This window comes from Talpa occidentalis, unplaced genomic scaffold (genome assembly GCF_014898055.3).
Source record: "Talpa occidentalis isolate TD23 unplaced genomic scaffold, MPIMG_talOcc4v2.1 talOcc4.5, whole genome shotgun sequence".
Classification (NCBI taxonomy): Eukaryota; Metazoa; Chordata; class Mammalia; order Eulipotyphla; family Talpidae; genus Talpa; species Talpa occidentalis.
Genome location: NW_023604861.1, coordinates 47957591 through 48101769, shown reverse-complemented (window position 1 = coordinate 48101769; position 144179 = coordinate 47957591). Strand labels below are relative to the sequence as shown.

The window sequence follows — 144179 nt, the reverse complement described above, 5'->3', positions numbered from 1 at the left end:
AAGCGAGCTCTGGGATGAGCCCTGGGCTGTTGCTGGAATAGCAGAGGGCATTATGAGTGAGTTGAGCTCTCCTCTCTGTTTGTTTGCATTCCATCTAATGAGACAGCTGGCAAACCTCTCCAACATCTCAGCTGCGTGGTGAGCATGCTGGCTACGGGCTCTGATGTGCTCAGAGCTGATTGCATGGAACTCACGGGACTGTGACCTGCCTCCATCCAGGAATTCATTAACCCAGAGGCACCCAGGATAGGAGATGATTTCATAATCTACTCTGACCCCTCCTAGAAGAATTTCCTTCTCCCTTTGAGAGGAAGGTAGAGAGGAGCAGTAAAGAGATGGCATGACCAGGCAATGGGTATTTTAAGCAGAGGCCTGTTGTAAAATAAGGAACATAAATCTTTGAATCACTGTTGAGTTTCCCAGTCCAGGCTCATAAACCCAGCAGAGGGAAGCAAGATAGGACCGCCAGCAGGGGGCGCTAGACAGCTCTCTGCTCCAGAAACAAAGGGCGTAAACAGGATTGTGTACCTAGCCCAGGAAGGACTTCAGCCTGGTTCTGACTCAGGTGCTGTTGTTTGTTGAAAGGTGTTGAGTAGAGGAGTGGTTAAGACTGGAGAACTCCTGAATCATGCTGGGCACTTAGCTGGTCACATGGGGCTATAATCATGCATTTAGTGAGATTGTGCCTCTGTTCTGAGCCATTTCCTGATATGAAACAAATATTTGAAGTGCTGAGTTAAATGCAGAATGGCTTGTAGATTCTTCACATTTCTCTGCTGCAACTAGAAGCCTTAGAGAGCCTTGTTTGTGGCAGTAGGCGCAAGAACCTTGTTTGCACTGACAGCCCGTGACTTCATGCATTAAGAATGTCCTTCCTGGCTTGCTTACTCTATCTCCACTTGCTCTTCTGTTTTGTTTGTCATCAGTGCCCCTCCCCCACCCAATTGAAGAGTCAGGGGCTTTATAGACCAAGAACAGTCTATTTACCAGCACCTTCAGCCATCAGATGCTAGCCTGGCATTCTTCCATGCAGACATGGGAGTGAGCAAATGCAAGGTTATTAGAAGGTTAAGGGGCTAGTCTTGTCTCTGCCACAGGCATGCTATGTGATCTGGGTGACTTACTTCACCTCTTGAAGTATTAGTTTCCTGACCTATAAAACTTATGCTCAAGGCCTCATCCAGTTGAACTTTTAAGCTCAAATGTGTCTGGAAGAGGCCCAAGGCATTGTGGGGACAGTACAAAGTGTAATCTGGGGTATGAGTACTTTTGGGGGTGGCTGTGCCATGTCAACTAGCCAAACCAGCATTTGGGTCTGGGGTGAAAGGTATCAATTCAAAGAATCACCTTGACAGTTCATGACTTTTTGTGGTGGGAAGGGGTGGGGGAGGTGGGGGGTGAGTGTAAGTCACACATTCCCAGGTCTATTGGAAAAACAACAGCAACTAGCAAAGACCACCCTCATCTAGAAACAAAGGGGGAAAGGGAAAGAGTATAAATCTCTCAGAGTAATTGCTCTTACTATTGCACTATTGGACTTCCATTATTTTCTAACACCCTTATCTCCAAAACACACACATTCTCTCTCTCTCTCTCCTCACTGATCACATTTCCTCTGCTATTTGGCATTATCCACCATGTCTCAAGTTTAATCAGTCTTTTTTTCCCCCTTTATCTTGGCAGGAGAACACTGGGCTCAACCCTTACATTAAAGTTACAGAAGTCCTGCAGTTCAGAGAGAGAACTGAGTCAGCAGGACAGGACTGACTAAGCAGCTCCAGGTTGGCCACAGTGGGGCTGATTCTCTGCTCCTTATTTTGGCCTAATTCCCACTGAAATTCAGTGCTCACTAAGAACTACAAGCTTTAGACATATAATTATGAACAAAGATATTTAAAAGGCTAGAGGGGAAGAAATAGGAATCTGCATCTCTGTATCAGCAATTACCCTATGCTGATTACCATAATAGCCCAATTGTCCATGCAGCTCTGCTCAAGCTGGCACAGGCAGAAGACCCTCCCTCCCTCCGGGGCAGACCCACCCAGTTCTGATGGGCCCAAGGCCCCTTCTCATAATGGGCTGAGGAGGGGAGTCTTGAGAGGTGGAGGGATGAAAGGGTTGTAGGTGCTCACCATTCCCTAGGACTCATCACCATCAATGTTTTTAACAAAAGCATATTATGCAGTAAGTTATTTTGAATAGACGTTACTATTTGAGAATGAAAATGGACATGAGAAGGCACTAAAAAGCTGCTGAGTCACCATGGGGAATGACCTGTGGTGTGTTTAGAGAACAAGAACCTGAGTCTCTGGGTGTTAACTGTAGAATGAGTACAGCTCTTGGCTCTAGACATAAGGACATTTGACAGAAATGGCAAACTCTGTAATGATTACAGGGGTCCTCAGCCATGGATCTACATGAGAAACACTTGAGAAATGAAAACTGGTGCTAATTGGGCCTTACCTTTTGGAGCAGAGGCTCTGAAAAATAAGAGCCCAGACATCAGTCATCTTCACAGGGTCCCCAGGTGATTTTAATAGACCGGGAGTGCTAAGAACCCCCAAGAGTAAGCACTATTTTCTTCACTAAGTGGAACTTGGGAGAGGCCCAAGTGCTGAAAAGTGACTATTTTATTTATTTTTTAAAAGATTTATTTATTTATGCATACAAGAGCTGGGGTACAGGCCAGACGTGCAGGGGGTGAGAGGATTCATTAGAGACAGAGCGGGGCACAGAACAGGCAGATCTACTGAAACACACTGCTGAGGGGAACAGGGGGCGAGATAGGAGAGGTCTGCTGTGCCATGCGAGCTGCTCCCTGGCCGGCCAGGGATCAAACTCGTGCTACAGTGGCTGTGTACAGCTTCACAGGCTGCATCTTAACCCCTTGTGCCACCAGGGAGGCCCTGAAAGGCGACCATTTTAGCATAACATAAATGAGGCACTGTTGATAATAGTAACTCTCACTGTGTACAGGCCAATGCACTAAGCACTTTCCTTGCATAAGCTCACTTCATCTGATACCATCCCGATGAGGGATGCATTATGTGCTTTATCTTAAAACTTCATATAAACTTTGTGTTCCCATAATAAATCCATCCCTTCTTGTCATGATGTAACATCTTTAGGCTGTGGCTTTTGTGGACTCTGACTCATCACATGGACCTTCCTTCATAAGAGACCATCATGGTTAATCTGTCTAAGGCTGGATTATGGATTTAGATATGAGGCACTTGACTTCACTATGGTAAATGAAAACAGCTTGTAGATCTTCGTTGCTTTTTTTTTCTGCATTGAGTAGTAAAGGATAAGACACGTTGTAGTAGTCACTCGGTGGGAAACTGTTCTTCAATTAATGATGGATTTTCTTCACAACAAGGTCCACAGAGATAGATTAATATTAAAGTCTGTCAACATCTCTATCATGTGAAACTAACACAAGGGCAAACCAAGGAGAAAAGAGGAATTAGGGAGAAGAAAGGGAGACTTGGTCTTTTGACCAATATAAGTTGACAGCAGGTAACTATCCTTGACTGACTATCTTTAGATGTAGTCTCTAGAACTGCATTTTCACACACATAACACCTCTTACTCCACAGGCTTATGCCCTTCCAGATAGTCTTTTCTTCCCAAGGCCCTGGATTCCTCTCAAATCTTCAGCTTCTGATCTCTAACACATTCTCTCCAGTTCACCTTTTCCATTATTTTTCTCTCTTGGTTCTTGCATAGCCCCCTTGCCATTATCCTATCTTGAAGGAATGAAGACATTTCACCTTCTCACCCTCTGTCACTTCCTGATTTTCTCCAGAGATGCTGACACTTTAATGGTGTATAAATGTCAGCCTTTCCCCTGTGTCTGTTCCTTTTGTACTGAATGAGTTCCTTTCTCCTTACCAGGTCTTGGCTGCTGGCTCACCTCTTTGTAACAAGATTGTGTTTGGCAAATGAGGAGGCCCCTCAACACTAGAATTCTCCTGCCTGGGATCATTACCAGGCTCCTCCTGCCCCAGAACCTGCTCTGCAGCACCTGCCCTAAACCCAATACGACTCTCCCAGTCACCAAGTAGCATGGGGCCATGATGGCTGCCATTAGTTTAGGATTTCAGATGGTTTCGTTAATGGTGATAGAATAGTAATGACTCATTCTAAATACCCTTCTTCATGTTGCAATTGCCAGCACATCCATTTTCTTTCCTGGTCAAGTTAAGTTGTAGTAAATAAAATATATTAGTCACTCTTTAAATATTGTTTGATTTTGATATGGCTCTATCAGAGAACTATAGTCACAGAACACTCAAACATGAGCCAAGAAAAAAAATTGTGTGGCAACTGCCCAACTCAAATATCCTACATGCACTTCCTGTTTGCCGCCTAAGACTTGATGGACCTGTATGTGCTACAGCCCAAGGCACATTAGAGTGACCAGAAGTGGAGTGACCCCCACTTGACCATTTTGATATGGAGGGGCAAGAGTTGCTCCTCTCAGACCTTGGGGACAAACTTAGGACCATTGCTTGCCGGGGTCATAGCCTGCCCTGAGGAGCTGGAAAGTATCTGGAAGGAAGGCAAAAGAGAAAGTACACCTGCATTGTAAGCATGAATGAGCAATCTCTTAACACAATGTTTATAGTGGAGCAAGCTTTGCTGGAGAGAATTGTCAAATGCTGGAATTCCCTGAAGATAGTCAACTGTCCTGAAAAGGGTCCTTTCAAGGTCAAATCAGATATCACCATTGAGATAGGGGATGGATTGATAGATGATAGCTGGATGGCTAGATAGATAGAGGTATTTATGGATGTCATTATGTTAAAATGAATTACTGTTAACTCTGACCATGAGAAGAAATCCTATTCACCTGTAGACAATGGAGAATCATTCAGATGATGGGACTCCAAAATGAACCCCCAGACCATGATTGGAGCTGTTACCTTCATTCATGGCTTGGTATGGGAGAATAGTTGTGAGGAGGGTCTGGAAGCAGGAGGGGAAATGCTGATCTCCTGAGAGTATCCCAGGTTACAAGAGGAGAAGGAAAAACAAACTCTCCATTTCAACTCAGTCTTGGGTGGGTTGGAGCCTGACCACCTCTTGGGCTAAGAGCTTCAATTACTTGGAAAAGGGCAGTAGCCCCTCCAGCAGCAGATCACAGCACAGGAGGCAAGCACAAGCAGCGACAGTCTACAGAGTGCCCATGATGCCTTGCACTGGGACAGCCTCATTGTCAAGAGAGACAACTGAACAGGTCCCCACCAGTAGGGCTTTCTCTAGACTCCATTTCTTACAAGCTTGCAGAGTTTCTGCTTATAACAGTTGAAAATAATTACCAAAGATATGGTGAAGAGGAGGCTGCATTGTTCATATTGTAACAGCCATTGTCAGTTTTTCTAGAAAGCAACTTCAAAACTTTCAACCCAACAATGAAAAATTGTGACTGGTCGTTTCTTTCCAGAAATAAGCATGATTTCATGAGGAGTGCATCCAAACTAAAAAAGCTTTGTCTCTTAATTCTGTGCCTTTGCTGGATAGACCAGTTAAATGAATCACATAGAGAACACCATTTAAAACAGGCCCTGCTGATAAACATTTTTCATGCACAGGGTCCTGGAATGACATTGTACAAAGATTGTCTTAGGAAGCCAGGCCTTCACTGATGCTCATCTGAATGACTCGCCATTCTCTACATGTGAATGGGATTTCTTGTTGTCTGGGTTACAGTTAACAGTGATTCATTTCAACATAATGACATCTATATATTTATACATATACATCAATGGTGACAACAATTTGACCCCTTTATGTTTGAAAAAAAAAACACTGAGTCTGTCTTTGGTGGTCTTATTAGAGATTGTGGCCTTCCTATGCAAGTTTGAGCATCCACATAATCATTTGATTCATAGTTATTGTAATGTACTATGTGGCAGATGCTATGCTGGCATTAGTGAAACTACAATGAATAACTCTGTGTCTGTCTTTTGGGAGCTTATAATCTGGAGGGAAAAATAAGATCAATTAGTCTCCTGTACAGGTAAGGACATCAATTGGAAAGCAATGCTGAGGCCAACCCTGAAAGGATACACTGTTGAAATAAGCAGGTCTGGCTTAATTATAGCAAATGGAGTGCATTAGTGTCCTAGTGCATTAGTTTAACTACAGAAGGTAAAGTTCACCCACATTTTCTTGGCCCGTGGAACTATGCATAGGAAATGTGCTTCCTCTGTTATCTATGACTTGGAGCTAGGCCAGGAAGGGTAGTAGTGGACACTTCCTTGGGGGTAGGTAGATCAGATGCTTGACAAGCACTAAGTTAGCACAGGATAAAAGGCTTCTAGCAAGTTTCCCCACTCACAAACTCTCCCCAATGGAACCCATTTTCCATTTTTCTCCATCCAGTTGAACAGGCCTGTGCTAGAGTGCCTTATTCATAGTTGCAGGTCTCCAGTTGTTACTGGCAATGACTGGTGTGATGCAGATCCACAGGAAATGTTTGTTGAATGAACTGAATAAATTGAATGACTGTTGTTCATATCATTCCTACTCAGTAAGCTGCCATAGTTGCCTACTACTTGCTGAATAAAATCAGTGTTCTAAACATGCTTTCCATCCATCCCCACCAGCTCTTTTCTTTACTTCCCATTACCAAATCTGCTCTTTTTTTCAAGCTTGTTTCATATGAATTTGGTAGGGTTGCCATAACAAAGTACCACAGACCCAGTGACTTAATGGAAATTTATTTCCTTACAGTTCTGAATGGTTGGAAGGGCCTCCCTGGTGGCGCAGGTGATTGAGGGCAGTGCTGTGAGGCTGTCCACAGCCTCTGCAGTGACAGTTCGATCCATGCCGGCTGCGGAGATGCCCACATGGTGAGGCAGACCTCTCCTGTCTTGCCTGCTGCTCCCCTCAGCAGTGTGTTTCAGTCCATCTGTGTGTTCTGTTCCCTGCTTTGTCTCTGGTGAATCCTCTCACCCTCCCGCACATCTGACCTGTATCCCAGTTCTTACATAAATAAATAAATCTTTAAAAATAGATAAATAAATGGTTGGAAATTGGACATCAAGGTATCAGCAAGGGTGGTTTCTTCTGAAGCCTCAGCCCTTTGCTTGCAGATGACTGTCTTCTGCCTATGTTGTCCCATGTACATCCCTTTGTGTCTGTCTGTATTCCAACTTCATATATATATATATATATATATATATATATATATATATATATATATAAGAACACCAATCAGACTAGGTTAGAGCCTACCCTAGCAGGTGCATTTTAGCTCATTTACCTCTTTGATGTTCTTGTCTCCAAATATCGCCACATCCTCAGGTACTAGAGGTTAGGACTTCAATACATGAATTTGGGGGTAAATAGAACTTAGCCCTTATCAAGGGCCTAGCTCATTATCTTCTTCATAAAATCTTTGTTCCTCTCCTTTCCGCATCTCTCTCCTTCCCTCTTCTCTCTGCCAACTTTTCTCACCTTGCACAAAACACTGTACACAGAACTCCTCAAAGTCATTCTGTCCTCCAAACAGCCATAGCAATACATCTCTTCCAGGTGGCACTTACACTCTTAGCCTACATTTTATTACCTTGCATTACATTTTACCTTGTATTGCACTACTCTAGTTTATTATATATATAAATATATATATATGTGTGTGTGTGTGTATGTATATATACATATGTGTGTGTATATGTGTGTGTGTGTCTATATGAATGGTTTCCTTATGTAGACTATAAGCTTCTCCTGGGAAAACTTAACTAACCTCTATGTCTCTTGCATCTTTTAATAAGTTACTTTAAATATAGTTGATCCTCAACAAATATTTAATGAATGAAGAAAGTGGAAGATAACTATGAATTAACCACTTGAGTATAAGATGAGTTCAATATATTATAGATGAATTTACTTATTTATTGTTTGGAAAACAGCTCTTAGGAACCAGAATCATAGTCAAGTTTGTAATTAATAAAAGCTTTCTGAGTAGATCAATGATGAATCCCAGAAAAATGGACTGGTCCCATAGCAACATAACTCAGCATGACTTAGAGACAGGAGATGTGAATGCCACTGTTAGAGCACAAGCTCCAGAGCTAGACTGCTTGGCTTTGAACTCTGTGACCCTGAAAAAGCTATGTAACTTCTCTGTGTCACAGTTGCCTCATTTATTAGTGGAGGAAAATATATAATAATCTACATAATATTTTAATATTTCTGCTGTTTAAGCCACCAGTGCGTGATACTTTTTTTATGACAACCCTAGCAAATAATAATACAATGCTAATATTATAACTTATATATATATAATATGTGTTATATATAAATATCTACATCATAGGCTCTTGTGGCACTTAGAATAGTGCCTGACACATAGAAAGCACTTGGGAAATGTTTTTAAAATGCTACCCCTTTCGCCACTCACATTTACCCCTTAAATGGGGATCATTACATTTCTGTGCATAAATATAAAAAGTTCTTTAAAAACATGACATGTCTACCCAAGGGCCAGCAATTAGCACTGGGTATAATTCTCCTCTATGTGTTTCCAGACATTGTATATGTTTGAGGGAGTAAGGGGGGGCAGGTAGAATTTGTTCATGTAGTGGTTGGGTCTTTGTGAAATGTGACAGCCAAGTCCTTAATTATTCTTAGAAATGTCAGAACTCACTAGAAGCAATTGGGCTTGACAGTTCAAGGGCTAATTAACTCCAAACCCTGCTTCTTGGATTGCTTCATTTGCAATTCTTGGTCACTTATTTTCTTAAGTCTTTAAAAATTCCTTTTGCAGTTTCATAGAAAGTGAGAATGTTATATTCAACAGATCGGTTGGAGGGGCCCTCAGATACCAAGGACTTATAGAGGCACAGGTGAGCTGTAAGTACATAGAGAGGGGCATCCCTGCCTGGAGGCTGACCTTGAAATATAGAGGGGGGTTGGCTGTGTTCAGGACACCCACAAAAAGCCGTGCCTACCCAGTACTAAGTTCTTCCATCTCAGAAGAGAAGGTCTTCCTCCTCCCCTATCTCAAGCAAGAGGATTTTCTCAGGGGCCATGTTCTTAATACAAAAGCCTCATTAAAAACAAAACAAAAACATACTAAGTGAAACAAACCATAAGCATAAAGACAAATAGTATACAATTCCACTCTGAAATAACTAGAATAGTCAAATTTAGAGAAACAGAGAGTAGATTAGAGGTTACCGGGGACTGGGAGGAGAGAAGAATGGGAATTTATTGTTAATAGGTCAGTGCTTCTATTTGGGTGATGGGATAGAAAGGGGTTTGAAAATAGATGACAGTAATGGTCACACAACACTGAATGTGCTCAATGCCCCTGAATTGGACATTTAAAAGTGGTTAACATGGCAAATTTATGTTTTATATCATTCAGCACAATAAACAAAGGTTGAAGGGCAACAGAATAAGTCATGGTCCTCAGCCGTTAAGATCACAAGTGGGACTGTCCATGCCTGGACTCCTACTGATGAACCAGGAGCACAAATGACAAGAAGCTCTGGGGACACAAGCCTGCTCCCGCTGCCTGAGATGACTTCTCCCTCCTGTCTCTCTGGCAAACTCATGCCATCTTCAGAAACCACACATCTGTGGCTGCCTTCTCCTGTCCCCTGCCCCCTACCCTTCCAGAAAGAGCTGATCACTGCCTCCTGTGTCATTTTGTACAACTTGCTGTTGCAGCACTAACCATGTTCTATTATGATTCATCTAATTTTAAAAAACATTGTTATAATTCATGTAGTAAATTTCATCCTTTTGAGTGTGCTTTTCTGCAAGTTGTAATACATACAGTAGGATAACCAACACTTACAGTTTCATTACCCCCCAACATACACACACACATATGTACACACACCCCTCCACCCACCTCTGGCCAACAATCTTCTGTTTTTGGTCTCTCTAGTTTGGTCTTTTCCAGAATGTTGTATAAGTAAAAGCATACAGTGTGGATCACAGTCTATCGTGATTATTATTTTTATGTCTATATTTGTCCCTTGTTCTAGACTTGAGCTCCTAATATCATGGACCTTTTCTTATTCATCTTTCTTTAAACCAAGCACAGTGTGTGCTCCATGGTAGTGCCCTGTGCTTGTGGGTGAAGAGAATGAATGAAAGCACAATGCTATAACCCATTTCTAGTAGAAATAATCCCAGTGCAATGTCCTTGGCTTGGTGATGTGGAAGATTCCAGCCCTTCCTTCCAGATGACGGGCAGGCAGCAGAATGTGGTGTGGCAGGTGGCACCTGGCTGCCTGATCAGTGCTGGTCACCCCTGAGTCAGCCCCTGGAGGCACACCCATTAGTGGTGGCTCTAGACTGGCCAATTCAGTTCCATTGCAGGATACTTCCTATTGCAGGACACCTGTCAATCAGCCTGGGAGCAGCTAAGAGGGTTTCAAAGAACATTCAATAATAATGAATAAGCAATGATGAATATTAGCCTGATATAGGCAGAGAAAAGCAGGATTCTAAAGGGAGTGGGGTCCTCTAAACCAGTTAGCCTTTCCCTTTCCCTAACCCTTCCTAATTATCACCCTCCTTATACGCACACACACACACACACGCACACACACACGCACAACCACATACTTTCAGAGCAATCTTTGCTTTCACTAATACCAACTTCAATTCAAGGTAATAAGGCATGACAAATAGCCATTTGAGTTGCTATTCTTTGCTTTGATCTTCTGTTTCAGCCTTCCTAATGTCCCAGGGAAGTTCTCAACCTTACACTCCACTCTGGTAAATGTGACCTCCATAGGAGCAAATGTCCTTCATTCTTATTACTTCTCTTTCCTTCTCTGCTTTATTTAAATCTTTTATTAGCTCTTCAATGGCAACTCCTTGAAGGTCAGGGGCATAAGGTGGCCCTCGGGTCATTTTGCAGAACACCATCCATTATTAAAGAGAAATAGTAACAGAGTAAAGACCACGTGGTAAACACAATAAATATCTGTTAAATAAACTTATTTAATAATTCATGATCAACAAGCATAGACTATCAAAACCACCTGCATCTTCCTCAGCTCCAGTTTGGAGTGGTCACCCCCTTCTAGATTTTATTCTGCGGCAGACATACGAAGAAATAATTCACTCCTTGTAGTATTAGTAATTTTAGTTAAATAATTAATGGACAAAAGGGTAGAAACTTATTGTTACTATTCTTAGGATGTTACATGACACTTGGAGACTATGGAGTGGATGCTATTTTTTATCATTGTGACAATTGAACATAGACTTTTAAAATGACTTTATTAATTTGTTTTGCTGTATAAGTGAAAACCCTTTTAAAATCTTATATGGATCAGAAAAGTGAGAATATTTTTCAGGTTTTTCACATTCTTTGCAAATTTGAACCCTTGTATCACCAACCTACCATGTAGATTTGCACTTTCGCCTTTCTCCCTCAAGGCTATTTAGTCTATAGAAATAAGGAGGCAAAGTGCCCTGGAGTGCTGTTCAGAGAGGCCGTACCCACACGTGCATTGCGGTGGTGGAATAGAATCCAATCCACTTCTAGTGGTGAGGCCACTGATTCAGGTTACTTTCTCCAACCACACCACTTGTAGGGGCATTTCATAGCAACACATTATGCCCGGTAGCTGTCACTTAGTAATTCCACAAGCATATGCGGGCACCGGGGAATAAGTTCCACAGTCACAGTACTTAAAGGCTCCTGGGGGGAGAAATGCACCATCCAGAAATAACAAAGTAGAAGGAAACAGGAAAAGACTTGGGGCTGAGGGCTTTGCTGTCCCTCCAGAGGCCAGGAACCAGCCCAACATTTTGTCAGCAGGTGTGTGACGCAGGGGACTTTGGAGGGTGCTCGAGAGCAGGCAGCATGCCCCCAGCCTTCTGAGGCAGCCCGAGTTTGGGAAAGGGTATGGGCTTCCAAGCCAACTGAGGCAGAATCCCAGTCCCACTCTGGACTAGCAGTGAGATTTTTTTTCCCATCAAATTCTTCACATCTCTGAGAATGTTCTGGAATATGAGGGTAAAATATTACCCTGTATCCCAGCATGGGATACAGTACCCCAAGAGATATTATATATAAAACTCTCTCAGACACATGGAAGGTATAATTGCTTTCCCTCTCTCTGCCCACCTCCAAATAATGGTGAGGCTTGCCAAAACATGCTTAATGTTATGGGGTGGGGGTAACACAGAGCACCAGCAGAGGAAGCACACATTAATAATGACAGTAAATCAGGAAAAGCCTGGAATGCAGAACATTACAGGGATTTCTACTGCAATTTAGTGACAATGAACATGTAGCCTAAGGTTGATGGTTGTATTTACACCCAAGGGAAGACAGAGGAGACCAAAACAAACCAAAACAAACTAACAAAACCCACGGGCATGAAAAATAAACTTGACCTGTACCTAACCCAACATCTAACACTGGTCCCTGAAGTTAGAACCAGTGTGACACCCTGTGCACAAAGACATGACTTCTCCCCTTGCTCTTCTTTTTTTTATTTTTGAGATTTATTTATTTATGCATATAAGAACTGGGGTATAAGCCAGAAATGTGGGGGGGATGAGCAGATTCACCAGAGACAGAGTGGGTAACAGAACAGGCAGATTGATGAAATACACTGCTGAGGGGAGCACCAGGCGAGATAGGAGAGGTCTGCTGTGCCATGTGGGTTTGCTTCCCTGGCTCCCAGGGATCGAACCGGTGCCACAGTGGCTGGTGATATCTTGAGAGCGCTGTCTTTAAACCCTGTGCCACCAGGGAGGCCCTCCCCTTGCTCTTCTTTGAGACCCTCAGCACTGATATGCTCCCAGTTTGGTGTTCCAGATGGCCACTGAGAGCAAATGTGTGGCAAGTAGAAAGAAGCCATAAGGACACTTGAATGGAAGGAAGTCTTTGGAAGTGGCCATTCATCAGGCGTGGGAATCTAATAAAAAGCCATCTGCCTCTGTCTTCCATCAGGACACGGTGCTGAGGCAGGGACTTGCCCTCACAGGCACGTCTTCTCCACACTGCATGAGAGAACCAGCCAGATGGTGACAAGGCTGGAGGTGGCACGTGGGAGCCTGACGTCCACTCTGAGCCACATGGCAGCCGGGGCTTCGTGTCCACAGTCACTGTGGCTCCCTCTCTCCTCTTGGGACCTCCTTTCTCCACACTGGTCCAGTGTACATTTTCACTCTGCTTTCTCCTGCTGATTCTTTGCTTTGTGCTTTTGGTTGCTTAACTTTGAACACCAGGCCAACCATTTAAATGTCTGCATGTTCCAGGCTTTGCTCTGTGGGGGCCTCTGTCATACAGTGTGCAAATTAGGAGACTCAGGCTCATACTGGGACTCAGAAAACTGCCAATGAGGAGGTGGGGAGAGGCGACTGGATCACCTTCATCAGGACACCTGGGAGTCATGATGTCACCTGGATTTACCCCAAACTCAGACTTGATCAGGTTAAGCCAAATAAACATCTAATTGACAGTCACTCCGCATCATTCAATCATACACATCCTGCTAGCAGGGAAGCACTGAGACAAGGTTGTTAGTTTTCAGTCATTTCACAGTTTTGACTGCCTTGGAGGTAGTACCAATAAGATATTGATTTCCCTGGGGAAATTTCCTTCTGATCGTGCATAGTGAGCAAAGCTTCTGGCATATGCAGATTCTGACAATATATATATATATTTTTTTCCTGAAGGCATTCCTGTTATTTTACTCTAACAGTCCACTGTTTATTACATTATTAGCTTGAGGAAATTTGCCTCCACTTTCTACACTATATCCTCAGTCTTCTTGGCATATGACAGAATGAGATATTCCCCCACCTCTGATCACACCTCTGGAATCAAGAGGTAGCAGCGCCCAGGGCTCTCCCTACTCTCAGCCCAGATGTGAGAATGTGAGCGATTATTTTCAAGGGTTAGGAAAACACTCAGGTGATCCAGTCTCCTCTGGCACTGCCTACAGAAGGCTCCTTTTTTTAGGGGGCCTTTTGAAAGGATAATGGCTATTATTCTCCAGTTGAAGGTAATTACTAAGCATCTCCCATCACCCCCCCCCAAGCCATACTTAATGTCAGACAGATGACACAGAACAAGTTAGAACAGTGAGAGTCAGAAATCTACTCGTCATTCTCCACACCAAGAATAAATCAATGAATTCTCATGCAATAGTCCTCTGTCCCTCTGCACAAAATAACAAATCCAGATGTAAAGCAGATTCGGTCACTATGAGTCCTTCAGTGATGCATCTAGAGCAAAGTCAAACTGTAGGGTTAATCTAAGTCTGTTTGACTTGGGCAACCACAGGACTTGCCCCTCACAGTTGTCCCACAATTTGATTTGGATTGTGCCACTACTCAGGGAAACTAGAATATGTAGAAACTGTGTTTGGGGGCAGTAACTACTCCAATGGGGGTGGTGATCTAAGGTCAATTTGAAGGAGCAACTAATTCTAGTTAAAGAGATCCAAATGAAGGCAAGTGGGTTAGTCTGATAAAGTATTCTCTGTATTTTGAAGTTTGTAAGTTTTGGTTTTCTTCATTTTCATAGTGCTGCTACCATTGTTTTGATGTCAACTAACAGAACAGGAAAGGCAGCAAGGAGCAGTGGGGGATGCCCTGGGTGAGAAGTAGGCAGGGTTAGTGCTTGTCTGGATCTACTTCTCCCAAGTTGGGTTGCCCTCCCCTTCCACACTGGGATCTGTTAGCTTTGATTCTAAGTGATCAGCATGTATTTAAAAATCAGCTTCGCAAGTGAGCTTTCTCCAATTCACTAGCTAGCCCTTTTGTTGTCAGAGTTTAGTAAGTTGGGAGTGAATTGTGTCCTGAGAAAAGATATACTCCAGTCCTAGCCCCAGGTACCTGTAAATGTAACCTTAGTCTGAACTAGGAACTTTGCAGTGTCAGCAGGTGAAGAAGAGATCATACTGAATTAGGGTGAATCCTTAATCTGATGACAAGAGGGAAATGTGGACATAGACCCAGGTAAAGAGAGAGAAGGGCACACAGAAATGGAGACAGGAAAGATGTTTCTACCAGCTGAGGAACAGCAAAGATGCCAGAAGCTATGAGAGAGGCTTGGAGTGGATGCCCCCTCGGAGCCTTCAAAAGGAACCAAAGCTGCCATCTCTGTTGGAAGGGAACCCCAGTAACGTTACAGAAGGAACAGCATCTTGATTTTGAGCTTCTGGCCTTCAGAACTGTGTTTAAGTACCCTGACCTGCGTTATGTTGTTAACCAGAGTGAGCCAGTACTCTAGGTTGTCTACACTTGGGTCAGCATAACTGGAACCAGCTTTATTAGATCCTGTACATGTCAAGGAAACATTTTTGACCTCAATAGTGGTAACTTAATTTTGCTAGGACTCATGTCCTTGAACTTCTTTACTGGTGTTTGGGATGCTTATTCATTCCGTGCTCTCCACAAGATTAAGGACCTACATGTGTATATAGCCATTGCATTCATCATTCCATCCACTAAGTTGTATTTAACTTAAATAAATATGTATGGGTTTTTTTTTACATTGGGAAATACCTCATGTTTTTCCACAAAATGGTGACCCACATTTACATGTTTAACATCATATTTAACAATGATGGTGCAGTGCAATTGACCTTCTAAGATACTGGCCAAGCCCCAGCCAGTGCCCTGTGCTACCCAACTTGTCTGCTTGCTGGCTCTCCGTGAAAATGGACATTGCTCTCTGACAGTGCTAAGACACCACACTACTTACAGGCAATTTGAGGAAGAGTGTTCATCTCCTGTGTGGGAGTGTTAAGCCTAGATTCAGAGCCGCTGGAAATTACACATCTCTACCCAAACCAGAGGACCTACCTCCTCTTCATTTACACTACCCCCAAAAGAAACAGACATCCCATGACTCTTAGGTCATTTGCATAAATGAAGACTTGCTAAACTTGATAATTTGGTTCTCAGAGTTGATTTTATTTTAGACTTAATAATCAGGTTTAAGGATTCAATTTTAACTGATCAGTCTGATTTTCACATTCACGATGTCATTTTTTATCCGCTCATTGGTAAGCCTTGGAGTTGTGTGCTAAATAGAATTCAGTGATGCCTTCCACACTCTCTGTCTTATTGTTATGTCCATTGTTTTATTTTTTAGGTTTTCTTTTATTTTTGTTTTCTGCCTATCACTGATTTTAAATAAGAATAGTCAAAGGGAGATTTGAAAGTAATTCTACAAAAGTTCAGTTGATATATATAATATATAAAGACATGTATATGACATAAGATATATGAAATTATAGAGTATATTTATATACATTTATTTAAATCAACATACATAAATAAATAATGCATATACAAAATTTTCTTTAAATGAAAAAAGTAGAATATGATATCAATTCAGTAATCAAATATTTTTTAAAAAATCACCTTTTTAAGGTGGAATAATTAAAATTTACTTTATAAAATCATTGTTTAAACTAGAAACAGAAGGGCCTCCCCGTGGCGCAGCGGTTGAGCGCTGGGTTGCGAAGCTGCCCGCAGCCTCTGCAGCGCTGGTTCGAACCCCGGCTGCTCCCTGGCCACCGGAGGAGGGTCCCGCATGGAGCGCAGACCTCTCCTGCCACCCGCTGCTCCCCTCAGCAGTGTACTTCGGTCCTTCTGCCTGCTCTGCTCCCCACTCTGGCTCTGGTGAATTCTTTCACCCTCCGGCGCTTCTGACTGTACCCAGTGCTTGTATAAATAAATAAATCTTTAAAAAAAAAAAAACAAAAAAACTAGAAACAGAAACTTCTGGAAACTTCACAGTTGAGAACTTAATGTGCCTAGAATTAATAAGAGACTAAACTGCCCAAGGCCTGTCTGTGAGCAGACTGAAAACAATAACCTTTAAAACGAAAGATCCTTCTTTTTCTGTAGAAATTGTGTTTTTCAGAATACAATGTTTGTTATATATATTAAGATGCATGTTTGTTATATATATTAAAAACAAATAATCCTGAGTGTGGAAACTGAACTAAAGTATAGAAACTGAAAAGAAATATACAAAATGTCAATGCCATCAGGGTTATTTTTAGGGAGCTAGAAATAGAAATGATTTCCCCTTTTTCCCTATTCTCTGTATTCTCTTCAGAAATATGGCATTCTTCTGTAATGGTAAAATAATATAATTAATTGTTAGAATGCTCTCAGAGCCAACCTGGTGCCATGAGACAGGTCTGTAGACAGTTGGGAAGCAACCACGGTCCACAGAACCTGCTGTTACACTGTTGTCATGGATGAGGAGTGGCCCACTTTGGGTGAAGAAATGCTCACACTGAGGCCAAAAGACAGGCCAAGCCCCAGGAGAGGCTCAAGGTGAAGGCCCAGCTGGCCAACGGCTCAAGACCAGCCTTCTCAAGTCTGAAGCATCATAGTGTCCAAGCTGGCACCATTTTTGTAGCATCAAGCTCATTTTGTCTTTAGTCCCAGCCTGGTTGATGTGTTCAAATGAAATGCTGAGAATTTTTAGAGCAGAGAAAGCAATGAAGAGTCTGGCTTCCCAATCTGTCAATCTGGATAGACACACTTTGAATCCAGAGAACTCTTGGCACCTTCATAGTTGAGAACTTTATGTGCCCTGGAATTAGCAAGCAACTTATCATAGGATATTTGGCCTGGAAAGATGAAAATAACTGGCTTCCAATAGAAAAAAAAATCACTTGTCTTTACTATAGCAGGTGCGTTTTGTAAAGGATTTGTGCATAGGACAAAAACACTAACCCTGAGGATTAAGAGTCTGCTGAGGAGTCCTTCCATCCATCCATTCATTATGCATTCATTCAATCATACAACCAATCGTTAATACTAGTTGTGCACACTGATCTTTATAGCATTACTTCACAAAGTGTGAGACCCAAGCTAGCATCTACAGCCTCCCAGAGAACTTGTTAAAAATGCAAATTCTTGGGCTCAATGCCAGAACTACCAAGTTATAGTCTCTGGGGGTGGAGTCCAGCTAGCTGCCAAAACAAGTCCCTGTACATCATTTCCTTGGCCACTAAAATTTGAGAATCACTGGTCTTGTATATGAGTATCTGGTAGTAGAATAGGGAGGCATTAATGACAAGTATTTCAAATGAAAGAGACAAGAATAGAGTGCAGAAGGAAGTCATTGTTCTAGGTAAAGACAATCCCTTACTCTGGACAGGGCTTTCCAGAAGCAATTTTCTTGTGCTGAATGCTCCATTCTGTGGCAGCTGCAATGTTTATTTCTGTGAGATTCAGTAATATTCCTCTTTTAGGATGTCAGGCAATATGTGATCTTCTCAATCCAATATGGTATTGATTTGAAATATTTTTTTTCAATTGGTTTCTAAAATGAAGTCAAAAGACCCAAATTAAAAATATCTCTGCTCTTTCTTGCTGATGTTCTCTGATCAGAATGTCTTTGTTTGTACTCTCCTGAACTGGCTTTTGTCCAGTCTTCCTAGCCCAGCGTCATTTTGTCACAAGGTATTCTGGGAAGGCTAAATGGCTACCAAAGATGTTGTCCCAGCTGACAAGCAGCTAGAGCCACAAACTCACTTAGAACAAACACTTCCTACTTATAATGCCATCCACCTATTTTCTCTTTTCATCTCCCCTTCTTTCTTTCTCACTGCACCATCCCTAGCCAAAAAAGTAGTAATTCTGCAAACTACCTCTGCTCTCAAATTTAACAGGCCTGGACACAGTTGTGTGGGAAGTAAAGCTGCCTGTAGTGAGAGGCACCTCCAGGAACTCCTGGATCAACAGGACTGGTTCTACTGCAGAAGCTGCTGTAGCTCTTGTGTTTTCTGTTTCTCTTGAGAGGAATGTCCAAAGAGGCGTGGCTGAGAGGTTGACACAGCTATGCAGTGACAGCTGGCTGCTGACTTCATTGCCTCCTAAGGGCTTTATTTGGATCCTATTCAAATTGCCACGTTTTGGATAGAAGATGTAAAAACAATCCAATTGAGGTTCCTTTAGTTGTCTGGATGGCTGTCCTCCTTGAAGGAGGATTGAGATTATGTTTCCAAGGACAAAAGTATATCTTTATTTAAATTCCATCACAAAAGAACCTAGTGCCTACAACTTGCCACAGCCATTGAATATAATAAAACTATTGCCATTTATTGAGCACTTGCAATGTGTGAAGCATTTTGCTAATATTTCCTCTTATCATCTTACAGCAACTCTCTGAGGCTTATTATCCTATTTTGTACCCGTGAAAACTGAGGTAAGGAGAGGTGAAATAAAGTGTTCAGGCTTATACAGAAAGTAAGCTGCAGAACTGGGATTTGAATGTAGGTTTGTTTGTCTCCTTATGTTATGGTGCCTCTCTGATATCCCTATGGTGAAGGCATAAAACTATGGCCATTTTTTAGCTAAGAACACAGATTCTATTTTCTATAAATATGCCCTGGCCAGGGCTCAAAACAGTCTAAACTGAAGACTGTATCATTAATATTTCTTATTAGTCTGATTAATTGTAGGAGAAATTGTTAATAAATGAGAGATTCCAGAGTTGGCAAATAAATTTTATCTCAGTAACTAATTCTTATTATGTGTTAGTGAGTGCCTGGAATGCTGTGTTGAGAAAGAGTCTGAGGGTATATGTTAGCCAAGGAACAAGGCATATTCTGATTAGGAGGGGATCCAACCTGGTTTCACAGAGGCATCTACAATGAATATGCCACAGCATGATTCCTGCCTCTGATGTTTCCTTCCTGGTGCCAGGAGTCTTACAATATAGTCCTAGACCTTGAATTTAGATCACATGATAAGTCTGTATCACCACAGGAAATTAAGTGTGATGAAGACAAACTGATTAAAATGTGGTGCCACCTTGCCAGCTCTGAATGACATGGGGATGATGGAAGCCATAGGTGAGGTTAGAATTAAAGAGACCACGCTTTAATTCTAAAATATGAACTCATATAAAATTGAAATAAGATTCTCAGTTTTACAAAAGGATTGTTGGGATGCTTTAAATAGCAGCATTCTACCATCATGCTACAAGGGGACATTTACCATCTCGTCGGTGATAGAAGATGGAGATAGGGTCAGAAGCTGAGCTATTGGGAGACATTCCTTATTGCAGACCTTCCTCTTTGCAAAACTGTCAGAAGTGAGCATTAAAAACTGAGGCTAGCATATTCCACAAGGGGAACTGTGATTCAAAGCATCAACATTTAATGTACAAGACTTTGCAAGAACACATCTGTCAAAGAAAAGCTTAGCTATGGCTATTATCAAAGGAAAGGAAAATGTCAGTGGTTGAAGAAAGATCTTCACATCAAATCCTTGCAGCGGTAGATTTTAGCTGATTTTCACGTGCTCAGACAGGATGCTACTGCATCCTCTGTGTAATCCGGTATCTCCAAAGCTTTGACATGTGTGGAACAAAGATGTCTCTGGGAACAAATCATCACCCAGGAGCCTCTGCGTCAAGAGTGTGCCAGTGGAAGCCTTTCTCAAGACCGCTGGGACCTCCTTGGCCACTTAGGGCCATTTCCTGGGGCTGGTTCTTAGGGACAAGACTGGATTTGATTGATACAAATGTGCTTTAATTAATATGAGTTTTGTGTGACTTTGCTCAGGAAACTGCAAAACTTCTTGACTTTGTTTCTGTTTATTGAATATTTTCAACTGTTAAAATTAGGCAAGAGTCACAGTTCATTGATTAAAGGAATAATTTCATGTAGAGAACATCTTGTACACTTATAATAATCTGAGATACTGCTTATATTTAATGAGCTTTCCAAGTACATCTGCAGTGTACTTTACTACCAGCAGAAGCGGTGACCAAATGGCGCACAATCAGAGTTTGAGAGCATGCAGTTAATCTGACATTTCACTTATCATCGATGCTGACTTTACAGATGCAGTTCTTCTCTGAATAACTGTGGGATTTCATAACATCCTGGATGTACCCAGTGGGTCCCTGAAGGAATCATTTGAGCCAGCCTCATGCAGGGCCAGTAAACTCACAGAGGACTGGGACGCAATGGACTGGGGTGGGTAAGGAAAGTTAAGAGCATCTCTAGATACCAATGCTTATCTCTTATACTCATCAGAAAGAATGAATTTACAGACAGCTATATAAACCTAGAGAAATTAATTCATCCTCCATACTCTACTGCATAAAGTACAAAGAAGTGTTAAGCTTACAAAAATCCCATTTTTTTGGTCTATGGAAGTTCTTATTTACCTTCTTCCCTAACGTTCTCTCCTTTTCTCTTCTGGTCTCCACATCTCTATTTTTTTTCCTTTATTGAGATAACATAGATTTTTTTTTAAGATTTATTTATTTATGCATACAAGAACTTGGGTACAGGCCAGAGGTGTGGGGTGTGAGAGGAATCACCAGAGACAGAGTGGGAAACAGAACAGGCAGATTGACTGAAATACACTGCTGAGGGGAGCAGCGAGTGTGTCAGGAGAGGTCTGCTGTACCATGTGGGTAGCTCCCTGGCTGGGGATCAAACTCGTGTCGCAGTGGCTGTGGATAGCTTCATAGGTTGTGTCTTAACCCCTTGCACCACCAGGGAGGCCCTGAGATAACATAGGCTTACAAGAATTTATATGATTTAGTGGACAAGTTTCACACCTTTTCAGTTGCATGTTACCACACCATAACCACCATCAAATCACCCACAGTCCTTTACCCTAGACCATTGGGCCCCCTCCTCTCTTTGTTTCTTTCCCACTCCCTCTAACAGCCTTAATTCTGCAGTCACATATCTATGGCTTGGTTTGGTTTAATTTTGTCAATTCCTTTTTGTTGCTGTTTTCTCTACATTTCATATATGAGTGAAATCATTCGTATTTGTCTTTCTCCTTCTGACTTACTTCACTTAGTATAATCCTCTCTGTTCCATCCATGTTGTTACAAATGGCACAGTTCATCATTTTTTCAAATGCAATCTACTGGTATGTTGATGGGCATTTAGGTTGTTTCTATTACTTGGCTAATGTAATAGTACTACAATGAACATAGGAATGCATATATCCCTTCAAATTTGTAATTTTGTATCTTCAGGTCCACATCTCTAGCCAAAGGTAATAAAAATCTCTTCCTTTAGGGTCTTTAGTTTGGCACATAGTGAGAAAGACATTTTACATGACAATGAAGTACACGTATGGACATACACATAACTAAAACAGCAGACTCAAGAAGCAATCATCATCCTTGTTCTGACATTTTCTGCATGATTTTGTATTTTGAAAAGTATTAGAAGCCATTCAGTTTGAAACATCAGAGAAAGTTCTATGATGATGGAAATGTCCTATATTATCCTGTCCAGTGGTTACTGGTCACGTGTGGCTACTGAGCACTTAAAGTGTGCTGGTGTAGCTGAGGAACTGAATTTTAAATTTCATTTTAAATTAAGTTAAATTGAAAGTGAAATAACTACATTTAAATTTAAACAGTCACAAGATAGCCTATGTCCAGTGGCTATGATACGGGAGAGTTAGCTTTGAAAAATTGGCAGTATTTACTTATTTAAAGCTGAACACATCTCTACCTGAGGACCTAGCAATTCCAGTGCTGGGATTATACTCAAGAACATATTGTTGGTGAATATGTCCAGCAAAGGACATATAAACTAACAATACAAAACTGAATATCATCCAAATGTTCATCAACAGTAGAATTAATCTTTTCAAAGCATAGTGTGCTCACATAATAAAATACCACAACTGGGGCCTTCCCTGGTGGCGCAGCAGTTGAGCACTGGGCTGCGAATCTGCCCGCAGCCTCTGCAGCGCAGGTTCAATTCCCGGCCACCGGGGAGGGTCCCACATGGCGCGCCAACCTCTCCTGCAGTGCCTGCTGCTCCCCTCAGCAGTGTATTTCGTCAGTCTTCCTGTTCTGTTCCCCCCTCTAGCTCTGGTGAATTCTCTCACCCTCCTGCGCTTCTGACTGTACCCAACACTTGTATAAATGAATAAATAAATCTTTTTAAAAAATAAAATAAAATAAAATACCACAACTGTAAGAAAAGTGAGCTTCTACCATATATACATAATGTCTGAGTGAAAGAAGGCAGACAAAATAGTGTAACAGTATGATCCTATTTATAAAATAATTAAGACTAGGCCAGACTAACCCTCAGAGATAGGAGTCAAAACAGTGGTTTTTCTCTGGGGGGGGGGTGGTGAGTGTTTTTCTCTGAGGGGGTCACTGGGGGTGTGTGACTGAGACACACAAGGGAAACCTGGTTTAATAAGTATATTCAAAATTGAAAATATAACTGTGTTATACATTTCAGATTTCTGCATGATTTTGTTTTTTGAAAAGTATTAGAAGCCATGAATGTACTTTATTGAATGTATTTTACTTCAATTAAGACATTTTAAAGAATGCTAAGAATGCTGGTTCTCAGTTTTAAGTTGATTATAAGAGCCTTGAGTAGGTTGGCACCTGTATTTTGAAGAGCCGTGCAGAAACAGATGCACTCAGTATGTCTCCCAAAAGCATGATCTCCTTATGGTAGGAAGGTCAGGGTATACTAAATGGTGTTTTCTTATTCTGGAATGGAGCTCTTTAAATTTTCTGACTAGTTCTCACTGCTCCCACATTCTGATGTTTTTTTGCTTTTGGGTAGAAGAACTTATATAAATGTACATGCAACTGAGTCAATTCACCCATAATCCACGGGCCTTTTTCTCTTTATTTCATGTGGTTCTCTGTTCTGTTTCCTTCATCTCTATCTTCTTTGCATGGTCACGGTAAGACAAGGTGAGAATCAAGGAAGAAAATGCAGCAATAAGAAAGATACTTTGTAAGGGCCTCCCTGGTGCCGCAAGGGGTTAAGCACAGCTCTATGAAGCAATCTGCAGCCTCTGCAGCACCAGTTCTATGCCCAGCGGGTCAGGGAGCAACCCACATGCCTTTCATCCCTGGCACCTCTGGCCTGTACCCCAGCTCTTGTATGCATAAATAAAATAAATCTTAAAAAAAAAGAAAGATACTTTGTAGTCACAAGCTGGCACTTTATTTCACCTTCTTTGTCCTCTTCCTGCTGCCTGATGACCATGTACATGCACACAGTGAGTGAATTCATCCATGCTCTGCAGGCACAGACCAGAGGGACCGACCCTGTATGGTCCTGGTCCATCCTTTCCCGGCTATAGAAAGTTCATGGGAGCCTGATAAAGGGAGGAGATGCAGCCACCTCATTAAGAGCTCAAGCATATTTGTTCGCTTTGTTTTTGTTGAGTTGTGTAAGCTCTTTGTAGATTATTGATATCAACCCTTTATCCAAGGTATGATGTGTAAATATTTCCCCCCATTCAGTGGGGTGTTCTTCATTATGGTTGCTGTCACTTTGGCTGTACAGAAACTTTTTAGTTTGATGTAGTCCCTCATGCCATTTGCAACAACATGGATGGAGCTGGAAGGGGTTATGCTAAGTCAAATAGGTCACAAGGAAAAAGATAAATATCAGATGGTTTCATGTGGAATATGTGGAATATGGAGAAACCGAACAAAAAATAAGAAGAAAGACAAAACTTGCAAGCTAAGCATAGATCTGAGGCATCCAGCAGGGGAGGGGGTAGGAGAGGGGTCAAAACAGGAGAGGGAAGAGTACAAGGGACTGTGGTGATGGATCATGGGTGCTATGGTGGTGGGAGAACCATAGGAAATACACCTGGAGGGAAAAATCAAATACTGTCCAAAAATTAATAACAATATAAGAAAATAAATAAAAATACTATTAAATAAAAGTGTTCAAACATAAAGAGGGCTTATAATCGCTAACAGAGTGTGACCATTGAGTGTCCATCTTGTTCATGGCCTTCAGCCCTCCCTTAAATCTCTCATACAGTTCAGCTTCACAGAAGGACACAAGCGTTACATGCACAAAGCTTACCCTAGGTTACTCTCAATCTTTTGATACTTGTGATACCTGGGAGATCAGCCCAACAGAATCTGTAATATTAAAGGGTTGTGCTTAGAATCACTTCATTCCTCCTGATTGTCATAAGGCTACAAGAAATGGCATTTTGAATAGTATTCTAGTCCCTTAAATTGAAAAGAAGTTATATTTTAATAAATTTTTGAAAATGGGAGTCAGAAAATACATATATGTTTGATCCCTATCTGAGGAAGCTTTGTAAAATAATAACACTCAAATTATTAAAGTATTAACTGAACTTCAGTGCTTTCATCTCAATTTTCTTGAGAGTTATCTGGCAACCAGATGACTAGAATTTCCAGTTTTGTTCAAGTATGTGTCAGGTAGATTATTAACCAGGTAACAATTTAAGTCTGCTCAGCAATATGGCTGTCCAGGTGTGTGTGGTCAAGTCTGGCCATCCCTGAAATGTGTTGAGAAACCAAAAATGGCCCCTTTGTAAAATCTAACTGATGCCAACAGGCTCTGAGTTATCACATCCTGTTCACTGGTGATCAGAGACAGACAACCAACAAAGTTTGGAGTGAATGCAAATGTTCCTTTCTCCTTATCAATAATAAGTAATTTTTCTACTAGACTAAGGGATAAACATTTCATCACGACACTAGAAAGGAAACTTTAAGTGATTTTTCTATTTATGTATATAATAAATGTTTTATGTATTTTAATACATTCACTTAATACAACTTAATTTATAAATATTTAACTATATAAATGTTATTATATTTGTAATATATACATTATTAGAATATAATTTTATACAAGAACCAGGGTACAGGCCAGATGTGCGGGAGGGTGAGAGGATTCACCAGAGACAGAGCGGGGAACAGAACAGGCAGACTGAGGAAATACACTGCTGAGGGGAGCAGCAGGCGAGACAGGAGAGGTCTGCCGCTCCACCTGGGATTCTCACCGTCCGGCGGGGATCAAACCTGCGCTGCAAAGGCTGTGGACAGCTTCACAGGGCGGTGCTCAACCGCCTGCACCACCAGGGAGGCCCTTGAATATAAATTTATTAAAAAACCACTGAGAATCATGTGACCTGAGAGTCATGGTAACTTCTAGTAGTTTCATGAAGACAAAACCAATGCTCTCTATATATGTTAATGGCATTAATCTATGCAAGGCAAAGAAAATAAATTACTTTTAGCAAAATAAAAAGATTTTTATTTTCTCTCTTAAAATTCAATCAATAATAATTTAACATATCAAATATTAGCAGAATTTCATGGCATTTGCCATTTATTTAACAAGGCTAATATAGTTAAAAAGTTGTCACCTGTTACTACAAAAATTCTTGGTTTTCATCCTCCTTGCTTTGGTACACTTAGGTTTTCAATTGTGTTGTCAGTGATGCCAGTTCACAGTGATATTCTGGCACATGTGGAAAGTGAGAATGGGAGAAGAATAAGGATAATGAACTTAAACAAATTTGGCATCAATGATAACTGTAGATCTTAGAAAAAGTGTTTTCTTTGCCAAGAAAAGGGAAGCTATTAAACTGTGAATAGATCTCATATAAAGTGTTGAAATTGACCTGAAGTGAGGCAGTGCAATTACTATCAGTTGGGCAGCCTGGGCACTAAGGAGAACAATGTGCTTCAGAGTCAATGTATGCGTGAGTCAGGTCAGAGGCCATGGACCAGGCCGTATTAGACCCTTTAAGCAGACAATGAACAATGATGCTTTTGAGGCTTCACATAAAGCACATTCAGCAGAGGGTCCAGGGCTGGTTTTGAATAGTTACTTCATACCCAGAGGACCTAGCAAAATCAGGAGCATGCTGACCCAAACATCCTTTTCTTTCATTCATGATCTCCAACTTTAAAACACGAGGAAAAGGTGGATTTGCGATTAATACTACATCCCTTTCTGTTGGTGTTCTCAAAGGTTCAGCGAAGCCTTTGCCTTTCGAGGTAGAAAAGAGCTTCTCAAAGTTTTAAAACTTCATGTGAATGGAAAGATGGACTGAGACAAGGAAGTACTTATTATCTTGGTGAATGATGATGACTATGTCTACACCAGACCAAACATATGGTGGAAAAGAAGAAATTAAGTCTTCCAGATGTTTTATCTGCATAACATGAAAAACTTCTTTGATTGAATTTTTCACTTTTCATTTGTGTGTTTGATGTTGTATAGACAAAGTCACAGGGAGGAAAATAGAACAAGAAAATGAAAGGTGGGCAGACATGCATCATTAAAAATGCTTTTGATGGTAATAATTTTCCCCTTTAATGTTTTAGAGTTTTCTTTCAAGCAGGACTATGGGTTTCATATTTATATAGGACTTATATTAACATATTTTAATTTAGCTATTAGGGACCATTAAATCCAATATTTAAAAATCAAAGAGAGAAGGGCCACGGGCTGGATTTTTTAATGTACTCATTATAAAAAGCTTATGCCTGAATTGTGTGGTTTTGTTTTTCTTAGAAAATAAGTAGTTAACCCAAAGTGGGAGCTAATGCAGGAATTAAAATTAAGGAGGAAAAAAATCATGAAGTTAGAGGAAATGCATGTAGCCAAGGCAGCAAAAGCAGAAAGAGACACATAACTTTGGTGACCTTGAAAGTGTCATCAGCTTGAGACTTTGCTGTTGAGAAATTTCCTTGTGTATTTATTTCACTAGGCACTGAGGAGCCATTTAATATTTATTTTTATTTTTTGATTATTAGTTGCCAACAATGGAAGCCACTCTGCCTAGTCTTAGATGAAAGAGAATTCATGAAACAATATTAGGTACCTTGTGGAATCTTCAGGTGAGTTAAACAGCCAGACTCTGTAGCTACAATAGATAACAGGTGCTGTTGTGAAAACACCACCAACACTCCTGATACTCCAGAAACTTCCCACACTGCAGGTGACAGATGAATGAATCCCTGTACACAGCCACCTCCTCTTGTTATTCACTTGTGGTTCCACTTCTCTGCAGGAATCTGAACTATCTTTAATTCATAGAACTGAAATCAATCATAAACCTGAGGCTTAGCTGCAAGGGAGCCTGGGATTTGAGTTTTCTATGCTAAGAAGGCATTGACCCAAAATAGAGGAGACTGTTCTGTGATATGAGGCAGCCACTACTGACAAGTGTACACTACAGGGAAGAGATGACTGTTGCTGTGCTTTATGAAAATTAATTCAGCATGATTTGTGTAGAAGGATTGGAGAAAGAGAAAAGCTAGATGTGAAGAAGCAAGTCAGGAGTCTGTTGTAATTGCCAAAGGAAGCAGTAATAAGATCTGCCACCACAGTGTTAGTGGGGGGAACATGAGGAAGGGGAAAGACTCTGAGATCACTAAAAGATAGCATGGATAACATTGAGCAAGTTTAGCCAATGCAATCAGCAGAGATAGGGATCAAGAGGAGGTGCCATTCTGAGTCCAGTTTGGGAGATGTTCAATTTGGGGACAGCAGGACAGGCCTAGGTGGACATATCCATCAGGTCATTTGAAAGGTCTATCTGAAGCTCCAAAGTATCCAGTTATAGGCAGCAGAGTCACTACAGAGAGACCATAGTTAAAAGAACAAGATGAATTAGTGTTCTCATTCCCTTTAAAAATTGGGGGTTTTTTTGTGGGCCATGTTCCTGGTTGTCTACTGTAGTGCTTTAAGGAGAACTTTCCCCAGTCTTTTTTGTCCCCCAGCAAAAAAACACCAGTTGAAGTTTTATTCTTACTCAAAAACGCATTCTTTTCTGTTTTGAAGGACTAATCACAGATCTTCAAATGATTCCCCTGTTCTCTACATAACTATTTCCTGGATTTTGAAAACTCAATGGTTTGTGTCCAGGTGATGGGGTGTATCATAAATAAGGAACATGAAGCCTTGTTTATATTGCAGTCATTTTTCACCTGGTCTGAGTAAAAGCTAACAGCAGAGTTGGCAGATCAAAAGGGCCCACACCACAAAAGAGAACATTTCTTAATCTCAAAGCTGAGCAGGTCTCTGAAAGAAGCAGAGTGGGGTTATCTCCCAGGATGTAAGTGCCACCAGAGCTCGCAGTAGCATGGGGCCTCATGGTCCCACATTTCCATTCTCCAGTGTCCTAACAATGAGACCTTCTGGTGGCCTCAGAGAGAAAGACCCTCTGGAAAGTGAATGAGAGGCTTGTTGCCCACAAAGAGTAAACTAAGAAGTCAGGACCAGCATTTTCTTTTCAATCAAGGGGCACTTGTTTGGACAGACAACACAGCCTCAGAGCAGCCTGTGTGCTCCGAAGGGAAGGGGCCTGAGTCACCTGCTGTACTCTGAGCAGAACTGCACTCGGTACGGCCAGGGCCACAGTCCCCAACACCCTGAGAGGATCCTGGGAGATGACCCAGCTACTCTGGGTCATCGATTTGGAAACAATGTCACATGTACCCTCCTCCCTCTGTGAACTCACCTTCAGATGAGTTGTCCTCTTAGAAAATGCTAAAGAGACCAACCTACCCACACAAATGGGTAGAGAAGCAACTGCAGAGCCCAGTCTCCCAGTGTCCCTTTTGGAAGAGGATCTGCAGTTGCCAGTTGGGAGGAAACCACTGACATCCAGTTGTTGAGACACCGTGCACCTCCTCTTGGTGCAAACCATTCATCTCCTCTCCATACCATAGTGGTGTAGAACTCTGTCTATAAACTCGGTCTTTAGAACTCTGTCTTCCTAGAAAGCGTTAGGAGGAGCGGGCATTGCTATTTCATATCTTGGAGCACACAAATAAGCATTATTCTGAACAGTCACTAACATTGTTGCGAAGCCAGAAAGAGTCCACCCAACTCGAAAGACAATAGAACAGCTCGGGCTAGGCAGCACTGGGGGTTTCCTTCAAGAGATTAGGGGCTGAAGAGGGTCTAAGAGGACTAACATCTCTGCTCTGGTTAAACTGGCTCTGTGAGGGGCCATTCAGCTGTCAAATGTTCTGCTGTCAAACCTTCCCTAAGGTTCTAGAAGTGGCAAGATATAAAGGCAAAACAAAGACTTGCTCGGCAGAGCTTACACTTCTCAAGTGTTGACTTGGGTTTTAGATTTTGCGACTATAATTTTAGAGGACATGGGACACTCATGGAGGCCATTTTAGAGAAAGAAGAAAATGAGGGCTCAGTCGTCAAGGTCAACGCAAACTCTGAGGCGGGGAGCAGAGCACCAGTAATAAATCAGTGGAGTGCAGGTCAACCTGGATTCTTTTCCTTCCCAGTTGGGGCATATTCCCAGACAGGCCTTTCTGGAAGCCTTTTAGGCCTCCACTTTATGCCCCCAATAGTAGCTACATTGCCATGTTAATCCCCCCACCCCTAGAGTGGTAAGGCCTTCAGGGCTGAGACTCACAGTGCTTCCATCCAGCAAAGTTGTGGTGAAGGGAAAAATGGGATGTTCTGTTGCAGAAACTTTCAGTCTCACAGCAGAGAGAGTAAATCCAGGGTCAGTTTTCCTGCCCCTTAGGCACTGAGAAAGGTACAGGAATTGAGTGCGAATGATTTTATCTGTCCCGAGGTCCTGAAAATAATGAAATGTACCCCAGATATGCTTGGCTGCACCTCAGAGAAAAGTCAAGTTTACAAAAGGACTGAAGGTGACAGAAGAAGGGAGGAGTGATAAGTCTGTGTTGTCAGCTTGCTCAATGATTGCCTAAGACTAAAAAGAAAAAGGGAAGTCTGGGGCGCTCTAGGCAGAGCTCCAGGGTGATGAACCCCTGCTGCTCTCTGCTTCACACCAGCTACTGAACAAATATCACTTCATGGGTGGTCTGATTCAGTCGTAGGTGGAGGTGGAGAAATAAGACAAAGGACAGGATGACATGAACCCACTGACCTTTCACCTTTTCAAGTATTTGAGGGTGGTCTGCTTCTCAGTGGGCTTCAGAAAAACCTTGGTAGCTCCTTCTCTTGAGAGTCTTTTCCTTCTTGCCTGGAAGACTTTTCTTCTTACTATCCTTCTTTCTCTGACAAGCTGTTGACAACAGTAGCCCAACATCAGTAAAAGAGTTTACAGACCATAGAATCTGTTAACATTGTCTTAGGCCTTCAGACTAGTTGTTATTATCCTCTTTGGAACCTGAGGTCTAGAATGGCCAAGAGACTTGTCCAATGTGGTACCATAGCAAAAGAAAAAAATACTAGGATCTAGCAAGTAATAAGCACTTACTACCTTCCAGATAAATGCTTTTACTTGCATTTATGATTTCATCTTCATAATAGCCCAGACTTGCAGGGGTATTATTGTCCCTAGCTTCCAGATCCAGGAACTGAGGCAGAGAACACGGATATCTTTCCCTTAGCCTAGGCATTTGTGGAGGTCAGTACTCTGTAAACTGGGCTGTCTGTCCCCCAGCCCTGGCTCTTTGTCCCATGAGTGCCTCCATTGTAACCAGAGCTGGTAAAGCCTGAACTGGAATCTTAGACTACTTTTCGCTGGAGATCTTGTTGAAATTCAGATTCTGACCCCACAAATCTAGGATGTGACCCAAGGTTCTGCATTTTTTAACAAGCTCTCAGATGCTGTTGATGCTGATGGCCCAGAAATGCCAGCGTGAATGAAGATGGTCTATATACTTTTTATTGTTAGCTATCTGCCAAAATCCATTGCTCCCTCCCAAACCACTGCTGCCATCCTCATCCCTAAATGTACTTCTCTTCAAATCCAACCTAACCTAAGCTTGCATTGATTAGGACAATGGCCCTTTACCAAGAATTAATATATTAATCATTGGGGAGTTATTTCAACACAAAAACACTTTCTCCTTTAATTGCAGACATTCTGATTTAATATATCAGGAGTGGGGTTAGCACAGAGTGGTTCTCTGACCTTTCCAGCATCAATCAATCCTTCCTGTTATCCTTTCAATTCACCCATTACCTAAGTAATCTCACACAGCCCAGGAAATGGCATAGAAAAATCAAGAGTTCTCCTAGGTGGTGACTACTTATCCTGAATGTTTGTTCTTCCACACTGCACGGTGATAAGTTGATTTCTCTGGCAATCACACAGAGAACATCACAGGACTGGCTCATCTGCGTCCACCCTCCCCCGTCACACAACTTCCTAAGGACAGACTTCATCCTCTTACCACAAATGGAGTTGACAATAGGTATAAATCTAAACCTTGTTGGTTTAAATCACTTCTGATTTAACAAACGCATGAGTGAGAGAACATAGATAATTTTTCTCTCTATCCCCAAGTGCTAGCTGTTCTGAGCCTTAACTGAGAAATAACTCTTTAAAAGTCTTTTCATTTGAAGAGTTTTCAAAGACCAACTCCCTGTGTGATAACTTTCCCTCCTGACTTTTTCTAAAATTCTAAAGAAAGCCTTACATTGAGGAAAACTAGAAAGGCATGATTCAGTAATGTCAAATGCTCTCAGGATTCCTCCTTCCAAAGTCTTTGTTAATTGTATTCAGTATCTATAGTGATAAATTTAAAGAGGCACGAAACAGAGGGATCACTAAGACACTAGACTATTGTATTGTCCCGTAAGTTGAAACAACAGAGCAGAATCCTGAGTTTGTCTCCATGGCAACAGAAAATGGGGTGGGCAACAATCAGGTGGGCTTTCTGGTGAATTTTTAAAAACAGTTTCACATACTTTGTTATCTCAACTCTTAAGTACTAGGTAAAATTACAAATAAGTATTTCAAACTGAAAATATAGCTTTCTTTTTGATATTTTGTTGATATGTGGCAAAAAAAATTTCATATGCTGGAGATAAATGACTCTATAGAAAATATAGTAGCCAATTTTTTTTTAATTTAAAAATACATTTTTGCATTCCAGTATTAGTGATGGATTGGCATTATAGTATAATCTTCTGAAATTCTGACATGTGGTCTTAAAAATCTCTGTTGCCAATCTACTTCACTTTCCTCTGGACATCAAGCCTGAATTTTCTAAAATAGTAGAGGCAATCAAATGCAAGTTAAATACAGCTATAAGCAAAGGCCCTCCAAGTCCTGCCTTAGGGAAACTGTCCTTCACCTCTCAGACTGGCCTTGTTTCTCCATGGCAAGGTCCTCTGTTGGACCTCTGCACTCAGTTTAGATTCCTGCCCGTCACTGCTTGCAACCATCCATTTTGGCAACATTTTTCCTGGCCATTCTCAGCATCTTATTTGGATATGACGTTAATTCCTTGATCTCCAGACACATTTATGATGACCAGGAATAAAACATTCTAGAGTTGTGCCACCTACAAAGGTAGCCACTAACCATATGTGATTTTGTAAATAATTTAAAAGTAAAATGTAGAAATCCTGTTCCTTGGTTACCCTAATGCTTAATGGGCACATTCCTTTCATTACAGGAAGTTCTGTTGCACAGTACTGATTTAGAAACATTCTTACTCCCATCTCAACCTCAAAGAATTGACCAACTTGACTTTAGTATCTTCCTCAAGTTCCTCCAGTTCAAGAATATGAAACTGAAATCACCAAAGTCTGGAATGATCTTGTTAGTATTCTCTTTGAATCATTCCAGAAGTGGTTCAGACTTTCTTCAGATGACTACAGAACATGTACAAGAGCCACTTTCACTATCTGGATCCCCCCAAATGTAACAAATACAGGGTAGTTGAATCATTACTGAAGAAGGACTTAAGTTGAGGAACTCAGGGCAGAAAGGAAAAGATGGTTCTAGGAGCAGGAGAATATCACACTTATTACAACACATTAAGGCAGAGCCAGACTATACTAGTTGCTGCCTATTTGTCTCTTTATTTGGCAAGGTGCCCAGCACTCACCATTAGGGACTTACTCCTTTGGGTTTTACAGGTATCTTCTTTCATCTCCATACTGGGGCAGGTATAAGGTCTACATTGGTGGGCAAAAGAAAAAGAGACCTTGTAGAGAAATAAGGGCAAGTCAATGTGCTCACTTGACTGACTGCCATGCTGCAACAACCTTGGAGAGAGCAAAACTGGTGCTTAAGAGCACATTAGCATATATCATATCTGCCATAAATGAGAAATTTTTAAAATGTTAACAATTATATATACACAGTGCTAGGCCCAGAGTGTTCAACACAGACCTGATGCCTTAATCATAAACATTCAATTTGAAGAAAAGTTTTAAGAATACTTTAGTATTAGAACACACAAAAGTATATTGTATATATATTTAATACACACAAAAGTATATATCATACCAAAGTATATTGATCCACTGTGAACTTAAAATTACATTTTTAAGTACCCAAAGCAAGTTTATGCATGTGTTTTTTTAACAAAACCATCTTAATTTAGCAAAAACCATCCCTGCCCAAAACAAAACTTTCTTTTATTCACTTATTTGTTTATTAACTTAGCTGATAGTTTTGTGAACCTATTCAAACATTGTCCAATCTCTGCAGAGGAACCATGTTAGATAATACCCCTTGGTTTAGCAGCTTGACATGTGGCTACACAATCTCAGTTTGGATCTACAATCACTAGAGTCGAAGATTCCTGGCCTTGCTATTTCTGATTTTTATCCTTCATCTCAATTTCCTGAATCCTGATCAGTTAGAATTCATCTTGGGTACATAAGTGAGAAAACCCTAAATAGTTGTGGTTTATACCAGGTCTTCTCTTTCAGGTAAAAAAGCAATAGCTAACCTCCAGGAATAGCAGTGGCACTTCTGCAATCCAGTCTCATCTGTCCTCTAGTTTTGACAACACTACTCCATTATTTCAAGATCTGAGATCTGCATTGCAAATGACCTGAAAGAAGAGTTTTCTTTACCCCCAGAGGAGGTTTCCTCTTAATCTCATTGGGCAAAATTTAGTCCAGGGACTGACATCACTACATTGGGAAATTTCATCTTTTCCCTATCAGGCTTCAGATCCAAAAGTAAGTCTAGAATGGAGATTGGGTTTGTCACCTAAGGATCGCCACCACCTGTCACACTGTGCCTCAGGCACTGTCCTATTCAAGTACACTACCTGCAGAGGCAAAGGAAATAACCTGTGCCCTCTGGTGATGGAAACAAAATTCATTAAGCATGAAAGATATTATTCACATCACCAACATCCTTTCAATTGTGTATATTGCAAAGTTCTAATCTCATCTTTTGCATGTTTACTTGTTACTGTAAAATAGGAATAAATGAGATATCAGCAGACAGAACTATTAAAATTTTCATATATTAAAACAAAACCCTTGCAGAGGCAATAACAAAGCCATAAAGCACTAAAAGCTATGAAATTATAAAATCTAGGTTTTTACAAAAAAACAGCAGAAAAAAACATTAAATTGGTCGTATTGACCATGGTGTTTCAAATTTCCAATTATCCTGCTAATTGCAAGATCCTAGAATAGGACATGGAAAATGGAAAAATAAATTAATGTTTCCATGAGAACCCTAATGTTTTAGACTTCAACTTGGAAATAACTCTCTGTCTTTAGTTTTCATGCATAAAGGGAAGAAACAGCACTGAGTGGAAAATGCCAGCATGTGTAACAGTCACAATCACAAAGTCTACGGAGGTTTTGACATGACAGAGTTTTAAAAGGCCCAGCTCGTACCTCACCTGATGCTGATATTCAGTTGGGGATAATTAAACCAACATCAGCTTTTCCAAGCAGAGAAGAGACACATTTCTGATGTAAAGAAATAGCCTTCTCTAAATTTTTGGCCAAATCGTAGCCTAACACACAGAAGGAATTTCTCTTTAAATTGTGATTTATTGAATTTAACCATTTGAGTCAATGTTTTGCTTGCTTTCACCCCAAAGGTTAATGTTGGATTCCGATCGAGAGCAAACTCTCTCCCTATCCCCAAGTGTTTCTGAGAGTCCCCATGTGCTCTATGTGTTTATGAAAAAGCCCAGTTGAATTTCAAGAGACAGCTGTGGTATTGTTTCCTTTTTTTTTTTTTTTTTTTCCAGGCTCTAGAGTGTCCTGGCCCTCTCCTCCTCAACAGAGTGCCACATCAGCAGGCCACTGACCAATGATCATGTCCATGAATGTCGTGGCTCCCTGCCAGTTCTGCCCATCACCCATGAGCTCTCCAGTTGCAGACCTCACTGGCACAAATCATAGACTCCAGCAAGCAAAAAAATGGGTAGAAATGCTAAGGCATGACTGAACCCCAGGTATGGAATCAGCATAAATAGAATTATAATCTAACAGTGACTTTTCTCCCCTTTTCCCACAGTGATAAAAGTCATAGTTTTTCAGTACAAACACAAACCACACTTTCCAGCTTCTCCTGCAGTTAAAGTAAGAGCATATGTCTAAGTTCTGGCCAATAAGATGTAAGTGAAAATGGAAAAAAGGAGTCATGCCTTTCTTTTCTCCTTCTTCCATTCTGTTGGTGAGACTGTAAATGCAATAGAGTTCCAGGAGCAATCTTGAGCCATGAGATGACCTGGAAAATTGAAAGTATACCTGTAAGCAATCATGTTAACATCAGACAGATTAGTAGGAGAAAAGAACAAATTTAATTACACATGTGTAGAGAATCTATAAAGATGTGAGAATCTAAAGTCAATGGGGCAAAATGAGGCTATATATATCCTGAACTAAGGAATGGGATAGAGGTCTGGGGCTTCAAAGAGACAGAAGGGTGGTTCGTATAACAAGGAGAGCGTGACTCATGTGATGAAGACCAGTTGCTGTGTAAGTGCATTCTTTCCCTGCCATATAGACAGGTTTCTCCCACAGGAAGGCTATTTCTGATAAAAATTGTCATTCTGGGTAGTATTCCCAATTTTCATTCTTCCGCATAATCCATATGCTGAAATAACACGTCTTGGGAAGGCCTATTCTGAGGCCTTCCTCATGGTGATGCCTAACCGTCAAAGTAAAATCTAGCTCAGAACTGACTGCTCTGCACTTATAAAACACAGAAGAGAAATAATCTTTCTTGCTTAAATTGCTGCTACATGTATATATATACAGCCAAATTTAACCCTAATGACATATTACAAAGATAGAACTGGTTTTAGTCAAAAGCATGACCAGGTGAATGGACTTTTTACTTTCTGGGCCATCTTTTATGATTCCACTGTCCTCTGATGTCCTCTGTTCACTTCTGCACAAATATACTCCTTAGAGGCACACAGGCTGTCCAAGTTTTCTTATCATTCATCTTCTATCCAGATTTACCAACTCTACAACCCACTTCCTTTGGACCTGCAGGTGACTGGCAAGATAGTACAATAATTATATTTATGCTAAGTTATTCATGGGAAACATTGGGTATTATATGTTACTACTATTTTATTATATTGTCCTATTTTTTATTGGGTATTTATGTTCTAATATAGCATCCTAACAGGGGCATGATTGACCAGACCCAAGGATTGACTAGTGTGGGTATAGGAACAGAGATTATTGTATATTTCAGACAGAAAGGCATTTTGACACTGATAATAAGAAATATATTTCTTCAAATTGTCAAGTAGCTCCCAGTTTACATACATAGCATATCAGACTCAATTAGGAGTCCCAGATGCTTATCTCAACTCTCTCCTTATAGTGCTTGCTGTGTAAAACCATAACAGAGGTGCTCAAAATAAGATACTTGGAAACTGACTAAGAGGAAATGTGGAATTTAGCACTTTGAAATTTTTGAAGTTTCTGGAAATTATTTTCTTGCCATGGAAATTAGAAACAGTGTTTGAAAAAGATCCTCGTGTCCAACACAACAATGTGTGTTGAAAAGTCTTCAGATCCCTATTATAATCTCTATCAGTTAGCCCTCAACCACCCCCAATCTAAGTAAAAATCATGTGTACCAAATGGAAATGTCACTTCTAGACAACTTCCCTTGACACCAGTCATTCCAGCAATATTGTAGCCCCCACATGCTCTGCATTTGCAAATGATGGCAGTACCATAATGGGCCCAATATCTTGTTTCTACTTCTTCTATCAAAGTCAAATCTACCAATTATTTATGGAGTAGGGATGATTTGTTGTTACTTCAGTAACTTGTATTCGTGGACTTTTCTCTGCTTATAACAAAAAGCTGGCTAACAATCAGGGAACTGTATAATAAGGAAGCACAGGAGACCAACTGATTCATCAAACGCTGGCTGAGTAAGCATACGCTTTTCCTTAATCTCCATTGGCATCACTTCCAGTAGAAATACAGTAATTTGAGTCCTTGTCCTGGACCCCAAAGTAACAGCTTAGAACTGACATGTAATTGTAAACCAAATTCATTAAAGTTAGCAGTGTCTTGAAAAGCAACAACAGCCTTGGAAAATAGGGAAGCAAGTAACCTCATGGTAACCTCTTCTCTTACTTTTCACCACCCCTTATCTTACCATCCTCTGTCCTTCTCTCTTGCTCTTTCATTCCACTGCTATTTACAACAATCGACCCCTGGCAGGAAATGAGTTTTTTAAAAAGCCTAGCAAAATATCTTGTTACCCACAATAACAAGAACCCTCAGGCTACTTCCCCCCTCCTCTCATTTTTACTGTAAGAAATGCCCCTCACTGTAATATAATTATTGTGTACAATAATTATTCTCTCTCTATATAAAATTGTTGTTGTTTTAGGCCCTTGCCACCTAAACTCCCCGAGTTAGAGACCAGAGGCCCCATCTCGTTGATTGATTAGCACTTCCCTGGTTATCGTGGGGGAGAAGTCATCATGTGATGTGACTGCCACAATTCACTAGCAGTCTTGTTATGGGAGATGAGACAGAGTGGAAGAAATAATCAGAGAACAATGTCAATTGAAGATAATTAGCAGTGATGACATGCTATAAATCAGTGCTTGAAATAACAATGTACACAGCTAAAAATAGATCTCAGGTGAGTAAGGAACTAGGTGGGTAGATTGCTGTAAGAACTAGAAAGGTCTAATGAGGGCAATGTGAGCCATGCCAGCGTCAGAGAGAGTTTTCAGAGCTGCCAAAGCTTGCTTGTACAGAACTTGATCTTGTCAAGATTTTTGGGGAATTTTGAGATTTGAGGCATTCAGCACAGGTTAAAAGGAAAAGGACTCCCATGTGTGCCACTCCTTGATTCTTGAAGAGTGGGAAAGCCACTCAGTTTACTGCAGAGAAATGACCCTTAACCCACATCTGAACCCAACTGCGTGAGGGTGTGGGTTTTCTTCTTTAGCAAAATCCTTTGGGATGAAAGGAGAGGGAGGAAAGAGAAACACCTCCATAAAAAGCTATTAGAGGGAAATAAGTGAGGATGGAGTGAGGTTTTAATCTTGCTTCTAAGTCATATTATGCATATATAATGTCTAATGCTAATCTTTTTGTAAAATAAGCAATAATTTAGATGCTCTAAATTCAACATTTAATTACCCATGAGTTCAACATAATTTGTCCCTTTGAAAATGTGAAATTCTTGCCATTAGGAAGAAAAATCCAGTCTAAAATGACTAAAATTTTGCTTCTCATTCTTTATTTAAATAAAGGTTGCTTTAAACATGGATTAAATTGTTGGGTTCATCAATGTATGACTTTGTGTCAAATGAGCTGGGGAAAAAATGCCTACCACACTGACTGGCCATGGTGTGTGGTGCTCAATAAATGTTAATTTAGTATTTTAATAAAATTGTACAATTAAGCTATAATCTGCAGTAACAGATTTATTGAGCGTTCCAAAATTTTCATTAACTCACCTCATGTTTTTCCATGTAGATGAGTTTAAAATGCACAATGGGAACTATTTGAAAAATGTTCACAGCTTTAAATTTTTACTGGACTCCCTAAAACTCATATCCCAAGGTTCTGTATTAGAACACATTCTTCTTTGCGTACTTTAATAACCATATTATCTCAGCCAAGATCTTAGATTTGCAATTTATAATGATCTCACCATCTCAAACATCTCTCTGTTTCTCCAAAGTGGTGAAATTTTAGTGCATATGTAGTTGTTGTCTATGAATTGTTTATTCTTAAAGAAACTGCTGCCACCCAGTAGATCACTGTAGTGATTTTCACAGCTGTTATCGCTCGGATTTTCCTTAGTGAGTGGTTAGCATCTTTGAACATTTGTAGGACATCACTGCCTTTATTCAGTAAAAGAGCTCTTGGTGGAAATTAATGTAGGTAAACCAAATTATTTTATATGCAACAGAGCTTTCAAACAAATCCTCCAGTTGCTCCTTTGCAATGTGAAGGATTCTTTTACAAAGCCAATAATCACTTCCTAATGCATGGGTTTTACAAATCTGAAATTTAATCCACCAGATTTGATTAAAGCTGGTAGACCCTTCTTTACTTGCTACTCTGAGGGTTGGTCTTTGGCTTAATTTTATTTTAAAGAACAAAAGAGTCAAGACCTGACTGCTCCATTCAAGCTGTGGTTTGGAAAGAGTTGATGACTAATATAAAGAGTAATTTGGGGTGATGGGAAGGGAATGGAAGGCATGGAGGTGGGCTGGAGGAGACTGTGCCATAGAACAATATGATCGAGTTCCTAGCTCAGCCCAACTCTGAATACTTGACTTTCTTTATAAATTTCCCAGGTTGTATGAGAGGCAACATTCTACAAAAACAAAAGAATGAACAAAAACCTGATGTTCCACATAGCTGAGAAAGTAGGAATAAATCAACAGCTGATTCTGTTGATGGAGTGGTAGCAACAGGAGTGGAAGAATCCAACACAGAGATCTGTAGGCAAGGCAAGGAAATATCTAAGTTGATGTTGTAAAACAAAATCATGGATGTGGAAAAGGATGAAATTAGTTGAACATGTTTTTCTAAACTGTAGAAATGGAAAACTGAAAATAAGACCTCCTTCCTATGAGGGAGGACTGGGCCGTGCCCTTTACATTTATCCTTTGTGCCCCTCACTCACATGCTTCTGTCTTGTATTGCTGCCATGCAATCCTCCAGGGAGAAAAAGAATCTTACTTTGTCCCCGCTAGAACTTCAAGCAAATGTAGCCCTTTGTTTCAGAGCTCTTTCACCTTCACAAAATGCTGATAAGGTTTCTACAAATCAGAGGAAATCTGATGGTGGGAGTGCGGCAGATTTTGCAGAAAAGGAATTTTCCTTCCTGCAGTCAAGACAGGACACATTTAAAGTCATCTGTCCTGAGCTAAAGATTGCTGTGTTGGTTGCCTGTATAGGCTTTAAGGGATCCTGTTGGGGACGCCATGCCAAGCAATGCAGCAATTGGGAAAAAATACAATCTTTCCTATCTAAACAGTCTGCCTCTCCAGCCATCTAAATTTTTCTCGAGGTTTTTAGATGAATATTCTTCAAGATGAAGCATTTTCAAAAGGAAACCTCTGATTCTGACTGCTCAGCTCAATCAACTTCTTTGAACTTCCCATTTGGGTTCTCTAAATCCTTAGTGTGCTTTACTGCTTGAAATTGAGCAAGAGGGCATTTCAGGGATCAGTCAAAGATAATAGGAGGGTTCTGAGCTTTAATAGTTTAAAAGAATGCTGTTTTCAGAAATCGTGAACAAGAGCACTATTATGAGCATTCAATTATTTCTATGAATTACATTACAAACTCCCCCATCACTAGAATGTAATAAGTAAAAACTGCCTTATAATGAAATTTAAATGAATTTCATTCCGTGGAAATGAGACTTAAAAAAATCAGGCAGGCAAACAATGCCATTTTTTTTCCCTGTTGCCTCCTCAAAACCATTGCTCCATCGAAACACAAGAGGAATGTTGTTTCTGTCATATAAGATGTGACATTATCATAACTTTCCTTGTAGTTCCAAGACCTTAGTTATCTAATATTCCAGGACAACTCCAACTACTTCAAAGATATTGTGAAATCCCTAAAAAAAAAAAAAGAAAGAAACCCAAATAAAGTTTAATACATGTTATTTAAAAAGATAGGTAGCATGAAGAGTATTTGGGAGTGGAAACATCTATCACCAGTTATATAAATACATTTGTTCTACACTGTACATGGTCAAAATGCAAATCTTTGCCAATTATCAAGATCCTAAAGGCCTGGGATACTAAGTGTGCTAGATTTAGCTTTAAATATCAAAAAGTAGTAAAGGAGATGAACATATAAAATATATTCAACCTTGACTATGTAAGAACTAATTATGCAAGTTAAAGACCTTTTATCTTCCTGATTTTACCTGGACCTGGGGCAACTGTTCCTTCAGATCTTTCCAGGATGCTGGGCGTGGCAAGAAAGAGGATATGAAAGTCACATTCAGGTACTTGTTACAGCTCAAGTTAAAAACGTTAAATGGAACTATATATATAATTATTATTATTATCATCTCATGTGACACATACATGTCTTTGTGACACCACTTTATGATGAAAGAACATGGAGTCATTTACTATGATATTTACAAAGAAGTTGTGATACTGATAAAAAAAAAAAAAAGGGCAAGTGTGGCCTCCCTGGTGGCGCAAGGGCTTAAGACAAAACCTATGAAGCTGTCCACAGCCTCTGCAGCTCGAGTTCGCTCCCCGGCCGGCTAGGGAGCAATCCACATGGCGCAGCAGACCTCTCCTACCTCACCCACTGCTCCCCTCAGCAGTGTATTTCAGTCAGTCTGCCTGTTCTGTTCCCCGCTCTGTCTCTGGTGAATCTTCTCACCCCCCACAGCTCTGGCCTACACCCCAGCTCTTGTATGCATAAATAAATAAATCTTTAAAAAAATGAGCAAGTGGGGCCTCCCTGGTGGCGCAGTGGTTGAGCGCTGAGTTGCGAAGCTGCCCGCAGCCTCTGCAGTGCCGGTTCGATGCCCGGCTGCTCCCCGGCCACCAGAGGAGGGTCCCACATGGTGCGCAGACCTCTCCTGCCGCCCGCTGCTCCCCTCAGCAGTGTACTTTGATCCTTCTGCCTGCTCTGCTCCCCGCTCTGGCTCTGGTGAATTCTCTCACCCTCCCGCGCTTCTGACTGTACCCAGTGCTTGTATGTATCAATCAATCAATCAATCAATAAATAAATCTTTAAAAAAAAATAAGCAAGATTCTAAATTTCATATATACTATGAATTCAAATATTTAAACAAAATATAATAAACAAGATTAAATGTGGAGGGGGTAGAGGTTAGGGTTAGAGATATTTGTTTTTCTGACTATGTCTTTTCACACGTTCTAGTGAGGATATACTAATTTTCATTCATGACTTTTACAAAGTTTTAAAAGACAAGTTCATTTCTATGTCTTTTTTGGACTCAGTCATACTTAATTAATCCTTTTGTTATTTCTGCAAGAGTTAGAGTTAAAGAAGCCCTTTAGGTGTTGGCATAAATAAAGATTCCAAAGGACCATTGTAGTCTTGACCCAGTTTCACAGAGTGTGGATTAGAAGGCTAACATAGGCAGGTCTGCTCGAGGAGTACATGGTACAGTGTCTATATCTATTAAATGGCTGTTGTTGTGATTATCAAGGGTTGCCTTTTAATGGGTAAACAAAAGATTCTGCTTTAATACCTCCAGGAAAAACCAGAAGGTTTAGAGTCCAGTGAAAAACAGCTTTAAATGGGAATAGAGGCAGAAAACGGAGGACAATTTCAAAAGAGAGACTTGGTGTTTATTTCAATAGAAGCTGAGCATCAGAAGAGACCTCTTTTTTGGGTCAGAGAAGTTTAACTGGGAACTCTGCCAAAACAGGGACTAGAATTGAGGGCCCAGCAGAAACACTACTCTGGTGTTCAGGAAGAATAGCCTGGCAGAGTGCAGGAGGGGACAAGGGAGGGTGGGACTTTGCAGGAGTTGGGCAGAAATCAAGATGACATCAGATAAAACAGACCTGACTTCTGGGCCTGGACAAAGTTATCCATGCAAGGGATCAGAGTCACCTGAACTAAATGAGGCTCTGCTTTATTACCTATAACCACCGACCCGTGAACAGATTGCACCCTTGTCCATTATCGCCTGGAGGAAAGTTGTTTTCATCGCCACAGTTACAAAGACCCGCTGGTGTGTGTGTTGCTAGCATGGTGATGGCCTCATGAGGAGAAAAGTACAGAGAGGACAATAGATTTTTGGGAAAGGGCAGGAAGAAGTTCAAGCTCTTCAGGAGATAATAGCAAGGGCACAGAGGTCTGTGCTACTGTAGTCTGCTCCTGCGTATCCTTGCCACCAGCAGCAATGCTAATTAAGTTGGCATTTATTATTTCCACTGCAGTAGTTCCTAGGGAATATCCATATTTTGACAGATAAGTTCATCCCTGTAATAATATCCCTATCTATTTGCTAATCCTTTCCCTTATACGACCATGTGCTATGGTTGCTGAAGAGGGACATTTGTTTGCCTGGTCATGTCAACTCTACCTTAAAACATATCCAGGGGCCTCCCCCGGTGGCACAGGAGGTTGAGCTCTGTGCTGTGAAGCTGTCCACAGCCTCTGCAGCGCGGGTTCAATCTCGGCCAGTGGTAGAGATACCTACATGTTGTGGCCGACCTCTCCTGTCTTGCCTGCTGTTCCCCTCAGCAGTGTGTTTCATTAGTCTGCCTGTTCTGTTCCCTACTCTGTCTCTGGTGAATTCTTTCACCCTCCTGCACATCTGGCCTGTACCCTGGTTCTTGTATAAATAAATAAATAAATCTTTAAAAAAAATATCCAGAATGCAGGTACATGTCCTCCTCTGCCCCCTCCCACCCACATAATCCAAGGCATCATCTTTTCTTAACTAGCTTATAGTATAAATCTCTAGATGGATCACTCTGCTTCTGCTCATGCCCCTCTAGAATCTATTATCCACATAGTGCCAAAGCCATTTATATAAAACCTCAGTCAAATGTTGACACTGTCCAGTTTAAATCCTCTATGATTTCTCTATATGTTAATACCAAGCCATGCTCTTCACCGGGCTCCGCAAACCCTGCAGGAACTACTTCTAGCTGACCCCTCTGATTTCATCCCAGGCCACCTCTCCCACAAGTGTCAAGCTTAAGTTCCACCAAACCTTTCCCTGTTCCTTGAACTCATCACTCCTGTCCCTTTAGTGTCCTGGCACTTACTGGTTAACATTCGCCCTACTCTTTTTTATTCCATTTTGTTTTGCTTGATTTTATCCCAGACATTTTTAAAAAAAATTCAACTTTTCAAATACAATTATCATATATAAGGACTGGATAATATAACTTTTTTTGCTAAACAAAGTGACTTGAATGTTTTGCAACCTTGTCGAAGTCTGAAAGAGTGTACAATAGATAGAGAGGCCTGGAATCTCACCTGGGAAGAAGAAACTGACCAACTCCCCCACCTCCAAAGGCCTCTATGTTGACTTTTCCTTGGTAAATGTATGAAAATTCAGGTTATGGACTACAGTTTTCCCTCTACTCTGTATGTGCCTTCTCTTCTTGCCGCCAGCACTCAGCAGAGAGATTTCTCAATCACCTAAGCTAAGTTAAACCCCCTTCCCATCACTTTGCTCCGTCTTTCTGTGTCATTTTATTCATGGCACTCACCACAATCTGAGGCGAACCACTTACTTTAGCTATTGTATTAGATTTCAAGGGTTGCTATAACAAAGTACCACAGACTGTTGGCTTAAATAATACAATATTCCTCAAAATATTCTCCATACTTTCAGATGACACATATATAGTACTATATAGGTTTAAGGTGTACAGCATAATGGTTTGACTTACATATATCATCAACAAATTTATTTTCTCACAGTTCTGGAGGCTGGAGGAAGTCAAGATTAAGGTGTGGGCAGCTCTGGTCTCTTCTCAGGTCTCTCTCCTTGGCTTGAAGACAGCTGCCATCTAAGCAGGGTCTTGTGGTCATCTCACGACACATGCACTTTTCCTGTGTCTTGGTGTGTCCAAATTTCCTCTCCCTATAAAATCACTAGCCAGACTGCAATAAGAGCCCATTCTTTCAGCTTCATTTTAAACTTAATTACCTCTGTAAAGGCTCTATCTCCAAATAATCACATTCTTTCAAACTGGAACTTCATCATACAAGTTTTGAGAGGGGCATAATTTAGCCCATAACAAGTATTTACTTGCTTTTTTGGTTTACTTGTTTGTATTTTGTCTGCGCAGATTAAAGTTTCAGAATTACAAGCATAGGAATCTGTTGTTTGTTCATAGTTCTAGCCCTGATGTTTACCACCCTGTCATGTCATAGGCAGTACCGAGGGCTTTTACAAAAGTGATAAAGAGTCAGTGGTTTTGCATAATTTTTTATTACTCTTCCCCATTGTACTCCATTTGTCTGAAAGATTTTTATCTTCTAAACTGCATTTAAGTTTGTATTAACAGGTTTTTCCATGAGATCATCAGTGTCAACACATTCTAGCCAAAATCCAAGAAATCTGACCATTGAGTCCCTGAAACAGCCTTTCCAGTCATAAATTAAAAATTTATTTTAGGGCCTCCCCAGTGGCGCAGCGGTTGAGTGCTGGGTTGCGAAGCTGCCTGCGGCCTCTGCGGCGCCAGTTTGATCCCCGGCTGCTCCCCAGCCACCGGAGGTGGGTCCCGCATGGCGCGCAGACCTCTCCTGCCTCCCACTGCTCCCCTCAGCAGTGTACTTAGGTCCTTCTGCCTGCTCTTTCTCCCGCTCTGGCTCTGGTGAATTCTCTCACCCTCCCGCGCTTCTGACTGTACCCAGTGCATGTATAAACAAACAAAACAAACAAACAAACAAATAAATAAATAAATAAACATGGCTCTATTAAAAAAAATTAAAAAAAAATTTATTTTAAAGTATTGAAATTATCTCAATGATTCCTCCTACCTCTTCTCCTCCCCATTATCATCTTTTCAGGTTCGTGACATAAAGAACATTAAGTTGGAAACCTAGTGGCTTAATCTTTATGGGTTTTGTACTCTAAGTTTTTTCTAATTCTATAGGGCACTGGAATATGCTAGGTGATAGAAACCTAAAATTTCACCCTTCACCCAGGACCTTTGTCTATGCAGGTAAAATGAATTCAAGACCCACAGTCTGTCATATTAGTGTGCTAAAAACAAAAACTAAAAGATCATCTGCTTTAGCTAAAGAGTCTGTAGTGAATTGTCCCATAAAAAATGATCCATTCCAAAAATGGTAAGTTGCTATACTTGATATGAAAGCTTTATTTTATCTTGCAGTCAGCAGAAAGTTTTTACAAGAAAGAAAATAAACACACCCATGGTACTATAAATAAAAGTTGGCTAGAGAGCCAGCTCAAAGGCACTAAAGCACCGGGGATCACCAGACAGCTGTTCTGAGAATCACAGCACACCCCTGACAATGGGGGGTATGATGGTTTATAATTAAGAATTTTAATTTCACCCATAGCCTCATAAGAATCATTGCTAATATGATTTGTTTGTAAACTTGAGCCATCACACATTTTATGTACCACAGGAACTAGTACAAAATAGCACATGCCCATGGAAAGAACACATACATACTCTAATATAATTGGAGTTAGAATATTTTATAAATAATAATTTATTCTTTTAATTGTGATAATATTAGGATTCTCTCCATCAGGTATCATCACTACAGGGCACCCACCACCAAATCATCCAGAACCCACCACCTTAGTCCATCATGCTTCCTCCCCTGTTTGTTTCTACCACTCCCCTTCCCCCACCCAGCTTTAGATGCTTCAGTTCTATAGTCAGTTTTCAAGGGTTAGCTTTAAAGTTTTTCTTTCTCTGATTCTTAGTTTGGTTTCTCTATATTGTCCTTATTAGTGACACCATCTGTATTTATGGAGCTAGAATTTTTTAAAAGAAAATAAAACCCCTCCAACAATGACAAAACTCTCAAAATATTTTTAAAACTGTTATTTGGCTTATTCCAAAGGACTAGCCTGATGCAGGGTAAACTGATCTGTTAATTGAATGACCAAGGAACTACCAGGTAGAGGATAAAACACACTCAGGTTTTCATTTTGTCTAATGTGCAGCCTGCAGGAAAATTTGAATTTGACATGTAACAACCACTTCTTTAGAACACTAACTAGTGAACTTTGAGCCACTTGCTTATGTCTTAATGGGACCGAGGTTACAAGAAAAGGAAGGTTGAAAAGTCACAAGATCTGTTTAGACCTTCCCAAGCATTTTATGTGTCAAGAGACATGTTTAAGCTTGCCATTATTTTATACAAATAAATGATAGTAATTTATATTTAAAGAAGTGGTAAATTTTGATTTTTATTTCCATCACCATTTTACAATGCAGAGCTACCTATAATTATATTTTGAAGAAATTAGGAACACCCTCCCAGGAATAAGACATACCCAAGTGTGGATCTGATGGATATATTATATCCTTAAATGAAAATAAATTCAAAGCTAGCGTTTTATTAAGCCAATAACTTATTCCTGGGTCCCTAAAGCTATTTCTTGGTTTTTGCTATTTATGGGCAAAAGTGTACATGCATGAGCTAAGGAGAATGGAGCTTATAATTCTAAGGTTTTAACTCAGCTCTGCATTAGTGAGCTAGTACCACGTGGTATCTTTTTTAATTGTTCCCTGTGCGTCTCCCTAATCCTTCTCAGAATTAAACAGGCTTGAGTAAAAACCCCAGTGAACTTAATAAAGTAATCTAATTTCTGAGTTTCATTTTTCTTCTGTAAAAATGGACACAATGATAGGCCTTCATGAAGTTATTGCAAGACAACATGAAATAACATGTGTCAGGTACCAAGTGATACCTGACATTTGGCGGTCACATGGAGAGAGCTAGTGCCCTTCTGCCATGTCATCCTTTTCTTTCTATTCTCTTCCTGTCTTTTCCTTCTGTAGATATTGCTTTCTTTATATTCAAAACAGGAAGATGTGTAATAGAGTCCAGGAAGTTTTTTGAGAGGGATATTTCATGTCTTTTGCCCCTTCTGCTATCCAAGCCAAGCCACATGCAGTATGAAAAATTGCAAGTAAAAGAGCTTCACAAATTCATTCATGTCCATGACTTTGTAATTGGTGTAATTCCCCTTGGGCAAGTTAACTAAGCAGCCCAGGCATAATTTACAAATGCAATATTTGAGAGCTAGAAGGAGATGAAGAGGTCAATGTCACTTGCCTTGGGCTCCACAGAAGAGAGGCAGAGCCCCACAGGAATCGCTGCCATCCTCTTTCTTTGCCCAGGGCTTGGCATCTGTGTGTTGCTCCTGTTTTTCTATTGACTTACACTCTTGCAAACATTACTTCTGGGTTTATTGTTTCTCTCTCTTCCATTTCTTTTCTGTTTATGTTGAACTTGCGTTCTGTGTAGCACTCAGAAATATTGGGGGTGAAGTATGCTCTGAGCTCCCTAGGATTTAGGAAAAAGCTCTCTTGCTAAAAAATAAAGAATAACAGAAATTCTCAATGGTAAATGAAAATTGCTGGAGTTCACTATCGAAATCTTCAGACTGCCATTATGTATACTGTGAACATCACCAAGTATATTTTTATTCAGATTACTGCAGTGTTTTGGAATTTTTACAAAATAAAACATTTTAGGGAATCCCTCATGCTAGATTTTTCTATGAGTAGGAAATAATCTTTTTCTTGCATTTTGAAGTTGATTTAGAATCCATGTGTGTTTTGACTTTCAAGCAAAATCTCAGTGTTGGTAATTTCAGTTCTGTTTAAAAATGGCAAGACACAAATTTCACTAAGTAGACTTGTGGAATGTGCTTCTGGGGTTTTAATAAATTAGCAAAATACTATGTTACTCTCTCTTCCGTGAGATCCATCTCACTGTGGTACTTATATTACTATTTTAATGTCACTTGGGCATAATATCAAGCATGGAAAAGTGACAGAGAAAAAAATAATAGTAGGAAAGGTCCAGAGGAACATTTCATGAAAAACAAAATAGACAAAAGACAAAATAGAAAACTCCTCTGCAAATCCACATAGAACCTTGAAACTGTCAGAACTGTCTGTACCCAGGAGCTACAGGTAGCTTTGTTTACGAGTCAGAAATATAGTAATTCCCCACTGTCTCCATTTTCCTTGTTACCCAAGATAATCTTACAAATCTCCTAAAGCATTATTTTCCCACCAGGGTGATCCAAAGAGGTACAGAATCCAGCTATTAAGCCTTTCTAGTTTCTTCGATTTAATAATCCAACTAAGAGCATTTATTGAGCAACTATTAATGCCAGGACTCTGATGGCATGCCAGGTAAGGTTGAGATTTTAGATGTTTATGCATGATATATCCTTTATGGGAGGAATCCCTGGAAGCATCTGCTCCCAAATCTTCAATTGGTTGACTCCTTTTCATTCAGGTCTCAAATCAAATGTAATGTTTTACAAGATCCTTGCCGACAATCCACCCTAGAGTTTCTCCTGCCCCTTGCACCCGCACATTTCATTACCACATTTTATTTTTATTTTCTTTAGGATTTCTGTCTACCCAAAATTATCTTGTATATATAATTTTTTGCTTTCTAGTTGGGTTTATTAACTGCGTTCCCCCAAAAATGCAAGCTACATGAGAGCTGGGCCTTGCCTGTCTTGCCTGGGTGCTCACTAGGCACTTAAGACACAGCAGACAAATGGAGGCAAAAACAGAATAAGCACCTGCCCAGACAGTATTTGTCAAAGGATACCATGAGATCACAGCTGTCCCCTAAGTCTTTCTTTTCTGACGCTGAAATAATGATGGAGCTTTGGGGAGGGTCACAGACTATTTCAGGAAATATTAAGGAGGTAGAATTAGTAAGACTTGGTAGACAGGCCCAGCCACTATGGAAAACAGTATGGAGGTTTCTCAAAATAGTAAAACTAAATCTTATCATGTGATCCAGCAATTTCACTACTAAGTATCTACCTGGAGAACATTCTTATGTTCATTATAACACTATTTACAATAGCCACGTTATGGAAACAACCTAAGTGCCCAACAACAGATGAGTGGATTAAGAAGATATATTTATACACAGTGGAATATTACTTAGCTATTAAAAAAAGGAGAATGAAATCTTGCCATTTAAGCAACATGGAGCAACATGGATAGGATTGGAGGGGATTATGCTAAGTGACATAAGTCAGAAGGAAAAAGACAAAACCAGACCTCACTCATATGTGGAATATAGAGAAATAAAACAAAGGAACAGACAAAACTAAACCAAACAAATCCTAGAAATCTGACTGGAGAATTAAGGCTACCAGAGAGGAAGGGGAGGGGGCAAGAACAAAGTGGGGAGGGAGCTTAACTGACTATGGTGGAGGAGAATGGGTGCTTTGGTGGTGGGTGTGGTGTGAAAAGGTATGAACCTATACCCCTAAATCATATACAGTGCTGTACACCAGTGTTACTTCAACGAAAAATAATACAATAAAATTTTAAAAAGAAATACATGCCTTCACCATTATGGGTAAGTGAATTAGATTTGTATAGATGGACATTTCCACTGCAAAAAAAAAAAAAAAAAAAAATTAAAATGTTGAAAAATGTTTTTAAAAATGAAAACCTTTTTGAAGACATCAGAGAGATATTAAACCAGAAAGCACTTAGCCCATAGTCTGTACAGGTCAAGATTTACCTCAATGGATTTTCAGTTTCTCAAGAACACTGAGAGACTGGCAAGTAGAGGAGAGTGTCCAGCCTCATCTCTACATGGGCTCTAAGAGGAGGATCCTGGGACACATCTCAAATTGAAACACAGTTATCCAGTTGCATTTCCAAATGGCTATGCTTAAGACAAGGGACCAGACTTCATAAATACTGACTCCCAAGCTCCAAGACTAGAGACATGATAAGTAAATGCAATGTAATATTGGGATATTGGGACAGAAAAGATACTAGGATCTCCCTGATGGCACATGGGTGCAAGTCTCAGCACTATCAAGCTATTGATAGCCACTGTGGCATGAGTTCGATCCCCGGCCAGGGAGGTAACCCACATGGTGCAGCAGACCTCTGCTGTCTCACCCACTGCTCCCCTCAGCAGCATATTTCAGTAGATTTGCCTGTTCTGCTCCCCACTCTGTCTCTGGTGAATCCTCTTACCTCTCCCCACCTCTGGCCTAGACCCCAGTTCTTGTATGCATAAATAAACAAAAATAAATCTTTTAAAAAGGATATTATATAAAAACTGAAAAAATATGAATAAAATATGAATTTTAATTTATAATGTGTCAATATTGGTTAATTAACTGTAATAAATTACCATACCAATTTAAAATGTTTTTAAGAGGAGAAACTCTTAAAAGTTTTTAAGAGTTTTCATGGAAACTCTGTATTATTCTCTCTTTTTTTTTTCTGTTATTCTAGCATTGTTTTTAAAATATCAATAAGAAAGACATCATGGGACTCCTGTGGTGGCGCAGGCAGTTGAACGCAGCAGTGCTGTGAAGCTGTCCGCAGCCTCTGCAGCGCGGGTTCCATTCCGGCTGGCCAGCGAGGGTCCAACATGGTGAGGCAGACCTCTCCCGTCTCTCCTGCTGCTCCCCTCAGCAGTGTATTTCCTCAGTCTGCCTGTTCTGTTCCCCGCACTGTCTCTGGTGAATCCTTTCACCCTTCCACACATCTGGCCTGTACACCGGTTCTTGTGTAAATAAATAAATAAATCTTTTAAAAAAAAGAAGATCATATCATTTAAATTTTTTTTAATTAGTAGGAATTGGATGTTGGGGATGAATGACAGGGAAAAAAATCAAGGATGGGCCACTGGCTGAAGGAGATACAACACAGAGGAAGAGGAGGTTTGGTGGAGAAGCATGTGATGCTTTGGTTTGTCATGTGGGGGTACATGGGGCATCCCAGTAAAGAAAGAAGCCTAATGAGTAGTTGGGATATATGGATCTGGGGTCAAGAGAACAGTCTATATTTGAGATACTATATTGGACATCACCCACCCCAATGAGGTATTTGAAACCGCAGAGTAGATAGAGCTTGTGCAGGCAAGGGAGCAGAGGAGAGGAAGACCCTTTGGCATTTTTTTTTAGTACTCCCCAAAATTTTTAATAACAGCCAGACAGGGCTGAGAAGCACTATAGAAGGGAGCAGATGAGATATTAAATTCTGATAGGAGAACCACATATTTGTAGAGAGATTTTGAGTTTATAAAGTACTTTTGCATATATCACCTTATTGAATTTTTGCAGTCATCCTCTGAGATAAGAAGTAAACCAGGTAAGGAGAAAAGGGCAAAATCAACATTTAAGGATCAGATATAGTATAGCAATGAGTGAAGAAGATGGAGAAGGAGCAAAGAAGTTATTGGAACACCTGGAAAGCATGGTATTGTAGAAAACATGTTATTTTATAAAAGATAATGATAGTGAGCATTTATCCCTATCAAACACTGTATTAAGTTCTTTAGAAATCTATTTCATTTGTCCTTAGGACAACCTTATGAAGAAGATACTAGTATTAACCATATTTTACAGTTGAGGTACTCACATTTCACACAGATTAAACAAACCTGCCCATGTGCTCTGAGTGATAGAGTTGGAATCCAGTCCCATGAGAGCTGACTCTGTAACCATCCAGGAGCAAAGGAGTGGCCTGTTGCATCAAAGACTCAGAATTGGTTAAGGATGACCAAGCCTGAAATGTGTCCATGGTGTTTGGCTGTTCAAAATCTTGGCTTGAGAGTTGGGGTGTAGGGTGAAGAAAATCATGCACGATGAATGTTAGACTACAGTGGAGACCTGTGCACCCACAACTCCAAGAGGCTCCACACACAGAAGGAGTTGCCTCTGGAGCTATGAGGCATACAACCCACACAACCTCTTACAGCAATTTTGAGCAAGCATTAAATGAAGTAAGAGGGACATACATGATTCCATCAACTTTCAAGAAGCTGATGTTAAGGGGAAAACATGATAGGGTAAGAGAGAGGAATACTGAGAAGTAAGAAAGGCTGCTTAATGTTTTTATTTTTTAAGATGGAGAGATTTGAACAAATTTCTGTGGCAAGAAGTTTGCCTGGGCTAGTCCTGCATAGCTCCCATTAGGACTCCCTTTCCTGTAACTTCCTCTAAAAAAACTAGTAGCAGAAACGTGAGAGAGGGAAAGGCAGAGCTGTAAAAGAAAGAAAAGTGATTGTTGGAATAAGTTTTCTGTGGACAAGAAGAAGTGGTTGAGGGCTGAATCTTGGGAGAAAGGCGTGACTTCCCCTCAGATGGAGGATAATGAAGGAAGAGTAAATACAGTTTTTAACAGGTTAGGGGTGGAATGCAGATTTGTTCGATTTCTTATCTAGCTCCTTTTGTCTGTGAAGTAAAGGCTATGAGGTTACCGATTGGGGTTCAAAGTCCTTGTTCCATTTGCTTTCCTCTGTTAGCCATGAGGCAAACAACCATTTCATAAGTTCAACCCTCTTTTCATAAATGTGGTTCTATGATTGTCTATAATAAAAGACAGAGAGTGTGGATAGATTTGAACTGAGCACGAACAAATAGCTGAAAAAATATGCCCTTAGAGTAGTTGATTTTAGTCTTGTTGCTATCACCTATGAAAATGCTAACTTAGCAGACAAAAAGAGTGAGGCAAATCTGCACCACTAGCACAGGAAGTGCCTTCACTGTATCCCATTTCATTATAACAATTATAGTAACTTCTTATTGAGAGTTGGCAGAATGAGCCTATTCTAAGTTTACCTACTATTAAATACACTATTCCAAATGCATGCACTTTTCTATTTTATGAGGCCTTTTTTAATAGATGAGAAAATTGAGTAACTCACCCGAGTTTACACATCCTTTAAACGGCAGAGCCAGGGTTTAAATCCAGGATACACACTCACTGCTAATATATTAGTTTTCCCCCTCTCTTTCTTGATATAATCTGTTGATTTAAGTTCACTTCATGTCTTCCATTTTATCTGTGGCATGAAGTCAAAGGTTGTCATTGTGATAATTTAATCACTTCTGAATGCCCCTGAAAAGATGACATGGTAATCTGATATGAAGATTCCTGGCATGCTGTACTAGATGGCCAGTTAAACCGGGCAATTGGTTCTATTGCTGCTCCCCCTGTGAGACAGTTAGGCCCTGACTCTTCTATGAAATCTCTTGTTGGAATGTGGGAGTAGGTGTGTGTTAGCTGGATTATTCAGTTTGGGAAACATGGTCATGAAATCCTGCTATATGGGTGGTTGCCTAACAAGGATTGACTCAAGGGCAGAATTAGCGATGACAAAGGCCACTCTCTGGCTCTTGTCATTCTCCAACACCGGCCACCTCCCTTTCAGTGTGGTACATTGAAGACTTCAAGGGCAAGCACAAGACCTTAGGGAAATTGTTTCTTGATTCTCCATTCTGTTCTTTTTGATATTAATATAACATGCAAGTATTTATTGATTGACAGTGCCACTATCTCCCTTGGGTGAAAGAAAACTACAAATTGAACAATGTGAAGTAATTATAGCTTAATCAATCAATCAAAAAACCAGTGTCAAAAAATTGACTAAGGTAGAGCTTAGTGAGGTTCAAAAGAAATAGAACTTGCAGTTCATTCCACAAGATTAATGTTAAGGAAGGAGTGTTTTCCTGCCTACACTAATGGAGATAAAATGCTCCATTAGGATTTTTTTAATTGCTAAGATTTTATTACTTTTGGCATGAAATTTTTTTTCACTGAATAACTCTGTGATGGTGGACTAAATCTATTATAATAAAAACCCAGAATTTTATTGCACATTATGATACCAATTTGATAATAAATTTTACACATATTGGTTTATTTATCATGACTAACAGAAAATTATGTAATAATTCAACAATTACATAATGTCACTAGAAACCATTCTTTTTTTTCTTGGAACATCTAGAGGAAATTCATTCTCACGTACATTTGAAAATTACAGAGAAAATGTGGCTGCTTCTCAAGAAGTTTCTATTTCCTCATTTGTTAAAAAAGAAGGAGATGATATCACCACAAAGTTTCTTTCCAGCTTTCGCATTGGATAATTCAACAGTGTGGGCAAAGAGGGGTCAACTCAGGAAAAAAGGCAACTCAGCAAAAAACAGACACAAGTCTACTTTTCTGGCAGTCTGTGAATTCTTAGACTGACCACATTACATACAGTAAGTTTGCAAAAAAAAAAAAAAAAAAGTTAAAATCATGTTACTATTAAAAACTATAACTAATTTTTTTTTTAAATTTAACTCCAGTCGTCACATAAAAATTGTCTTTCCGTTGGCATATTCTCTTAGTCATAGGAAAGCTATTGAGCTAAAACTTAAATATAACTTCGTGTTAATAAGACACACCTCTAGATCTGAAGATAACATAAAAATATAATCCCTGACTTCGCAGAATCACTGAACTTGGAAGGGGATTTGTAAGGTTCATCTCTTCAACACACTTATTGACGAGGTTTTATGGGTGCTAGTCATTCACTATGCTAAAAGCCCTGGGGATACAAAGATGAATAAAACCCAGGTCCCACCCTTAAGGAGTTTACAGGTAATTGGAGACAGAGTACAAACAGATGGAAAGCTGGATGCAGCCTGAGAGATAAACAGCAAATAAGAAAATAATTTCTAGGGCCTCCCTGGTGGCGCAGGCAGTTGAGCGCTGAGCTGTGAAGCTGTCCACGGCCTCTGCAGCGGGGTTTGATCCTGGCCGGCCAGAGAGAATCCCACGTGGCCTGGCTGATCTCTCCTGTCTCACCCACTGCTCCCCTCAGCAGTGTGTTTCATCAGTCTGCCTGTTCTGTTCCCCGTTCTGTCTCTGGTGAATCCTCTCACCCTCCTGCGCATCTAGCCTGTACCCTGGTTCTTGTATAAAAATAAATAAATCTTTAAAATAAAAAAGAAAATAATTTCTAAATTTTATTAGACCAAATTGTACTAAAGTGATCCTTCAAACTCCAGGATCAAGGAGAAAATCTAGCATCCGCAAGGATGCTCCCAAAGGCATGACAGTTCCTGGGAATAAGTAGGAGGTATAAAGGGATACTTTGTGTTCACATCTATAGCTGCCCATGCCCTGTCGGGGTGGGGGAGGGTAGATGCACCCAAGCCATGTGGTGGGGAGTGGGGTCTGGTCTCCCGGGATCCAAGTCTTAGTCCTACACTGGTCCCCAGACCTTAGTGCTTGTTGTCTTACTGTTTCAGTTTGCTTAGGGTTTCTCCAAAATGTTTATTTCTACGCACAGGAAAAACGCTCAGTCTGATGAAAATGCAAAATGATCAACTTAAAGTACAGGTTTTTTTTTTTAACTTGATAAGTTAGCATAAGGAGGGAGAGCTTCAAAAATTTTAAATACAAGAGGTTTTCTCTCTGGTTGGAGTGTGTGGGTGTGTGTGCGTATGTACACATATACACACATATATAGGGAAGTGGTTTTAAGTGTGTTGCTGATACTGTACTTGCTTAGCAAAGTACAGTATTATTATTGAAAGAGAGAAGAGCTGATGATATTATTCTAGAGAAGTTCCAAACTGTCCCAGCCACCACTGTGCACAGCTTCTGTATTATCAAGGATATGTGCCCATGTTATAAACTGTAGATTGCTATAAGGATGGGAGGTGGTGGTGGTGGTGGTGGTAAAGCTGGCATTCTCATTTATAGGTAGCATCCTAAGTAGTTAAACCTCTTTGGAAAATAAGTTTTTGCTGAAGGAACGCTCACAGACTGGCTCAGTGATAAATTTCTGGACGCTCACTTAAACAAGTAATTCAAAATTCAGAAAGATTGGTAGGCATAAAAGTGAACAATTGCAAGTAATCTTCATGTTCTCCAAATAGAAAGTGATTGTGTAAGTTGTAAGAGCCTGCAACCTTTAAAAATGAGGAGTAGGAAAAGAGTATGTTGTCATTACTGTGAGCCTGCACAGTTTAATATTTAAAAGAAAAATTTATTTGTACTATAAATTTTTGATATCATTTACACACACACACACACACACACACACACACAAAACCTGGAAGGAATTACAAAAAAAAGTGAAAATAGTCTTTCTAATTTCCAAAAATATCTGCGATAGTTTTATTATTCATTAAAAATTAAAAAAAACATAGTGGTTAAATATACATTATGTGGCAGAATGTCAAAGTCCTCCTTATTTTTGTAGAACTTCATTGGCAGGAGAGGGAGTAATGGAACAACCTATGAGGAGGAAGCCCTGATCTCCTATTACCCTGGTGTTTCCTGATCTGTGAATGAAGAGTTGGGGGCTGCTCATCTCCAAGACCCTTTAAGAGTTTTTAAATTGTGTGAGTCCAAGAGATCCCACATGACAGCTAACCCGAAACATACAGACAAAAGATACTACTGGAGCTCAGAGGCTTTATCCATCTCATAAAAATAAATCTTATCATGACACTCCCCAGTTTAGAAGCTTTCAATGACTCCCACTTGCTATTAAATTCAGACTGCTTAGCCTAAATTCAAAGTCCTTGGTGATTGGCCTCTAGTTTGTCTCTCCTGCCCTTTTCTACCCCACCCCTACCCCAATGCCAAGCAGTCATTTGAACAGCAACCTCCTCTCCCAGCCCTTCTCACCCTTGAACACCTTGAACACCTTGCCTATTCAGGGGGGGAAATTTGCTTTTTTTCTTATGTGCTTCCAAAGAGCCTAGCGCTTATTCCCAAGGTGACATTTGTCAGCTTATCATCTGGTGCTTTAATTTTTGCCTTAGTTGCCTCTATCTTTTACTAGACTCTGGGCAACAGGGAGATGCCTTGAGATAAAGAGAGACGTGGCGCGGTCAAGGTCTTGGTTACAAGGTGATACAACAGGCGAGGGGATTATTCCTTAAAACCAAGACCGTAGTCATAGTCACCTTTACAATTAACAGCACATTCAGGTTATCAATTTTATCATAAAGAAAACTTGCCTGGGAAAAAGGAGGGAGGCAGAACTTGATGGAATTTGGCTTACATAGTGTTTTTCAACTTTGGCTGCACATGAGAGTTACTTGTGGGTGTTTCGAAAAACACCAGTGCCAGGTCCAGCCCTGGAGAGTCTGATTTATTTTTTCTGGGGTAGGGCCCAGGTATCTTGTTTTTAAATGGCTCCTAGTAGCTCTTGTGGGAATCAAGTTGAGAATGTCTTGTTAGGCAAGTATAGGGTTAAAGAGAAAGGACATATTTGCAGTGCATGGGTGCAAGTCTCCTCAGAAGTAAAAATAGATCATCGCCCTTTGTGTTCTATCTATTCCTTTGCCTTACCCAATTCAGTTTTATTCTTTGGGTCCCAAACTTCTTCAGAGCACAATTCTCAAAGCTACAAATACACATACATTCATTCTGCTCTGGCACAAGTAAAGACTGAAGGAGTAAAGTCTTTACTAAGCCAGTAAACTGATTGTGGTAGAGAATTAACACTTCTTGAAACCCCTTCCATGTTAGGGGTCTTCACATAGATATTAGGAGGCTGGTAAAGATTTTCTCATGAGAATGACAGAGTAAAAATTTTATGGAAATATAGTACAAAGTAAGCCTTTGAAGTGACTCTTACACTGGAACCAAAGAAGGACTTTAGGCATGACTAGACTTGATCATCCTCACCACTGGATCAGGACCATGCAGAGAGGTCCCAGACACTCTTCAATGGGCAAATCTAGGTCTCTGGCTGCAGACCAGGTCAGCCTTGGAAAAACCAGGTGGAGGTGGAGGTGCCAAAGATCATCTTCGATGCTTTGTTTTCACTTTCCCACCAGTGTAGGGGTGCACATGCCCTCTTCCCACCACCCCAGCTTCCCTCCCTCATGGCCATTTTGCAGATTTTTCGGTGCCTCCTGTGGCCTTTCCCTACTCCAAAATTTTTAATAAATGACAATGGAACGTATAATGAGAAAATCAACTAAAGTAATATCTGATTAAATGTTACTGTCTCATAGAAAGTAATACTTCTGTCTAGTTTAAATTCATGTTTTCTTGACAAGGCCCTTAAGGAATGATCCTGAGATGGGAATTGTTTCAGAATCTTTAAATAGATGGGGAGATGTATTTATTTATTTATTTATTTAAAAGATGTACTTATTTATACAAGCACTGGGTACAGTCAGAAGCGTGGGAGGGTGAGAGAATTCACCAGAGCCAGAGCGGGGAACAGAACAAGCAGACCCACGAAATAGACTGCTGAGGGGAGCAGTAGGAGCCGCAGGAGAGGTCTGCTCACCATGTGGGACCCTTGCTGGAGGCCGGGAATCGAACCAGCGCTGCAGAGGCTGCGGGCAGCTTTGCAGCCCAGCACTCAACTGCTGCGCCACCAGGGGAGACCCAGGGGAGATTTATTTTTTAACAGCTTCATGGAGATATAATTTGTGCATCATAAAATGTACCACCCATTTTGTGATAACCAAAAGGTGGAAGCTACCCAAGTGTCCATCAATGACTGAATGGATAAACAAAATGTAATACACATATGCAATGAAATATTATTCTGTTGTGAAAAGGAAGAAAATTTTGACACATGTTACAACATGGATGAACCTTGAAGATATTATGTTAAGTGAAATAAATCAGTCACAAAAGGACAAATACTGTATAATCCAGATATATAAGAAACCTGGACTAGTCATTAATCAAGATGGAAAGTAGAATGGAGATCATTAGGAGCTGGAGGGAGGGAGAAATGAAGAACTGTTTGTTCAATGGGTATGGGGTTTCAGTTTGGCAAAAAGAAAGATTTCTGTGAGTGAATAATGTTGATGGCAGTACAACAAAATGAATGTATTTAATGCCACTAAGTTGTACACTTAAAAAAAGGTTAAGATGGTAAATAATTTATATTATGTGTATTTAAAAATCAAAAGCAAATCCTCGTATTTAAAGTGTACAATTCAGTGGTTTTTAGTATGTTTAAAGAGTTGTACAAGCATCACCATAATTTAATTGTAGATCATTTTCATCACTTCCTAAATAAAAGACCCTCATACCCATGAACAGTCACTCAAGGAGACATTAAGAGGCCATGGGTGTCATGGTCTATTCTTCTGGAACTTGACATTTATAGACTCTTTAGAAGGGACCTTAGTGATTTAGTTCAATCTAAAGAAATTGAGGCTCAGCGAGTTAAAGTGTCTTGGCAAAAATCACCAGCTAATTAGTGACAAAGCCAGGTGTTTGGATTTCCATGAAGTTAATGCTCTTAGTTCAAAAATGCTGTGTCAGTTACTTCCTTCACCTTAATTTTGACAATAGGTTAATGATTTCAAGAGGAAATTATTGCCCTTACCCTTTGTGCATAGGTGGCTCTTTCTGCGGCCTCCCATCTCACCTGCCTGAGTTGGGAAACAGTGAAGAGTGGAGGGTAGAAAAATCAACAACTGCGCTCTATCATTCTCCCTCACTCCTTATCCTTATTAGAGAAGAGTTACTGAAGAGTTTCACTGAGAATCAACAAGGAGGTACAGTGATTCCTTTGGGAAAGATGTAGCCTCTTAAAGGGTAACTGGCAACAAACAGCAACATCTGCAGTCAGCAATGTCAGGGCAGGCAGTGGTGGTGGATACATCCCCTGTCCTATGGCTGTTGGCAATGGGCAGAGGAAGTATGAGTTGATGCTTATAAGTCTTCCATCTTATTTTTCTAGCCTTTCTACTGGTAGTAGCCTTTCTACTGGTAGTAGCCTAGCAGATCCTTGGCCAGGGCAGTCAGTGGATAAAATTTGGAGCCAGGGATGAGGTGGAGGACTGTGTGTCTCCAAAATGTGTTCCAATATTCCTTCTATACTCATCAATCGAAGCACTTCAACATATTTCTGGAGGGCTGGTGGGAAGAGCTCTGTGGTTGCTAATCATGAAGAATGAGCAACCAACTGCCTGGCACCAAGGAAATCCAAGTAGCTACAGACTCAGAAATTATCTAGGCAAAGTCCTGACCCTGATTGTAGTGAGATTTGGACCTTTTTTCTTCTCTATCCTTCTGTTTGCCTGGGAATTTGATCTATCTTCCTCTTCCCTGGTTACCACCCTAAGTCACCACAGGCTGATGTGGTCCCCTGGAAGTGCTTAGAATTTCTCCAGTGAGGCTAATCAAGAGGCAGGTGCTCAAAACGTCCTATGAGTTTCCACCCTGGTGTGACAAACCTGACTGAAGAGATTGCTGTGGGGAATGACATAGGCTTCCAGACAATGTTTCCTGAGGACAGTGCTTAGATTATTCATTTTTAGATTCCTGGCATCTAACAGAATATCTGCCACATTTGTTTGCTGGTGAATCAGTAGTAACACTTCACAGCAAATGATGCATTATTATTTACAAAGCGATTTATTTCCCATGTATGAATTCATCCTCACAAGTTCCCTTACTTTACCCTGGAAGGTAGGCAAGACTGTTTTACAGATGAAGTCACACAGCTGTAGGCTGCAGAGGTGGTTTTCAGACTGTGAATCTATTGGTATTTTTGTACAGGTGTCCTATTGAGACTGCTCTACCTCAAATATTCTACCAAAACACTAAGGGAGAACAAATAGAAATTTTAGATGGCACTTTGTGGTTATTGCACTTTGTTCCTAAATCTGGAGCAGACATATTCTTCATTTAAGTACCTCAGTAGAGATGGTTGTGGACTTATCAAGGTCTGACTTACAATTTTTCCATTTTATGATGGTTTTAGAGTGATATGCACCCAATAGAAAGAGGGGTAGGATATTTTCATGTGATGCTGAATATTGGGAGTGAATGACAGATCACGGTCAACATTTTCAATTTGCAATGTTTTCAATTTTTTATGGGTAGTGAGGTGCATAAACACACCACAAGGAAGATCTGTTTTGCTAATCACTACAGGTATATATGTTTTTTAATTACATTTTGAGAATATGTAGAATTTGGGGGCCAGTCTGATAAAGTGGTGAATTCCTATATAGTTTGTAATAGCTATTTCCTAATAAGGGTTTGACATGACAGACACACCATTGTATCTAATACAGTTTTTGGTAATTTCAATTAGCTAGATTATAGCTTTATGGCCCTGGGTCTTTAAGAACCATGTTCAAACATTTCCCCTGCTTAATGAGATCCTTGTTCCTGTTGAACTTCTCTGACCTTATTGGAAATCAATGATTGCTTCTGATCTTCCAAATGTAATGTTGAGGAGATCTAGATGAAATCACTCTACAAAATGCTTTGAGATTGCAGGATGTGGAGAGCGTGCTGTCATTAAAAAGAATGACTCTGTTTTCAGCTAAACCATATTTCAACTCGGTATACTGTGCAAGAGGGAATTTCTCTGTGCAGAATTATTTCCCCCAATCAAGTCGCAGGATCACAGCACTCCTGCTAGGTATCACCTAACTCCTGGGAGGCAGCTTGGCTCAAGCGCGCTTTCTTTTCATAGCAACTGTTGCCATGAGAGGGCGTGGCTTCGGAGCGGGGAGAGGCTGTTCGGTGGCTTGCTTCCCTGCCCCCCCACCGCGTAAACTACATTTCCCGTGATGCTCGAGGGTGGTCTCCGTAGTGACGCGCTCGGTGTCCGCGGAGGGGGCGGGCGGGGGCGGTGGCTGCGCAGGGGGGCCGTGCTCTCCCTCCGTCCCCGACTAGCGCTCGAGCAGCTGCCGCCGCCGCCGCCATGTTGGCTTGAGAGGCGATGACAGGAGGCGGCTGCGGCGTTGGGTACTGAAAAGTGGAGTAAGAGGAAGAGAGACAAAGCTCTGAGAGGAAACTGTTCTCGGGTTGAGGCGAGGGAGGACCCGGCCTCTTCCGGGGACCGGCCGAAGTCGGCGTCGCCAGGAACTCGCGAGGCCGGGAGGGGAAGGCGGACTCGGGGGAGGCGGAGGGCGGAGAGGAGCGCCGAGGAGCCGGAGACGATGCGCCCCGAGACCCGCTGCTGCCCGGCGGCGCCCGCGGCCTGAGCCCAGAGGGGCCGTGGGGTCCCCTTCCCGGCCCGAGCCCCGCGCGTCCTGCGCTCGCCGTCCCCCCGCCGACTCTCCGCCCCCGGTTTCGCTTTGGCTCCCAACTAGTTAAATGCCCTTGAGCGCGGGTTTCCGCGGCCCGGCTCCCGGCCCCGGCCGCGCGCGCTGAGTCGTGCCCGGAGCCGTCCCCGGCTGCGGCCCGCGCGCGGCCGCCCGTCCCCGCTCACGCGCCCATGTGTAGCTACATAGTTATCTATGCGCATCCACACCGGGGCATTTTCTTCCTGCTTCATGAGGACTTGACTCGGGAGTAAGTGTGAATCACTGGGAAAGGAGGAAGGCGGATTTAACCCCCTCCCACCCCGCTCCATGTCCGTGTGTCACTCGACTGGGTCCACCTGGCGCGGCCGGTCCTGGGGCTGCTGCTGTTGCTGACGACGACGGGGGCTGCTGCTGCTGCCTCTGCTGCTGCCATCCCGGGAGTTCCCTTCTGCTCCGGCCACGCAAGCTCCTGGGGATTGTTCCTCCTCGCACGGAACCTCGGCCAGGCCGGCACTTGGGCTCCGAAGCAACTTATTTTTTGGAAAAGCACATCACGAGCCAATCAAGATTGTTAAAGGTTTATTTGTGTAGTTGAAGACTTCTGCTCTTTTTTTTTGTTGTTGTTGTTGTTGGCTGGTGTATTTCATTTCCCGTAAACAACTGGGTATATATATCAAACGGCAAGATGTCCAGTAATGTCCCGGCGGATATGGTAAGTGAAGGATAAGTTATGACACTGATTTAATTGTGGTTTCCAATCTTATTTAATCAGAAAGGATGCAGGTTTGCTGGGGGCTATCATAAAGACGGCGCCGGGAGATTTGCAGAAGTTAGAGGTCGGGTTTCCTGCTTTTATAAAGTACTGCTTTTAAGATACCCTTTCTCGTTTGGTTGTGTTTTCTAAATCATTAGACAATGGAGAAGTAGGGGAAATGAAGCAAGATAGCTTGAAATGGAGAAAATATCAGCCTCATTGCTCGAAGCCTTCCGCGCTTGTTTCTCAAAGCTTCTAAAAACGTCAGTGACAGTGGGCAGAGCTGAGGACGGGTGTCCCCACTAGATACATAGGTAGACAGGAAAAGGGGAATCTTGCTCTACGACACTGACGAGATCATTAATGCAGTAGCTACAAACGTGGTATGTTCAAGAACCGGGACGCATATCTCTTCAAGAAAAAGCCTACTAGAATTGGCTGTGGGCTTTAGAAATGTCTGGGTGAACCAAGTATGGCAACAGAAATCTTAGGATGTTTTGGAATTTTTACAAACCTGGGCTGACTGTATATTGGTACTTTTTATAAATAAGCCAGGACTTTTAATGCCAGATATTTAGTAGTAATACATCCATGAACTTTCAAAATCTAATAAAACACGTTTTTGAGTCTTAATCTTTGAATATTGAGAAGTTGAAACAAAAAGTAGTCTTGTTTATTGGCGCTTTTCTGTTTGTTTATAAAGGGTAAGGCTGTAAGTCTGTTGACTAACAGTTACTGTAGGCTTACAGCGCAGGGAGGTGGGTTTGTGTGAGTGTGAAATTACACTTTGCAGTCCTAGGGACAAGCGTAATGCAATTAACAGGAAGATGAATAATCTTGTTTATGAAAGAATTCAAGTTAACATAGTTTACTCACGTAAACATTAACATTTGCGTGTGTGTATTTGGGTGAAAAACAAAATTTAACTTTGCTGATTAATTTTTAAGATGTCAGATGTATCTATAGGAGCGAACCTCGTTTACAGTCTTTAAATAAAATCTAATGATTCTTAATGGCCTATTTTGACCTTGGCTTAAAGACGTTTCCTTATGTTTGATACCCCATTTAACACATTATCTCTTGTGGTTCACACAGCAACCTTAAACTCTGCTTCCTGAGTCTTAAAACTCTTGCATTGTCCTTTTAGTTTTCCCTTCCCTTCTGGTGTGCACATTTGAGAATATTCTTTTGCCTGCTTAAGAATGACTGGACTTGGTTTCCTCTACACTATTCTTGAAGTTCCCTGGAGAGGTCTCTGTACTGAGCTGGAAAATGCTGTTTCTCTTGTTTGATGAGTGTTCTGTGGGCTCATCACCTCCAGCAAAGATTGTTCTCTGTAAAGCCTCCATTTTATTTCATCGCAAACGCTGCAGAATATGTTCACCATAAGTACTATTTATTCTGGCATAGAAGTTGCAGTGAAATAGATTTGTGTCATTAAAACAGTGCTACTACTTTCTTTAGGCCCAGTGATGAAGAAAAGCTGAAATGTGCATTAGCATCAGTCATGAATTGAAAAGATTTGGGGAATACTGTTTCCAAGTTAGAGAGATGGTTTGGAGCCTAATGTTCAAATCAGGGGACTGAGAAGTAGTGGCAAGGTCTTACTAATAGCTGCAATTATAAAATATAATTATTTTATTTCAGACTGTATTTTAAGGCCTTGATTCTGTGGTGCTTTGAGATCCCTTGATTAAAGGTGATATGCAAGGGCAAAGCAGCATTATGTAATAAACATATAATACCCCGATGATGCTATTTCAAAGTTTGTCTTAAAGTACAGCCCAGATTAGATTGTCCTGAATATTTTTATGTATCATTCTGTTGCTGTTCAACTTGTTGGAAGTCTTTGAGGGTTTTTTTTACCCCCCCAGTGTTAAAACCTTTAAATGTTCATTTCCTATTACATTTCAGTTTTGGTCAAGAAGTCCCTTCATTTGATAGGGATCTAGGAGTCTCAACTTTTTGAAATATAACATGGTAATGGTTAGAAGTTGTCAGTTAACTGCTTCACTTTTGTTAAGCTTTACATATCAATAATCGACAATTTGCAAGTACACTCATGACTTAAGAATAGTTTCATCACTCTGAATCTTGAAAAGCCTCAGCCTCCCACCCCCACCTCTCACCACAATCTGACATTTCCCTTGAAGTATAACTATCAGGATATGCATTCTTGTGTGAATACATATATTTGCTAGGTGCAGTTAAAATATTCAAGTTTCTAACTGTTGACAACTAGTATGTGCTATTTAGAAACAAATGTTAGGCTCTTTTACATGTTAATGATGCTTCTGGGTTGTACAGGAAAGGCCTCTTTGGGAGATGAGCTGGGGTGGTGAAGTTATAACTCCTGTCAAGTTTCCATTAGACATAATTCATTCTTGAGCTACAGTAATTACTAAATCAATAGATTATTTTGGTAAAGTCTTCCTGTGGCTAGATTGTGATTCATTTTAGATTTTTTTCTTTTTTTTTTTTTTGTAAACGTAACTATTTTCAAACTTTCAATAAATTTTAGTGCTTATTATAAGAAATCTCATTTTTTAATAATTCAAATTTAGCAAATTGATCTTTCTGGAGTGGGAAGGGCATCCCCAGTGAATGTACTTGCTGTGCTCTTAAAAAATGTGGGGTTGGCTCTTTTCCCATTAACATTCTGCAAATAGATATATGTCTGTAAATAATATAAATATATTTACATAAAATACTTGCTTGTCTTTTGCTGTAAGTGATTGAGTTTGAACTAAGATATACTAACACTACAGTGTAATATTTGTGAAAAAAAAAAAAAAAAAAAAAAAAAAACAAAAACCAACCAAAAACCTGAGGATATCATTTTTAACACATTGTATTGAAATAATTCATTTCCCTTGTTTTTTCCTCAGTCCAGATCATAGTCTAATAGTCATTTTTAATAATTGTATCATGCATGAAAATGACTGTTTTCTGTAAACTCTTTTTGTTAGTAATAGAAATCTACCTGAGTCTGGGTAGATAAGGTGCTAGTTTTGTTTCTGGATTAAGAAAATTATCAAGAAATTATGGCATTTATTAAAAAAAATGCACATAACATTTAGCTACTATGTAGAACATTGGACCAAAATTATACTTTATTGTGTCTATAAAATTGAAAGCTCTAAGAGAAATTGATAATTAGTATTGAGAATAATGGCTGAGCTAATTTTAGTATTTGAAACATTTTAAATAATACAACAGTGTAAGAAAAGCTGTGTGTCTTTTAAAACTATTAATATGGAAATCGTAGCAGATATACAATTTTTAGTCTGGGGTTAAATGAGATAATGACAAATGAGTTTTTTCATTGCTTAATGAATATTTTTATTGTAGTGTTATATATTTTCCATTTGTGGAAGAAATATTGGAGCCCTCTGGTGGACAGGAAATTGCTGAAATGTATTTCCATTCAAAGTGAACTTTTATCACTTCTCCAAGTTAAAGTAAAATGACATATTGTAGAGCACACCAGAGGAAATATAATGCTTGAAAAAGATTGAGAGAATAGAAAAATTTTAACTTTGAAGAAAGAGTCTATAGATCTACTGCCCCAGATTTTCCCTTTACTTACAACTCTTTTTATTTCTCTTGCTGGAGCTCTTATTTCAAATCAAATTTTGGAGGTTTTATAAAGCTGAAGAGTAGATTAGTACTGTGTATATATAGTGTGTAACTTGATGAACAGTTTAATAAATAATGTATCTTGACTAGAATGTTTTTCTAAATTGTGTAACTTAAATGTGATTATTTCGTGATCTGAATTAGGCATTTTTGTTAAGGAAACAATTGATAAATTATTTTCCCTCAAATTTGGGTACTTTTTACTGTCTAGCTCTGAGTCTCACCTCCACTAATATACTCTTATGTAAAAATGGTTTTTAATTCATTCTATTCCACAGTGAGCTTTCCTTCCTGTGGACCACTTTCTGTTAGTGTACTTGACATTCTTCTTATACAATGTGAAATTGGAATGGATATAGTGTCTTGTCTTATATCCAGTATTCTCCTATAATTCCTAAAACAGAATAGGCATTTAAGCACTTTTGAATGACTTACTTAACTCATGAAACATTACTTGTTTTGTTAATTATGGAAAAAAGTAAATGTTATTTTATTATATACTATGACTACTGTTAATAATGTGAAGTTAAATTATGAAGTCTATGATGTCTGCTTCTATTGTTATTTTAAATATGAAAATTATTTTTAATACTAAAGCCAGAGGTTATTTTAAATTAGTGGATAAAGTGATGTCTCTATTAACTTTCATGATGAGGAACTGTAAACTAAGTATTTTATGTATAAGAAGCATTTTAGTGTGCCTTTTATACATAAATTTATATTAGTATACATATTTTATTTACACTAAAATGCTTCTTATACATACTTTTTAAGAATTCCACTGTTCTGGGGGAAAAATTGAAAGTAACTGTAGAATTCATGGTGACTGGAAACCCTGGTAATAAATCATTCTGAATCTACATTCTTCTGAATGGAATTTGTAGATATCCTAACATAATTTTGGATTACTGTTGTTTATTTAAGTGTGATATACCATACATAATTTAACTTATTTTTGGTGACTTAGAGCCATCATTTGAATAATATTGATTCAGTTTAGTGAGCATTTATTGAGTATTTTGTCTAATCGTATCACCCCACAAGCTTCAACTATCATACCTTCAGCACCTTAATATAGATTGTGAAGCTTTATGCCCCTTTATCAGTAATTTACAAAGTGAGATGAGGTGAGTCAATTGAGATGTGAGAATAAACATATTAGAATGTCTATTTGTTTATTTTGTGGCCCCAAAAGGGGGACAAGTTGAGCTTTTGTATTATCAGTTGGTTCTGAGGCATTTCTAGATCTGCATTCGGGTGGTTATTGTGAGTGTGGTTTGCTGAGGGAAGATGGGGGGAGTTCTCTTATTTAGAGAACAACAGCAATGCCTTGAGTTTCTCAAAATTTCTGAAGGCTTTCTGTTACAGTGTCTTGCTTTTCAAAAGCAGCTGTGATACTTGTATTGGGATGGAAAACTGAGAGGTTCACTATCAAAATATTTAAAGGAGCTTTAGAACTCAAAATTGAGTTGCACATTTTCATTTTACAAAAGATGAGTATTTCTAGATGCCTGTCTTTTTTATCATGATGACGAACTATGAGTAGTATGCTATCTAGCAAATATTTTAGAGACAACTAAACTCAAGTTGTCTCTTCAAGGCAACATTGATATTTTATACTAGTTATTAGAAGTTCCTGCTTTTTAGAAGAAACTAATGTTAATGAGAGAAAACTTTGAAATATGTTTAGATTTTATTTCCAGTCTGAAAAATCTTCCATATAGATAGGTTTTGTGAACGTTGGACCACTTTATTGGAAACATTTTAAAAGCAACACATTTTACTTAATTTAAAAAAATATATGACTAGCATCAGAAAAGTAAAATTTTAATAACATTGGCATCCAGTAATTGAATTTGATCGAAAGTTTTTGCATATTGGTGCAAACATGGACAAGTGATATCATGATTAATAAACCAGAAGTGATATATTCTGCTACATGGATCTATGCTAGGTTTTCTGTTCTGACTTATGACAGACTGCCATTAAAACCAAATGTCAAAATACATTGAACTTCACAAATTGGAAAGCAAGATTTAAAAAAATGGACATATGCAATAATAGTACTCTTGTAACAGGGTGGTCCCCAGAAAAGGGGGAGGTTCCAGGTTCCCTGCCCTACCCAAGGGAGGGTGGAGCTGATAACACTCACTTAATATGTTAATAGCAATAGTATTGTTAGTGATTAGGAGGTTAAAACAAATTGATATCTAAAAAATAGTTAAATTCAAAATAATTTAATCACTTAATTTGTTTTTAATGTAAATAAAACACATTATTTATAAGTGAATATCCTTGTATTGAAGATATAGGATCAAGTATTTTATAGTTGGGCTGTTCAATTGAAACAATTTACAAGCCATTACACAAGATGACTCTGGATTTCTGAGCATCTTAAGTTTTTCTGTATATTTTTCTGTGGTCAGTGTGCCTACTGATCCTCTCCAGCTGTTGCAGTTGCTGACTTGAATTTGTTAGGAGTGTGCAAACAAGATTTTCAAAGTGTTTTAGAGTATAGTGCATTGAAAATAAGCACATGATGTCCAAGCAGGAATTTCAGGAGTTGTTTTCTAGTGAAGTACATGATCTTTATTACATGCACTTTGATCACAATTGTTTCAGTTGCTCACAGTTCTCTTGAGGCATTTGAGGCATGATTAAAAATTAAAATTGTATGTATAGTTTTATGTGAGCTCACAAGAGAGAGAAGTTAGTATTTGTTATTTGCTGTTTACCAGGCAAATATTTGGCATTTTACATACCATTTCATTTTATCTTCACCCTGGATGAATACAGTTGGTCTATAAAGAAACTACCAGGAATGCGTCTGTAGTGAAATAAGTTAGGTTTATTGACTTGCTGCGTCAATGAATAGCCATATGCCTGAGGAACCATGCAGAGTCTTAGTAAGATGGGATAGGAATTTTTGGTAAGAGTTGGGCTAATGATGAAAGACCAGGAAAAGTGAGGACTAGCTCTGGATAGAATGCAGGTAAGGTGGAGGTGGGTTAGTAATTGAGTCTCTTTCAGAAGTCGTTGTTTAGGAGCAGGAAAAATGAAGGGCTCTGGGGGAAGTGATTGGTAAGAAAGCAGTAATTACTCAGAGAAAGAGATTGTTAGTCTTTTTGAAGCTGTAGTGTGACTTGGGAGAAACTGGGTTACCTGTTGTCCCTTTTGGTCTTGTCGATACCCTTTAAAGACATCCAGTGTGATTAGCAGAAGAGCACAAATTGATTATCTGATTATCAGCAGAGCATACTTTCAGAGAGGGTAAGAAAAGTGAGGTCCTTTGCTAATAAAAAGTAAAGCTATGATGGGAATTTGGATCTGATGGCAACAGTGATATATGTACTGGAACCTTTCCCCCCACTATGCCTGACAAACTATGTTAAATCCCTCAGGCACATTTTGCTTAGTAGAATGCTGCAGATTTCCCCTTAACACCCTGCTCCAGAGTGTCTCGATGAATTGGTTTGAGCCAGCTTGGTAGTCATGACACCTATTTTGTGTGTGTGTGTGTGTGTGTGTGTGTGTGTTTGTGTATTTGCAAATTACTTTTCACCTCTGGGTTGGAATGATTGTAATGAAGATGGATTGTCTTGTTAATTGCTTAAATTAAAGGGAATTTTCTTTAAACTTGTTGGGACTTTGAGTTCTCTTGTGTAATAGAATTTCCCCTCTGTAAACGTACCATTCTCAGTGCAGAAACTATTATTGCTTCCTATGTATAACACATTGACTTGAAACTGATTTAGTGCTTTTAGGGTATTTTTTATTTATCTTCATGCTATTATGATGCAGAGTCTTTGTTGATTGATTCAAATCTAGTGATTTCATGGTCTAAATAAAGTAGATATAAGGGTACTTTCTGTGACTAAATTTTTAGAAAATATTTGTTCTTTTCTGCTGAAGAAATTATCTAAGGTCGGCATTACATTTTTTGTTTTGGGGCTTAAAATAAGATGGCAATTTGTAGTGGTCAAACAAAATGTTCTTTTATGATATGTTTAATTTTCTTTACTTTCATATGAAATTAGTGTTTTTACCTTAATATTGCTATTTTTTTTCATTCACTCGTCTATCATGGGCAACTGTCCATACCAGTAAGCATAGAATCATGATTGTGAACTGATTTCTGATAGATGTACACAAGTTATTAAAACATCTCAATATTTTGGCTATTTTCTTAGGAACAGTATTCAGGAATATAATTGCTATGTGTTAAATATATGTTAAAAATTATTACTAATTTTAAAGCATCCTTGGATTTCTGAATAAGTTTAACTTTATCATTATGAACTATCTTTTAATATGTTAGGTTGTATTTCACTTAGAATGTTTACATTTTTATTCATGAAAAAGACTAATAATTTTAGTTTCTTGTAAAGGCTTTGACAGATTTCAGTATCAAAGTTATGCTGACCTCATAAAATGGATTGGGAAATATTTTTAATTCTCTTTCAAACATCCATAAATGTTTGAAAAAACTCAAGTGATGAAGCTATCTGAAATTTTCTTGTAGAGTTTGATTTTGTTTAATTATACAGGATTTCATATTTTCTATTACTTCTTTGCCAAGTTAGACAAGTTTTGCTTCTTATGGGATTTGTCCATTTTATCTAAATTTTCTATAATTTGACTTAATTTTCACAATATCTTTACTATATTTTTAATATTTATAGTAACTTTTATGTACCTTCTTTTTAGTCTGCTTATTTGTAATTTTGTGCTCCTTTTTCTCACTTCAAACACCAATTCTCAGATTAGAAAAACAACTATTTTCTAACAGATTGTTTTTATCATTATTTCTTTATTTAAATACTTTTTTTTTTAGGATTTATTTATATTTATTTATTTATTTATTTATACAAGCACTGGGTACAGTCAGAAGCGCGGAAGGGCGGCAGGAGAGGTCTGTGCGCCATGTGGGACCCTCCTCCGGCGGCCGGGGAGCAGCCAGGGATAGACCCAGTGCTGCAAAGGCTGTGGGCAGCTTTGCAACCCAGCGCTCAACCACTGCGCCACCGGGGAGGCCCTATTTAAATACTTTTTGACCTACTCTTTTTCATGTTTCTTGAGATACATACTCAAATCACTAATGATTTCGCTTTTTTTAAATGTGCTCATGAAATTTCCCTATAAATGCACCTTTAGCTGTATCTCACAAGTCTCAAGTCTGATATAGCATACTTTATCAGTCAATTCAAAATACCTTAAGGTGTCCACTGTGGTTTTGATGGAAACTTAGTAGTAAAAAATTTAGGATGGAAGCTTCCCAAGGCCAAAAACTAGAGGTGGGGGTACAAATGATTACTAGTCATTAAACCAGCTTTGGAAAAATCCTTAGGCACAGATCACTGTCAAAGTTCTATAGGCAGAGACTGGAGGTTGAGATATGTAGAATTTTCTGTCATTACAACACAGCACCAGTCCTTACAGATTAACCAGCCAGACTTTAGAAGTGATGGATTTCACAATAAAATTCCACAAAGAATTGAACCCCACAAAAGAATACCATATAAAAACAACTGCTCTGGCAAAATACAGTTCTTGTCCCAAGACTGCCTGCCTGCCTGTGTCTGTGCAGGTGTCTCTTTTAGCAGATCTGTCCCTTTGAAAGGCAGGTCTTGTCTGAAGACTGCCCACCTGTGTCTATGCAGGTGCCTCTTTTCCTTAATAAGTTTGCCCTTTTATTTTTTTTTATTTTTAAAGATTTATTTTTATTTATTTATACAAGCACTGGGTACAGTCAGAAGCACGGGAGAGTGAGAGAATTCACCAGAGCCAGAGCAGGGAGCAGAGCAGGCAGAAGGACCGAAGGACACTGCTGAGGGGAGCAGCGGGCGGCAGGAGAGGTCTGCGCGCCATGTGGGACCCTCCTCCGGTGGCCGGGGAGCAGCCGGGGATTGAACCGGCGCTGCAGAGGCTGCGGGCAGCTTCGCAACCCAGCGCTCAACCGCTGCACCACCGGGGAGGCCCAAGTTTGCCCTTTTAAATGCAGCCATTCCCTGTTTGTGTCTATGCGAAAGTCTTGTTCTTTAGTAAACCCACTGTGTGCTGCTGAATGGGCTGAATTCCCATTCGGAGGAAACCTACTCACTAAAGGAAAACCTACTGGAGGAAACCTACTCACTAAAGGAAAACCTGCTAGAGGAAACCTACTCACTAAACTTACTCAGACCCCACCTACTTACTAAACCCTAACATCTAAACCCTGTCAGTTGAACCCCAACAGTTTCTTCTTTGATTCATAGGTTATTTAGAAATATATTGCATAATATATAAACATTTGGGAATTTGGTAGATTTTTGTTGTTGATAACCCAGTTTAAGACTACTGTGGTCTAGGATCATTCTTTCAATGACTGCAACTGTGAGTAATTTGTTCACATTTTATGGTCAGGTTTATAAAATGAAATATGGTGTGCTTCATATCACTTAAGTCAAGATTATTAAACATGTTCAAATTCCCTATATCACTAATGACTTTTTAGAGCTCACTTAATTGAGAGAGGTGTATTAGAATTGCCTCACTCCCAGTGCATAGCCCTTCTGAGGTCATTTCTTCCTAAGAGAAGCTTGGAGTGTTTACCAAGTTGTCTCTTCTTTGGCAGTCCTGAATATCTAAGTATTGATGAAAGCTCTGCTTTGCTTTTTTTGCCTCTGTGTAACATCTTTTTTGCTGCATTTTCGTGCATTTCAATCCATGTTGTTAATGATTCAGCACTTTCCTGGAGAGCAAAAATTGAGTAGAATATTGGACTGATTCTTCGAGCTTCCTTTTTATCTGGGATTCTTAATTCTTCATTGTCTTTGTAGTAAGGGAATTAAAATTTTTGTGTTCCCATCCTAGTCACATGATACAAGTTCCAGGATACTGCTTTCTGCTTGGTCTTTTTGTCCAGTCCTGGTAATTGGCAAATACTCAAGGGGACAAAAATCCTCTAAATGTGTTTCCCTTCTGTCTGGACTCTTGACACCTGAAGTCCTGGATTTCTTGGTTACTTAACTCTCTGTATGTTCAAATGGCAAAGTTTGTTTTTTAAACCTGATTTCACTTTGATAGTTGTATTCAGTGGGAAATTTGGTCAGATATTGCTATGCCTCATAATTGCTCTTTCTTTCTGTGTTTTGGTTTCTTCTTTCTTCCTAGCTAAGAATAGCTAAACTTGGTTCTCTTCATATAAGACTTGTGAGCAGCCATCTTGCCTTATGTCCCTGACATTCTCCTGTTGGGGTCACTGGGACACTAAGTCTGGCCACACTGTCCTGAGTAGTACATTCTGCCACAACTGCAGTGACCCCTTCTCTAAGAACACAGGCCTCCTCAGTCCAGGGGTGTTGCAAGCAATAAGAATCTTTCAGGGCAACCAAGTCTTGCTCCTGAACCACTTCCTGAACATGGAGGAAAAGTTGGCTGGAGACTGATCCTAAGAAAATCTTTCAGTTCTTTTTTCCCAAAACTAGTCACATGACCCTGTGTACTTGGAACTGGGCTGATCTTGTATTTTCTATCAAAGGAAATATATGTGATTACTCCAGGCACCTTCAATAGGGTTGCTTGTCTATATAATTAAAAAATATGGTGCCTCTCTTGGGGAATTTGTTGATAAATTCAGTGAGCAAAAAATTGCCCAATTAGAAGAGGTGAAACAGGCTTCCACCAAACAAATCCAGGGTGCTGTTGAGCTGGAGGAGTAAAAGCAGGCAATGGTTCAAAAGCACCATCACCTTTTTTGAGGGCAGAGTAATAACATCACTATGGCCTGGGAAGGAAGTTACTGGGGACAACTGCATAGAGTATATATACAAAGAGGTAAGGAATCACCTGGACTATCATATCTATGCAGAATAGAGGGTTGAAAAGAACAGTCGTACATGACAAGCTGGGTGGGGAAGCACATGGTGCAGATTATCTCTGTACAGCAGCAAAAGGGGTCAATTGCCAAGTGCAGCGCAGATCTAAAGCTGCTCACGAAGAAGGCTCGAGCACAGCCAGTTCTGTAAATGCCTCTGTCCCAACTGAAACAGCTGGAAACAGTTGACTCACTAAATGGAAACCAGTCTGTGTGGCAAAATATTTGTTTTGCTGTATGGTGAAGTTAGTTTATAGTTCCTAAAAATGAAGGTTTTTGAGTTCTATATAGTGAGAATTAAAAAAAAACAATTGGCCAGTAAGATTTTTTTATCCTTCTTATTCTGTGTTTTGAGCAGTTCCATGATTACTTTTGAATAAGCAGTTTGCTTTTAATAAGATTTGATTCCTGACTTAAAAAAAAAAAAGAGAACAGTTAAAATTATTTACATATTTAACTTGTTTACTTAATTACTGTGGCTCCATCAACTAAGTATTTGTAAGAAAGACATCTAAGCGTCATCCTTGATTCCTCCCTTTTCCTCATCACCCAAATCTAGTTTGTTTAAAAATGTCTGGAATCCATCCCCTTCATTCCTATCTATACTGCCCCTCTATTGCAAGAAACCACCTCTCTCTCCTTGCTGGACTACTGCATTAGTCTTGGAACTAATTCTTCTTCCAACCTATTTCCCAGTAATATTTTTTCCAAAAATAGCTCGAGTAATCTTTATGAGACATAAATTGGATTATCTTTCTCTGGGGGAAATAAAGATAACTTCCTTAGCTTTTCCATTGAAGAATAAATTCCCATAGAATAAAATCTCAAAATCTTTTCCATGGTCCTTCAGAGTCCTACATTATATGATTTCTGATCTTATCTCATTTGGCTTAGTATGCTTCAGTTATACTGGGTTCTTCTCAGTTCCTCAAAGAAGACTTGAGTTCTTTTCCCATGGCTGTGCTGGTCTTTGGATGTATTAGTTCCTTTGGTTAAGACATTTCATCAATGACCTTCTATATGCTGCCTTCTTTTCTGTTCACAGAAAAGGTTTTCCTGACCATATCTAAAGCTGATTTTCTCACTTCTTTGTTGTTGTTGTTTTTTTTCCCCAGAACTCTATTGGCTTCCTCTGTAGCACCTGCCATACTTTGTAATTGATTTATCTATCTTCCCTGGTAGGCCAGATATACCTACCCTGCAGTCAGTACCTATTATGTTCATTTTGTAGGTTCTTCATAAATATTTTTGGATTGAAAGAATGACTTGTAAGTACCATGCCAAGCTTATTACTTGAAACAGAGTTAATCCTAAAAACAAAACAAAGTTCCCAGAACAAGCTTATCAAATAGGTAGGTGCTAGAGTTAGCTGTATTTTATTGATGAGGAAAGTGAAGCTTAACAATGTTTGGGCTTTCTAGTGTTCTCGGATCTTTTTACTTTTTTCACTTTTTGTCCATTTTTTATCTTATGTCATATCCTCTTCCTAGTGGCTGTCATTATATTAATGTTCTGGTAGTCCAACTTTAGCTTCTTGCCTTTGCTTAACATTAATAGCCAAAATGTCAGAGAAGAAATTAGAAATTTGTAATGAAAGTTGAGAAAGTATTAATAGGACTTAAGTACTTGAAGTGGTGACTAACACATATTGTGAACGATTTTCAAGTTATAAAATCTCATTACTTTGTGACTATAAATAGAAAGACCTTGTAACAACCTGTCCTTGGGTATTTTATATATGTTAAATGCTTATTGGAGGAAAACAGTTTTGAGCCTTTTATACGTAAAGGACTTTGTAGTTACATGGATAAGGATCTTCTAATTTAGTGCTCAAAAACATCAGTAGGATTTCCATGTTAGATATTATTTTATATCCAGACTTAATAGTCTACATGTAATGATCCTGCTTTTTATTTTTTGCATTATTTATTTAATCAGTCAACAAGTATTTGTTATGTGCCAGGTATTTTTTAAATTCTGGTACACAGTGGTGAATGAAACAGATTTTTCCCCAGTAGAGCTTACAGTTAAGAATCAGGAAGGATGACATTAAACAAAATAAATAAGTAAAAGGTACAGTATAGTAGATGTTGATAAGTACTACAGAGGTAAATAAAGTACAAGTGGGGGTTGGGAAGTGCTAAGAAAGTGTGCCTGTGTTTGTTCAATTTTAAATAGTGTGATCGTGAAAGAGCTTACTAAGTTGTTGACATTTGTGCAAGTAGATGGGGGGAGCAAGTCATTCAATATCTTGGGGAATCCTATCCAGAGAGAATATTATTCTTTTTCAGTTTCTCTCAGTTCTTTCCTTAAATTTTTGTATTTTCTGTTGTTTTTGTTTCTGCCCTTCTTTGTGGTATGAATTTTGATCATTGTCTTGTGCCACAAGACAATTTATTGGATGCAGTGCCACAAACATATATTGGTGCAGTATGCCAGATAGACCCTGTCAATAGTGTTAATCTATTCCTTTTTTTCAATCTCCACTACCTTCAACCCCATTTTCATCCAGCTCTCGTTCCCCTTTATTTATCATATACTTTCTGACTTTCACCCTTTTCTCAGGTTTGTTTTTTGAAAATACAGATCTCGTCATTTGACTATTTTACTTAATAATGACTGACCATCAGTACAGTCGCTTCAGGCCAAACTTCTTAGGTGGTGGCATTAAGACTCTTAGCGGTTGGGGTTACAATTTCAGGCTCATTTCCTGCTGCTGAGACCTTTCACGTACCCTATGTTTGAGTTGCATTGACTACCAGATCTTTTAATTTTCATGCTTCCTTCTTTCATCCTTGCTTAGCCTTCCCTGCTTAGAAAGCACCTCGCCTCTCCCTTCTTAATCCATTTGTACCTGACATTTTTCTCAACTACAGTGATTTCTTGGTATAGTGCTTTGTAACTTTGTCAGACACTTTGTCATTGTAAGGATAGCACATTTGATTCCATAGTTCCAAACCAAAACTGACAGTATAGGGAAACTTGTTTCCAAGAAGGGACCAAGAAAAAAATAGCCAGAGTGGCACAAGATGATGTTTTCATTCAAAGGTTTCCAAGTGTGAAACACCAAGTTTAGAGGGTCAGAGCTAACTTAAATTCAGTTTATGTCTAACATCTCCGGTTCTGATGGCTCAGAGATTCTGAGGTAGTGGTGAATCTTAGCATTACTTGCTGTACCATCGTAATAGTAGTTGAACAAGGCCAAGTTAGCAGAAATGCTAGGTAAAAGGATAACTACTACTTTGGTCAGGAACACCAAAATCAGTTACTGTCTCAAAATCAATTATTGTCTCAAATCTCTTGGATTTGTAAATATTTATATCTGTTTCCGCCCCTGACTGTGCTCCTGGAGGGGAGAGAAAGGTCTTACTCTTCTTTATATATTCCCATACTTACAGTGCCTACGAAATAGAAAATGGAGAGAATTCTCTACTTAAGAGAATAGTCAGTGAATATTGAATTAGCACTGTAGGATTGTCCAGTAGAACTTTTTGCAGTGACCCAAGTGTTTTTTATGTGCACTATCCAGTGATATAGCCACTAGGTACATTTGGCTGTTGAGTACTTGCAAAGGCTAGCGTGGTTGAGGGACTGAATATTTTTATTTCCATTAATTTAAATGCAGATAGCTACATTTTGGTTAGTGGCTACTATATTGGACAGTGCAGTTTAAACAGTTTACATAATTATATCAGATGACTAGAGTTCTCAGATTTTTTTTTTTTTTTTGGCTTGCATTCCAAATTGTAAGCTATTAGTTTTACTTTTTGTGACTTTTCTCTTCTTTCAAAACCCATTTCTGCTACTGTTATTATATATATTATCAACCTTTTTTTTTTCTTTTAGAATTTTGGGTTTTGGTCAAATGACAGAAAGACATGTACTGAAGCTTATAAAATTTCTTTCAAATAGTTTAAGAACCTGGGAATCATTTTTGGCATCCTCTTTTACCCCACTAAGAATGTGAAATTAGTCTTCAGGAAAGAAATAAATTCTTATGGGCATTTAATTAAGGAAAAAATAAGATCAATATAGAACTACATGAATTCACCGAGAGGATGGAGGAAATCCCAAAGTACAATTTTCTCTATTTAGAGAAATAGCATTTAAAAAAGAAAAGCAATAGGGCTATGGAAAACAGTGTGGAAGTTTTTCAAAACATTAAAAATAGATCTACCATATGATCCAGTAATTCCTTTCCTAGGTATCTACCTGAGGAATGCAAAGATTTATGTACTCCTTTTTTTCATTGTAGCATTGTTTACAATAACCAAGGTATGGACACAGCCTAAGCGCCCAACAACAGATGAATGGATTTAGCAGATATGGTGTATATACATAAGGGAATACTACTAAGCTATAAACAAAAAAAGGTTGAAATCTTGCCATTTGAGACAGCATGGATGAAACTGGAGGGGATTATGCTGAGTGAAGTAAATTAGGAGAAAGATAAATACCAGATGACTTTACTCATGTGGATTACATAGAAACAAAACAAAGGAACAGGGCAAAACTAAATCAGAAAAGCCCTGGAAATCTGATTGTAGATTTGAGGCTGCCTAACTGGGGAAAAGAGGAGGAAGAGGCCCCAGTTGACTATGGTGGAGGATTGTGGGTGCTTTGATGGGGGGGTGTGTGGTAACATACATCTGATTAGTATGAACCTATATCCCTAATTCTTACTTAATGCAGTAAACCAGCATTACCCAATAAAACATAATACAATTATTAAAAATACAAAAAGAAGGGAAAGGAACAGAGTTAGGGGAAACTTTTTTGTTTAACTTAATTGTCATGAAAACCATTCAAGGAGGAATCCAAGGTAGAATAATGCTGGGAAACAGCAGATACTCACAAGAAGGTAAAGAATAGCGACTAAGAAACTCCATTTTGTCTGGTTAGCTCAGTGTATCCTAGCTCATTGTCAGTTATTTCCGTCGTGTGGTATAAAAAGTGCTTCTCTTATGTTTCTCAGAGTTTTCTTCCATGTTGACGTGCTAGGCATGGATGAATTCAGTATGCATTCTTTTTGGGAAGTCATTACTATTGATACTTCTCAGTTTCTTTGTCCATATATCTACCTTTTCTTATCCCTTTCTATTTGTCAAAATGTTCTGCTTTGCTACCATATGTAATCTGAACAAGCATTAACAGTACTTATTATTTTGCTCTAAATTTGATCCTCTTTAATCTGCATAGATAATTTCTATAGGGTTTTTGATTTAATGGTGACCATTCATGCTTTGATATGGGGTTTACTAGGAGATGTTTCTTGTTAAATTGTCCATACCCAGAGAGAGACACTTTTACTAAAAGGTTGGGGCATCTAGCTCTCAGAGGTACTGGTCAGCTTCCCAGCTGACAGAGAAAGCAAACAAACAACTCTTTCATTTCCCAGAGTGTTGTCTACCTTACTCCTTTGGGACATAGGATTGGCAGCCAAGAAAATAAAAGACAAGGAAAACATTTACCCTAAATATCTTTATTCTGAAGTAGAGATGGGTAACTCTAAGGTTGTGTATAGTACAGAGTGCAGTTGTAAGCTTGCTATATTTTATTTTCAAGTTATGCCAACAAATGAATCATTTCAGAAATCTCGTTTCTCAAATATAACTATTATATATAGTGCTGGAGCCTTCCTAGTATAGGCATTCCAGATGGACGAAAGGAAGAACAGTCACCTTGTGATAGTAAACCTTTACCTCTTTCCCAGGTGACTTGAATAACTTATGTAAGTTATAGTTAGCAGAAAAATGCACCAAAGTTAATCACAAATACAAAAGGAAGATGTCCCAGAATAGGTACATCAGATATTACCAAGGCAAGAATAGTAATACATGTTTCTTCTTTATTTGAAAATGTAGGAAATACATATATCTTCCTTGTTTTGTTAGTCTTGGTTTCTAATTTAAAACATACACCCTCCCCCCACCAACTAAAAGAAAATGTAGTAACACTACATTATCAAGGAGGTTGATGTGATTGCCACCCTGCAATAAATGAAATGTAACTTATCTTATGTAATAAAATGAGTATCATTTATACTGTTATCTTTTCATGAACTTTGCTAGTGTTTTCTTGAGAGCTTGTTTGGAGGTTCTAGCAGGGGAGCGCAGCTACTCGTATACCCTCGACCGAAGACGGGTCCGTCTCTATTCGGGGACGGCCGACCTCTTCTACCGAGCGTGCAGCTTCGGGAGGGACGCACATGGAGCGGTGAGGGAGGAAGGGGACACCCGCCTAGCCAGCCAGATCAGCCGAATCAACCCTGGCGATCAATGGGGTGACAGATGTCGCAGCCAGATCGCCCTCACATCCTGCTAGTGTTTTCTTAAAGTGTTTATCTAGCATGTTTTATTTTGCCCCTCTTGGTCATAGTCTATTTATTTTATGTAATTTGCATTTAAATATCTAAAATTCATTGTTTAATTTTTGTGTTAGAAAAGCAGTAAGATTATTGTAAAATTGAAAATATTTAAAAGAAAATGCAACTTATAAAATTTTATTACTTAGATATGAAGGATGTTAATGGTTTGGCTCTCTACCTTCTAGAATTTTTCTGTTTTTCATACGTAAGTATGTGTATGTACACAGTTGATGATTCATCTTGAAATATTCCGATTTGGGGAGGTCTTAAAGATCAGATGTGTAGGCAGTTTACATTCATTCTACATTCCACTCATAAGAAATTATTTGTGTTTTGAGTTTTTCCAAAGAATAAAATAGGCTTTTTAACACTTCCATTTCAAAATACAGTCTTTTTTCTGTGATTCTATTATGTCTATTTGTGGATATATCAATGACTAGAGACATTTTTCTAATTTTATTTAATTGAGTAATTCCCATAAAATCAAACAAAAACTCACTTGAACTCTAATACTTTATTTCAGTAGACTCAAAAGGAGGCGGACTTTGAGTTTATTTGTATTTGAGATTTGCAGGAATGCTTATTTTAAAGTCTCTGATCTCATAAAAGGACTTAATGTTCTTCCCCCCCCCAATTTAGGACTTTGCTTTATCCTGTTTCTAGGTTTGGCAATACACATTGGGTTTAGATAATAACATCTATAAACATTTTTATAGGACATAAGATTTTTTTAAAAGAATCTTACACTTAAAATGTTATTTAGTTTATTTACTCCCCTATCCACCTGTCAAAAGTAAATAAAGTAAAAACAAATCTGTAAATGTATGATTTACATAATTTATACATTCCATTATCTTTTCAGAAACATTTGTGTAAAGGTTGTTGACCAACTGAGTTGGGTCTCTGCCAATACATAAGCTATTTTGCCTGCTACATATAATCAACCAAGGCAGCTTATTCCAGTGATGATGTTGTTCATTATACCGAAATTAAGAACATCAACAGATTTCTCAACAGTTCTGAATGAGAGCAGATTTCTGTGTCTTTGCATTTAAGTAATTTAACAAAGGACTTTGAAAGATCACTTGCAATCACATGGCAACTATTTCTAAAACACTACTTAATTCCATCTAATTTCCTTGATAGCCACTGTTGATGATTCTATTTTGGGAATTCATGTGCAGTCAGATAATTCAGAGTCTGGGTTTCTTTACAAAGTCAGTATAATACCATAAACCAAAAGTATATTTAAAGAAAGTTACACCATGTTTTTAAATGGCCTTGCTCTAGAGAAATATCAAGCTAATAAACGATTTTTATTGGCATACTAAACTTTGCTATCTGTGGTATACATATTCAGTGAATAGGAAATGGCAGAAGACTCAACCAAAGAACTTAGTGTGTTCCTTTGTGAAGGACAGAGTCTTCAAATTCTAGGTAAAAATTAATATCTGCAAAGCAATAGTAGCATAATTTCTTACTTTATTTTCAAAGTTGTAACATGAGACCTACCAATAAAGTTTTGCAGAATGGCTTCTTGAGCAATTTGATTACTCAAGAACCATGATTACTAAGAAATGATAGTACTGCTGTAAACAGTAAACACAAGGTTCATTCCTGATACAGGTACAGCTTTGCTATGTCACAAGAAAAGTATTTTATTTATTTCTGTGATCATTTTAATAAATCATATATATAAAATAATAGGTTAAACAAGCAGAAATATATATAGTTTGTGTATATGTGTGTATCCAAGTGTCAGATATATTGAAATTGCTCAGATTTCAGTCTTTTATAAAAAGGTCCTTTTGAAACCTAAGTCAATAAGCCCTTTTGTCTAGTTTGTATTATTTTTACTGTATAAGTGCAGTTTAACTTAGCATGTATTGAGTGCCCAGGTGGGCGTGTTTCTAAGTATTTCACACATGTTAACTCAATAAAATATCTACAGTATTATGAGACTATGTATTGTTATTGTCATCCCCATTCTACAGATAAGGGAGATATGGAGAAATTAAGCAATTTGCTGGTTATTGGTGCAGCCAGTATTCAAACCCAGGTATTAAATTTCTAGAACTGTTATGTGACAAGGTGTAACATCTGTGGGATGGTGTACTGTATTATTAAATATGATGTATGTTAGAAATGAGGCAGTTTATTTTTTATAACCATGTGGTAAGAATAGAGTAAAAGGCAGTATGCATTTAACAAATAATAGCAAATAAAATAAGGATTGACTTTAATATCTTTAGAATGCAGTTTACTGTTTGTATCATGATTGTGATATAACGTGTTGATTTGTGCACTGCCCATAATGGAAAGTTCTTTGCCTCAAGACAAATCTTGCCTTAGAGTAGAGTGGAAGATAATTCAAGGAAAAAACCCTGTATATGATGTTTTTAAATGTCCAATTTCATCTCAAATATATAGGAACCATGAATGTAACATAAACTCCTGTACTAAAAGGAATCTGCGAGTAGTCCAAATCTAGAATTCATCCTCTGTTACTGTAAACAGTCCAAGGACCTCTCAGTGAGATTCTGCTAATCTCAGGTACATCTGTTTTTCAGGGTCAATAAGCATACTATTATCACTAGGGTCTTCATTAGAGAAGCTTCTTTCTAGAAAAGAAATAAAAATACCATGTATTAGAAGTACTATAAGTTTAAGAGACATTGTTAGGCTTATACAGATGCCATAATCATTCTGTTAACTTATTTGTAAAATCTTTTACATCTCTGAAGTGGTTGACATTTTATCCTTGCAGTTATCTGTAGCAAAAATTAGACTTAAGAGAGTGGGAAGGCTAGGTATTATTATCCTTGAGTTATCCCCTGTGATGAAAACCACAGTCTTTTAAATCGGCCTTTGACATTAATGAATGATGCTCATTCATTCTTTTGAGGGAGGTCCTTAGATTCTAAATTTTTCTCTACAGACTTCAATATGATTCTCTTCAAACTTTGCTTTAAAAAAGAAATGTTATGCTTTCTGGTGGAAAGGAGAGCACTTTTATCTTCAAATACCCATGAAAAAGAAATCTGTATCATTTGCAATGCCCTCGTGTTTTAATCATTTTAATTAAACAGTAATTACCAAGGATCATTTACAGAAAATGCAACTGCTTTTATTATTTAAAGTCTTCTAATTCTTTAAATGGATTTGTTAAGTTCCCGCCCCTCCCCCCAAGATTTGTGGAAATACCATCTTACAGCATCCTAGGTTATGGATTTGGTGGAATCTTGTATTCACTGGTGTCTGTATTTCTTTGGATCTCTATGACCATGTTTCCTTTTCATGAACTTCATGGACTTCAGTTCTAGTATGTGTACATAGTGCAGCAAAACAACCTTACTTGGCTTCTCTTCCACCTTACAATACTACGTATTTCTTATTTTCTTTCTCAAAGGTAAATGAGCAACTTTATAGTTTGCAGCTCATTTAGATTATAACATTGATAGTCACTTGGGTGGAGTTTTGTGGACACTTATTTTAAGTTTCATGAAAAATTTCAAGTATATGTAGAACTAGAGAAAATAATATAGTGAAACATTCATGTGTCTACCATATCCCAGCCTCAGTAGTTACCAACTCATGGCCAGTTTATTTTATCTGGAACCTGCTCTGCTTGCTCCTCCTGGGTTATCTTGAAATAAATCTCAAATATCATACAGAATATGATATTTGATAGGCAATAATGATGTAAAAAAGATCACAATAACTTATCTATCATACCTTAAAAATTGGCAATAGTTACATCAAAAATAGAAATGTAAAGCATAGTAAGACATTTTTGTGCTTCATTTTAACCATGTGCTTCTTTTAGCACATTTCACAGTATGTTCAGTATTAAAGTGGTTTTTGTCCTATGAACATTGAAAAGTGGAAAAGGCATAGGAACATTCTTTTTAATGCTATTCAAGGCAATATTCTTAGAGTTCTCCATTTTTCTATCTTAACCTTTAAAAGAAAGGGCTCACTTTGCTGTCAGAATATACAAACTATTATACTTTGCCCACTAATGATGAGCCCAAGCACATTGTGACATACGTATCCTGTGAATTAAGATCTTTTTAAATAAGGTAACTATGATACTGTGACTTACAAGAAAAAAGTATGTTTGATCATTCAGGTGACCAGAGTATATTTCTGGTATCTATTTGGTCTTTCTGCCCCTTCTAACTCAGGGTTCCCAAAACCCTTGGAATTTCCTAAGTGTTGAAAGGGATAAAGGTATCTTGTTATGTGAATTACTGAATTCACATTATCTTTTGGAAGCATCTAAGGATGGAGGCTGACAGCCTGTAGAACCTCTGGGAAATGGGAGAGGGACTGGAGATTGATTTCGCCCATCAATGACCCATGAGTTAATCAGTCATGCCATATTTAATGACACCTCCTTAAAGACCCTTCAGGATGGGGTTTGGAGATTTTTCAAATTGGTGAACACATGTGTACTTGGAGAGAATGGCATGCTTGGAGAGGCCATGGCAACTCCTCATCCTTTCCCCGCACCTTGCCCTATTCATTTCTTTTATCTAGGTGTACCTGCATAATATCCTTTGTAAGAAACTGATGATCCAGTGTAAGTGGGTTTCTCTTGAGTGCCATGAGCTGCGCTGGCATATTCATTGAACTTGTGGAAGAGGTCCTGAACACCTCTGATTTATATAGCCAGTTGATCAGATGCATTGGTAACAGCCTGGGTTTGCAAATGGCATCCGAAGTGGAGAGCCATCTTTGGAGACCAAGCCCTTCACCTATGGAACCTAATGCTATCTCTGGGAAAATAGTGTCAGAATGGAGTTGAATTCTCGACACCCTGCTTGCTGGCATGGGGAAACACTACCTCCCTATCAGAATTGAGAGATCAGGTAACCCATTCAGCAACAAACTATTTTTGAAAGGCTGAAAAAATTACCTCAAGTTTAGAAGTAGTTTTTAAGACAAAAAATATCCTTCAGGTGATTGATTGGCTTTAAGTTGGGAAGTCATTAGATTGCTGTCTTCCTCTTTTATTGGAAGGAAAAGGAAGAAAATAAATAATATTTTTATCTCTGGTCAAGAGACCTAAACTGTTCTCTTTTTTTCTTTGCTCTGTAATAGATTAGTAGTTATTTAAATAATTGATGTTAAGTGTCTCTGAATTCCTGTGGTTTGAAGGCTTTACAGATACTATTAACTTTCTCTTCCTGACTGAAAAGGATGTGTGTGATAGTATCTTTTTTCCTTAGTCAATCTCAATTTAGACTCTTTGATCATGAATTAGAAAGCTTGTTGAATGTATGTGAAAATAGAGGGTAAAGTATGGCTGTTTCCTTATTGTTGGTTGATTTTTGTTTACTTTTTTTTTTTTTTTTTTTACTCCTTTGAGGTGAATGGAGAACTAAAAGTTTTGCAAACAGTTCAGGCTGTAAGTTGTTATTTTTCTGTAACTTTTGAACTGAATTTAAAAGCAAAAGTTTAAAAAAATTATCTGAGCCAAATTGAATTTGGAATCCTTGACAGAGAGAACATTTCTTTGTCTTGTTGCCATTTATCCAGCTCCCTAGCTCTCTTCTTTTAAACTCCCGCCTAGGTCTGTGTCAGAGTAGGGACTGGCCACCATGCACAAATTTAGACCTGCATGTACGCATATATACATGTGAATTTGCACTTGATACCCTTTTAATAAGCTTGATAATGTCCCATAGAACAGCATTTCTTTTTCAGTATCTATGATTACTTTCTGCTCTTCAGATGGACATTTGAAAATAACAACAAAATACCTCTAGAAACGCTTCTGTCTGTTTTAATACATTTAAGCGATTTTATTTATGGTCCTTTTCCACATTCCCATCACTGCACAGAGCCTCATTATAACACTGCAGTTCTTACCCTCCCAGGTGGGGAGGAGACTAAAGCAATGATTAAAACACCAGAGCAAGTCTAGACAGTTTACATCATATTTTTAAAAATTCAGGGTTTCCGATGCTTCTATGGATCTGTCAACATGGAGGCAGAGTAAACAGGGAGACTGGAATTTAGTTATTACAGCTTATATTCTTTTAAACACTACACCATACTAGCTATAGTAACCAGTATCCTTTCCACTTACTGACACCCGAAATATAAACCAGAAAATGCTTTTGTTTTTTTTTCCAAAATGAATAAAATATAGTAGAAAAGAAATTAAATTCATGTAGTCACCTACTACACATGATTTTAAAGATATTTTAAAAGTTGTTTAGCATTTTGCTCTGGAATTTAACTGAACAATAGTTAGCACAAATGTCTGGAATAAAGAGAAATCAGCATTAGAGACATTGTCATAATCTTTGTCTTGACTTTAGGAACTGTTGTATGCAACCAAGGTAACTTTTATTCCATATCTTGAATCAAGATATGATATAATGTATGATAAATAACCCCTGGTTAACCTAGTAGTTATCTATAACAACTTTTACTCCCTAGAGTTTAGCCAAGGTCAAGTAAATGGCAACAAAGATTTCCAGACAGCAAAAATATCACACCAGTTCATGTAACCAAATTTATTAACTTTATTCCTAGATGATTTCCAGAGTTTAACATTGTGTGCATACTTGCTTTTATTTCAGTCACAGTTTTATTTAAAGATTTATTTTATTTATTTATGCATACGAGAGCTAGGGTGTAGGCCAGAGGTGCAGTAGGTGAGAGGATTCACCAGAGACAGAATAGGGAGCAGAACAGGCAGATCTACTGAAATACACTGCTGAGGGGAGCAGCGGGCAACAGGAGAGGTCTGCTGTGCCATGTGGTTTGGCTCACTGGCCAGGAACTGAATTCTTCCTGTAGTGGCTGCTGATAGCTTGGTAGTGCTGAGACTTAACCCCTTATGCCACCAGTGAGGCCTCACTTTCAGTCACAGTTTAAAACTGATTATCTTAGTGCATAGCAAGAGATAAAGTTCTCTAGGTAGACACAACAGCTAGCTTCTATGATAAAAACTACTTACTATAATTGGTTCCAGAAGAAAATTCCATAAATTCTGTCATCATATTCCACAATATAATAGATTTATTCAACTACTTTAACTGAGGGGAACAATTACACTCTACAAAATGGTGTAGGCAGTTGAGCAGGCGGTTGAGTGTGACACTGTGAAGCTGTTCTCAGCCTCTGCAGCCACAGAGATTCCCACCAGCCAGCCACAGAGATTCCCACATGGCGCAGACAGACTCTCCAGCCTCATCTGCTGCTCCCCTCAGCAGTGTATTTCATCAGTCTGCCTATTCTGTTCCCCGCTCTGTCTCTGCTGAATCCTCTCACCCTCCTGCATATCTGGCCTGTATCCCAATTCTTGTATAAATAAATAAATCTTTTAAAAAAAAAAACAAAGTAGTAGTATAACAATACAGTTGAGTATTCCTGTTAAAATTGCTGTATATTCAGAGTGCTTTACAGTTTATAAAGTGCTGAAATTCTAAAATCCTAAAAAAGTGGCAGAATTCTTAGCATAAAAGTTTAGGGAGAAAATATTCCTGACTATCTATCCAATGGACCCTAAAATCATTATGTATAAAATTATGTTTTTGATGACTTTATACAGAGACTTTCAGTAGATATTAAAAGATGCTAACCTTATCTGCATTAGAAATCTATGGATTATGCACCTGTTCACAAGTGGACTTGGCCCCAGAAGATAAAGCCAAGATAGGATTACATGGGATCCATTTTCTTTTTTTTTTTTTTAAAGATTTATTTAATTTATGCATACAAGAGCTGGGGTACAGGCCAGAGGTGTGGGGGGTGAGAGGATTCACCAGACAGAGCGGGAAACAGAACAGGCAGATTGACTGAAATACACTGCTGGGAGGAGCAGTGGGCAAGCTAGGAGAGGTCTGCCTAACCATGTGTGTTGCTCCCTGGCCAGAGGCTGCAGACAGCTTCACAGGTTGCCTTTTAACCCCTTGCACCACCAGGGAAGCCCTGGGATCCATTTTCTTCATAGCAATAAAGGAGTTCTACAGACAGCATACAATGAGTGCTTTTTTGTTTGGACTGGAATCCATTTAGTCAGTCTGTGAATGATAAAGTCAATTGTTTGCTTAAGTTTGTAAGTAATCTAGTGAAATAGGGATATATCTATGCAATTCAGGAAATACAGTTGAGACTTTCTGCATGATCCTAGTAACGCGTGAATTTTTGCTTTGTGGTTTTAGTTGGAGAAGATGGTACAAATTGGGAGATTGATGACACTCAGCTAAGAGTAGAATGAGGATGTATTCATTTCTCTTTGTATTTTGCCACTTTGCTATATTCTTCTGTTGTTTCTAATGTCATTTTGCTGGAGTTTTTAGGGGTTTCTGTGTATAAAATAACATATTATCTATCAATAATGATGGGTTTATCTTTCTTCTTTCCTTGGATTTCCTTAATTTCCTGTTTTTGCCTGATAACTCTGTGTGGCCTTAGGTAGGGGGTACTGTGTATATGCAGTGAATTCATATGCAAAAACATTTTGTAGAGCTAAAGAGTATGAAATAGATGTTAGTTGTAGTGGAATTACAGCTGAGAAATTTACCTCCCAGAACAAATGATACCATGTCCAGGATGTCACAGCTATTAAGTAATAGGACTGAGAACCAAATCTCGGCTATGTTGTACGCTGGAAAAATCTAAGGTTTTGGGTAGTATCATATTAGAATGTCTTCATGAATCTATTGTGTTTGGGGTGTGTTTGAATAGGCATTTATACTTTTTTTTTTGATCACATACCCTTTTAGAAACATATAGTTGGAAGGTGTTTTCCTGTGATGATGATGTTATATTTGGAATGGCAGATCTCCAATTTAAAACTCAGCATTAGGTAACCTAATATATGGACAGCAATATGTCCTAAAGGCAGAGGTTTAGTAATGAAATTCTATATTTAAAATAGTAAAATCATGCTTTTAAGTTTATTAAATGGGCATATGCACTGTATGCATTGATTATAATATTAGAACACATAAGCATAGGGTGGCATCTTAATAAAGTTGATACAAAGTTAATTTGCTGACTATAAGTTAAATATTTAATTTTTTAATCTTAAAAGTCATAAGGGCTTTTGGAAGATTATATCAATGGTCTAGAACAGATAATCAGTACTGCTTACACAGTTATTTCTTTCCCTTTAAATTTCCCTTAAGTAAACAGGCTTTCAGAATTTCATCATATGTACATTATACCTCCTAGTAGTACTGTAAAAGCTGTTTAATGCATGTTTCTTAATAATTGTGGTTTTTACCCAATGCAAAGAATTCACAAAGTATATTATTATATAATATATTTATTTATTAACATAAATGGTTTTTTTTTAAATTTTGAAAATGTAGAAAATATTTTTTTGATGGCAAAAAAAGTCACTCATACTATTTCCACCCAAAGATGACCAGTGTAAAACATTTTGGTTTGTTTTTTGCTAATCTTGTGAATAATTGTTAAAAGTAGGTCATATCAACTTTGCCATCTTTTTCTTCAAAATTCTTAAGCTGTTTTCAGAACTGCAAAGCAGATTATTGTTAGATCAAATGCTGCCCTCAAGGAAGCAATGATGCCTTTAAGTCTCTACACTTGATACTATGTTTACAATTATTAGACTAATTCATATGTAATTGAACAATGAAAGTAGTTACTGGATTAAAAACAACTACTGGAGCAAAAGAACTTAAAAATTCATAGAATTAGTATGACAAACAGGATGTAGAACTGTGGTTAAAACTAGTAATTTGGTGAAAGTTGAAAATGAAGGGAGAAAGGCAATGAGAATTGGTGTGGTTTACGAGAATCACAGAACTCAGGAGCACGGTAGTGAACCAGACTGTCAATCTAGATTCTTGCCTAGACCCCAAATTTTGTAGACTGGCATCAAACCCTCAGCAGTAAGTATAAAAACCAAGATTAGGAGACGCTAAGGCTGGCTCCTTAATGCCAGTTTATTCTTTCTTCTCCTTTATTCAAAGTAGCAAAAAGTGGCCCTGAATTCATAGGAAATGAATTCTGCAAATGTTAACATTCAGTATATGAAGTTTGTTCTGCCCATATTCTTCTTAATAGTAGTTGGGTCTTTGTGGAAGAGGAGTGACAGTAACATAAATTCTCAAATTCAAACCCCTAATTTCAAATTCTGACACATTTCTTTTTCATATCATTGATCTTTCTTTGTGATTTCATCATTTTAAATTACATTAGATATTAGAATCATTGATAATTATAATTGAAATATTGTAATATGAAATATAGTAAATATTAATTGGGAAATATAACCCCACAATAGGTGTAAAAAAAAAAAAAGAACTGGCTATATAAGTCCTAAAATCTATTGCACTGACACACAAGCTACTGAATAAATCACAAAAGACAATAAAATGAGTAATAACTTATCTTTGAGTAAGGAGAGATGACAGAGCCAAAACCAATTATTTCCTCAAGCAGTGGCCATGTGATACACAGAAGTAAATACTAGAAAAAAGAAAATATTTTAAATATAATCTGCATTCAAGCTAAATAACTAATACCTTAGTATTCATAATGAAGCAAAGATTTTTGTACAAGTAAGAAAACCTTTAGCCCTGGGTAAATAAATATATGATCCCCTTGCACCTTAACTCTGCCCACCCCCTTGTTACCTCAGCACTACCCTTTGCCAGTGAATCATTAATCATGATTCATGTTATACTGAGTCCAGAGGTGACTTCAGAAACTTTCTTAATGGAGCTTTATGGCACCTGCTGTAAATCAGTATGAATTGGCAAGAGTGGTAAATCCCATTTCCTAGCTTTGCATATTTTCTGATTATCTTCTTTTCTAAAGTAGAGTAAGGTAAAGGTAGGTAAGTCAGTCACTTGCCACGAAAGAAGAAATTACTATCCACTAGCTGAATAAAAAGCTTTTTTCTCTTCATGGCGTATATTTATCTAATTGAATGACTTTCTTGTAATTTACTAATAGAGGACACAAGCTTCTACTTTGGATGCACACCGGGTTATTCTAGAGTGGCATTTCTTTATCTCCAGTTTTCTAGAAACCCCTAGTAGTTTTCAAAAAGCAAAAACTGTTAATTACTTTAAAATCTGGCCTCTCTATAATTCAAAGCTGCATTAATTATATAGAAATGGTATATAATGAGTATGTAAAATTGTGTCCCATCATTTCAACTTCATGAAGAATGCTGTAAACTTTCAGCCATTTATGCAATGAGAAATATGGGAGGACGTGAACAATAAGATTCATAATATTTCTTCCAGTTGTACTGAAGGAGCATTTATTTCTCATTAAAGGAAACTAATTTTTATGAAAAAATAGTATACATAGCCATTTTTTCAAAGAGAAGGTAGTATTTAACTAGTATTTAATGTATTGTTTTTTCATAGTAGATAAGCACATGATTTCATCTAAAAGGACTCATCAGAATCTTTAAAGACAGGAGGGAGACCAGGATTATAAAAATAATTTGGAAAATGTTTCTAAAGAAAGATCTGAAATCTCCCTGCCTATAGGACTCCTGAGATTGGGAACTTTAGAAATTTAGATAGAAAATTAAAATTGAATTTGTTTTTCAGATAGAATTCTATGGTGAGAATTTCTGTGGGAAGCTGCTAAACCATTTAATTCTTCAGTTGTCAAAAGTGACAGACTTGCTCAGTTTGATATTTGCGTATGTTTTACATAAAAGCACTCAAAGATTTTAAATTCCTTTTTAATCATTGTGTAATTTCTTTTTTAAAAAACTGTTATTTTAGTGTTTTTGCAGTGGCCTCATGTTTCTGAGTCAGATGGTAGTTTTGTTATTTAATGTGTCACCATGTTGTTACGTGTATGCATATATATATAGGGCCACATACACATGTTTTGTAATATCAGATCAGTGCAGTTGGAATGATTGCATCATATACTTTTGCAGGAAAGGATCAAAGAGAAATTTAATATCACTCTTTATCCTATCCTACTATAAATAATGCTGCAATGGACTTGGGTAAACAAATAGCTCTTTGAGACCTTAAATTCAAATCTTTTGTGCTAGACCCAGGTGTGGAATTGCTGTCATATGCTGATTCTGGTTTTGATTTTTTAAGGAGCTTGCATATTGTTTTCCATGTTAGGGGTACTATTTTGCATTCCTGACAATAGTGCACAAGGATTCCAGTTTCACTACATCCTTGTCAACAGTTGTTGTTTTCTGAGTGTTTTTTTATAGTTGCTATCCTGATGGTTGTGGATGATATCTCATTGTAATTTTAATTTGTATTTCCCTAATAATTAGAGATGTTGGGCCTCTTTTTTATATGCTTATTTGCCATTCATCTACTTTCTTTTGAGCCTATTATTAAATCAGATTTTGTTATTGTTGCTGAGTTTTGGAGTTCACTATTTATTCTGGATATTAATCCTTATCAGATAGAAAATTTGCAAATATTTTCACTCTATGGTTGCATTTTTATTCTTTCAACAGTATCTTCTGATTACAGATTTTTTAATTTTTCAGGAAGTCCAGTTTGTCTATTCTTTCTTTTGTTACTACCTATGTGTTTGGTGTCCTATCAAGAAAACATTCCAAGTTCAGTTTAGAGTTTTATGTTTTAGGTCTCACATTTGGTCCTTTATCCATTTTGAGTTAATTTTTATATATGGTATTAGATAAAGGTTCAACTTTACTCTTTTGCATGTGGATGTTGAGTTTTTCCACCACCATTTGTTGAAGATTATCCTTAACTCTGTTGGCGCTCTTATCAATAATCATTCAACTGTATATGTGTAAGTTTATTTCTAGGTTCTCTTTTCTGGGCTAGTGGTCTATATGTCTGTCCTTTTGTGAGTACACCACAGTTTTGTTTTTTGTAGCTTTGTAATAAGTTTTGAAATCAGGACATGTGCGCCTTCCACTTTTGTTCTTCTGCAGGATTGCCTGGCTTTTTGAAGTCTTTTGATATTCCATATGAATTTTAGGGTTTTTCTTGTTTCTGCAGAAAATACTGGGATTTTGGTAGGGATTGCATTGAATCTGTAGATGATCCCTTTGGGGAGTTTTGACATTTTAGCAATATTAAGTCTTCCAAATTGTAAACAGATTGGCATTTAATTTAAGCTCAATAAATGACACTAATGCTTATGATTTTCTTTACTTCCATATACAAAGACTATGAAATTATGTCTGTAACAAAAAACAGAACCTTTAACAAACAGGAATGTGATGTGGTCTCTTTGTGTTTCCATTTATTTTGATGTTTCTTTCAGCAATGTTTTGTAGTCTTCATTGTGCAGGTCTTTTCACCTCCTTCGTTGAGTTAATTTCTCAGTGTTTCATTTATTTGATGCTGTTGTAAAATGAATTATTTTGTGATTTCTTTTTCAGATGGTTCATTGTTAGTAGTAGAAATGGAGCTGATTTTTGTCTGTTGATTAGCAATTGGATTTTTAAAATAAACTCTTGAAATCTTTGGATATTTGTATAGTCATTTCTCCCTCTTTTTCCTCACGTCAGAATCATTTAGGAAATTATGTTCTCAATGCATTGATTCCTTTTATTTGTTGTATAAAATGCTTTCACTCTTTGGACTTTTTCTCAATATCCACTCTATCTTTTATAATTTGGATTTATTTTGAAAACAAGCAAAAGTCATTGAAAACAAATTCATATAAATTACAATAAGCTGCATAATACTGCTCTGAACTTAAAAGTCAAATGAAATATGTAAAATAATAGAGCAAGTTTGTGTTTGCATATTCGTATGATGTGGAGAGGAGATGATGAAGAAGAAAAGTCCTAAACTGTCTGAAAATAATTCCAAAATGTAAATTTTGATTCTTTTCCCCCCAAAGGAAACAATTCTGTATATCCAGTCAAAGGGACTACTTTACCTTCCTGCATGTTAAAAGTTCTCTTTTTTGTTACAGACTCATAATTTTATAGTCTTTATATATGCAGGTAAAGAAAATCATGAACATTAGTGTCATTTATGAGTTTAAATACCATTAAAGTATTTTTACTTAACCACACAACATCTTTCATTAGTTGTATTTTCAAAAGACGAAATATCCTTTTATTGCTGACAGGTTTAAAGCATGAAGTTATAGTATTGCCCTAGATTCTCCAAGGTTATGGTCTTGATGATTCAAGTTAAAACGCTTACCCCAGTGATTCTCAGCCAATGCCTTAGCTCCCTCAGAGACATTTGGCAATGTCAGGGAATATTTTTATTGCCATTATTTGTTGGGGAGTATGGTGCCACTGGTTGGAATCTAGTGCGAAGAGATTAGGGATGATAGTACACATCCTATAATGTACAAAACAACCCCCACTACAAAGGATTGTCTATTCTAAAATATCAATCATGCTGAGGTTGAGAATGGGTGACTTTATATTAGTGTAAAATCTTGGGCCCAGATCGAGCTTTTATTCAGTCTATTGTTTACCTTTGTCTGAATGTTTAAACTCAGCGATGCCTTAGTTTCCTCATCTGGAAAATAAATGTATTATCTAACATATAACTGTGGTAAGCACAGTTTCTGTCACATGGTAAACAGTCAATAAATATTATGATTGTTGTTTTTGTTATATTACCACTAACAGTAATATCAAGCCTGTCAAAATTTACTACAACAATAAAAGTTTAATGAGTACTTACTATTCCTTCATTTGAGAAGTAACACATGTATATTTTGTGTAATAGCTGTGCTGCAGTATAGCACAGCCACATAGCAGTCTTTTGCGCCACATATATCTGATTGTGCATACATCAGGTTACCTTATTCAGGTTTAATTTATCAAAATAATGGTCTAGGATTGAAACTTTTGTAGAATGATCACAGATGTTCAGAGAACCTTGAATCTTTGAAATAAGGATTGTTAGCAAGCACATGGACTGTAGCTGCCTCCTTTTAGGGTTACCTCAATAGTTGCTATGGCTTGTTAGAGACTGCATCAGTGATCATGGTAATCATGGTATTTTCCTCTTCCTCTCTAATGGCCCCCTGATGATTTTATTGACGCACTTTAGGGAGGATGATCAGCTGGTTCAATACTTGTACTGTGCCTTCATTAAGAAGGTTTAATAAGTTCTGCAAATACCCACTCTGTGAAAAACTCACTAATGGTAAAAGGAAGTAGAAAGGAGTGACAACACAGAGGAATAGAAGGAAGGCATTGTCATTCCTGCCCTTGAGGAGTTTACAATTTTGTTGAGGAGATGTAATTTACATGTTTAATACTGAAAGGACTTTGAAGGTCTAAATGTATGGTAATGCTTATATATAATTAGGAAATGATTAAGCAAGATTAGAAAAGGATAATATTGATTGAAGTTAATTTTGTCTTTATATATAAAAGTGATACTAGCAGCAGTTTAAGATCTTAGACTTTACAGTAAGTGTTCACATTTAATTTGATCTTTGTAATAGCCATAAAATGTAAATTAACCATTATATAAGGTGACTTACACATGTATATATTGTAAATTAAATTATAAATTTGAAAATGTTTAGGCTGTGAAAATATATTAGGGAATGCAAATGTGGATGATACTCTGTCTAACACAGTCCTGGCCAGTGGACATAGATGTGTTAAGAGACCTTAAAGGAAGTTAGGGGCATTCGTCAGATATCCACATCTTGATGAACACATCCTATAAAGACATTGCATTCCTTTAATTCTAAGATTTCTTTCTGTACTTTCAAACATATTACTCGTCAACTAAGCCTTTCTCCTAGGCTGTGTTACGTCTCTTTCACAAGGAAGCAGACCATGGAGCACTTACTCTCCTTTTTCCTTTTTCTACCTGAAGAAATGTTTCGATGTGGAGACAATAACAAACAAGCCAACAAAACATTGGTGATAAATAGGGTGAATAAGAATTTTTTTCTTGAAAGCCTGTTCAGTGATGTATTTTCACAAGCCATTCTAAAGAAGAGAGACACTTAAGAAACCATGTTCTTTTTACATGACAGGTATTTCTTGCCCTTGCATTTTTTGTAAAATGCTCCTCACATTTCCCAAAATCTAAAAATGAAACCTGGGTTCGGGGTGGGGGGGAATAGTTGCTGAATTTAGAATAGTCCCTAATGAAAATGTTGAAAGAATATGTAAATAATACCTCTCAGAATAAAGGCCTTACCTGTTGTGATCAAAATTCAGGCCCCGTCATAAGAGAGATCCAAGATTAAATCCGTCATTATATTATCACCTAACAGAATTGGGACCCTAAAAAGTAGGAAATATATTAAAAGATGTATATTCTACCAAGTTCAAAGTTTTTGTACAGTTATATGGGAAGATATTACACATTTTAAGATTAGCATAAATACCAAATCTCATCAGTTTAACTACCTACCTAAGAATTACAAATTTAGTAGACAGAAAAACTACACTATGTATACATTAATACTAAACCTGAATCTAAAGGTCAGTGTTTTAACATGTTGTTCAGGTTGTCCCACCCAAGGTAGGGGCACCATTCATATCAAACAAATCTTTGATTATTTTGAAATTTTATTCATGTTTTATTGTAATTGTTGATTATAAAGATGGGCAACTTGTATGTATTTGTATATCCAAGTATATTTGATATATTTATATAATTTTCTGGCATGGGTCCTATAGCTTGTTTAGAGGTGAGTAAAATGTGATTTAAGTTCAAATTTTACTCCTGAGGGACCTATTTCCTTCAAGTTTTTTATTTATTTATTTATTTATTTTTGGCATTAAAATACTGGGGTGTAGGCCAGAGGTGGGGAGGGTGAGAGGATTCACTGGTGAGAGAGGGGTGGATTTATTGAAATACACTGCTGAGGGGAGCAGAGGGTGAGACAGGTTAAACTTCGGCCTTATCAGTGACAGAGCTAAGACTTAAGCCCTAGGCCACCAGGGAGACCACCTACTTCCCCCAACATTTGTTTCTAATGGAGTGTTTATAAACAAATTCCAGCTATATTATAATTTCCTCCCTTAAATCCTTAGGTATGAATCCCTAATAATAAAAAATGTGTGTGTATGTATGTGTATATGTGTTGGTGTATATATAAACACATACATAATGAGGACTTCATTATCACAGTAATTCCTTAATAAAAATCTCCATATTCAGACTTTCTTGATTTACTTAAAAGTTTATGTATATAAAGATCTAAAAAGGTTTGCATATTTAATTTGATTATTTCACTTAACTTCTTTAGTCATAGCCCCCTTCCTTTTTAACCCCCTATTCTCTCTCCTACGCCATTGATTTGTTGGTGAAACTAGACATATGTTCTGTCAAATGTACTATCCTTGAGACTTGGTTTTTATTTTTTTCATAGCGTTTTATTTCTTTTTCTGTAAATTGGTATTGAAATCTAGAAACTCAGATTCAGGCTCAGAGTAATTCAGTTCTTAAAAATGAAGATACACTTTAGAAAATTTGGATATTCTAAACTAAAAATTTTGAATAGATAATTCAGCATAGTGACTAAAAGCACAAACTCTGAATCCCAAATTTGGATGGAAATCTGGCTAGATTGCTTCTTTTTTTTTTAAAGATTTATTTAATTTTATACAAGAGCTGGGGTACAGGCCAGAGGCATGGGAGGGTGAGAGGATTCACCAGAGACAGAACAGGGAGCAGAACAGGCAGACGACAGAAATACACTGCTGAGGGGAGCAGCGGGCGCAACAGGAGAGGTCGGTCTGCCACACCATGTGGGAATCTCCCTGGCCAGCCAGGTATGGAACCAGCACTGCAAAGGCTGTGGACAGCTGCACAGGAATTGAACCCTGCAGAGGCTGCAGACAGCTGCACAGCGCTACGCTCAACCCACTGCACCACCGGGGAGGCCCTATATTGCTTCTTAACTGTTGGACCATGGGCAGGTTTTAAATCTCTGTTTTAGTTTCCTTATCTGTAAACACGGGCATAATAATAGTGACCTATCCATAATTTTGTTGTGGTGATTTAAGTCAATATATGTAAAATACCTAAAAGAGCACCTGGCACAAATTGAGTTATATGTGTTTGCAGTTATTAATAATGTAACTGATTTTCCCTCATGCTAGGTATATTTTAGTTATACTGTTAGAACAGGTAGACTTTTAGGAGTTCTCTGGCAAACTGCTGAATATAGCCTTTTTTTTAATAGAAAATGCAATCCAGATTACAAATAAGGTATTTACAAGTGAAACCTTGCAACATTAAAGTATAGGAATTAGAATTGGTTAGGATTCAAATTATTTAGCATTTGTGAGATTAAAGCCATTAATAGTAGAGTTGTTACTCAAAGGCGTCCTAGGCACATAAAAGCTTGTGCATAATTATATGGTATTAAAATCACCAACTCCATTCCTGAATATGTTGTTTGAATACTTGAATGTGAAATGAGTGTTTGCCACCTTATCATTTCGGACTACCAAAATAAAAATGTTTTGACCCCAATATGAAGTAATCATACTAAATTTGGATAGAATTCTGCCTTTGTTTTTATGTAGTCCTTATGCATTAATTCTTTCCCACAAATGCTGCAAGAAAGCATAATAAAATGCATAGCCAGCTTTGTGATTTCAGAAGCACAATTGAAGTGTACCTCCTGACTTCTGTTGTTTTCAAAATCTGGATTAGATAAGAGTTTACATGGTATGTCCATAAGGTCCATAAGAGCTCAATAAATATTTGTCGCAAAATGCTTTAGAATGGGGCACAGGATATCCAGAAGACCAGTTAGTAGATTACTTAACTAGTGATAAAGGGTTTAAACTCATATGTTGACAGATGATGGGGAGTGGGGGGTTAGATACTGTAAACATGGCTGAAGGAAAATTAATAAAACCTGAGTAACTATGGGAAATAATTGTGATCAAATACCTTTTTAAAATCATATCCAATAGCACTCTCTCTTGAAGAATCAGTGTTCTTCATATCTTCTTTTAAATTCTGGAATCATTATTTTCTAAATAAGATTGACCTTTACCTAGGTACCTGATTTTCACATAACTAAGTTTGGCCAGAAAAGATCAGAGTGAGTGAGTGAGTGAGTGAGTGAGTGAGTGAGTGAGTGAGTGAGTGAGTGAGTGTGTGTGTGTGTGATGTTTTTAAAGATTTTCTCTTAGCATGTTGAATTGCTTTTGTAGAAAACTGGGAGGAGCAGGGGAGGCAGGAGAATTGTATTATATTCCATAAGGAGGCAGCTTTTATGCCACAGCCCTACTTTCTAAAACTTTGAAGATAAGAGTAAGGACAGTATCTTAGGGACTGGTGAGTATTCACATATTACCATTTGTGAATATTCTGAAAAAGAAAATCTCATGTAAGAAGTGAGTATGATGGCAACATTATCATTAGTTCTTACAATGAGAGGTTTAGAAACTCATTAAATATCTTTTCCAAACTCTTGTATCTGTATTGTGGTATCAGTTACTTTGAGTTATTGTTGATGTTAGCAACCTCTGAAGTTCCTCAGATGTTCTTGCAGATTGTATTTAATAGACATTAAGAGTAAGCTGTTGATGAATAAAATAAAACATTGCTCAGCATATAGTCCAAGTCATAGGATTGTCATACTTAACTGATCTACATTGATTTATTTGGATTTCTCACTATTTTTTTATTTCATTAGAACCTTAGACAATTTTTCTTTAATTCTGCACCTAAATTTCTAAGTTTCAAAAAATATATAATGTGAGTTTTTAAATTTTTTTAGCTCAGTGTCAGGGGCCCTTTGGCTTCTGAATTGTTCCTCTGATGAGAATACATTGTACTCTTTCCACATGTCTTTGGATAATTGTTTAATGTGTTCATAACCATCTTTCCTTTTTATAAATACTTTTTCTTTTGCTATTTGTAGTCATTTACTTTTTCCCAGGAGTTCATCTGTCCTTTTCCCTATTTCTTTGTAAAATTTTCCCTTTTAGTTTTAATTTGTACTGAACTTCTCTGTATTTCCTATATTTTCTCTCTTTGAAGCCATTGCTGCCGTTGCTTTTGCTGCCTCTGCTCTAATACTAAATGTTTGGGTTTTTTGCTGGATTTACATTCTATAACAACCATAGTTTGTGAAGTCACGATTTAAAAAAAAAAAAATTGAACAGTAAGATCAGTAAGATGTTTCCCCACTAATGAGCAATACTGAGTATATGATTATGTTAATTAACATTCTTAGTTTGGATAGTATACTCTGCATAGATGCAGAATTTTATGCTGTTTCTTACTATTAATCATATTTAATATTACAGCCTGGCATTGACGCATTTATCACATTTGCCTATCTGATTCCCTGCTTGCTATGAAGAGCTATGCTGCTGAGTAATTTGTGATGCCAAACTTAATAAGTAAACTGATAGGTTATTTATTAGTATTTTAAAATTTAATTATGACAAATAAAATATAATTGGATTCAAGTGATAATTCATGAGCATTCCAGAGACATTATATGAAAACCTCAGTATTAAGAGCACATGAGGTCATGGCTATCTGGGACACCACTAAGTGACAGTATCACTAGTCACAGGTTGATGCAAATTGTCTGTGCAAGCTGAATAGGACTGCAAAGCACAGTGTAAAACAATTGTTTTCTTCATAGAATGCATTCTTCTTAAATAGGAGAGCTTGCTATCACTTTTGTACAATGAGTTGACTGAAAAAAATATTTTAAAGACTAGGAAGATTGTTTAAATGTCTTTATTCTCTTCAGAGCAACTTTTTCATAATCACTGTGATTTACTTCAGGGCTAATAGTACATGATTATTGTGTAGGAATTAGTGACTCTATCTTCACCTGTGTATAACAGTAAAAAATACCAGAAAACTTTTTCTCTTGGTGATTATTGTTAAAACCACTTCCTATTTTTATACTTTAAGTGTCTTGTTATATGTAAATAATTGAAACATTTTAGGAATATTAGCTATATGCAGTCTGGGATATTTTGCTGCATTATTCATTCATTTTCCAATGTATTAGATACCTACGGTTTTTCAGACACAATAACTGAGTTTAGCTTTTGATCTAAAAGCAGTATTCAAATGGAAAACAGAACCAGGGCCAAAGGCACCTCACTCACAAAATTATTGTATTCCTAGACACATGAAAAACTGTGCTTGTTCATAGTAGTTAGCAACTTCTGAAAGAAGACGACTATTGAAAGTTTTAAGGTTGATTTTTCTACCCTCAAGGACCATGATTTAATTGGAAACTTAAAATGCATACAAAAACTTTATCTTATTTAGTGTTTAGATTGAGATACTTTTGAGAGTACCTTTAAAGTCTCATCATAATAGTGAGACAAATATAAATCAAATTGTGGATTTTGGATATTTGTGATTGTGGATAGAAATTCTAAAGGAGGAATGAACATTGAGTCTAGAGTAGTCTAGGCTTCATAGGAGGAATTAGACCTGAATGAGAGGAATCAAAAATTCACTGGTGTGATTCTTACCAGGATAAGATTTACAATGAGTATACCAATTTAACTGAAATAAAAATTTGGTTGGGGGAAATAGAAATAGTAGTTGGATTGGACTGAGAAATTTTGATTGTGAACTGTGTTGTTTAGCCTCAGTGTCCCAGTTTACCATCTACAACATGATAGTGGTACTTAGCTGATAGGGTTGTACCATGATTATTCATGAACCTCATGGGGAGTAGTGTGTCATACTTGTGAGTGATGAGTAAATATTAACTACCTATAACACACTGGCAAAGTTTTAAGCTTTTGAAATTGTTTGCAAATGTGTGGTATGGATTTGGGGGTAAGAGGGGTAGCAGGAGAATTTGAAAGAATTTTGTAACTGAATAAGGGGAGATGCGAGAAAATGACTGCTTTTTCATGCCCAAGTGACTGGAAAACTAGGAGAATTTAACATAAATAAGTCAGGAAGGGATTCCTGTTATTTAAGAAGAAATAAGTTCAAATCTAAACATACCAATTAGAAATAATCAGCTGATAGAGAAATGAAAGTGGTGCTCCCTGAAAAATTAGTGTGAAAATCTTCCAAATAGACAGCTTGAAGCCTTGGGTGTGGATGAGATCTCAAGGATAGAATGTTGGAAGGGGAAAACATTGATAAGAAAACCTTAGCAATCCCATATTTGGTGTACAAGAGGAAAAAGAATAACTAAAAGAGCAAATCAAGGAAATAGGAACAGTTTTCCCCTAAATATGTTTTACCAAACACTAGTTCTGTGGAGTGGTAACAGGTAAATGGCAAAGAAAATTGATGCATTTGAAATACTACAACTGTGTCAAACAGAGTTTAATTGTTCACTACAAGAATTCTCTAGACTTTTAATTTGGTAACGCATATGGCAAATCCCCAAGAGAGGGGAGATATGAAGTACGGTTTTGTGGATTTGATTGTTGAATCCTTTTCTCCCCCAAAATACTTTGTGGAGACTAGAGTTCTAGAGGACATATTTTGGGAATAATAGCAACGAAAGAGAGGGGGGGAGAGGGGAAAGAAAGAAAGAAGAGAAGAAGTTAGACTGTGTCCTATGTTGCAGAGAGACTAAGGAAGATGAGAAATTAGAATTTACTTGATGTTTTTTATTAGATGGTCATAAATGATCTTTTCATTTTTTTCAATTTTTTTTATTTTATGTATTTTTTATATTATTTTTTATTTTTGCACAATGTATGCATTTTCATCTTGGTAATAGTCCCCGTACAATTCCCACCCCCCTTATTTTGACCATAATCCCTCCTACTCCCCCCCACCCCCGCCATAGTGTGTCTCTGGTTTATAGTTGCTTGTTGATTTTGGATTTTTACTTTATTATAATTAGTGCTTTTCCGACTTCCCTTATTTAGGTTTTCTAAATTCCTGCTATGAGTGAGACATCCGATATTTTTCTTTTTCTTTCTGGCTTATTTCACTGAGCATGATCCCTTCCAGCTCCATCCATGTTGCTGCAAATTGCATGAGTTTATCTTTTTTGATTGCTGAGTAATATTCCACTGTGTATATGTACTACATCTTCTTGATCCAGTCATCTATCTTTGCACCCCTATGTTTATAGCAGCACTATTTATAATAGCTAAGCAATGGAAACAAATGATCTTTTAAGAGTACTGCTCAGTAGTGTGGCTTCAGCAGACACTGCTTTATAAGGAGTTAAAGAGTTAGTATTGAGGAAATGAAGGTAGTGGGTTCCAGCTCTATTCAAATATAATCATTCGTTCCACCTCCATTGATTCAAATATAAAGTGTGACTGATAGGTATAACTTGGTCATTACTAAATATTTGTGTATCCTCTGTTCATTATTTTGTATATATAATAAAATTGTTATTTCTAAATAACATGTCTTTTCTGTTTAATCCTAATCATATGATATAGAGCTAAAATGGATTTTAACAGTTGTCTAGAACCATTAGTTTCACTTTCAAAGGGCAAAGGCACACATTAAAATTACTGTCTTTTTAGCCATTGCCATAGCATCACGTCTAAACCATTATCCCTGTATTTTCTTAAAAGTATCAGAAAAATAAGCCTTAATGAATTGTGTTTTAAAAGTGCCCATCTTACAAGAATTTTCATATAATAGTGATACAAATATGTAGTTTACAATTAAATGCTATAATGAGAGAAGTCACATATCCTCTAGCAATAAATGATTTTAATAATCTCATCATTTTTAATGATAAAATATTATGCCTTCAGATTGATGACAATTTTTTTTCCCATTACAGGCAAATCAGATTCCACATTAATACATCCTCCCAACAAATTTGAAAATCACTAAACAAACTTGATTTTCAGTGACTACTTATGTTAGCCCCACTGACTACTGAGGTGCTTGAATGCTCTATAGTAAGTGCAAGTACTATAGCGTTAGTAGTGATTGTATTCTGATCATCTTTGTATCTTCTTCAGCATCTAGCCTATTACTTTATTTTATAAACACTCATGTGCTCCATCTTTTGAAGTATTAACTGAAAGTAGAATAACCATGAGCACTGGGATCGGCCCTTGTTCCCTCAGAGATTCACAAATTTTTATTTAGGCATATAAAAGATTTTGAGAAGTTTTGCAGAAAGAAACTTGTATAGATTTTTAGTAAATATTTTTGTTTTTAGATTATAGGAAAATACACTGTTGTAACCATTTTTGAACATATACTTCAGTGATATTAAAGACATTCATAATGTTGTGAAACTATCATTACCATCCAACTATAGAACCATTTTCATCTAGCAAAACTGAAACTCTATATCCATTAAACAGTAACACACCCATTCTCCCTTCCCCCAACTTTTGGCAGATAATGTCATTTGAATTTTTTAATCTGATATTTTCAAACTTCTTTTTACAGTAAATAAGAACTTTTTTTCCCTCTTAACATTTACTTATATTTCTTAGAACTTCCAGCATTCAGAGAAATGCAGGATTAGTTTTCAGTTAGTGTAGAGCATATGAGTATTTTGTCTCAAAAGTTGCATGAATCGAAAGAGAAAAAGGCATCTAGCGTCTAGAGTGGCTTATTTGAGTAAGACATAAATCTGAATATTTAAAAAATATAGAGGGAGAGTGACAAGGTGATTTGAGAAGATATTTAAGTATACTGAAACCGACTATGACCTAGGAAATAGAAAATCTGGTTTCCTTTTCTGCTTTGTCACTAGAACTAGCTAGTCTCTCAGGGCCCCTTTTCCTCATCTGTTTCCTTTCTATGAACTCAATGAATTGTGAGATTCCTTCCAATCTTAAAAGGTAAATGATTGACAGTCTCCCGATTGGTGCAGGGGGTTAAGTCACAGCACTATGAAGCTATCTACAGCAGTGTAGCATGAGTTCAATCCCCAGCCAGGGAGCTGACCCACATGGTGCAGCATACCTCTCCTGTCTCCCAGCTGCTCCCCTCAGCAGTGTATTTTCATAGATCTGCCTGTTCTGCTCTCCACTCTGTCTTCTGGTAAATTCTCTCACTCCCATACCTCTGACCTACACCCCAGCTCTTGTATGCATAAATAAATAAATCTTTATTTTAAAAAAAGGTCAGTGATTGAAGAATATTGTGCAGACCATGGAATTTAAATTAGTACTGAGGATTTGATAATACAGAGAAGTGGGAGGGAGAGAATCTGGGAATTGATACCTACACAAAAGGCAAGCACTTACTTCACGGGGAACATGGTGGAAGCCTCAAACAATGGCAAAGACAAGACAAAATATCAACATGTAAATATTCTCCTTTGTCACACCTGAATTCTGGATTTATTGGAGTAGCAGGATGCTAGAGAGAAGGGAAAATACTGTATATAACAGGTGTCAAAATACTATCTGTGCTAGAACTACTCAAATGAAATAATATAGTACCTAGTTGGTATTCAGTAAATATTTCCTTTCCCACGGTTTCAGGGCCTTAACCAATAAAATTGTGCCGTCATATTTCCACTAATGGTAGGTAGATGGCAGAGAATAAGAATTGTCATCTTCCTGAAATTTGTGAAAATATGAATATATAAATACATTAATATATTATGACTATGTAAAACTACTATTCTCGCCCTTCTCCAATGTCTTCTCTATTGCTTTGCTTTTTGCCGGTTCCTTTTCTATCAATATCTTCAGTGCTTGGTTGGCAGAAACAATTGTACCGAACTGTTGTTCTTAATTAACTGAGTCATGAGATCTAAAACTCCTCCTCAAAACAAAGGTTTCCCTAGATACAAACCCAGTGTCCCAGAGAGAGTGCTTTGGTTTCATTCAAATCTGCTATTTAGTTGATAGTATGTCTAGGAAGTTAGACTGGTCGATTGCACATTAAAATCTGGCTAAAGCAGCTAGTTTGTATCCTATGTGCAAGTTTTAAAAGAAAAGTTTGTGGTTAGGTTTTAAAGTGATGCAGAACTGTGATTTAATTTCAAAACCAGCATGCTTTCTAAGTTTATAGGATTTGGAACTTGAAAAATAACTTGTAAGATTTCTCAAGAATGTATATTACTTAGTCTTCTTGTGGAATTTTAACTTGATCAGAGTTCCCCAAACTTATTTTAAAGTAAATGTGCAGTATAAAATACTTAAAGAATGAGCACTATATAGTTTAATATTATGTGACTTACTAAATTGATTATGGCTATAGTAATGTTAATAGTAAATAATTAGGCACTTACTATATATGCCAGGAACTAAAATCTGTATAAATTTGAGCTACATTATTTGATTCTAAAATGTGCTTACATGAACCCAGTGTTTTCTTTGTTTACTCACTGATAAGGGGGGAAAAATCAATCTACATAGAAACCAAGTAGGTTTGATAAGTTACTATAGTTCAGCGCCTTCTTATTTATGTTCAGTGCTTGAAAAATAATTTATCGATAGTTGAGGGGTTAATATAATTAAAAAAAACATTAAATGCTGCTTTGGAATGTAGTCCTCCACCTTCATTTTAAAATGAGCTAAATGTTCTGAAATGCACATTTCCAGGTGAAATGAGATGTTGTGAACATTTAATTGGGAACTTAAGCCAAGTAGGTCTCTACCTCCCCCCTTACCTATGTTTACAGTAGGTATTTCTGCAATCCAAAAAACCCACTGAGTTTTTAACTATAAAGAATTAATATTTTGTATATATTAGAATCAGGTTAAGTGATAAAAAGACTGTAAAAAAAGGTCCCATGGTTTCAATCCATTTTTGATAAATTTCAGTGTACCTTAGTTTATGACTCCATTATATATATATTTGTAAAGTCATAGACAAGAATTCAGATGTGTTTTCTTAAAGGTTAAAATCTGTTTTCATGGATGTCTTATATAACTTCTTCACAAATAGGACTGCTTTTCCATTCCAGTAAGGAATAGGAATGCGTTTTTGGCTTCTACATTTCTATTTTGAAATTGGTTCCCTGCTCCTTTTTTTCCCCCCCAGAAATTAGTTTCATTATTTCATCATGACTAGGCTCAGGGAAATTTATTTATGCTGTTCTTTCTTAAACATATATAAGGTAGAGTGAGTATGGATTAGGGTGGGGAGTGTGGGGCGCCTAGCATCCCAAACAGAAGGAACAGCCTGTGTAAAGATCTTGAGGGCAAGTATGAATGTGATAGTTTTGAGGAACTGAAAGAAGATCCCTGTGGTTGGCACATAGCGAGGGCAAGAGTTCACTGGTGATGATGGAGTATCATAAGGCAGGCCATGGAGACCATGGTAAGGAATTTGCTGGCTCACCTACTTCACTGTTGGGAAACAGCAGGTATTGTATTGTATTGTCGGTGAGCATGGGTTCAAATCTCAGCTTACCCACACACTAAAGTCTCTAAACTCAGTGCCACAGCTCTATAGAAGGGGTTGTAATATCTGCTTCAGTGATGGGCCTAGGTAAAGTAATTAAGTGCTGTACCTGAATTACAGTAATCCCCACAATAAACTGTTAGCATTTTTACTTCCTTATTCACTCAGTATACCCTACTCTGGAATCTTAGACTCTCTCTTATTTTTAAAAATCATTCAGCAAGTATTTACTGAGCATGTACAGTTTTATATCCTAGCTACCCTTCTCCTCCATAATTATGTTTGTCTCTTTCATACTTTCAAAGTTATGAAATCCTCAGTGGACTTTATATTAAGCCTTTGTAAGCTGGGCGCCAAGCATAACATTTGTTTTAGAAAATGTTTGAATAAATAAACGACTAAGGTTTATGTAATACATACGATTACCATATTTTAACACTGTAATTGTTTGAGTGCTTTGTTTCAAATCGTTCCTATGTAGAAAAATGAACACATTTCTCCTTCATCCCAGGTTTCTTTTATATGCAGTAAACAAAAATTGTAAATATGATATTTATAAATCCATAACTTTAGAAAAAAGAAAATGTTTATCCTTTTTCAAATTCATTAACTTAAAATAATTCAGTCCGCTTATATCTCTTTTTTAGCTCAAGTAATTATTTTAATACAATATTATTTTTAAAAAAGCACTCTAATACAAGTGCAAACAAACATCTATAATATCATACAAATTTTTAGCAAGTTGAGTGCTTGCCTTCTTAAAAGATTTTTGTTTTGAGGTAATTATAGATTCACAAGCAATTGTAAGAATTAGTACAGGGAAATCCCTTATACCCTTCACCTGGTTTCCCTATTGGTAACATCTTACATAACTGCAGTTTAATATCACAACAAGAAATTGACACTGATAAAATACACAAACTTTATTCAGGTTCTCCAGTTTCACATGTACATATTTGTGTATGTGTATATATTTAGTTCTGTAGTTTTATTACGTGGCATATTCGTGTGGCCATTATCACAGTAAAACACAGAATAGTTCCATCATAAGGATCCCATGTGCTTCCCTTTTCTAGACACGGCAACCCTCTCTTCCTAACCGCCCCCCTTCCGTCCTAGCACCTGGCCTCCACTAATGTGTTCCCCATAATAATAAATCTGTCATTTCAAGAATAAAATGACATTGTAGAGTATGTAACCTTTTGGATTGGCTTTTTTTTTTTCCAAAGCAATATAAGTCTCTTGAGATAAGTTGAGAGCTTTAAAAAATAATTTACAGAGAAAGTCTCACACCTTTCCTATGAACACTTGCTTATCCTTTAGCAAGAAAGGCAGAAATGAGAACTACCAGGACAAAGATGCTTCACTTAAATGTGAATTGAATACTTGAATACTCATTTTTATTCTTAAGGTACTCTTTGAGGGGAAGTTGGAAATTCCTTTTCTGATTAACATATTGAACCCGTGGTTGGAAAGGCATCAATGTTTGTTTTAAAGGGAATGGTCCCTCTCCGTAATTGGCTGTTTTATTTCCAGAAACCATCCCAATCCATTCATCTTCCATTTTCCCTCTTTCCTTTCTCTAATTTTTTCCATGCTGACCAGCTGTACACAAATGGTATGAATTAAGTTCTAGATGAGATTTCTTCAAAATTATGAAATAATCTAACAAATAGAAATGGCAGCTTGACTGAAAACATTTTTTAACTTGAAATTATATGCTTGGAAATTTTCTTGTTTCCGTTGGTCTTGCAGGAAACGATCATGGTAGTTCTCCCTCACTGATGGTCTTGTTTTGCTCAAAAGTAATTATAAATTACACAATTATAAAATACACAATTCATTTGGCTGATCTAAATGGTATCCCTTGGGGATTTTATTACCTAATAGGAGTTCCACCTCATCAAGTCATTCAGAATCTTGATTGACCATTTTTTGACAATTTATGTGCCTATTTATTTTAATTTTGTTTTTGTGTACATGAAGCATATCATAATTTTATGCAGTAATTAAGAGCCTTGTTTTTAACCCACTGTTGACATGTTAAAAATCCCATTATCTCACATAACAAGGTTCTTCTGGGTATTTTATAGATTGACTTAGCTTGGCTTCAAAGAAGTTTAAAGGTCTTTCATTAATAAATATTTAAAGGAAACTAGTTCATATTCATTGAGAGGAGCTATAATTGACATTGACATTATTGGCATTATTTATCTGAATAAACCTGAGAAGATACTTCGTAATACAGGAATAATAACTACTCAACACATGTGCATCTAAATGTTTATCTAGGTGATTGCTTTCAAGATTTATTTCTTCAAAAGAGAATATGGAATGTAGTGTTTTCTCCCATTGGTGTTAACAGTCTTAGTATTTGACTACTTTGGCAGATTCATACTTCTAGCCTAGGATCAAGGTTCTCTTACATAAGCCTAGGAACAAGTCCAGTCTTACTTGTCTGTTGATCTTTCATGTCAGAATACATGTTAACGTGCGTATGCAATGGAAGAGGAAAGCTCAGAATTAATTGTACTATTCAAAATGCCTTACTAAACGATAGCATTTATATAAATTATGGCATGTTGTTGGCAGTGAAGATCTAGAACCTGACAAACACTGAGGTGTTTTTACATGTTAGAACCATCCACACATCAGTATCACTGCCAAACAAATGATTATTATCTGTTCTCATTTTATTATACATTAATAGATAAGATGCCCAGAACACTTAACACTGAATTTTAGCACTGACTTTTCCAGTCTCCCTTTCCACTTGCATCTTGAAAATGAAGAAACAAGTATTAGTCAACAAATTATGTTTAAAGTATGCTCCAGGCTTTGGAAATGTTTCAATGTGTTAGTTTTACCCAGCGATTTAATTTCGTGGGTTTATTGCTGTTATTTTTAATTTTGGACATAAATTTCTTTCCAAAGTAGTATTTTACTGTTACTGTCAGTTTTAGATAGTTTTAACTGTGATGTGATAAATTCTTAGAATTGTGTATTTATAGACTCACTCTTGAAGTTGTCCCAGTCTCCTTCCCCACCAAGAGGAATGATTAGGTTCCCTCTAAGTATATTTTAAAACCTTATCCTGCTTTTTGTTCTCCCTTCATAAACCAAAACCACTTCTAAACTCTGCCATGAGTTACAAACACATGTTTCTGGGGCCAGGTGGATTTCCTGAGTGTAGGAAACAGGTCAGTATGAGTAAGTAGAGATTAGTAGGTTCTGTCTCAGACTGAGAAGTTTTATGCCCACCTGAGTACATTTAAAAAAATATTTTTTTACTCAGGTCAAACATACCTTAGAGGCCAAAAGTTTCCAATATTCTGAACATCTAGACAATATAAATTCATAAACCATTGATTTTGATGTATAAAAGTGAAATATCAGGCCTCCACTGGTGGCGCAGCGGTTGAGCGCTGGGTTGTGAGGCTGCCCGCAGCCTCTGCAGCGCCAGGTCGATCCCTGGCCACCGGCGAAGGTCCCATAAAAAAAAAAAAAAAAAAATCACTTTATTGGGGATGATATGTATCAGTTTTAAAACAAGAAATTCTGAGAAATTTGCAGCATGAACCCAGCTAATGTTATGCATTTATGGAATGAGAGGTGTGTGTTCCTTTGATTTGTTTATAGGTTCTGTTGACATGTTTTCATGTAAAATCATATAGGTCTGTATCTTATGTCATTTAATGATTGCATATTTCCATGGTAAGGATGTATTATTTATTTTTCTACTTCTATAGTAAAAAAAAATTAAGGAAAATCTAACATGCTTTGGTGACACCTTTATAGCTTCTAAGGATTAAGTCTTCTTTTTATCTGTTATTTTTAAATATATAACTTGAATGAAAGCTCAATAGAAATAAATTCCAAAAGATGATTCCAAGAAATAGGTTCATATCATTTATATAACTCTTAGAAAGTTTCAATTTAATTATATTTATTTCTGGTTAAACAAGTACATGTTTCTGAACCATTACAAAGGAAGGGGCATGCTTTCTTGGGTAATTTTTTTTTTCCCACTGTTATTGAATAAAGGTTTTTTTTTTTAGATTTTTTAAAAATTATTTTATATAATTCTTACATCATTTTTCATTTTTGCAATGTATGCATTTTCATGTTGGTTATATTCCCCATACAATTCCCACCCCCCCTTATTCTGACCCTAATCCCTCTTCTCCTCCCCCCACCCCCCGACTGAAGGACCCTTGTACAGTAGTTTGAAGTCATTAAGAGATTCCAGATATGTTCATAGCACAAGAAATATCAATATTCACACTTAAAAGAGACATCTATGAAAAGTGATGTATCTGTGAAAACTTAAGATTTACGTTGTATTATATAGATGTAAGTTTCCATGCTTACCAATCGTTGATTACTTACTTGTTATAGAAAATAAGTAAGATGGTACTTTCTTACAAGTTAGTTATTCTTGCACACTACACCTTGAATTTTGTTCAAATGGAGCTTAGAGAGTTTCTGAATCATTCTCTTTATAGCAATGTGATTTCATCAGATTGCTTTCTATATTAAACTCTCTGTCTAATTTTGTTAGAAATTCTAGTTAGGAAAGGCAGCAAGAAATTATTACTGGGCATATTGAAAGGACTTTTCACCTGCAATATAGATTTCTTTTTCTTAAAAAAAAAAAAAACTTTATTGAGATACAATGTAAGTACAATTAAAATATATTTACTAACATCAAGTCCAAATCTCGTCCTCCTAGTGTGAAATCCAGCTGCATGCCATAAGACACAGAATTCTTGTGTGTAGCATGTTTCTCAGGAAGATATTTCATAACTCAAGCACAATTCCAAAGTGTTGCAGCACTAGAAGTAGCATTGGCCATGGTGTTAGTATGACCTGGTATTTTGATAGTGCAGCAATGGGCAGCAATTTATTTATTGCAAACTTTTTCATCTTAAAGATTTTCTGGTATATTTTTATAAGCAAAATGTGTGTGTGTGTGTGTGTGTGTGTGTGTATGTGACTGAAGGGGAAAGTGTAAGCTTGGGTAACCTACAACCTGGCACAATTCAAGCTGGTACAGTGATATTCTAGTTCTTGATACATAAAGAAGTGAGGCCAGATTGCCTAGTCCTGGGGTTCCACTCTGGACTGGACCCAACTTTTAGGAAAGACTTGGGTCTTAATAGAGGCCCAGGGGTGTGGAAAACCACATTTATATTTCTGTGACTTAATAGGAAAACAAATAGATATCATGCTTTTAATAAAATATCAAATTAATTATGAATAATGATAAAATTGAAAAACAGACACTTTGGGAAATGTTTTAAGAATGGAATAAACAAATGTGTAGTGACTTGGGAAAGTAGATCCAGTGGCTCTCAAAATTTTTAATTCTATTATCCACCTAGGTTTTTCACTGAGGGTGTACTTCTGTCCTGTTTCACAGATATGTCCTTCTCACCCTTCCAAGAAAATAAATGATCACACAATTGGAATTAAAATGACTGTTATTATTGACTCCTCTATTAACCCTTATCAAATTCTTTAAAATTACGGTTTCTGGTTAATTTGTTTAAGTTTGAGTTATTTTATAGTATAAAAAGTTTAATATAATTCATTGTTTTATCTTTACTTTTTCTACAGTAAATTACCAATTAAATTTTTTCCAGTTTAATGATGAGATCTGCAGTCACCATTTTTACTAGTTTTGAATGGCAAACATATATATGCTATAGTAATAATAATAGTTTGCAGATATCTAATTCTTGAACATTGTTGTAGTTAAATTTAAAAGCATGATAAATTTTGGTTTTCCTTTGTTCATGTATTATGACAAATATATCTGCCTCCTCACATATACTAAATAATAGCAAATTAAATAACATACCAAATTCCCATTCTTTAAAAAAAAGTCTTTACAAAATTTAAGTAAATAAAAATGAGGAACTGGCATTACTGGTATTTTAGAATGTGATTGAAATGAAAAACCTGAGTCTTTTTTTACATCAAATATTTCAAGATTGAATTAAAAGAATCACTGTTTTTTCCAGATAAATTTGCGCCTCATCTTGGTAAGCGGCAAAACAAAAGAGTTCCTGTTTTCTCCTAATGATTCTGCGTCAGACATTGCAAAGCATGTATATGACAATTGGCCAATGGGTGAGTGTTGTTTTTTTTCTTGAGACTGAGTAATGTTAATTCTTTATGCCCGATCTTGTTTTGCCAACATTTTGAAAAAGTTATAAATACATAAAATACTAAAGAACAAATATTTGAAGGTATAAGGCTTAAAGATAAAGGGATCACCCTGTCAGGTCTTCAGAATTTGCAATTCAGGTCTCACCTGCAGAATGGTGCTGAGCCAGTGTGCAAAGATCCAGTTTTGTCTTTAAATGTAAATGAATATTATTTTTTAAAAGAAAAACACAAAGCTAAAACACACACTTTCACATCAATACACCTATTTTTACCAAAACACAAAATGAAAGGTTATCTTTAACAAGTTATGCATTCTCTTTGGTCTATTCTAAACATTACCTGTTTAAAATTGAGTTTCACAGCTAATTTCTAATTCATGAGTTCAGTGAAATACCACAGGATCAAGAAGGTATACAGTCCATTTATGCTTTGCATTTTCAAGCCAATGTCTATGGCAAACTGACTCCTTTGGTGGATGAATGTGATAGTCCTTCGTTTAGTTCTTTGCTGTTTAGTAAGACTTTGTCTTGCCTCCCAAGGGGGAGTCTTTATGTTTTCCTTTGAACTTTTCCCAAATCATCTTAACCCTTTTCATGGCATAGTGATTTGACCATTTTAGCTGATTTCACTTATGCTAACTTAAAGCAATTTGGACTATTAAAGGATAAGACTTGCTTCAACAAAAAACACAGTATATACAAAATATATCAATTAGAACATTGTTTCTCAGCTTTAGATTAATATATAGAGACCTTTTAGGGAAAGAAAATTCTTGTAGATTCTTTAGTATTCACTTAAATTACTTTTACTAAAATATGTATTTTTAAAAATAGAGAAAACCCAATTAAAATTCTTTACCTTTATTAGCTGGTATGAGACTAAAACAGATCTACAAAGAAAATACAAATATAACTCCAAAATTGGTAGTGTTCAAAATAACAATATTAACATGTCAGATGATTTTTTTTTTTTTTTTTCCCCTAAAACCAGCTCATTGCTTTGACCATGAATATGGTACTGTTGAGTTTGGCATGCTTGTGCTTCTGCTTGCTGTATGAGCACCAGCTATCTACAGATTCACCACAAAACTTTCATACAGTGTACCAGATTGTCATTTGAGCCTTCTCTTAGCAAGAATGCATCATTTATGTATTAAGTCAACTTTTGTTCTTTTCTTATTATCCTCTTGATAATTAAAGTGCTACTTTGAGACCAGTATAATCATAAACCTAAATGCAAGTGTGAGCACTAAAATACCAATGCTGGCACTTGGTTATAAAGTTGCTGTTTGATTAATCTAATGAAGGTACAATTTAAAAATTCTTGAAGAGGACTGTCAGACCCTCTGAAGATGTCTCTGTTGTGTTCATAGACCTCAGTTTAAGATACACTGATTTATGGAAATGCTTTTAATAACTGGATCTTTTTCCCCACTGATAACCTTAGGGACAGGTCGCTGCTAATTCTTAAAACAGGGGTGGATTGAAGCTAAAGGTTGCAGGTATGAAGGAATTTCAGAAAAAGTGAAATAGACGGCTATGAATTTCTTCATAGCCAACCAGGAGAGATAACCATCAGTATGAAAAGCATTCTTGAATAGCTGTCTGATAGTAGTATTGTAACAAGTGTGATTTAAGGGTTTATTTTTATGACTTGGGGAAGGAGGTTTTTGAAATCTATGGATATTGTAGAAAAGATACACAAGATTAAAAAGAGTAATCTCAAAAATTTGTTTTATTTGGGCAATATTATAACTTGGGGTGGGAAAAATGTTTAACTTCATAATTGTTTGACTTAGATATTAAAGTTTACTTATTAAACTTTGATTCCTTTAAATATTCAGACTAATGATAAATAAAGGTGAGATTCAAGGGTGGGTCTTTGCCATAAATATTTCCCAGATGAATGAGCTAGTATTGAAAATTGTTTTTCAAACAAAGATTTATGAACCCAATCTTTGCCCACTTTGTCAGTTCTCAGCAATTTTAGACACTATCTGCAGGGAATAAAAATAGTTGAATTTTTATTTGATATAAAAATATTTGAATTAAAAATCTAGGTTCTATATTATATCACATAAAATAGTAGAAGTCAGTGAATATAAATATCTGCTGGTACATATCATAAAGATATAATAAATATTTACATCAGTAGGAATTAGTTTTTCTTAGTATACATTTATGTATCTTAATGAAGTATTGTTAATAGGTGGAATAGTAAGGTACATAGCTATTATCAGGCAGTGGTCTAAAAAATAATCCACTAAATGTATGTTATTAGCTGAAATTCCTCCTTAAGCATTGTTTTTCTATAGGTCTTTCTAAATTTCAGAGGCTCTGAGAGGGAAAATGAGAGAGCATAGTAAACCAGTGAACTACATGGAAAGCGTCTCACTCTGTAAAAGATAATGAAATATGTCACTTCAAGTTTGTGCATCTTAAAAAATATACTTTAAAGTTTTCAAAATAATTTTTCCTGTGAATTAGACAATTACTTTGATTTGATAGCTATAGAATATTCCCATCTTGACCAAAAGAATTATGTTAACTAATAATTCGTTTAATGTTGTATTATTTTTTATTGAGATAATATTGGTTTACAACATTCTATATGATTCAGAGGCTTATTTGATCTTTAGATGAATCAGGTTTATTTGATCTTCATTCTAGAAGAGGGATCTGAGAGTCAGAAGGCAACAAAGACATGCCAGGCAGGGGGCAGTGGGGCAGGAGATAAGGCCTGAGGGGGGCAGAAATGAGTCACTGAGAAGGCACTGTTATCAAATTCATATTCATTATTTTAAACATTTTTTGAAAAGTCAAAGAAAATTACCTGCCTCTTCTCTCTTCTATCACTTACTCTTGAAGATATTTCAAACCAGTTTTTATGTTGACAGTTTTCTTCATCTTATGAAAGGAGTTTCTATAGGAAACAAACACAATTCTTGAGAAAGATGATATGGAATTCTCAAAGCTTTATCTACAAGCTATGAAAATTAGTATCCTCATACTCTGTCATAACAGTAGAGTCCTTTAAAACATTATTTTAAGTCTAGTATTCCCTGTTTTACTATAACCTAAGTTGTACACTATCGGGAAATGTTCTGTTACCCATCCTATGCGCCAGTTTGTCTTTTGATTTTTTGTATACTTTTCTAGCTTTCATATTAATAATATTGTCTTCTAATATATTTTTTAGTTTCTTCTTCTGAGTATTTTTGGGTAAAGTGAACCTGCATTGTATCACTAATATTTACCAATTGGCCTCAAAAAGAAAATAAAGTGATAAATTATCCAAGAGTAAATATTTGATTTTGTTACTTTCTCTTTTTTGTTTTTATTTGCCAGTTTTATTGTGATCTAACTTTTTTGCTGTATTCTGTGTCAACATATTCTTTTAAAAATCTGTTAAACCTATTGTTTCTAATTGCCTATTTATCATTTCAACAGGTACAAATACTGGAAGATTATAATATTGTCTGTTAATTACTGGCAACTGATATTAATTTTCAGATGATATGTCTTCACTACAGTTGGGCTTTTTCAAATTATTTGTTCTGATTTTTAAACTTCAGCACTATATTTGCTACATTTCTGAGTATTCTTTAAGAAGCAGCAGCTAGTCTTTCTGCAGCTCTTAAATTTTAAAATGAAGAATTACCAAGAACCAAGACTGCAATGATTGCATGAATAGCGATTATTTCAATTATTAGGAAGCTCCAAGTGTCTTCTTTGATGCATTTTATCTAATTAATGTGTATCTGAAATTGTAGAACAATGCAATAATACCATAATATCTAACAAATTCACTGGCTGTTTTCAGACTGGGAAGAAGAGCAAGTCAGCAGTCCAAATATTCTACGACTTATTTATCAAGGACGATTTCTACATGGAAATGTCACATTAGGAGGTAATAGTCACCTTTGTAATGGTATTTAATGTCTGTATCATGGCAGCCTTATACATTTGTTTGTTTAAATATTAATATTTGATTTTTAAAAAATTTTAAAGTCTGAATTCTGCTAATTTTTTGAGTATTCTTCTTTACATTTTGTGTTAAGTTTAATTTTAGCACTTTGATGAGTGTTTTCTACCATGTGGACTAAGCTTTCCATGATAGGTGGGAGTCCATACCCATTCTCTTATAAATGTAGTTATATTTTACTTTTGGGTAACATAATTTGATATAATAACCAGGCACATAAAAAAAAAGTTTTTGATAATTGGTTTTCATTTTTAACAATGAAGGGATGTTTTCAGTTGGACTGATGTAGTTGCCAATCGTGCAAGAATAAATTAGATTAGAGATGAGAGAATCAGTGTAGTAGTGATTGAAAGGACAGATTTTAGAACCAGGTTGTATCATAGTTCCCCACTATACTTAGTGGCTGTGTAATCTTGTGCAAGTTACTTTAGTGCTTTATGTCCAGTTTTTTGATCAATAAAATGGAGTAACAATAGTGTCTACCCATAAGATGGGAGAGGTTAAATTAGTTTATATATTCAGAGCACTTAGAACTGTGTGACATTAGAAACAATTTGTTAACTATCATGCTCTTTATATGTGATTGAAGAAATACAGCTCAATAGTGCCCTCTTATGGGTACATTTTCTACAATCAGCAGGGTTTGTTTGCTTTTAGTACATGTATTTCAAATATATTCTGATAATTAGAAATTCGTAGTTAAATGAAGTGACCTATTTTAATATATCTTTGCTTAAATATAGCCTGACATATTTTTCTATGTAAATCTAGTGATGAAACATTTAATCTGTTTTTCCTTAAAGGTAGAATATTTTAATTCATTTATTCAGCATATATTCATTTCTTATGTGCCAACACTGTCCTGAACAATTAGAGATGCAAGGTTGAACATGGTGGAATCTCTTCCTTCAAGGTGCTCTACTATTATGTAGTAGATAAACTCTGCTGTAAAATACTATATAATAAGGACTGGAGTAAATGAATGCAAATGATTATTGAATATAATGTCACACACAAAACCAAGTTTGCTGCCAGTGTTATAACTGGTCTAAAAAGTACTGCTACTAAGAGATAATCTGCCATTTCAAATCAATGATTGTTTGCCTTTTATAACTCTTTGTATGTTTAGATGTATCAACTCAGTGTAAGAATTAATTGTTAGCTCCCTGATTGAATTATACATTCTTTAAGGATGGTATCATATTTTAGTCTTTTTCTGATTGCCTCACATAACCGTGTGTAATGTTGATCAGAAATGTTGATTGAATCTAAGCTATTGGTGATGTGAATGAATGCTGAGATCTCTTTCCCTTTGAGTATTGATCTACTTGAGCCTTTTGCCACCACCTTAATTGTTTAATTATCTTTGTTTTGTGGCCCCAAAGTTCCATCTTCATATTAAAGATGACAGGATTTATGTTAGCATCAAACTATTAATTCATTACTTTTAAGGTATAGTTTGACTTATTGCCATTCCGTAGAGTCTTCTAATTCCATCTGTCAATCTTTTAAAAAATAAACAATCTCTGGCCTTAGGAGCATAAATCTATACCTTTCAAATTCATCAGTATAGCCGGGTGTTTGGTAAAGTTCGAATAATAACATTCAGCTATTTGGGGTTTTTTTATTGCATTTTTTCTTTTTAGTCTCCTATGTTCTTGAATATGGTTAACAGCAGAGATAGCACACAGGGTGATAGCAACTATCTTCAAATGTTTGAATGGCAGGTGTGGAGAAGGCTTAGGCTTCTCTGCATGGCTTGAAACTTGCTCTGTTGTAATCCTATGAATTCCACTTAGGACCAACAGCAGGAAATCAAATGTAGACAAATTCCCATCCAAAAAAAGAAAAAAAAAATTAACTTGTCAAGCTGCCTAAAGAAAGAATGCCCCACAGTGGGAAAGAGTGAGATCCTTGTTATTGGTGATGTTCAAACATTGGGTGAATACAAAGTAGTGGGAATACAGCCACGTGAAGGGATCAGTCATTATGTGAATGATTCTCTGCTATTCTAAAGATTTTGTGTAAAATAAGTTTCAGGTTTTAAAATTGTTTTTACCAAGTTTCTTAAAACACAACCCTGAATTCCTTTTTGAGATACAATCTTTTAATTACACAGAATTTCAATCTGTTAAAAGTGTGATAACAGCTTTAGTAATTAGAGGATGAAGAAATCAGCTCCAAGTCTGATGTTCAGTACAATCCACATCTGTGTTCCGAGATGTTCTAAGTGACTATAAGATTCACCTAGGACACTTACTTTAAAATACTTATTTCTATGCATACGCTCTCTTCCATCACCTTGTTGATGATGAAATTGAAAGTCCAGGTGACTTATGTAAAGATTGAAAAACTGTTTTGTATATTGTACATACAGTGTGATAGTAGAAAGCAGAAGCATCCACAGTGAATGTAGATTCTTGTATCCCTCTTCCTTCATTTCTTTGATACTGTTAGTATCTATCTACTATAGCTAGTTAAAATTTAAAAGAAGAAAAATAATAGACCCCATTAATCAAAGGGCTTCAAATGGTAAGCTGCTCAGTACCTTTTCCAAGTCTATGTAACATTTCTCTAAATTTGCATTTCAGTTAAGATACCTATTTTCTGAGATATTATTTTCCTCATATCTCAAAACAATGGTTAAATGACAGTCATCTTAATGATTACTGAATAAAGCTTTCTTTGTGCCAAGTCCTGATCTGGGCACTTTGGATTGCTTCATTTAATTGATAACAGCCTTACCCTAGGTTACCTGAAGAATTACAATTTAGGTGTAATTCTCCAGTTTCTTTCTTCACCCACTCCACTTAGGGAGTGGGTAAATAACTCTCTCAAAACTCATTTCATTAATAAGTAGTGGAGATGCGATTTTTAATCCAGTTCTGGCTTACTAGAGTTATAAAGAAGATAGTATGAGGGCGATACACAGCTCAGTGTGTGCACATTTTAGTTCAATCAGGTTACCCCAATACATGTAGTGAAGTTTTAATTTTAAAGTTTTAGTTGTATTTTATTTATTTATTTGTTTTTGAAGATTTATTTATTTATTTATACAAGCACTGGGTACAGTCAGAAGCACGGGAGGGTGAGAGGATTCACCAGAGCGGGGAGCAGAGCAGGCAGAAGGACCAAAGTACACTGCTGAGGGGAGCAGCGGGCGGCAGGAGAGGTCTGGGAGCCATGCGGGACCTTCCTCCGGTGGCCGGGGAGCACCCGGGGATCAAACTGGCGCTGCAGAGGCGGCGGACAGCTTCGCAACCCAGCGCTCAACCGCTGCGCCACTGGGGAGGCCCTTTAGTTGTATTTTAATGTTTAAACCAGGCCTAGGATATTATTACAAAAGGCTTTCCCCCTCTATTTTTTTAATCATAGTATTTATGGGCCATCATGCTTCATTCTTTAACATCAGAGGTTAAAGAACAGAACAAATAGTGACTGACCAATTTTAAATAAGATGGAAGTTCACCTTGATTACATAAAGATAATTAGAACTCTTAAATCTGTGTGTTAATATTAGACTGAGAGCAGGATTTTAAAAGCAGGTAGCAGGAGGATCCTACTTGCTAAGTAATAATCTTAAGCCTTACTATGTTTGTAATAAAAGGTAGTTTGGGATTCCTAGTTCAGAACTAGGACATCATAACTATGGAAAATTACTCTGGAATATAGATATATCAGCTGCTTCTAATTTTATACACAGAATAGCAAAGGGATTTACCGTGAAATTTGTATTTGTTTAAAAAGGTTTGTGTATACATGGATGTGTACTATTATTTTATGTATGAAATATTTCAAAATAAAATATTTTTGCTTGTGAATGAGAAAAAGCTTTGAAAGACTTGATTAGAAAACTGGTTATTGATAATGCCAGAGTGATTTTTAAAGTAAGCTTTTTAAGAAAGTTATTTTCTAACTAAAGAATACAAGGTTGACAAAAGTTTAAAATTGCTTGTCACTTCTGTTTCTGTATTATAATGACCTGTTCAGTGCAGTAATTATATTAGATGGCTGACATGTAATTAGATTTAAAAACAAATCTCTTTTAATCTAAACTTTACCCTAACTTAGAAAAGCATACTTAAATATTGTTTTAATTCCTTTTCTTCTCTGAGGATTATCTCCAATATTAACCACTTATGTGTTTGCTCTTCTCTGTTTCCTTAAATAACATGTGATGAGCTAATAGCCATAGCTGGGAAGAATAATTTCCAAATTAACGGTTACTTTTTATAATAACAAGCTTATTTTATTTTGTAAGAGACACTGTATGCATTAATTTTAACATGTTGAGGATGTCATACACAAAGCAATCTATTTAAATGGTTTAAATGGTTTCAGCTCTGCTAGTGAAATCAGAATGTAACATGTGGTCTTCTGTTTTTCACATAGCATTAAAACTTCCTTTTGGTAAAACAACAGTGATGCATTTGGTGGCCAGAGAGACATTGCCAGAGCCAAACTCTCAAGGTAAGCCATGACTATAGAGGTTTCCTCTTGAGTCACAGACACAGGCATTCAAAAATTACTCCATTTTTCTTGGATATTGTGAAGAAAGGAAGTTTTCATAGTTAATGAATAGAGCTTATTAAGTTAATAACTAGACATTTTGGAAACAGGTTAAAATTAACAGAACATTTATTATGGCTTATTTATTATAGCTTATTTAATTTAAAAATGCAAACATAAAACTTTATTATACCTGGATGCCTCCTCTTCCCCATCCCTGCCTCCAATTTAAGCATTTTTGTAAACGAGACTTTTTATTTTTTCATTTTTCCCTAGGTCAGAGGAATCGAGAAAAGACTGGAGAGAGTAATTGTTGTGTAATCCTGTAAACACTGTCTACTAGTGTGATGTGGTGTAGTGTTTGTCTTTCATGCTGCTGGGACAGAAGAAACCCAACATAGCTTCAGAAACCCTTAGGAAGAGTCTGCCTGTAAATCCATGAACTGAATTACCACATGAACATTGTCATCTTTTCTCATGAAAGTAAAAAGAACCAAGAACATTTTCCACTATGATTTTTTGGTTTCTAGTATTTTTGTTTATGGTGAGCAGTTTAAAAATATATTAGGTTTTGAATGCAGTCAATCTCCAGGGGAAAAGTTAACAAGTTATCTTTCATAGCAGAAAACATTTTGCTGCCACAAAAATTTTCATCACCAGAACTAACAAATCAAGTGTTCCAAATACAGTTTGCACTATCAAAGATTGACATTATTTTCTTCATCAGCAGAATTTGTAACATAGTTTATGGTACCTAGAAATACTCATGTACAATTCCATACTGGAAGACACTCAGCAATCAAAGAAGTTAATTCCTGGGCCAACTTCAGAGGAAAAAAATGGAACAGAAATTAAAATGTTGGGTGAATTCTACCAAAGTCAGCTTGTTGGCTGCACTGGCACAGAATACTAAACTGAGTGTGACTATTTTCACTGCAACAAATGAAAAAAACAAAATGTGCCTGTTGTTTAAAGCACTCAGTAGAGGGCTGATGAAACTAATTGTTTTCCTTTAACACGTGCACTCTTTAGTCAGACAGTAACTGAGTGCTTGTTCACACAGCACAAAAAGGGGCGAGTGCGTTTCCTAGCCTTAATGTGGGAGGGGTAAATTCCAATCACTTATAGACATCATCATGCCAGAAATAGTAGAAAACCTCATTTACTCATCAGTTTTATGCATTTCAATATCAGCAAATTGAATTTTTCCATAATTGTTGCTCATCTATAACTGTGTCCAGTTTCATGCTTACTCATTAAAGAGTTCAGATGAATTCTTAAAATTAAAAAATTCTCCATAATACTAATTTTGTTTATGTAGTTTGCATTTGGTATTAGTGCTTGCAATTATATTAAAATAAAAGCTGGTTTTGAGGCATACATGATTAAGGATGCCATTCTTTTGTTTTGTACCAATAATTTAAAAATGATATGCTAAAAACAATTTGCACAGCACTAAAGCATGAGCTAGTTTCATCTAAACCTGTAAAAAATATAAAAGATTTTATATTTTTTCACTGGGAAGAAATTCTTCCTGGATGAAATTACAAATATGTGTAGAATATATTTAATAAAAAACTTATAAAATACCTAACTATAGAACTTAAATATAGATTGGCGTGTAGTGTATAGAACAATATTCCATATAAATAACTTTAGCCTTTATAAAAATGAAGATGCAGGCTGACATTGTGTTCTGTACTTAATAACTGTCCGTGGCCCTTACAAACATTAAGTGTAAATGGTTTCTAATGGTCAGCTTTGTTTAAAGGTGATCAGGTTATTTTATTTACTGTTAATGCTTTGATGAAAAGGCTTTTTATGCAGTAGATCTACGAAAATATTGTTCATACCGATCAGAATTAAATTTGTATAGAGCAGAGTTTTAAAATGAATGTACATAGCACTAAACATTTTCTTTCTTCAACCTGTACTTATAGATTCTTTTCTGTAAACTAAATTTAAAAGCAATGTAGTGCATTTCAGTGGTAATTTCAAAGGTCTCGATTAGGTCAATGGTTGTTTAAACACTGTCTCATCCATGTCAAAATTGTTTTCTACTTTAATTTCTTAATCTTTAAAAAATTTGTTTAATATTGTTGGTTTCAGAGTATTTCCAATATATCCTTGATATTTAACCTGGTTAATTTCTGCAGTCACAACAATGGATGGAATTATGTAGTCTTTGTTATCACTAAAATGTCATATATTCAAGAGATGTTAAATATTTATATGCTTTGTTGACTAGCTCAAATGTGAATCTGTTAAGTGTCAACTAAAAAAAGCATCTGGTAGTTACTTAATTGGGCAATTTAGCCATTTACGGCTCTATTCTTTTTTGTAAAACAAACTACTGGTAATTATTTTAAATACATATTTTAATTCTGATTACTCTCTGTTTTTCCAAAGTTAAAGACTATCAGTTAATTAAGATTGAATTTTTATGATGGTTAAAAATATTCTCTATTGGTTTTCAATGTCTATTTCTGTGTTCCAACATTATAAATTTCCCTTTTGAAAGACCTCAGTTTAGAGTTTGCAAATGGATAAACTCGTTCACTAGTAGAGAAAGAATGATGTCACTCAATAGCTAATATCGTTGTGCAAAATGAAAAAATAATAAAAAGTAGCAGTAAAATTATATTATGAAAACACCAAAAATTTAGATGCCTTAATAGTATATACATGAAAATACTCAACTGTCCCTTTTAAAATAGTTCCTTGGACTGCCTGTTGATTAAAATATTATCGATCATAACCAAGGCTACTATTGAAGATCCCTCCGCCAAAATAACAGCCACTTACCGAAAGGTGAGAGCGACATAGATCCAGTATATATATAGAAAGCCTGGATTCTGGGACTATGAACCTGCCTGGCTTGGTATCTAACCTCTTTTACCTAAATTGTCCTAGACTTTGTCTTCTAGACAAGGCAAAACTTTTCTTCTTTATTAAAACCTCAGCATATCTCCTTGATCTGAATTAATTTGCTTTCTCCTCAAGATAAGTTGTATCTTATCATGAAAAACATAGTATCTAACATCATCATTCACTTTAAATGAGGTTTTCTCATAATGAACATTTATCCTTAGTTTTATGTCATCTTGACCAATGTTATGATAATTTCTGTTAGCTGATTGTGGTAAAAAAATGTTTAATGTGAAAAGAAATTAAAACTTTCTTTATCTGTTGCAGATTATTTCCCTTCTTTTACATGACTTCCATTCACAATTTTGGTTTATTTTCCTCTGTCCCTACTGTTTTTCTCTTTATTCTTTAGTTTGTTTTATTACCACCTTTGGTAAAGTCAGGTTGTACTAGCCTTTATTCATCTGTAGTTTACCAGAAGTAAAGAGAAATGGCCAACCAAAATTTATTGTGCCTTCATACCATCCTTATTGGTCTTCAGTTTTTTTCCATTACCATTTTGTAATACCTGTTAGCCAGACTGAGAGATTGGTGGTGGGAGGAGGGTTTGAGAGAAGAGTACATAACCTGTAATGACAGATGAAACCACACTCCACACTGCTGGCCATTGAGTCGGCACAGTTTTCCTGGTCTCGACGGGTTGGTTTTCTCAGACATGGGCAGTAGGTGATGCATGTGCCTTAGCACCCTGGTGCGCCTTCTGTATACTGCATCACCATGAAGTTCTTTTATATACCCAGGGAGGGAGGTGGCTTCTGAAAGTTTATAAACAAAATTCAGAAAACTCTAACTCTTAAATAGTAAAGTTTAACCCTGTGCTAGCATATGTAAGCATTTATTAAGTTATTTGGTGGCATTTGACAGTGATGTCAAATGTTTGTCTTTCAATATAGTTTCATATTTTGCCTTTTTAAAAAAATGACAACTTTCAAGAAATATAGACACAGTAATCAATACTTGGGAAAAAGGAGTGTCAATAACTGTGATTCACCTATTAAAAAGGAGTAAATACACACGCACACGAATTTCCTAAATGGCTCTGGAAGTGTTATGTTTTTAAAAGTTAAGCAGACAATTGAACCAACTTTAGAATGTTCAAGCATTCAAACATTCAGTATCGGATTCCTATTCAGTGTAAGAAAACTCTATAGCATTGGGATGGGGGGGGGAGGCACTTTGCTCTACTTATTAACCTTGCAGTTCCAATTAGTCCTGCTTTAGACTATCCCATTGCATAATAAAATTCATTCAGTTCTCAGCTGTCTGCCAGAAAAGATTGTTTTTCCAGCATTCTGGAGCCTAGTTCCTGCAGTCCCGCTTTGCTATCATGTTTTTTTCCTCTGGGGCATCACTTAACTGAGTTCTGGTAATTAGTGTCTACTTTCCTCCAGTGTTTCTCAAAAGCATTTAAAGAAATCTAATGCTTTTAACATATCTCCATTTTGATTGGTACTGTCGTTAGTCCTCAGATTGCAGAATACCACAAGAGCTAGACATGGGTTTGGGGACTGGCTTCAAGCTGGATAACACTGAACAAGTTCATCTTTGGACTTTATTTTTTTTTTTCATATATAGAATAAGAATAATTCCCATTTTGTGGGTTCTTAAGGATTATTTTAAGATAAATATTTAGAAAACTGATTAACTGAAAAATTTACTTGACAAATTGTCAAGCCTGTAAACAATAAACTATTAGGCATCAACATATACTCTAAATATTACAAAAGCAGCTTACAAAAAATGTCCAAGAAAATAATATGACCATGTTCAAAGACTTAACAGGTAGATGATAATAACTGGGGAGACCTTATTTTAAAAAAAAAAAAAACCCTTGGATTAGAAGAAAAAAGACCCAATAATTCAGTGAGACATGGCTTCAGGTGAGATAAGAGTTGATAGACCTTGGACAATAAGCAGAGAACAGGACATGTTAACACAAGGACATAAATCTGTCAAAATTTGGGACTGTGTTTGTTGACTAAATTACAAAAGTAAAAGTTCAAAAGTTCTAACAAGGGCGAGAGAACAGCACCGTGAGAGAGACACATACAAGCTACTTCAAAGAGTGAAGACTCTGCATAATGAAAAATAGGGACAAATGAGATGGTGAGATGACACTGTATGTTTCTTAGATTCAGGCTACGGATTTGTGAAATCATCAGGAAAACACTGGGACAAAATACTGCAGTGCTGAAGTAGAACATTTTGGGGGCCTATTTGCTAAGAGAAGTACCAAAAGTGACACTTTCGGATTAATTTTGACCGAGGGGGAAAGAATAATCCTAGTGGAAATGTTAGGACTGCAGACTTGTGCGCTCTGACTTTTCTGTGATGATAAAACTAAATATGGCAGACCCTTGTGCTTGCTTCTCCATATTCTTCATTGCTAAGCTCTGTTGGTGGTGGTTTTTTAAGAGGGGAGGAGAGAGGCTCTGCCGCCCCCTAGCCCAGGGCACTTTGGGAAATGTGGCCCTGTGCCAGCCCCGCAGGTCCATGCTGATGGTGAGTGTCTTGGAAAAGTTTTCACTTTCCAAGGGGACCTTAGATGGAACTATTTTTTTATTACTCTGGACACTGTTTTGTCCAGATACGGATGATTGAAACTGCTACCACTTCCTTTTAATCCTGAGGAGAGATGCCTGAGCGCAAGGCCACAACGCTTTTAATGTCTTTCAGAGAAAGACGTGGCAGAGCTGCAGAATTTGCCCAGTGTGAAGCCGCCTTCTCTAGACTTGATGGATCTGCAATCTGATACATTCATTGGCGATTTTCCCTACATCAATTCAGAAGGATCCCAAGTGGTACATAGATAGGAGTGCTGGACATCAACATGTACCCCAAACTTTATGAAAATAGCATACAAAGAGAAAAAAATAGGACTTTGTGTTCAGATCTCTCAAAAATAAATCTGCCTATAGTCACAACTTACCCAAATAAAAAAAAAGGGGGCGGGGGCATCTATAAAGACCATTGTAGCTACAAGTCAGCCTTGCCAATTTCATTTTAAAAGGTGTGAGCAGAAAATGAGTGTTTGGATATAAAGATCAAAGGTGAGAATGGTACCAAAGTCCACTGAGAATAATGTAACCAAATAAGACATCAGGGTTAAAAAAAAAAAAAAAACCAGATAATCATAAATCAGAGACATACTGCAGGGGAGGAGGGAGAGGGATCAGAGGGAGGGAGGGAGGCGCACAGGGGACTGAGGTGATGGTGCACAGGTGCCTTGGGGAAGGAAACTATGGGGATGACACCTGGGGAGGGGGAACACAAACATGGTTTAAAAATGAACAATGATGTAAAAAATACATAAAATATATAAAATAAAAATAAAAAAAAAGTCTTGGAATGAGCTGGAGTTGGCAGAAAATTAAAAGTTCATGTTTGCTGTATTCAAAACAAACAGTCCAAAGCCAAGGGACACACTGTGGTTTCTCATCTCTGGCTACACACTACAATCACCTAGGGAGTTTTATTTTTATTTTTCACTTTAATACTGGCACCTGAGCCCCTCACATCAGCCAAATTAAATAGAACACTTGTGGCTTAGACCAGTTTTACCTTTTGTAGAACAGGGACAGAAGAACCACTTGAATATCAAGAACACAAGGGAGGGCCTCCCTGGGGGCTCAGGCGGTTGAGTGCCGCACTGTGAAGTTATCCCAGCCTCTGCAGCGCTGGTTTGATCCCAGCATCTGCAGCGCTGGTTCGATCCCGGCCGGCCGGCCGAGGGTCCCACATGGCAGGGCAGGCCTCTCCTGTCTCGCTGGCTGCTCCCCTCAACAGTGTATTTCGTTACTCTGCCTGTTCTTTTCCCCACTCTGGCTTTGGTGAATTCTCTTACCCTCCCACGCTTCTGACTGTACCCAGTGCTTATATGAATAAATAAATAAATAAATAAATCTTTAAAAAAAAATGTAGTCAACATTGAAATGTCCACTATTGTCCTATTGTCTTAATAATACCAATGAAGCTGTTTCTGGCCCCCATATGTCCTGCATTTCATTTAACTGGCATATCACTTTAGTCTCCCACCTAGGGGAATTCTTCATTTTTGTCTTTAAGGTGGTGATAAATTCACAGGGTCCAGCCTAGTTGTATACAGAGTCTCTTAAAAGACTTTGGCACTTTTTACAACTACATCCCCATTCCCCTTGCTCCTGAAGGTCTGGTCTGAATGCCATGTCATCAGAGAGAAATGCCCACTAGCCTGCTCTTGTCTCCAGGATCTTGGCAGACTGATCCCAGCCTACTCCTCAGTCCTTCCCTTTTAGCTCTTGGTTCACTGCTACTCATTCTCTTCCTCCTACTTCTATTCTTAATTACTGATTTCAAAATGATTTCAAAATCCACAATGAGGAGCCTCTCATTTCCTCCTGCTGCATCAACTGTTCAGTTCCATCTCACACTCTAGAACTTTCATGGCCAGCCAGTAAGAGTTGCCCCCCACCCCCTGCTGTAATCTCAATTTCCAGCCTCTTCCTCTGCAGCTCGCTCCATCGACACCCAGCACCATCAGTAGTGACCTTGCCGGTCCTCTAATTCTGTCTTTTAACTGTGCTGTGCTTCTCATGCATTTACTTCCCCACTACATGGTGAAAATCAGGGGTCCTTCTTAACACCCTTTTACACATACTCTCAGCTCCCTTGTCTGTCTCCTGCTTTGCTTGACAAAACCTCTGCCTGATTAAATTAAACTCTTCACTGACTCTGCACTTGTATTTTTGGAGCCAAAGGAAAACACAAGCTTTGCTAATTGGTTGTCTTAGTCCTTTCCGGCTGCTATATTTTAAATATCATAGACAGGGAGACCTCAAAACTATAGCCACATATTTCTCACAGTTCTGGAGGCTGAAAGTCAGGGTTCCAGTCTAGTGCATAGGCCACAGTTTTCTCCTTGTGTCCTCACATGGCAGGATGGGCCAGGGGGCTCTTGGGGTTTCTTGGTCAAGAGTACTAATCCCATTAATAAGATCTCTGCCCTCATGGCCTACTTATCTCTCAAATCCCCACCTGCAAATACCATCACATTGGTGATTAGGGCAGGACACAGATTCGGTGCTGGTCTAATTTTAATTTTTTTTTCTTTCTTTTTTTTTTTTTTTTTAAAGATTTATTTATTTATTTATACAGTCAGAAACATGGGAGGGTGAGAGAATTCACCAGAGCCATAGCAGGGAACAGAACAGGCAGAGCTATGAAAAACACTGCTGAGGGGAGCAGCAGGTGGCAGGAGAGGTCTGCGCGCCATGTGGGACCCTCGCGGGCGGCCGGGGATCGAACCGGTGTTGTAGAGGCTGCGGGCAGCTTCGCAGCCCAGCGCTCAACCACTGCACCACCAGGGGAGGCCCTCTAATTTTAAATTTTTTTTTAAGATTTATTTATTTGTGTATACAAGAACTGGGCCAGAGGAGAGCTCTCAAAATGAGTAGCGATGGTCTAATTTTAAATGCATGGCTACTCATTTCGAGAGCTCCCCTCCTAGTCCATTTGCTCATAGATTCACACCATGGCAGCTGAACCACATGTCTAAACTCCCAACACCTCTTCTTGCAACCTTGCTTTTTATTTCTACAAAAGCAGAGAAAATCCATTCCTCCTCTTTCCCCCACCATATATACAAACTACCAGAATTTGGAAAGTTGTTCTGCCTCCTCTCTTGTTAGATACGCCCAAGGCCAACGCCTGAAAATGCCCATTAGCTCTCCAACCTGCTCACACATCCTTCAGCTCTAATTCTTAGGTGCCATCACCATTTTCCTTTCTGTTGGCTCATTTCATTAGCTTACAACCATGTCCTTCCTCCCATTTAAAAATAAACACAATTAAAACTCTCCACTTGCATTTCAGTTGCCATCTACTTCACCCTTCAACTCTGTTTTATTCAGATAAAATTTACCTGCAATAAAAAACCCCTGTTGTAGTGTATAATTGAATGTATTTTAACAAATGTTTACACTCTTGTCACCACCACAGCAATCAAAGTGCCTTTAACAGTTTTTAGTTTGACATATGTCATTTTTGGTTCTACAAGTGTCTTTCAAGAAATCTGTCCATTACATCCAATTGGTCAAATTTATGATAATAAAATTCTTAATAGTAATATCAACTTTTTCCATTCCTTGTACAAGTGATTTATAACTCCTCTCTCTCCCCCCCCTTTATTAATTTAGTATTGCTAGAGGTAATTGCTTTCATTGCTCTCCAAGTGCCAGTATTTTGTTGCATTCCTTTTTTTCTGTTGGTAATTCATTTTCTATTTCATTAATTTCCACTCACTTTTATTATCTTTTTCCTTCTACTTTTTGTGTGGTTTTTATATGTATGCTTTTCTTTTTTTCTAGCTTCTTAAGGTAGAAGCCTAGAGTGATTTTTCCCTTTCAATTTAAGTATTTTACATATAAATTTCCCTCTATGTACTACTTAAGCTGCATCTTATAATCTTTGGTATGATGTGTTTTCATTGTTATCAATTTAATTTTCTTTGTGATTTCTAGCTATGTTATTTAGTAATATTTGGTTTCTTTCCAAGTAGGGATTTTTTACATATCTTTTGGTTGTAGATTTCTAATTTAATTCCATTGGATACTGAAAACATTCTCTGTTACAACTGCATTTCCTTTAAATATATTCAACTTGAATTATAGAAATGTACATATAATTGAAACTTACAGTTTATCCTGGTGAAAATTCCCTGTGCTCTTCACTAGAATGTATATGTTGCTGTTCTTGGGGGAAATACTCTTTAAATTTCAATTTATAAATCAAGAAAAACGGGAGAGGTTAAAGTTATTGATAGGGCTTTTTCCAGGTACTACTGATTTTGCTTGCTTTTTTCATTTACAGAGAGAATTGCTGATATCTCCAGCTATAAATCAGGATTTGTCCAAATTCCTTTTGTTCTGTCAGTTTTTGCTTCATGTGTTTGAAGCTGTGTGTTGAAGTAGATGCACATTCAGGATTGCTCTAGTTTTCTGGTCCTTTCATCATTACAAAATGTCCCTCTTCATTGCTGGTATTACTTGACCTAAATTCTATTTTTCTTTTCATGTGTATATGTGTGTATGTGCACCTTTCAGATAAAGGAATAGTCTCTCCCCAGTTTTATTGAAATATACCTGATGTCCAGCACTATGTAAGTTTCAGCTATAAGTGTGAACTTACAGATGTTGTTAACTGATTACGATAGGTTCAGTTTATAGCCATTGTTTCATATAGATAAAAGAGTGAAAAGGAAGGATTTTTTTCCTTGTGATGATAACACTTAAAATTTTTGTTCTTAACATCTTTCACAGATACCGAATAGTAATGTTGATTATAGTGGTCATTCCGCAGTGACACCCCCACACTGATCTTAGACGTGGACATTTGTACCTTTTGACCTCCTTCCTCCAATTCCCCATCCCTGGTAACCACAAAACTGATCTCTTTTTCTGATAATTTGTTTTGTTTTTTAAGATTTCACATATCAGTGAGCTCCTCAAGTTCTGTCTTTCTGTTTGATTGATTTCACTTAGCTTTCTTTTCTAATACTACTATATCACATTCCAGTTTTCTTTTAATTGGAGCTTGCACAGTGTGTTTTTCTCCATCCTTTTATTTTTTAACCTATTTTTGTCTTTATTTTCAAAGTTTGTTTCATATATTCTCCATCTACTCGGTTTTTATTGTTCTTAATCTAGTCTGATTGCCTCTGTTAAAGTGCTGATACTATTTATATTTACAGAATTCACTGATTTAAATTCTTGACATTGTTTTCAGTGTATCATATCAGTCCTTTCCCCTTCCTCCTCTTTCTTCTTCTGCTTTTATTTTTGGATTGAGTACTTTTATTCTGTTGCCAGAATTATCTTAATAGTTACCCATGGAAGGTCATGTGCCAGCTCTGTGGCTGCCCCAATATGCTATAGCAGGTGAGCGCAGGCTGCCCTGTGTCGATTTGTGTAAGTACACTCTATGATGTTAGCATAGCAGTGAAAGCATCCAATACTGCATTTCTCAGAAGGTATCCCTGTGGTTTTCCTGTCTTTCTCAATTTCTGGGGTCTTCTTGCATTCTTTGATTCATAAGTGTTGCCTCCACCTTCAAAGGCAGAAATGCCAGGGTGAGTCCTTGGATTGCATCACTCTGAACTATTCTTCTCTCCCATTTTTAGAGATTCCTATGATTACTTTGTGATCTCCCCCACATAAGTAGGAGAAGCTCCCTATTTTTAGGTCATTTTTTAACCATTTTAATTCCATTGCAACCTTCTCTTTGCTGTGTAACAGAACATGCTCAACGTTCCATGAATTAGGGTGTAGACATCTTTGGGGAGCCATTATTCCACTACCATAGGACTATTTTGCATTCTTGATATTTATGAAAATAAAATTAGATGCCACATCTTTCTTATTGCTTCTCAGAAGACAGTGGGACATTGTACAAAGAACCTGAATTATATTCTTAGGTACTTTGAATCCTGACTCAATAACCAACCAACAAACCAGGTAAACTGGGCAAGTTGTATAGACTCCCCTCCCTTATAAAATGAGGTAGAGGTGAGGTAGATGGGCTCCACGTTGCAGTTGGCTGGAGATGAAGCGATGTCACAAATCCTGGAGTGCTTAGCACTGCCACACCGTCAGGGTTAATCCCCGCCAGGGACTGCCCTAGGTCCAGGGATCTTTTCATAAAGACCTGCCTCCCAGGTGAGAAGGATTTATCCTAATAATTTCCCCCACATCCTTCAAACTTTATTTTATTCATATACTTCTTCAATCATGTAAACCACAGCTATTCCTTGGGCTTTAGATGCAGCTCCCTCTCTTTAATTGCAACTTATTTGTTTATTTGAACCATAGTTTACCTCATTCTCTGCCTGATCATTATCTTTTGCCCTTTTCAAAGAAGATGTTATTAATGCTTCAAACATCTAGAAGAAAGCGTGGAACTCTATACTTCTCCTGCCTACTTTTCTTCCTTTTCTTTAATTTTAAAACAGAAATATAACACTTCTCATCAACGCAAAGTACTAGTTTTGTCATTTATAGTCTTCTTTCTCTGGGGCACAAGTAAATGAATCCTCTCAACGCAGGTGCTCTGCATCCTGTTGCCAAGAACCAGTCACAGGGAAATGTTCTGGAAGGAAACATTTCCACCCAGCCTGGGCTCCTTAATTCCACAATTAACTTTATTCTTGTTGTTCTCCAGTGTTGCTTAACTCCATTTGAGGATATAGTTTCCTAAATAAGATTTCAAGGCATTAATATTGCTCGAGGGCAATATTAATGTAGCTGAGCTTTCCTGATCCGTTGTCCTCAGCGCCAGGGCCCAAGCGTGGTGGCTGGTGGAGGCCTGCACGCCCGGCAGCACGTGCAGCCTGAGGAGCTGTATTTCTGAGAGCAGCCTGGTCCACCTGCCAGGGTGTCGGCTAGTTTCCCTTTAAGAGCAGTTCCGACCCCAACCTCCTGTTGAATCAGACACCTGGGCACATGTCTGGCTTGGGAAACTCTGGGTGATGGCTAATTTTATGTGTCAGGTTGACTGACAGTGGGGTGCCCAGGTATCATTCTGGACGCGAGGGTGGGTTTGGATGAGGTTAACATTTAAGATAGAAGGAGTCGAGCCGACGGCACTCCCTCTGGATGGGTGCGTCCTGCCAGCTGAAGGTCCTAGTAAAACAGAAGGACTGACCTACCCTGCAGTGAGAGAGAGATGTTTCCACACGGTAGTCTTCAAACTGGAACATCTACTTTGTTCCTGCCCTTGGACTAGACTCTGCTCGGAGTACCCAGAGGTCAGGAGCGACCCTAGGATGGAGCTCGTGAGGAGAGGGAAGGGCTCCCAGTTGCTGGACTGGAACTACACCGTGGAGGCACACTTGCATTGTACCACAATTAAATATGACATTAAAAAAAAAAAAAGAAGAAGATATTTGCTGCAATAGGAGGGTCAGAGAAAGGAGGCGGGAAGGTGGTGTAAGAAGAGCAAATAGAAATACAATGGCCTAGAAATGAGGGGGAAACTGGCCAGGAAATTATGAGTAGCTCAACATGAGGAGAGCTTTGAATACATGTTTTCGAAGAGGAGGAATTAAGAAAGTTGAGGCTGGAAAAGAAAGGAGGGTGCATTGGACAGGAGAAGACTTGGAAGGCCTGCCAGTGTCTTTGAAGTCTGGACCTTTTCCGAAGACAGTTGCACAACTAAGATCATCCGCTTTTGCATCACCCAGAATGAACCCCAGGCTGTGATCTTGGCTTATTTCCCTCCAGCCTTTCTATTGTAATAAATTATAAATTACTTTATGGTTTTTACTTTAAAAAATTCTTATTGTAAAGATTCAACAGTTCTACACACAAAAAGATAAAAGTGTTCTGTATTACCCCAAACCCATCACATAAATAAGAACACAATCTCAATACTCTCTGTTCATGTGGAGAGTACAGAGGGCAAAAAAAAAAAAACAAAATTGCTTTTACAAAAACGACCTCATAAAATAGAAGCTGTTTTTAATATTTTAGGTACTTAATTTTAGTTGAATTTTACAAAAAAAATGAAAGTGAAACAAAAGGAATCACTGTCACATGAAAGTTTCTTTACTTGGAGATGTGGTACATATACACCATGGAATATTACTCAGCAATCAAAAAAAGATAAACACATGCAATTTGCAGCAACATGGATGGAGCTGGAAGATCATGCTCAGCCAAATAAGCCAGAAAGAAAAAGAAAATACTGGATGGTCTCACTCATAACAGGAATCTAGAAAACCTAAATATGGACCAGGAAAAAAAATAACTATGAGAAAGAAAAAAATCAAAATCAACAAACAACTATGAACCAGAGACACTCTTTGGGGCGGGGGAGGAGGGATTGGGGTCAAAATCAGGGTTGCAATTGTATGGGGAATATAAAAATAAATAAATAAATAAATAAATAAATAAAAATAGGGTAAAGAAAAAAAAAGTTTCTTCACTTGGGTTGTGATTGTTTCCTAAAGAATCCTTTGGGATTAGAGAAAGAATAATTATGAAAAAAATAGAATAAGCTGGAGTTATGTTTATTTTCATAGCTTTACACATCAAATTGGGAAATACTAATGAATTCCTTTCTATGAAAGATGAAAATGTTAATATTTCCCTATTTGAGCCTTTCTGAATATTATAGGTTATATCATTACTTTAATATTTTCAAGATTTCTATCATATACTCTCTTATTTATGTTCTCATAATTATTTCATTTTCACATGCTATTCCATATTCACTTGTCAGCCTTTTATCAGTGCTTCCCTATAGCTGATGGTTTTTTTTTAATTTCATACCTTTATTATGTATTCAATATATTAAAACTTGTAATATATCTAACAATCAAACTAGTGCTCTAATCACTGTTCACAGGAAAGATAATACAGAATAGACACAATAGATACTGCTCTGCAACAGGTAAAAATTCTTTCTACAGAGATGGAGAAATGAAAAGACAAATCTTGTTGTCTAAAAGACAATTCACTGTACACATTTTGTTTACAGTTTTGTACACTGTGTTAGTATGAATGGGACCAGTGTTCTACTTCAGCCATTTTTTTGACCAAAGCAAAATAACTTAAGTAATACAAAGTGTTAAAATACAACACAAAGATACAAAACCAAACACACCAATTCTAATTAGGAACACAATTATGATGTTACATTTCCCTATACACACAATTATGTTTAGGAAATCACACACACAAACATAGATTACTGATTTGAATGAAATGCATAAATTTGCAGCAAAGCTTGTAGTTACAAAACAACAAAAATTTACCAAAGAATGTACAAAATTAATGTTTGTTCCACCTTTGTCATATTCCCAGATCCTTCAATGTTACATTGAAGAAAGAAGCAAAAAAAAAAAAAAAAAGAAAACTAAAATCAGTGCCACTAATGTTATCAAGTAGGAAAACAAAATCTAGCAGCCATCAGCAAGAGTACATCAAAGACAGTGCTACAAAAAGAAACAAAGAAAATTGCTAGAAACCTGAATGTATCATAGTCTTTCAAAACAGCAAAATATGCTTCCACACACAGTGGAACATAAATAGAAATTTTTCCCTGTAAGGTGTACAAGCGCAAGTTCTTTTTGAATATTGTGAGTGGGTAAAATGTGTTTGTAATGGTAATTCCGCTAAGCTTTGACAAAGTGGGCCAGGAACACATTTAGGGATTCTGGGGACCCTGCGTGCTATAATTCTTTGATCCGGCTAGTGCACAATCTAGCCAAAATTTAGAATAGATATATGAACCAGAACTACAAAACAAAGGTATATGAGACTTTTCTTACATCTTAGCAACATTTTGATGGAAATCAAATTTAAATGCAGTTCACTCTGCTTTTGAAGAAGCTTTGATTCAGCACCCCAATCTCCATTGCTTGACTCAGCCTCTCATGAGAATAATCAGGTGTGTTTTAAATAACAAAGCTCTTGTTAGTGCAGAGCCAATCTTAGTAGCTGTGTCTGCGGGAGACTGATAACCAATCACTATCTCTGGAGGAAGTCCTGACCTTTCCTTGTACACCCTCCTGATGTGCTTGAGAGCCTCCCTGTTTTCGCACTCAGTAACCCACACTGTCTTATCCCCTTTTGCTCTAATGTTAACAGCCACTCCACACACACCATCACTGTAGACATTATTTGCCTCTGGCCAAAAGCAATCGAGGTCACTTTCTTTCTGCTGTTTTTTCAATGCCATTAGCCATCATTCTCCCCGTCTGGTTTTTTTTTTTTCATCTTCTCACATATCATCCTTAAAAAGCGAGTAGTCACAGCCAGGTATTAAATTACTAGGTGACTGGATTGGATATGGTTGCACAGATTCCAGAAGTCTTGAACACTATCAAACTTAGAGATCAGTCGACAGTTTGCTTGCCAAGTTTTGCTTTTATCATTCTCAAAAAACCAGAGTTCCCATCTGTTCATTAAAGGATGTTTTATGCAATGTTCTGGATTAGCAACCTCCTGATTAGATTCTGTTCTTTCTTCTTCTGTATTAGGAGTCGGGGTGGTTTCCGGTTCCACGGTCACCATCTTAGATCCATTGCTCCTGATGGTTTTTGTTGTTTGTCTTTAAATCATGATTCTTCTATCAGTTGGCAAGTTTTTATTGTAAAATAACTTTTAAGAAGATTTATGATATTGTCTGAAGATGTCTATTGCCTTTACATTTGAATGGTGCCTTGACAGCGTGTGATATATATATATGTATTACATTACACTGAAGGTAAGGACCTCAAGTCTTTCCTCTCTGTCAGCACTTTGATTTTCAGCTATGTCTAGTTCTTTTTTTTTTTAATTTATACTGTAATTCTCTAATTGTGATGTTCTGAAGTTTGTGGAAATGGGCAAGAGAGAGGGAATGGAGGAAAAGGAAGAAAACTTAGTTGTGGCTGTGTGCAGTCTGGTAGAGAACCGTCTTCCTGCTCTCCCTGCTAATGTGTTGTTGAGTGTCTGAAGCAAGGGTTTCCTCTGCTGGGTTTTACCTTCCTACATGGGCTTACCTTCAGGGTTTAGATTATCTTCCCAATTCAGGCATAATACCCTCATTTCTGCTAAAGAATCACTTTCTGCAGTTCCTCTACCCTCAACCTCTTTAGCTTCTCCCTTGTCTCTTTGTAAAGTGCTCTTTCTATGTACTTCTTATACTGTTGGTCACAAAATATATTGGTGCTTATTGTTTTAAATTGTTTGTTTCCCTCTAAATTTGCACCAAAGCTTGTAGTTACAAAACAACTGTTTTCTAAAAGGGTAGGTTTACTACAAAAGAGAATGGAAGGGAACACTTGCACAGACACAAATGGGCAGCAAGAGCTGCCCCTGACAGGGACAGCTCGGGGGGAGCTGCCTCCGCTGCTTTGGAAAGGGAGGTCAGTGAAGAGAAGCACCAGCACGGTCACAGGTAGGCAGGAAAGCTGCCTTCAGCTGCTTATTATTCACCTGCCTTATTTTAATCACTTATCTTTGACTCATCCTTTTCATTTGCTTGTTAATCATTTATTGGGCACCTACTATAAGCCTCATACAGAGGAGGCGCTCAGAGTTCAAGGACAAGTGTAACGGTCTCTGCTCACAGAGGTTATGGTTCATTTTATTACCCATCTTATCAGTCATTATGGTCTCAAATTGCTTTTAATGATTATTCTTGCCTTCTCTCTAGACCTTCACTGTCTCTGGCATGTTACAGCTGTAGTTTCCTGCATGTTCTTTTTTACCTAAAGAATTCCTGGTGACAAATCTAGCCTGAATTGTGTTTTTAGATAAATCTTTTAAATATCATTTTCTTCATGACCCTCCTCTGGCCAAAACTTCTCAGTGACTCCTTACTTCTGACTCCTTACTTCAAGCTCCCAAGCACACGTCTCATTCTGTGGCTCCAAACTCTGTATCAGTAGTGGATACAGGAGGCTGCCTTGTTCAACATCAGTGCCAAAACCTTTCTTTAGCATTTCTGCATAAACTGCATAAGTGAAATCTAAAAGCTACACCTGCCAGGTGCAGCTGGGTCAGCTTTGACTACATTCCTCCTGTCTGGTGCACTCAGGTGAGTTCTGAGTCACAGGCATTGTTGGGCGAGGAAAGCGCCACCAGGCGGGAAGCGCTGGTTCTGCAGGGAGGGAGTTGTGGGAGGGGGAGTGGTGGGTTCTGACTGAGTCATTCTTGAAGTTCTTTTTTTTTGGGGGGGGATAAAAAATTTGGTTTATTTATTTAGCTAGTATTTGCTAAGTATTCATTCTGATCATAGTTCATGCCCCGTACTGCATGGAATGTCACCAATCTGAGTTATAGCGCATAATCCAACTCACTATTAATGCTTCCATGAAGACTTTCCTTCTTGGTTCAGATTCCTTCTCTGATCCATTGTAATTATAGAAGGCACTATATAATTTGATTTTGTTATATTTGATTATTTTGTACCCTAATGTGTGCGAGGTAGAAAATTGTAAGGATTTTGGAGATCATATACCTATGTGTGAATCAGTACCTCTCTACCTATTACCTGTGTAATTTTTTTTAAATAAATTTTATTTTTATATTCCCCATGGGGGCGGGGAGGGGAGGGATTGGGGTCAAAATAAGGGGATTGCAATCATTCTTGAAGTTCTTATCCTTTCCTTTCCATTCTTTTAGTAATATTTACTCCTAAGTCCTTTCTGCTTTTTTTTAATGTTAACATTATCATTTTTCACATTTTTAAAAAAGATTTATTTATTTATTTATTTATGCATGCAAGCACTGGGTACAGTCAGAAGCGCGGGAGGGTGAGAGAATTCACCAAGCCAGAGCGGGGAGCAGCGCAGGCAGAAGGACTGAAGTACACTGCTGAGGGGAGCAGCGGGCGGCAGGGGAGATCTGGGCGCCATGTGGGACCCTCCTCCGGTGGCCGGGGAGCAGCCGGGGATCGAACCGGCAGAGGCTGCGGGCAGTTTCGCAACCCAGCGCTCAACCGCTGCGCCACCGGGGAGGCCCCCATTTTTCACATTTTTTTAGACAATATTTGCTTCCCCCCACCCCTCAGATTGAGTCCCCATAGAATTTCCTTCCCCAAAGCACCCGTGCACCATCACTACAGTCCCCTCTGCTCCTCCCTCCCTCCCTCCCCTCACCCCTATCCCTCCTCCACTCCTTCCTGCTTAAATGGCCACCATGGATCCTTTCAGCTATCATCAACTCTGCCTTTACTTCTCCTCGTCCCCAAAACTTCTCAGGCTGCTCTCCTCTCTCCCTCTTCACCCTGGCCTGTGCCTTGAATGCTTCTCCTACTTTGCCCCCATTTGTAAAACATTTCCCAAATCCTCTAGTGTCCAAGAGTTTCCCTGCCCCCCTCTCAGCAGGCAGGGCTGGGAAGCACAGCACTGACAGGCAGGAGTAGGCTACCCGTCTCAGCAGCTCCACTCCAGCTGTCATTCTCGAAAAACTATTCTCAGTTTCCTTTACCATCAAACCCAGAGGTCGCACCGCTTGCGCACTGCAATCCCCCCAATCCTAACGTCAGGACACACTCAGCTGCTTTCATACCTGGAAATTCTGAGCTTGCTCTTCATCTAAGAGCTACATCCGACTACCTGAACCACTTGCAGGGATGTCTTCCTGGAACTAGGTAGGGGTCTCACCTGGAATCAAGGGAGCTCAGACTTAAAAATCCTAAGACAGTCACTTTCCAGTTCAAGGAAGACAACCTGTTCTTAAACACGATTTACTTCAAATTCTGAGGCCTCTTTGTTTCCTCACACCTTTCCCCCAAGGTTGACTATGCACAAGTGGATTATTTATTTTTTTTTTAAGATTTATTTATTCATACAAGCACTGGGTACAGTCATAAGCACCGGAGGGTGAGAGAATTCACCAGAGCCAGAGCGGGGAGCAGAGCAGGCAGAAGGACCGAAGTACACTGCTGAGGGGAGCAGCGGCAGAGGTCTGCACACCATGTGGGACCCTTGCTGGTAGCTGGGGATCGAACCGGCTCTGCTGAGGCTGCGGGCAGCTTCGCAGCCCAGCGCTCAACCGCTGCACCACCAGGGAGGCCCTGGATTGTTTATTTTAATTGCTGGAGAGAAAGTCCCTGAAACTTGCAGAGTCTGGCACTGAGTGGTGAGGAGCAAAATTCTTTTTTAATAAGGCTATTCCTTCTCAGAGTGTGGTGGTCACTGTTTTATGGACAAAGTAAACAGCCTGCATATGTTCAGTTACCCAGCCTGCCTGCTGAGCCCTCCCAGCCACAGCAAGGGTCTGATTGTTGAGGGCCCAAAGCGAGTGTCAGTATGTGTTCCTGGAGAGAGGACAGAGCACTCCCTGGAGTCAGTCTGAAGTGTGTCTGCTCTTGAAGGCTGGGGACAGGATGGCTGAGGTGGCAAAAGTGTTAGGTCATTGGGACATCAGACATGGCCCTTCTGCTGCAGAGAAACAGGCCACTCCAATTGCCACACCACTACTGGGACTGTCGTCAGCAGGGGGCCAGCGTTCCGAGGGGGAGCAAACTCATAACCTCTGTTTTGGCAGGTTCAGCAGGCTGTGCAGAGGGCGTGGGAGCCCCCTGGGGCACGCTTGGCTGCTTTCATACCTGGAAATTCTGAGCTTGCTCTTCATCTAAGAGCTACATCCGACTACTTGAACCACTTGCAGTGATGTCTTCCTGGAACTAGGTAGGGGTCTTACCTGGAATGGAGGGAGGCTGTAAAACCTGAATGTGCTCTGTTTCTCTCTCTTTGTCTTTCACATGCAGCCCAGAGGCCTTCAGTGCTGCTTTAAGAAACACAGGTTGTAAGCAGCTTGCCTTTAGGTCAAGAGTGACTCCAGACTCACCCTGTTTTCACATGCCTAGACCTCTTCGTAC

General features: G+C 37.8%; 1 protein-coding gene and 2 pseudogenes across 1 annotated transcript; 2 read left to right on the top strand and 1 right to left on the bottom strand.

The window, feature by feature from the left end:
• The first annotated feature begins 63574 nt into the window (after positions 1–63574).
• On the top strand, positions 63575–127098 carry UBL3 (ubiquitin like 3). The gene is made up of 5 exons (XM_037527101.1): positions 63575–64144; positions 115262–115370; positions 119232–119318; positions 123786–123863; positions 124179–127098. Exons 1-5 carry the CDS (start codon positions 64118–64120, stop codon positions 124229–124231), a joined length of 354 nt encoding a protein of 117 aa, XP_037382998.1. The 5' UTR covers positions 63575–64117; the 3' UTR covers positions 124232–127098.
• LOC119258807 (ATP synthase F(0) complex subunit B1, mitochondrial-like) lies at positions 73732–76042 on the top strand (annotated as a pseudogene).
• A 12131-nt stretch (positions 127099–139229) lies between the features above and the next one.
• On the bottom strand, positions 139230–139881 carry LOC119258521 (eukaryotic translation initiation factor 4E-like; annotated as a pseudogene).
• Between the last annotated feature and the right edge of the window lie 4298 nt (positions 139882–144179).

Bases quoted from the DNA above. Each gene is read 5' to 3' on its own strand.
- UBL3 (XM_037527101.1), top strand. From the start codon at position 64,118: ATGTCCAGTAATGTCCCGGCGGATATG. The intron at 119,319-123,785 runs GTAATAGTCACC...TTTTTCACATAG, and splicing joins TGGAAATGTCACATTAGGAG to CATTAAAACTTCCTTTTGGT. The intron at 123,864-124,178 runs GTAAGCCATGAC...ATTTTTCCCTAG, and splicing joins GCCAGAGCCAAACTCTCAAG to GTCAGAGGAATCGAGAAAAG.